The sequence below is a fragment of the Marmota monax genome, unplaced genomic scaffold, assembly GCF_021218885.2.
Source record: "Marmota monax isolate L192 unplaced genomic scaffold, Marmota_monax_Labrador192_F-V1.1 WCK01_AAM20220418_F8-fsc00001, whole genome shotgun sequence".
NCBI lineage: Eukaryota > Metazoa > Chordata > Mammalia > Rodentia > Sciuridae > Marmota > Marmota monax.
The window spans coordinates 50,756,183-50,900,361 of record NW_026693777.1 but is presented as its reverse complement, the minus strand read 5'-3'; the positions used below and the strand labels follow the sequence as shown (position 1 = coordinate 50,900,361).

Genomic DNA, 144,179 nt, shown 5'->3' with positions numbered 1-144,179 from the left:
GTGCAGGCACAAAACATAATTTGATCAGTCTCATTCTCTAATACCACTTCTTTCCTTCCTCTCTTACCTCCCTCACCGACTTGCTCTAATCTACTGATCTTCATTCTATTATCATTATTATTACTTTAATTAGTACATTATAATTATATACATATGTATGTGATTAATTGTGGTATATGGATATAGCATAATTTGATTTTGTACCCCAATATTTTCCAATACTCTCCTTTCCTTCCTTCTCTCAATCCTCTTCCTCTACCCTATTGCAGAGTCTGGCTTTTGGCTTTTGGCTTCTTTCTCTCTTTCTTTTTTATTTATTTATTTTTTCTTGTTGTTGTTGTTGTTGTTCTGCGATTGAACCCAGGGACATTTTACCACTGAACTACATTCCCAGTTATTTTTTATTATTAGGCAAGCTGTCACTAATTTACTTAGAGCCTTGCTAAGTTGCTGAGGCTGGCCTCAAACCTGCTATCTTCTGGTCTCAGCCTGCTGAGTCACTGGGATTATGAGTGTGCAACATTGCACCAGATTTCTAGCTTATTTCATTTAGCATGATATTCTCTAGTTTCATCCATTAACCACTAAATGATATAATTTCATTCTTTTTTTGTGACTGAATAAAGCTCCATTGTGTGTGTGCGTGTGTGTCTGTGTCCCATTTTCTTTATCCATTCTTCTTTTGACCAGCACTAGGCTAATTCTATAACTTGTGATTTGTACTGCTATAAACACTAGTAGGCATGTATCACCACAGTATGCTGATTTTAGTTCTTTTGAATAAATACCAAGGAATTGGATAGGTGAGTCGTATGGTAGTTCAAGTCCTACTTTTTTGAGGGATTTACTTACTGCTTTCTAAAGTGATTGTACTAATTTTCGTCCAATGTATAAATGTGTCTTTTCATACCACATCCCCCAAGGAATTATTATTTTTATTCTTGGTGATGACCATTCTAATGGGGGGTGAGATGAAATCTCTGGTGTAGTTTTGATTTGCATTTCTAAGGATGTTGAACATTCATATATTTGTTGACCATTTGTATATCTTCTTTTGAGAAATGTCATTTTATTTCATTTTCCCAATTATTGATTAGACTATTTTTGTTCTTAAGTTTTTTCAGTTCTTTATGTTTTCTGGATGTAAATCTGTCAGAGGAGCAGCTATCAAAGATTTTCTCCCATTGGATAGGTGCTCTCTTCACATCCTTATTTCCTTTGGTGTGCAGAAGCTTTCTAATTGGATGCCAACTCAATTATAGATTATTGGTTTTGTGAATTAGCATCCACATATTGGAAAATACATTTGACCTGTGGTTCTTTGGGATTGGCTTATTTTGCTTAGCAGGATATTCTCTAGCTTCATCCATTAACTGGCAAATGCCATAATTTCATTCTTTAAGGCTTGAGTAATATTTCATTGTGAGTATATACCACACATTTTCTTTTTCCATCCAACTATTGAAGGGCACCTAGGTTGGTTCCCTGGCTTGGCTATTGTGAATTGAGCTGCTATACACATTAATTGATATGGGTGCATCACTATACTATGACGATCTTAAGTCCTCTGGTTATACACTGAGGAATGGGATAAATGGGTCAATTTAAGGTTCCATTCCAAGTTTTCTAAGGAATCACTATACTGTATTCCATAGGAGTTGTGCCAATTTGCAGTCCCACCAGCAATGTATGAGTGTACCTTTATGCCCACATCCTTACCAACATTTATTGTTGCTTGTATTCTTGATAATTGCCATTCTGAGTGGAATGAGATGAAATTTCAGTGTAGTTTTGATTTGCATTTCTCTAATTGCTAGAGATGTTGAACATTTTTCATGTATTTGTTGATTGATTGTATTTCTTTTTCTGTGAAGTGTCTGCTCATTTCCTTAGTCCATTTATTGATTGGGTTATTTGTTTTATTGGTGTTAAGTTTTTTGAGTTCTTTTTATATCCTGGAAATTAATGCTCTATCTGAAGTGCAGGCGGTAAAGATTTTTTTCCCATTCTGTAGGCTCTGTCTTCATGTTATTGAATATTTCCTTTGCTGAAAAGCAGCTTTTTAAATACTGAATGAAAATGGTTTCAGTGCTCCAATTAAAAGATATAGACTAGCAGAGTGGATTAAAAAACAAGATCCAACTATATGTTGTTTGCAAAAGACTCATTTTAAAGGTAAAAACAGCCACAGACTGAATGAGAAAAGATGGATAACGATATTACATGCAAATGGGGCCCCAGAGTTGCTACTTTTATATCTTACAAAGCATATATCAAACAAAAAAATAATCAGAGAATAATAATAATGTTCACATGAAAACTGAAATTGAACATTTATCTCTTGTCATATACAAAAATTAACTGAAAATGGATTAAAAGACTTTAAAATAAGACTTGAAGCTGAAACTACTAGGGAAAAAAAAAACATTGGGGAAAGCTCCTTAACAGTGGTGTGGACAATGGTAATTTGGATATGACCACAAAAGCACAGATAAGAACAGCAAAAATAAACAAATGGGATCACATCAAATTAAGAAGCTTCTGTAATGCCACAGAAATAATTAGCAACATGAAAAGACAACCTACAGAATGAGAGAAAATATTTGCAAAATATCCATCTGATAAATGATTATATAAGGAACTCAACTTAGTAGCAAGAAAACCTTATTAAAAATGGGCAAGGATATTTCTCAAAAGAAGCATACAGATAGCCAACAAGTTTATGTAGAGGTGTTCAATATTACTTATTATCAGAAATACAAATTAAAACCACAATGAGATGTCACCTCATACTTATGAGAATGACTATATCAAAACGACAAAAAAAATGTTGGCAAGGATGCGGAGAAATGGAAACTTTGGACAGTGCTGTTGGTATTGTTAATTAATAGAGGAACTGTGGGAAGAATCAATATAAAAAATTAGAACTACCATATGATCCAGCAATTCTACTTCTAGATATATCTTCAAAGGAAATGAAATCAGTATGTCAAAGAGATACCTGCACTCCCAAGTTCATTGCAACTGTTGTTCACAACAGCCAAGATATGCAATCAACTTAAGTGTCCATCAACACATGAATGGAAAAAGAAAATGTAACATGTATATTTTTGTGTATGCATATACATATATACATATATACCCATATAATGTAATGAAATATTATTCAGCCTTACAAAAGAAATAATTCCTGTCATTTGCAATAACACAGATGAACCTAGGAGACATTATGCTAAGTGAAATATGTCAGGCCCCAAAAGACAATTACTGCATGTTTTAACTTACATGTAGAATTTTTTAAAAAGTGGAACTCTTAGTATCAGAGAATACAGTGGTGATTGTCAGAGGCTTATAGGGGGAGTAGGAGAAATGGGTTAAAGAATAGTTTTGGTTAGACAGGATGAATAAATTCTGGAGATCTATTGGACAGCATGGTGAATCTAGTTAATGTATATTTGCTGAGAATAGGTCTTAAAATTCCTTACCACAAAAACAAAGCAATATAAAACCTATATGAGGTAATGGATGTGTTAATTAGTTTTACTTTGGTAAAAATTTCACAGCATATATATACACACACACACATCAAAACATTATATTGGTGCACACCTGTAATTCCAGGGGCTCAGGAAGCTGAGACAGGAGAATCATGAGTTCAAAGCCAGGCTCAGCAACAGTGAGGTGCTTAGCAGCTCAGTGAGACCCATCTCTAAATAAAATACAAAATAAGGCTGGAGATGTGACTCAGTCGCCAAGTGCCCCTGAGTTCAATCCCCGGTACTCAAAAATAAATAAATAAATAAATAAATAAATAAATAAATAAATAAATAAATAAAACCTCACATTATATTGTGTACTATAAATAGGTACATTTTTGTCAGTTATACCTTAATAAAGCTGGAAAAAAATAAAATTAAGAGAACTGCCTCATACCTTTCCTCCTCCCTCTCACCAACATACTGAGAAACTACGTCAGACCCAAAGGGACTAAAATGGCACTAAGTTTAAACATAATGTGTGATTCTGAATTTGATTATTTTCTGTAGAGCACATCATTAGTTTAAGTGATGAAACTCGAATAGAGTGAGATTAGATAAAAACAATATATTTATGCCAATTTCCTGATTCTGGTGTTATATTGTTATTTTGTAGGAGAATGTATTTGTATTTTTTTAAATATATGCTAAAGTATTCAAAGATGATGGGCCATAAACAACTTACTTTCAAATGATTCAAGAAACAAATTTCTTATAAAAACTCTGGTAGTTTTTCTGAAGTATTTTTTCTTACTTTTCTTTAAAAATTTAATAATAAAATGCTGTGAAATAAATCTCAAGTTTAGCTCATTGATTTTGAATTCTATTATTTAAATTTATTAAAAATGATTTAATTGTTTCCTCTCCATTGGCAGGATTATTGGCCCAAAGAAATCCACTTAATAGAAGACAAATATGTACATGATATGAACAAAATAAAGGAAGATAGTTCATTTACTTCAATTTATACACATCTATTGAAAAATGTCCCTCAGATATTTGAAGCAGACATGAACATGGAGTTAAGATTAAGGGAATGTTCACTTCTTTTGCAAAACCATGCATCCAAAATATTTGAATGGGACAAAGTTATTTGCAAAACAAGTAAGCCTTATTTTTTTAAATAAGTAAAGTTATGGTATATGTGTCTGGGTGTCTATTAGTCTATCTGCTGCCTCTATATGTGTTCTCATAAAGAATGAAATACAAGAAGAATATCTTAAAATATAAAAGATATCTTAAAATATCTTAAAACAAGAATATATATTTTAAAACCTCTTCATTTTAAAATGATTCAGTACAGATTTTCAGCTAAACACAAACATGTAGTTTCAAAGATAGGGTTACTAGGACAATAGTTATTAACCTTGTAAAGTTAGAGTGTAGGTAGCAAAATATCAGGGAAACATGGAAACAAGACTTTATCAACTGATATAGAAAGTCACAAGCAAATCCTCAAGAGTCAGGATAAAAGAACCTAAATTTCTAAAGCCGAACAGTAAAAAAGGGTAAGAGTTGATCACATGGGCTAGGTTAGGTTTTATAGGAGTATTCAGAATATGGTGAGGAATAAATGAAGGAGTAAAAAGCATTCTGCAAGTAATGATAATGATAATTTTTCCTTTTCAGGATTTGTGTACTTTTCGAAGAATAATTTTAAGTATTAATGGTGGTTCTTATTCTTGATTTAATGAAACTTTGCCATATAGAAGTCTTGAAAACAATGATACTGGTTATCTTCTATTTTAAATAAATAGTTATAATGTTTAGATATTTAGTATTCTTCTTTGACTTTAGGTTTTTCAAATTCTGAGAACATTTAAATATACTATTAAATTCTCTATTTTAAGTTTTCATGTTGTTTTAAATTGTAAAATTTTATCATTTTTTGAATTCATACAAATTATATATATATATACCTTATATGTATATGATATGCAGATTATGTGTGGGATATATATATACACACATATATGAATATACATATATACAATATCTATACACAGTATATATACAGACATACATACGAAGCTTATGTGTGTGTGTGTGTATATATATATGTATATATATTCATAAATTCTTTTCTAAAATAAAATATCTACAAGTAAAAGAAAAATAGGAACATATCTCTTCAAATATTCCTCCTGGTTTAAAAATAATAATTATAAATATATACCTATATATTCATTGTTCTCAGTATGTAAATATCAGAGTTTATATTTAAGTCTAAGTATCTAACTTCAAATCCATAACCTTTCTATTGGCCATACACCATTGTGCATTGTGCTTTATTTAAGGTAATCATGAAATAACCAAATCTAAGTCACTGAGCTGTTTGAAAAACATGGACTTGTTCAGTAGAGATTGATTGAGATAAAAATTTAGATAGAGAAGTAAGAGCCATAGACATGTTAGGTGAAATATGATATTTCAGAAAAACTAAAGAAAACAGAAGATATGTAATAGTTCTAGTTATTCACTGAGAGTATAACTAGTATTATGTTTATGAAAATCATTAGTTGATCTCAGTGAATAGTTTCACATAATTTCTTTAAACTATTGAAATTTTTCATTTCTAAAGGATATATTTACATATGTTTTGAATTCTGTTTTTAAGGTTATGAAAAATTGGAAAGATATAAGGCATTTCTAGAGAAGTACCATACACACAAAAAGATAATGGTATGATATTTATATTTTTATCATTTTTCAAAAATTGTATTTTCACAGAAAATATAAACATTGTAATTTCACAGATAAGCACTAATAATATTTAAAAATTATTCTTTTTAGTCTTTGGTTATCTAACAATGATGTCTGTGTTTTAAGTAACTAGCTGGACTCTTCTTTTCACATTCAATTAATTAGTGTTGGCCTCTTCACATTACAAATTATTTGAAGATTCATTTAATGTATAAATATTCCATCCTTTGGTTATTTAGCAATTTGTAATATACTTACTAGTATTAATCAGCCCTCTTCCTTTAGAAAAAAATAAAAATTTTTATGACCATTATATTTGTCAAATTTAAAAGTCTCCTTGAGATTTTGATTAAAATTATAATATACTTTTGAATTCCTTATACATAGTCCATAGTCCTTTTCAAAACTATGGTTTAAAAGCTGGATGTGGTGACATGTGCATCGAATCCTAGCAACTCTGGAGCCTGAGGCAGGAGGATAGCAAATTCAAGGCCAGCCTCAGCAACTAAATGAGTCCCTAAGCAACTTAGTGAGACCTTGTCTGAAAATAAAACATAAAAAGGGCTGGGGATGTGGCTCTGTGGTTAAATGCCCCTGGGTTCAATCCCTGGTACAAAACAAAACAAAAGTTCTGAGATTACATAATGTTAAAGCAATAAAAAGACTTTGTCTCTCACAACCACACACCTCATTTCATTTTATTTTTAAAATTTCAAATAAGTTTTCATCTTACGCTTCATTATAAATTACTAAAGTAGTAACTTAAGAAAATTTATATTTTGACAATTGAATTTGTGATTGATACGTGACCCATTCCCTTTCTAATATTAAATATATATTTTTTTGTATTTGGTACCCAGGATTGAACTCAGGGGTGCTTAACCACTGAGTCACATACCCAGCCTGTTTTTCTTTTTATTTTGATCAGGGTCTCCGTAAATTGCTTTGGGCCTCACTACATTGCTGAAGCTGGCCTTGAATTTGCAATCCTCCTGCTTCAACTTCCTTAGTCAGCGGGATTATAAACATTTCCACTATGCCCAGTTAAATATTTTATTTTTTTAATGTTTATAAACCTGATAGGCAAAATTTTTGATAATTTATGTATATGCCATAAATTGCATGTCTTTTACTAATAGTTTTTATTAGCTTTGTGTTTCTATTATTGTGAATTGCCTGTTTATGAACTTTGATGTTTTTTTGAGCTTATTTTTATTTCTAAGAGCTGTTTATGCTTTAAAAATATTAGCTCTTTTCAATAATATGTTATTTTTATCCTACCTTCTCTTAACCCAAAAGTGTTTTTTACTATATTAAATTTTATATTTTCAATTATATGTAATTTTTACAAAATTCCTTCAGGGTTATTATATTTTAGAAATCTTCCTTTATCACAGAGTCATAGACAAAATCACATGTGTTCTTTTGTATTATTCTAGTAGTTTTTTAAGACTTTAATTCTTTAATCTATCTGTTATTTATTCTAGCAAGGGCATAAATTGTAATCATGTTATTTTAAGTCCATCAAGAAATTTGTGTGATTTTTCTCCATAACAGTTCTACACATTCTTTGTTTTTATTTCCCCCCTAGGTATTTTCAATTTTCATCAATAATAGCAATGTTTTTTAATCTGTTATTAACTGTGTTGTTCTATTGAAAATTATCATTGCTATATAGATATTATTCAATTAAAGGAGATATTACTCAGTTTACGGGTTTATCATGCTATCTCTGGCATTTATGATAAGGGTATTTGTACTTTGCTATTAAGTATAACTTTTAATATTTAGATACTTACATTTTCACATTAATAACATTTTTATTTCTAGTTTATTAAAGTATATATGTATGTGAGTAGATGTAGATTAAATGTAAATATCACTGGGCTCAAAAACTTGAAGAAATCTCAATGGTTTGAAATTAGAGGGAATGAGTCCACTGTAGTGAAAGCAGAAGTTATTTTCATCCTTTAATCTGTGAATATGGCAGATTATATTGTCAACTTTTCAGAAGTTGAATCACCCTCACATTGTTAGGTTATACTTTTTAAATGCATTATTGATTTTATTTTGTTTTATTTAGATTTTTGCATGTATGTTTGATACATTATTATTTTTCCTGTTATCTGTAGTTAGTTTCAGTACCAAAATGATAATAACCTCAGAAAATAATGTTCTTAGTTTTAGCTCTCTTTCTAATTTAAAATAGTTTTTAGAATATAAAGATATTATTTTTCCCTTTGGATGTTTTATACATAATGCTGAATGAAGATAGCCAACCCCAAAAACTCAACTGCCTAATGTTTTCTCTGATATAAGGAGATTGATTCGTAGTGGGGTTGGGAGGGGGAGCATAGGAAGATTAGAAGAACTCTAGTTATGGCAAATAGGTGGGAGAGGAAGGGAGGGAGCATGGGGGTAGAAATGAGGATGGAATGAGATGGACTTTATTACCCCATACATGTATGAAGACACAAATGGTGTGAACATACTCTGTATACAACCAGAGATATGAAAAATTGTGCTTTATATGTATAATATGAATTATAATACATTCTGCTGTCATATACAACAAATTAGAATAAAAAACTTTTTTTAAAGTAGCTTGCAAAAGTTATTAGCTAATTTATAATTTATGTTGCTCAGTGGAGTTAGGTTGCTGGAAAACTTTGTGGAAATTAACTAATTACCTAAATAGCAACTCTAGTAAATTGTCAAAACTAATATTAAGTGAAAAAAGCAAGTTACCAAGTAATATGTGCATTTATATCTTTTTAAAATTTCAAAACACAAAAGAAGTTTTGGGGCATGTGTGGGGTATGGGTATGTGTGTGTGTGTGTGTGTGTGAGAGAGAGAGAGAGAGAGAGAGAGAGAGAGAGAGAGAGAGAGAGAAAGTATTTTTAAATGAATGGAAGGTATATAAGCCAAAAAGGAAAAAAAAAGGGATTTTAGTGACTATCTCAAAGAAATGGGAACAAAAGAGTAGGACTAGAGATCATGGTCAAAGAGAATCTAAACTTTTATTATGTAAACAAACTATTTTATTTTAAATCTGTAGTCTTAAAGCAAATTCTGAATGTCAATAATAACCTATTATAGGTTGTGGGAACATATATTGGAACACTGGTAGTTATATTATTCATTAAATTTTATGCAAGTTTTAAAAATTCTGACCCTTGAATTTTATTAGATGACTTTCAAAGTCTCTTGAAATTACCCTTAGATCAATTAAAACCAACAAAAGCATTAATAATCATTGTAATTAAATATATATGTTTTATTGGACTTCTTAATTGGAATTTTAACATGTAAAAATTCTTTTACTTAGAGTTTTAAGTTTTTATTTTAAATATTTTCCAGCTTGCAGATGAAATGGGGACACAGAAGAATATAGAGGTATTCAAAATTTCTGTTTTTCTAGATTGTACGTTAGGAGTATTACATGGGGCTAAAAGAATGCTTGTAATAATATAGATGTAACTATAAATATAGATAGAGGTACCAGAAAAGAGAATTGAGAACAGGTATAGAATCTTTCTCTTTTATCTATTTCATATTTATGTATAGTGTAGTTAAAACTTTTGATCATTTTTATACAGGCCAAAGTTAGTTCTGAATTGTGGAGTATTTATTTATTGATTTATTTTTTGTTTTTGAATCTGTCATATGAATATGAAAGGGCTCTTAATTTTTCAGAAGCAAAAATATGAAAATTTTTCTTAGGAGGAATATATTTTATTCTTAATAGATTAACTTGAAACAAAATAATTATATTAGAATGAGTTAAACGTATCTGTCTTATATATTCATATGAAACTACTATACTAAGAAGAGTGAAATAATTACTATTCTATAATATTTCCATTTTTCTAGGGTTGCAACTTCTCAGGATTCAAAGCAAATGAGCTTACTCAATTACCCAGACATTTGGATGCTAAACGAATTTATCTTTTTATTTTAAAAGCCCATGACTTTGATGTATGTAAATATTATTTTTATTGTATAATAAACTTTAAGAATATGATTTAATGAATCACACCTTTACTTAAAGCTATGATAAATTAGGTGTTAAGCAAGATACATTTACCAAAAGAGAATGTATTAGACACCATATTAGTGCCTCAGGAGTCTGAGGATGCTAGTGTACACTGGATTGACATGTGACCATAACAGGTACTTTTTCCTCTGTTTCTGCTCCATCAGCTTAGGATAGTTTAGCCTGCTACTTTGACCTTGAAATAACTTAATAGAGCCCTTTTCCATAGGCCTTTTGTATGTTCCTTTTTAAGCCTAAAAATATTCTGGGGCATTTTTTTGTAGTATCCCTACAGAGTAACCAACCAAATGATGAAAAGATACTGGTATAGAAAGGTAACTAGGTTGTCAACTAGTGATTATCAGGGATGGGTTGAGGTTGGGATGTTTACAGATAAAACTGATCATTTTTTCCACTGCATTTAAATTTTCTACTTTTTATGTCTCAATACATTACATGTATTATTTTTCTTTAAAAAGTACTAAATATAAGTTAAAACTCTACTGGTTACGTCCATACTATACTTAGTGGCCTATTTAAAAGAAGTGCTTCACAAAATACATGATAAATAATTTTCTTGCTACAAAAGTTTGCATGATGTCATTTTTGTTGACTTTTATTTGAGGAACATGAATTGATATTTGTGGATTTTATTAAAATAGATGTTGAATTCTACTGAATGTATTATTTATAACCTTTTGTGAAGAACAAAAATGATCTTTGAATCTACAATTTTAAACCAAAATTGGTAAATAGATTTAACCTTGTGAACCAATTTTGATGAATTGTCTACTTAAAGGGAACACTATATTTAGACATATTGATGAAGACAGCTTATTGAAATAGATATTTTTGATTAATTGTTGACATTTGTCTTCAGTGAAAAATAGGAAAAATTATGGCATTTTTGCTATTCTTGGCCTATCCTAAATCATCTTTTGCATAGTTACTAGCCAAATATAGTTATTGAGCATATGAAATGTAGATGTCACTGAGAACCTGAATTTTTAATATATTTCTTTTAATAAATTTATATACAAATCTGAAAAATAGCATATGACTCAATTATTTAATAATGCTCAATTGTGCAACAAAATTATAAATATGTATTTTATGAAGTCTATAGATTTAATATTTCTGATAATAATAGTATTTAAATTGAGATATGCTATAAGTATAAATATATATTATAATTCAAAGATCTAATACTAAAAATAATGTAAAATTATTTACTAATAATTGTATATAAATTATTAACCATTAATCATTATATTAATCATTATTATAATCAAATTATTAATCATTAATAATTGTATATGTTATATACAATGAGGTATTATTTTAAATATATTCAGTTTAATAAATAAAATGTGGAATTAAAATTAATTTTACCTTTTACTTTGTATATAACTATTAGAAAGTTTAATATGTACATGGCTCATGTAAATATCTATTTGGCTGTGATAGTCCATGAACATTGAAAACATACTCTTTATAAGGCATATTTACACTAACATGTTTCTTTAATATATTTTAATTTGGTTTCTATGTATCTTTTTTCCCCATAGGAAAGAATATTTAAAATCTGGAAGAGTCATTTTCTCTCAGAATCTTCCATTGCTCTTTTGCATGACTCCTTTTGGTGGTGGTTTCTCCATAAATTTAAGGCAAATAAGATTTTTAAAGTTTTTTTAATAAGTTGATTTGTAGCATATAATTAATTTGTAGGTAGAGAGAACACTGGTAAAATGTTTCTCTATCTTTTCATAGAGATTAGTTTTTGAACGTAATTATCATGTATGTAATATTTGTAGACTTTAAAAATCCTGTTTAAAGTCTCCTTTTTCAGAGGAGTAAGACTTTCATATGATTTCAAAGATCCTAAATCTTTTTTAATCAGAAAAAATTAGGAAATCAAACACTGTAGTGAGCAATAAAATTGAGGATTTATTTAAAATTGTAATGTGCTGATAAACACTAAACAGAAAGTCCACTATAAATCACTGATATTGAAGAAGTTCAGTTTGAAAATATAAGTATACAGTTATAGAGAGTCTTTATTTGATTCAGAAGCATTAGAACTTCTGATTAGGATTAAAAGGATAAAGAGGGGATATTTGGGAAATAATAAGAATGGAAATAAGTAGCACATAGACAGTGTTTGACTAGAAGTAAGTATATTCTAATATTCTTAATATTTTAAAAAATTGTCCATGGTACCTTGGTTCCCCCCAAAAGGTGCAAAAGAGTGAAAGTGTATCACTTCCACACAACTCCATTCATTAACAAAAAGCCATATGACCTGCAAAGTCACAATATTTTTTAATCTATCATACAAAGTAGATTCCAAAGCACTTAATATTACCAGGGATAGAGGGAATAAATACATAATGATAAAATGGTAAGTTCATCAGTATGACATAAGAATACTAAATATTTATGCACCTAATAAAGTTCTTCAGAACACATTTAATTAAAAACTTTTAACACTTCAAGGAGAAATAGACAAACTCATAAGTATAGTTCAAGATTTCATCATCTCACTCTCAGTAATTGGTAAAATATACAGAAAATCAGAAATTACGTAGAAGACTTGAGCAACACTGACAAACAACCTGACAATTATAAAACACTCTTCTAATCTTGCTCACTTTGTGTTGCTATAACAGAACACCACAAAATAGGTGATTTGTAATGACCAGAAGTTTATTGGCTAACAGCTGTGGAGGTGGGAAAGTCCAAAATATAGGGGTCTAGGAGCCAGTATTTGGCAAGGTTCTCCATGCTATGTCATCCCATGGCAGAGAGCCATGAGGAGATATTATGGTTTGGATGTGAGGTGTCCCAGAAAAGCTCACATGTGAGAAAATACAAGAAGGTTCACAGGAGAAATGATTGGGTTGTGAGAGTCTTAACCCAATCAGTGAATTAATCCCTGGTAGGGATTAACTGAGTGGTAACAGAAATTCGAGGGTGTGGCTGAAGGAGGTGGGAATTGGGACATGGGTTTGGGATATATATTTATATCTGGCAAGTGGAGACCTCTCTCTGCTTCCTGATCACCATATAAGCTGATTTCCTCAGCCACCACGCTTCTGCCATCATGTCTTGCCTCACCTCAAGCCCTGAGGAATGGAGCCAGCCTTCTATGAACTAAAACCTCTGAAACTGTGAGCCCTTATAAAAACTTTTCCTACTGTACAGTAGTTCTGGTCAGATATTTTAGTCACAGCAGCAAAAAAACTGAGCAAAACAGAAATTGGTACTGAGAAGTGGGGTCCTTGTTGTGACTAACCTGACCCTGTGGTTCAAAAGCTTTTTGAGGTTTTTGGATTTGGTGGGAGAAATTTTGAAATGTGTAGCAGTGTAAGCTGGAAAAGCTTTAGTTTGTTGTAACTGGAGATTAATGGTCGATTCTGGTGGGAGTGCAGAAGACCAGAATGGTGATAGGACCATGGCCAATGAAGTCTGGGCTCAAGAGGGTTTAGAGGAAAAGGAGGAGACTATTGGTAATTGGAATAGAGTCCATTTGGGTTCTGTTCTGGCTGAGAAGTTGTCTGCATTTTGCCTATGTCCTGAGATTCTCTGTGAGGCCAATTTTAAAAGCAAAGGACTTCTTAATCTGGTGGAGGAAATTTCTAGGCAGCATAGCATTCAGGTGGTGGCACAGATATTGCTGGCAACTTTTAGCCAAGTTTATTGTGATATTCAAGAGCAGAAAGAAAGCAGGAGTGGGGAGATTTGAAAAACTTGGATTTGAAAAGTGAAAGTAAAATTAAGGCTAAGGAAATTGCAGTTGTTAAAGACATTACTGCCACTAAAGAAATGTTAAAGACTTTGCACAGAGACAATAAGAAGATGGCTTGAGAGCATCTCAGGAGCTGGCAAGACCACACCCATCTCAGGCTCAAAGAAGTAAGGTGAAAATTCTTTTGAGAAGAGATCAGTGGGGCACCCTTCTTGCACAAAGGGACCTAGGAAGTTTTTTCAACATACTCAGCTACCCAGACACTCCAAGGCTGCTGCAGCCATGGTCCCTGGAGGCTGGGCTATTGCTCAAGATGATGGCAGACCTTGGTGTCAACCATGTGGTGCTGGTTCTGCAGGAATTCAGGATGCTGGAGTTAGGGGGTCATGGAAGTTTCCAACAAAATTCCTGGAAAGGCAGGCAAGGTGCAGCAAGGTTGGAGTCCCTGAGGGCATCACTTGAGAAGACAGAGTATGGAGATGTGAGGAGGAAGCTTAAGTAGCAATGGAGATCCCTGAGATTAAGAAATGCCAGTAACATGGGACATTGTCCTAGGAAAGCTGCAGGAATCAAGCAGGGACAAGCCAACAGAAAGGCCACTTGGGCTGCAACAAACAAGACCACAGGGGCAGAGCTACACCAGCCCTTTGGAGAGGACATCATGCCATGTGCTCCAGATGCTGGACACAGACCTATGGGACCTGCTTGCCCAGCTGGATTTTGGTCTTGCTTTGGTCCTATCCCTTCTTTCTATGCTTCTCTTTTTGAGAATGGAAATGTTTGTTGTATACCATTATATATTAGATACTTGTAGGTTGCTTTTAATTTTACTGGAGCTCACAATGTAAGATTGCCTTGACCCTCAGGGAAAACTTTGGACTTGAACTTTGAGCAATCTCAGAACTGTTGAGACTATGGGGACTCTTGGGAGTGGACTAAATGTATCTTGCATTGACAGATGAATGTGAGCTTTTGGGGGCCAGGGGCAGAATATTATGATTTGGATGTGAGATGTCCCCCAAAAGCTCCCGTGTGAGAAAATACGAGAAGGTTCAGAGGAGAAATTATTGGGTTGTGAGAGTCTTAATCTAATCAGTGAATTAATCCCCTGATGAGGATTGAGTGATAACTAAAGTGGTAAGGTATAGCTGGAAGAGATGGGAATTGGGGCATGGCTTTGGGATATATATTTACATCTGACAAGTGGAGACCTGCTTTCTGATAGCCATTTAAGCTGCTTCCCTCTGCCAGGGTGTCCTGCCTCATCTTGAGGCCCGAGGAATGGAATCAGCTGCCCATGGACTTAGACCTCTGAATAAAACTTTCCTTCTCTATAGTTGTGCAGGCTAAAACAGGAGGAGTTGAACCACTTCCATAATAGCATGCTCCCATGACACAAATGCCTGCTATTAGGTCCCACCTCCAATACCACAAAATCAGGGATCAGGTTTCTAACATATTTACTTGGGGAGACACATTAAAACCATAGTACCTATCAACAACAGAAGAGTACACATTTTTCTTGAGTGCACATTAAATATTTACAAAGATATACAATCTTCTGAAATAGGAAAACATCCTAATAAATTTATAATAATTCAAATCATACAAAATGTTTTCATGCAAAATTGTATTATAAAATGAATAACAGTAAAGTATCTGGAAAAATCTCCAAATATTTGGAAACTAAAGAGCATACTTCTCAATAACCACAGGTCACACCAGGAATCAATATGAAAATCAGAAATTATTTTGAACAGATTAAAATTTGTAGAATATAGCTGAAGCTGTATTTAGGGAGAAACTACATTACAATGTATATCTGTATTTGGAAAAAAAAAAAGGAGAACATTCTCAAAAACTGTGATCTCAGCTTCTTTTTTAATTTTTTTAGTTTTCAATGGACCTTTGTTTTATTCATTTATATGTGGTTCTAAGAATCAATCACACATGCTAGGCAAACAATCTGTCACTGAGCTACAACCCTGGCCCTCAGCTTCTATCTTAACAAGCTAAAAAAGGAAGTATGAGTGAAACTTAAAGTAAGTGTAAGAAAAAAAAATAATGATCAGAGTAGAAGCCAACACAATTTAAAAAAAAAGAAATTAAAGAAAAATCATCAACATTTAAAAAAGAATGAACATAAAACTTCAGACTCTTCCAAAAAATTGAATCTCATCCTAAAAGTTAGGAAGCATTACCAAGGTAGCAAATCCAGACAAGATACTACAAGAAAAACAAACCAAAAATTACAGATCAATATTTCTTATGATGAGTATGGATGCAAAAATCATCAAAATATACTAGCAAACCAAATCCAGTAGCATATTAAAAGGGTTATACACCATGACCAATAGGATTTATTCCTGAAATGCAAGGATAATTTAACATATGTTAAATAACTTGATCTAATGGATACTTTGGTAACCCAAATGTCCAACAGCTGCAAGATACATTTTCTTATCAAGCATACACGAAACATTTACAAAATAATGATTCTACCATTTTGCTGTTTAGTTTCTTAAGATACACACACTAGGTTGAATTATATTAATCAAAAACATACCCTGGAAATTTCTGTCTTGTGCAAATTTCTTTTCTCCTCTTCACAGGTGTTAACTATAGATTATGTAGTTGAAACATGCTTTCTTGAGTAAATTATATTTGTATTGTATATATATAGGTATATATCACTTCATTTAATTCTCAAATAACTGTATATGTCAGAACCATTGACATAAGTAATCAAGAATTGCTATTAGTGTTATTATTACTATGATAACAGCAAAGAAGTTAATAAACAAGTATGCAAATTATATTGGTAGTTAATAGACCTGGATTATAGTCCAATTCTTGAGTATTTAACTGGATAGCTTTACACGTAGAAGCTAACTCACAATCCGAAAATGAAAGGAAGAATAGAAATGCAGTAAATAAGACAATGAGGAATGGAGGGAAGGGACGGGCTATAGACAAAGGAAAGACAGTAGAATGAATCTGGCATCTGACATAATTTTTCTGTGTACATATATGAAAATAATACAGTGAATCTCACCACCATGGACCTCCATAATAATGGGACTCCAACTAGAATAAGATATATTCTGTGCTTGTATAATTATATTATAATGGATTCTGCTGTCATAGATGACTGAAAAGAACCAATAAATTTTTAAAAATAATAATTCCCCTTGACATTTCTGAGATCAGAGCAGTCACTGAAGTAGAAGGATTTAAGCTAGGTGATATGTAATTTCATTTTAGGTCTAAGATTTATTAATAAATATCTATAAATCCCAGGTTATTTTGTTTGATGATTTCATTACAAACTACCTTAAATTTGAAAATTTGGGGGGTTTTGTTACCAAAAATCATTAATGCCAGCTTGCACTTCTACAGCCTATGTCATAAATGAGTTGGAACTGTTTAATTCACCTTAATTGTATAATGACTTTAGATGCTAATTCACCTCTTTGTTGCTTAGCAGTGCAAGAATCACGGTGCTACATTGGCATTTTAATATTGACATTATTTTTATATATAGATGTGTTTCTTCTTAAAATATATTTCTTTTGTTTCCAATTTATCTCTCTTATCATAATTGTATTAGTTCTGTCTCATTCCTTATTGCTTTAATTTCACTCTGTATTACTGATAATGAATGGATTAGAATTGTAGGGAACTGAAGTTAACTAAGCCATTGATTGCCTTCTACATAATAAATACTGTGCAAGAACCTTCATTAACTCCTCATGTTTGTGTTTTCTGTGTACCAGGTATCATGTTTTGTGTACAAAAACGTGATCTTTGTCCCTATTAATTTTACTACACTTCTTTAATGCATTGTATATCTGTCCTACACCTGTCAGATAAGAAAACTGGGGCATAATTATCTCACCAAAGGTAATGCAACTAATAAATAACAGAGCCAGTATTCAAATTCAGGTTTGCATGATGCTAAAACCCATCCTCATTCCCTTATACCAATTGGCTTCCCTTTAAGAATAGAAAAACTACTGATATTATACAAATAAACTCCCAATTGTATTTTCCCCTTATATTTTTGTGCATTATAATTATACAAAATAGTGGGATTAATTGTAATATTGATTTTAATTTCATACATATTTTAATTTTCAGCCTAACAAAAAAAATCAAGATTGCTTATTTGATAGAATTTCAGAAAGTTATGTGACACTTTTCATTAGCATACCTTTAAGACGGAAAGATGCATTTTTTCAGGTAATGGTAGAAATGAACAGTTATGTTAATTATTTTTAGAGTGAATTAAATAGAAAAAATAGTTATTTTGTTTAAACATATACAAGAACACATTTTGGGGGCTGGGGATGTGGCTCAAGTGGTAGCGCGCTCGCCTGGCATGCGTGCGGCCCGGGTTCGATCCTCAGCACCACATACAAAGATGTTGTGTCTGCCGAGAACTAAAAAATAAATATTAAAAAAATTCTCTCTCTCTCTCTCTCTCTCTCTCTCTCTCTCTCTCTCTCTTTCTCTCTCTCTCTCCCCCACTCTTTCTAAAAAAAAAAAAAAGAACACATTTTGTTACTTTGAAAGCAAACTTGTCTGATATACAGTAAGTAATGGCAATATTTTAAAAGTTATGCTCTGTCACTCCCCACAAGAATATAGTATTCTCATGCCTCAAAGTCTTACAGAATATTTAGTATAATGTTTTGTATGATATTAATAATTTGAAAAATATTAACTTATCCTATATACATTCTTGGTTTTGTTCAATTTACCTACAAATTGATTTATTTTTTTCTTTATGATGAATCATTTGATCTATTTAAAATAAATTTCCTATATTATACTTAAGAACCAATCATCTGTTACAATAAAATACAATGCATAAAATTATGACTCAAATGCTTATTTTGATTTTTTGCTGTTATACTAATGAATAATATTGATTAAAATAATATACTTGAGTAAAGTAAAACGAAGAATGTAGAAATGTTATTGGAAATGTTTATATTTAATAGCTAGCATTTCAAAACACAAGCCATATTCAAATACTTTGTTGTTTGGCAATCTGTAAATCAGAAATACATAATTATTTTAGAATTTGTAAATGTTTTCATTGCTAATGCAGATTTAAAATACAAAGTGTCCTTTATAATGAAAATATATATAAACCTATATTCACAAAGTTTTCAAACACTTATGTTCATCCTTGACCTATCTTACTCACAAATGCAAATGTAAAATGTGGTAGTGGACTTGGAATAAAGAAATTCAGCTTCATGTCTGTAATCTGATACAAATTACCTACGTAATCTGCTCAACCTCTCAGGTTCATAAGTAGGTTTTTGGTTACATTAAATGTTAAATAATTGTCATGTGGAACAATATTGTTCTGAAAGATAAAGTAGGATTTCCTTTGCTAATACTGAAATTGTTTTTTCTTATTTTCAGGAAAAAAAGTTAATGATTAAAATTTTGTTGTTAAATTAGCTGAAAATTTAAAAAATGTTTTTTTTTCTAACCATATTCTTTCCCTAATGTGTCCTTTTGTGGATTTTATATTAATGTGCATTTACTAAGTGTACCTAGCCTATCTACACGGCTTGATAAAATAAAGCAACTTCATCAAAGGACTCTTTAATAAAGGATAAGGATGAAGTGGTCCCATTAGATATCCCCCATTCTCTAGTTCTTGGTCCTACTTTTATGATCTAAATGTTCTCCCCCAAGATGTGTGTGTTATTTAATAGAAGATATAATTGTAACATCTCTCAAATCATGACTTGACTTTTTCTGGGTTCCTACTTTAAGTATCTTTTTCCAAAGGAAAATTAGAAGTTGTTTAATCAGGATTCAAAGCCATATTTGAGAACAAAATGTACATACCTTAGTAATTAGACTCCTTGACCTATTCTTTCAATAATTCCTCTCCCTGCTTGCATGTTTGAGAACCAGGCCACCTTCCTGTAGGTTGCATATCCCAGCAGGAATATTTAAATATAGGTGGAGCTTCACTCTTCTTGTCCATTTTCCATTATTTTACACTCATTCAACTAAGTGAGGGTTTCATTGCTCTTGGTTCATGTAATTTATCATACAAAAGCCAGAGAAACTTGTTAATGTTTAAGAATGAAAATATTTTCTTCAGTTCCCACTGTTAAGTACATTAATATGAACCCAAACATATTTAGGGTGATGTTTACTTCCCTTTCTTCCAGTGTCTCACAACAATATTCCTTCATTCCTTATTCACCTTATTCAATATTTTAACTGTTTATATAATCTTATACACCACAGATATAATATGTGATCATTTCTGGTTGTAAAGATATTTATGGTTCATTCAATAAAATTAAATGCAATACATTACAGAGGTTTTTTTTCTTTTTCTCATATATCCTCCCACACCACAAAAAGATCTTGGAGGTCTTAAAAGACACACTATTTTACTATCAAATCTGAGTACTATTGGATTAGGTAACCATATTGTTTCTTATTGCTGCTTTAATAAGTTATTATGAACTTATTAAACGTAGTTGTTTAATACAACAGAAATTCATTTTCTTAGCTATAGAGACCAGAAGCCCACAGTGAATCTTACAGGGTGAAAATCAAGATGTTGGCAAGATTGTTTTCTCTAGAAGCCTCCAGGAGAATCCATTCTTTGCCTCTTCTAGCTTCTGGTGGTGGCCCATAATCTTTGGTTTATGGTTATATCACTCTAGTCTTTGCCTATACTATTATCACATTACTTTCTTCTTTCTTATCTCATCAAATTTTGCTCAGCTTAACTTTTCTAATGACTTTTATGATTACATTTAAGAGCCCACAGGAGAATCCAAGATAAATTTTCAAGATCTTTAATTATACCTATAAAATCCTTTTGTCTTATAAAGTAATATCTACAAATTCTAGAGAGTAGAACATATGTTTTTTTTGCACCATTATTCAGTGTGCCTCAGGGACCTCTAAGGACCCTTCCATTTCTAAAATTTTACAGAATTAAGGGCTTATATGTTGATTGTAAACACTTATCTAAATGAAAATACTAAAATAGTGATATAAATCTCTTTAATATAAAAACTTTAACTTTCTGGGTTTAGTCATAACCTGAGAGAAATTTTATGGTTTGGAGATTTGGAAGCTAATTGAATACTAATAGTTCTATATATTTGATGATATATGATCATGGTTTTAATATTTAAACAATATTGGGGCTGGGATTGTGGCTCAGTGGTAGAGTGCTTGCCTAGCATGTGTGAGGCACTGAGTTCAATTCTCAGCACTGCATATAAATAAACAAAGTCCATTGACAAAAAATTATTTTAGAAAATACTGACTATATTATGTGAATGCATTGAAATAAGCTCCAATTATTTAAACTTATACTTTTTATAATGATAACCTATATACATCATTTTCTAAATGTGGGTAGCAATAATAAGTTTTATGGCTAATAATCAAACTGTCTTAATTATTAATTTCCTTCTTTATTTATTATTTTGTAAAATGTTAACACTTAAATTAACATAATTTTTCAACTTTTTTTGGTTCATGCCCCTCAATTAGAGATACAAAGAAGTAATAAAATGGCTAAATACAAGCCATAAGAAAAAAAAATATATATATATCTCCCAAGCTAGTAATTTCTCTGATAGTTAAGTAAAAGATGTTTGTATGTTATATAAAATTAACATAATATGACTCCATTTTGGTAGGTATATCCTGATTGTCTGGCACAAGCTATATATGCAACATTCCGGGAAGCATTTCCAGAATCTAGTAACCTCTTTAATGATGAATTTAAAGAAGACCTAGGGAATAACATTTTTCTTTGGATGTCAGGTATGAAAATATTATTTAAGTATTGGTTATTATTTTGGTTCCTTTGGGGATTGTAGTGTTTTATTTACTTTTCTCAAAAAAAAAAAACCTGATAGTTCTTTGTCTTAGAAGCATCCCATTTTGAAGCCTAGTTTTAAAAATTATTTTCTTCTGAAAATTTTATCAAATTAACTACTTATTAACTTTAGAAGCCAAATATCTTTATAAATAGTGAAGTCATTATAAAAAAACTGGATTGCCACAGAAATAAAATAATTTAATGTATATATAGAAGACAACTATTTTAAGCTGCTCTGAAGAATAGAAAATTTTTCTACAGATTTGTTATAGACTGAATTATGCTTCCTTCTGTAGTTTTAACCCACATTACACCTTGTAATGTGACTATATTTGGAAATATAAAGATTTGTTAAAGTGAGATCATATATGTGGGTTCTAGTCCAAAATGATGTGTGACCTTATGAGAAGAGGGAGAGAAGAGTGATGTGAGCAAGATGACAGAATAGGAGATACCAGTCATCATTCTCCAACAACGAGAATAACAACAAAACTATTTAGTTATCCAAGAACAAGAATAGTTCCAAGGAGGGATCAGGAATCCAACTAAGAATCTGCAGCAGGGTACTCATTCTCATGTCAGAGAAAGTGGACTTTAAGCCAGAATTAATCAGAAGAAACAAAGAAGGTCACTTCACACTAGTCAAGGGAATCATCCAACAATAAGATGTAATGATTATAACTATTTATGCCCCATACAATGGTGCATCTATGTACATAAAATAAACTATCTTTAATATTATGAATCAAATAGACCACAGATACAATAACACTGGGTGACTTCAACACACCTCTCTTTCCATTAGATAGAGCACCTATACATAAACTGAGTAAAGGCTCTTCAGATAAATAAATATATATATATATCATTAACCAAATGGATCTAACAGACATCAATAGCATATTTCATCCATTCACAATGAATTCTTCTCAGCAGTGCATGGAACATTTTCTAAAATAGATCATATTTTAGGTCACAAAGCAAATCTCAGCAAATTAAAAAATAGAGATGATTCTTTGCATCCCATCATATCATAGTAGAGTGAAATTAGAAATCAATGCCAGTATAAAGGTCTGGAGTGGGGATGCTCAGTGAGTAGAGCACTTGCCCAGAATGCTCAAGGCTATGGTTTCAATCCCCAGCACCACCAAAAAGGAAAGGAAAGGAAAGGAAGGAAGGAAAGAAGGGAGGGAAGGAGCAAAGGGAGGAAGGAAGGAAAGATGGAAGGAAGGAAGGCCAATATATTCAGTCCAGGACTGAAAAGATTCTCAGCCAAGTTCTATAGGATCTTTAAAGAACCAATACCAATCCTTCTCAAATTAGGTAATTAAATAGGAAAGGAGAAATCACTGCCAAATTCATTGTATGAAACCAGTATCACCCTAATACCAAAACCACACTTCCAATACCAAGACACATCAAAGAAAAAACTTCAGGCCAATATCCTTGATGAACCTCAATACAAAAATTATTAATAAAATATTGTTAAACTGCATATAAAAACACATTAAAAAGATAGTGCACCATGATAAAGGGAGTTTACTTTCAGGGATCCAAAGTTGATTCAACATATGAAAATCAATAAATGTAATTCACTGTATAAATAGACTTAAAAACAAGAATTACATGATTATCTCAATGAGCATAGGGAAAGTATTTAACAAAGTGCAACACCAATTCATGTTTAAAACACTATAGAAACTAGGATAGATAGGATAGAAGGAAATTTTCTCAATGTTGTAAAGGCTATATATGACAAACCCAAAGTCAACATCATATTGAATGGAGAAAAATTGAAAGTATTTCCTCTAAGAATAGGAACAAGACAAGGATGCCCACTCTTACCACTCCTATTCAACATAATCCTCGAAACTCTAGCCAGAGCAGTCAGACAAGAGAAGGAAATTAAAGGGATACAAATAGGAAAAGAAGAGCTCAAATTATCTCTCTTTGCTGATGATATGATCCTATATTTATAAGATCAAAAAAAAACTTTACCAAAAGACCTCTACAACTGACAAACAAATGTAGTTAAACTTCAGGATACAAGATCAACATATATAAATCAATCATTTTCTTATACTTCAATAGGGAGCCTGCTGAAAGAGAAACTATGAAAACTATTCCATTCACAATAACTTCAAAAAAAATAAAATACTTGGAAACTCATCTAACAAATGATGTCAAGGGCTTCTACAGTGAAAACCATAGAACACTGAAGAAATTGAAAAATATTTTGGTATATGGAAAGACCTCTTATGTTCTTGGATAGGCAGAATCAATATTATTAAAATGGTCATACTACCCAAAACATTACACAGGCTCAATGCAATTCCCATAAAAATACCAAGGACATTCCTCACAGAACTAGGAAAAGCAATTCTAAAATTCATTTGGAAAAATAAGAGACCCAGAATAGCCAAAGCAATCCTGAGCAAAATGAGTAATGCTGAAGGCAACACAATTCCAGACCTCAAAATATACTACAGAGCTATAGTAACAAAAACGACTTGGTACTGGCACCAAAACAGATACAAAGCAATGGAATAGAATAGAAGACACAGAAATAAACCTAAATAAATACAATTATCTGATAGTAAACAGAGGTTCCAAAAACATTTGCTGGAGCAAAGGAAGTCTTTTCAACAAATGGTGCTGGGAAAACTGGAAATCCATATGTAGAAGAATGAAAACTTGACTTCTATCTCTCACCCTGAATAAAAGTAAACTCAGAGTGAATCAAAGACTTCAAAAACTGTGCAACTTCTAAAAGAAAATGTAGGCCCAATATTACAACATGTTGGCACAGGAACTTACTCCTTAACAATATTTCTAAATTGCAAGAAATAAAACAAAAAATCAATAAGTGGGATGGCATCAAATTAAAAAGCTGCACAATAAAGGAAATGAGAGTGAAGAGATAGCTTAGAGAATGAAAGATCTTCACCACCTGCTCCTCATATAGGGCATTAATATCCAGAATATATAAAGAACTCAAAAATTGAGAAAAATATATATATATGCATATGTATATATAACCCAATTAATAAATGGACAAAAGAACTAAACAGAAACTTCTCAAAAGAAGAAACGCAAATTGCTGACAGATATATGGGAAAATGTTCAACATCTCTAGCAATTACAGAAATGCAAATCAAAGCTACATTGAAATTTTATCTCACTCCAGTCAGAATGGCAGTTTTCAAGAATACAAATCATAGTGAATGTTGGCAAGGATGTAGGGAAAAAGTTTCATTCATGCATTGTTGGTGGGACTGCCAATTAGTGCATACATTCTGAAAGTAGTATGGAGATTCCACAAAAAAATAGGAATGGAGCCACCATATGTCTCAGCTATCCCACTCCTAGGTATGTACCCCAAAGGATTTAAAATCAGCATACTATATGGATACAGCCACATCAATGTCTATAGCACCATAATTTACAATAGCCAAACTACTGAATCAACCTAGGTGCCCTTCAAGAGAACAATGGTTATAGAAAATGTGGTATATGTACACAATGGAGAATTATTCAGCCATAAAACAATGAAATTATGGCATTTGCTGGTAAATGTATGGAATTTGAGACCACTATGCTGAGTAAAATAAGCCAAACTCAAAGCCAAAGGTAAATGGTCAAGTGTTTTCACTGATATGTGGTAGCTAGTCCAAAATGGGGGTGGCAAAAGGGAAAAGGGGGTAAATTCCATAAAACTAGGGAAAAAAAGATGAATGGACTAGTTGAAGGGAGCTAAGAGGGCAGGAGAAGGGACAAGATAAGGAAAGAACAGCAGAATGAATCTGACCTAATTTCCTATGTTCATATGCGAATATATCATAGTGCATCTCAACATAATGTGTATCCACAAGACATTAACTAAAAAGTAAAAATTTTAAAAATTGATTAGCACAAAGAGTAGAAGAAAGGGAACAAGGAAAGAGAGTAGGGAGAGAAAGGGGAAATACTGGGGACCAAATTAGAGCAAATTATATTCCATGCTTGTATAATTGTGTCAAAATGAATCCTAATGTTATTTATAACTAAAAGGAACCAATTTTAGAAGCCTGCAGGGACACAGTGGAGGAAGAAATAGAATAAGCACCAGGAAATATCACTGAGGAGATCAGCATATGTGAAATATCTAGAAATGGCTAAGAACAAAGAAGGGTATAGGTTATCAGAATTCAGCATGTGGTAGGTACCAGTGTATTCCCAGAGGTCTGCTCTGCAAAGTATTATGGCAGTCAAGGTCCTTGTTGCCATGGACCTCCATAGCCCCCACAGCAGGCACAGACTCCCTGAAGATTTCACATTGGCTGTCTGCTTGGTGTTTATTAATACAGATCTTAGTAGCCTGCTCCATAAAGAACACTGGTAACATTTGCCATTGAGATAACCAACATCCATTGCTGTTGTGAACCTCCTGGAGCGGGAGGTGTTGCTGTGCTCTAACTTCAACAAAGACCCATTATAATGCTGCCCAAGACCACCACACCCTCAAATCTATGTATTCCCCAGATGTTGGAACTGCTGCCTCTCCGTGCATACTTGCATTCCAGGCCCAGACTCTATGGCAGCAGTGTGCATGCCCATACCCTGCATATCAAAACTACCACCTTATTGAACTACCATGCATCCTGGACCCCAGAGCCATAGTTACTCTGCACATGCTTAAACTCAAAACTCTTACTTTATAGCCATTTCATAAATGTCTATTTTATGGACATCAGAGTCACTGCTATAGCAGGAGCATCTTCAAAGCAGACTCCAAAGCAACAGTAATCTGCCTGTGCCCATGCCCTTCACCCCAGATCTTAAGGCAGATAGCCATACACATTGGATACCAGAGCTAGTCCACAATGGGAGCATCCCAACCCTAGACCTCAGACATACTATAGTTCTACACACATGCACACTCCAGAATTTATATCCTCAGCACTCCAAAAGTGCCTGCACCATCACTAATGCTATAGAAGGGTCATCAGTACCACTATTTACCCTATACTCTGGTGCCATAGTTCCTCCATCTGTGCCCATACTTCAGGTCCTGGCTCCATGACTGCCTCATTGGCACTGCATATTAAACACTGATGCCATTGCCACAATAAGGATTCCCACAAGGTAGACCTGACCCCAAGTGAGATTTCCTAAAGCATAACTTCTGCCATGGGAGAAAAATATTTAAGAATGTCCCAGCAGCCTTTACCACTGAAAACCTTAACAGCCCTCAGAACTGCTGTGAAGACCAATAGACTTGGCCACTGAAAACCCCTGCAATCTTCACCAATGCTGACCTCAGCTAACATTGCTGCAGAGAAAGTAAGCTGTTGAACCTTCACCTGAACCACTGCCACAATACTTCACCTATCTGGCACTTTCTACTTACTCATAGTTTAAGTTCTTTCATCACTGGAACCAGCTTGTAAAGTCTGAAAGAGATGAATGTTCCATCAAATGCACAGACATCAGTGCAAGGAAACAAGAAATTAAAAAATATATATAATACAAGAGCACATTACACCATCAATGGAAGAAAATATTATCCAATAACCTACTCAAAAGAAATGAAGATATACAAATTTGCCTGACAAAGAATTCACATAATTATCTTAAGGAAGCTAATTGATCTAAAAGAGAATATAGATAGATAACTAAGCAATATCAGAAATATAATACTTGAACAAAATTAATTGTTGAATAGATAGCCATTCCAGAGTCTGAGCTTTTAAGGACCTCAATGTTGAGTCACAGCTAGTTTAGGCCCAAACTGTAGAGGTACACTGCAGAAACATAGACTCTAGTTTTGTGGTGGAATGGAGGAAAAAATCAAAAAGGAAATTTAAAAAAGAAAATTTGAAACAAATAAAAGTGAAAACACAACATGCCAAAGCCTATGTGATACAACAACATAAAAAGTTATTTTCTTCTTTACTAATGTGTGTTAATTGGGCATATTAATGGGGATCAATGTGATATTTCAGTACATTCATACAATGTGCACTGATAAAATTAAGCTTCCCTTTAGACACCTTCTGCTCTCCTTCCAGCATTGTTATTTTGATAGGAGTTGCATTGAATCTATGCAGTTTGAAAATTTTAACAATATAAATTATTTGAATCCATAATTATGGAATATGTCAACCTATTAAGTCTCCTGTTTTCAATTTGCAAATATTTCAATGAAATTGACACAGGTACATTAGAATAATTGGAAATAATAATTTACAGATTATATGGATTGTTATATTATACTAATTAGTGCATTATAATAAGTATATTATTATATTTTATATACTATAAGTTTTAATTGATGCTTAACATCTGAGATGATGGGAAAAAACAGGTTAATCGCTATTACTTAAAAAATGCATGAGAAATGAACTTTAAAAAGGAAAAGGTTTATTTGGGCTCACATGTTTATATATTTCAGTCCATGGTTGACTTGCCCTTTTGTTTTGGGCCTATGCAACATATCATAGCAGGGGGCACATGATGGAGTAAAGATATTCACCTCATGACTGGTATGCCAAAGAAAGATAACAGAAGACATCAAGAGCCCGCAGTCCCCTTAGGACACCTAAGACCTCCCACTAGCCCTGCCTCTTAAATGTTTCCCCATATTCCAGTGGTGCCATGGGCTGGAGATTAAGCCTATAACATATGAGCCTTTAAAGGACATTTAAGATCCAAACTATAGAAGGAGGTCTTTAAAAAAAACACCTTTTCAAATGAAGTATTAATAACAGAATTTTTCTTTCACCACTTTGAATATGTCAAACACTCTCACTAGCCTTGTCCTACAAAGTTTCTAATGAAAACTTGCTGATGGCCTTATGAACATTTTCTTATATATGGGGGAACTTTTTTTTGCTTTCAAAATTTTCTTCATCTTTGACTTTTTCACAGGATAATTGTATTAATTATAGAGAAATCAAGCAAAAGAAAATTAAGAAAGGAAGCAAATTGTCCCTGCTTTCAGATGATATGATTTGATACTTAGAAGACTCTAAATACTCCATCAAAAAGCTATTAGAACTGATAAATTTAGCAAAGTAACAGCATACAAAATAAAAAGCAAAAACTATTAGCTTTTTCTATACACCAATAATGAAATAGCTGAGAAAGAAACTAGGAAAACAATTCAACTCACTATACCTTAAAAAAGAAAAACAAAGCTAGAAATAATCCTAACCAAGGAGGTGAAAGACCACTATAATAAAAATGATAAAACAGGAGAGAAATCAAAGATGATGCAAAAGTTAGAAAAAAAAAATAGAACTCCCAGAACTGGAAGAATTAGCATTGTTAAAATGACCATACTTCCCAAAGATATCCATAGATATAATGCAATCAACATCAAAATACCAATGTTATTTTTCACAGAACAGGGAAAAAAATAAACCCTAAAATTTATTTGGAACCACAAAAGACCACAAATAGTCCAAATAATTCTGAACAAAAGAGCAATTCTGAAAGCACCACAATGCCTTATTCAAAATATACCACAGAGCCATAGTGACAAAAACAGCATGGTTTTAGAAAATAACAGACATGTAGACCAGTGAAATATAATAGAGGACCCAGAAATAAACCCACACATATACATGCATCTGATTCTAAACAAAGGTGCTAAAAGCATATGTTGGAGAAAAGATAGCCTGCTGAACAAAGGGTCCTGGGAAAACTGAATTTCACCTGTAGAAGATCAAAACCAGATCTCCATTTCTTCACCTATACAAATATTGACTACAAATGGATCAAAGACCTGAAACTACTTCAAGATATAGGTACATACATCAAAGACTGCTGCAGTCTGGCTGGGCAAAAATCACGAGCCACTGAAGCAGGAACAAACTTTATTTCTGAACTCTACCAGCACACTCCACACACGCTCCCGGGAAATCTGCCAATCACCACGCGGCTCCTCCAGGAACCAGCAACCCGAAAATATCCCTCCTCTGGCATTTCCCCAACCAATGGGAACTCTCCGGGAATCCCCGGGAGAGCTCAACTGGAACTCAAGGGGAACTCTGCAAGAACTCGCTGGCGTCACCTCTCAACCACTACTTCTGGCAAAAATGCCATGCGTCATCCCGACTCGGCTGTGGCCCTCAACATCAGACCTAAAACTACTTCAAGATATAGGTACACACATCAATTTCTGGATCAAAGACCTGAAACATTGAAACTACTTAAAGACACAGGTACACACATCAATTTCCTGAATAGAACCTCCAATATCTCAGAAAATAAAAGCAAGAATTAAAAATGGAATTATAGTTAAAAAGCTTCTGCATGACAAAGTAATCAATCAACAGACAACCCACAGAGTGGGAGAAAAGCTTTGCTAGTTATTCATCTGCAAAAAATTGTTATCCAGAATATATAAAGAACTCAAAAATTATGCTGTGTACCTATATGCAAATCAAAGCTATCTTGAAATTTCATCTTATTCTAGTTAGAATGCCTGTTATCAGATAACCAAAGGATAACAAATGCTGGTGAAGAGAAAAAGTAACCTTATACATTATTAGAATAGAAATTAGTACATCCACTATGGAAAAACAGTAGAGTTTTTTCAAAATTTTAAAAAACTAACATGGGATCCAACTATATACCATTCCTGGGTGTATACCTGAAAGAAAAGGGATACCTGCATACCTTGTCTTTATTGCAGCCCTACTTACAATAGCCAAATTAGGGAATCAGTCTAGATACTTGTCAGTGGATGACCAAATGTGGTACCACATTTTATTTATTTGGTCATCCACTGACAAGTATCTATAATAGAATATTATACATTAAATATAGAATTAAATAATCTCATTTGCCAGGAAATGAATGATGCTACAAGATCAGCATGTTAAGTAAAATAAGCCTGACACAAAGAGACAAATATTTTCTGTGTTCTTTCATATGTGGAAATTAGTACAAAACAAGGCAAAAACAATATCAGAAAGGAGAAGAGAAGGGGACTGCGGGTGGAGAGGATACAGAGACAGGTAGGATACAATTAAAACATGATATATGCATGCATGCAAATATCACAGTGAATCTTATTAATTTGGATAATTAATATGAGCTAATGTTTATAATAGAAAATAAAGGAAAATATGGAAAGAAGGAAACAATGTAATAACAAAAATAAAGCAATCAAAACATTGCCAAAGGACTTAGAAATTTTCCCAAAGAGAAATGGTCATCATGTATATGAAAAAGTACTCAATATCAATAATTATCAAGAGAAATGCAAATCAAATGCTCATTGAAATAGCACCTCAATGGCAAAAAGACTATTATCAAAAAGTCAAAATATAATAAGAGTCATTGGGGATATAGAGAAAAGGTAACCATTGTGCATTTTGTTATGTCAGACACTATGGAGGTTACTCAAAAAATTGACAATAGAATATGTCAGCAGTCCTATTTCTGAGTATATATCCAAAGGCAATAAAAGCACTGCCTCAAAGAGATCTGCACTCCTGTGCTCACCACAGCATTATATATTCCTAAAGTGCAAGAAGTAAAATCAAGAATTTATGGGATGATATCAAGCTAAAAAGCTTCTTCAGAGCAAAGGAAATAATCAAGAACTTGGACAGAGTGCCTACAGAATGGGAGAAAAATCTTTGCCACCTGCAACTCAGATGGAGCATTAATCTCCAGGATATACAAAGAAAAAAAAACTTAACACCAAAAAACAAAAATCCAATGAATAAATGGGCAAATAAACTGAACAGGCACTTCACAGAATAAGAAATATGAATGTTCAATAAATACATGAAAAGAATGTTGAACATCTCTAGCAATTACAGAAATGCAAATTAAAACTACACTGAGATTCCATCTCACTCCAGTCAGAATGACAATTAAAGAATACAAGCAACAATAAATATTGGTGATGATGTAGGGATATAGGTACATCCATACATTGCTGGCGGGACTGCAAATTGGTTCGACCACTACAAAAAGTAGTATGGAGATTCCTTAGAAAACTTGGAATGCAATGCCATTTGACCCATTTATCCCATTCCTCAGTATATGCCCAAAGGCTTAAAATCATTCTATAGTGATGCAGCCACATCAATGTTTATAGCAGCTCAATTCACAATAGCTAAGCTATGGAACCACCCTAGGTGCCCTTCAACAGATGAATGGACAAAGAAAATGTGGTATATATACACAATGGAAATTATTCAGCCGTAAGTAAGATTGAAATTATGGCATTTGCTGGTAAATAGATGGAACTGTAGAAAATGCTAAGTGAAATAAGCCAATCCCCAAAACCAAAAGCCAAATGTTTTCTCTGACATATGGATGCTGACACACAATAAGGGTGACAGAAGGGAAAATGGGGCAGGGGGTGAAGAAGAAAAGTTCATTTGATAATATAAAGAGGAGAGAAGGGATGGAAGAGGAAGAGAAATAAGAAAGACAGTACAATGAATTGGACATAACTTTCCTATGTTCATATATGAATACATGACCAGTGAAATTCCACATCACATACAACCACAATAATAGGAATCTTAATTAGAATAAGTTATATTCTGTGTATGTATAATGTCAAAATATACTCTACTGTCATGAATATCTAAAAAGATCAAAAAAAAGTAGTCAAACTGGGCAGGGTGACTCATGCCTATAATTCCAGCAGCTTGGGAGGCTGAGGTAGGAAGATCTCAAGTTCAAAGCCAGCTTCAGCAAAAACAAGGCACTAAGCAACTCAGTGAGACCCTGTCTCTAAACAAAAAATACAAAATAGGACAGGGGATGTGGCTCAGTGGTCGAGAGCCCCTGAATTCAATCACCAGTACCTCTCTTTCCTCCCAAAATAGTCAAGATGTAGAAATGACAGTTTATGTCATTGGATAATGGATAAAGAAATTGTCTCACACACACACACACACACACACACACGCACACACACACACACACACACACCAAATTTGCTACTTGATCATAGTGAATGATTCTTTTAATGTGCCATTAAATTCAGTTTGATGAAGATTTTTCCCTTCAATATTCTTCTTAAGAGATTCAGCCTGCAGCTAACTTGCTTTGATGTTTTACTATATTGAGATACACACACACACACAGAACTTGTTATTCAACCTTCAAAGCAAAGGAAGTTCTGCCATCTTCAACAACAACATAGATGGACCTAAAAACATTATTATGCCAAGTAAATTTAGCCTGATACAAAAATACAAATACTACATGATCTCACTAAATTTGGAGTCAAACTCAATGAAATAGAGAATAGAAGAGTGCTTACCAAAGACCAAGGAATAAGGAGAATGGGGAATGCTTAGTTAAAGAGTTAATTTGCATTTATAAGATAAAAAAGTTCTGGAGACCTAATGTACATAATGACTATGGTTGATGATACCATGTCACATCCTTGAAAGTTTCTAAGAGAAGTATATCTTAAGTATTCTCACACCAAAATAGAAAGGTAACTAGGAGATGATAAATGTTAATTAATTTGATTGTAACAATAATTTCACACTGTATACATATATACAAACACATTGTACACCTTGAATATGGATAACTTTTATTTGTTAATTTTACCTCAATAAAGAGGGAAAGGCAGAATATATGTATATATAGAAAGGGTCACATGAGGACACGTTAAGAAGGTAATCATCTGCAAGCTAAGGAGAGGCCTTGAGAGAAACCAAACCTGCTAACCCTTTGATCTTGGATGCCAACTTCTACAAGTGTGAGGAAATAAATTTCTGTTGTTCAAGTCACCCAGCCTGTGGTATTTTATGCCAATCCTAAAAAAACTAGTAGATTTTTTAATTCAAAAGAAAAAATATTGCTGAAAACTGGTGAAATTTTAAATTAAACAACAAAAAAGGGAACAGAGAAGACAAAAATTATAACCCAAACTTCTAACATTGTTTTCTAAAAATAAAGAAACAATCATAAGTGTGATGGGGAATAGCGTTTGGAAATATAAGAACAATTCATGTATATGCTGTATATAAGAAACTCACTTTAAATATAATGATATGTGTAGTTTAAAAGTAAAAGCATGGTACACTGGTTCAAACCCATGTAATTTTAAATCACAGAGAATGAACGTTAAAATAAATGAAAATTTTAAGGAATCAATGAAGAAGACAGGGTAATACTAGATGTAATGCAGAATGTAAGAAAATAATTTAATGCTGGGGTTGTGGCTCAGTGGTAGAGTATGTGTGAGGCACGGGGTTCAATCCTCAGCACCACATTAAAAAAAATAAAATAAAGGTATTGTGTCCATCTCAACTTTAAAAAGAAAAGAATTTAAATGTATAACAAATTTACAATATAACTTTACAAAAAGAATTAGGGGGGAAAGGGAGCTTACTATGTAACTGCAAAATGGTGTTTTGATTAGAAAAACTGAAGACAAAATAAATTATATATGAAAACTGTACTTTAGCTGGTAAAATTAAGGAAATATGAATTAACAATCTTAAACTGCTTCATACATGAACTGGGGCTCAACAAACAAGTAAATGATGGTGGAGGCAGGTTCTTACAATTATAAAGCAAAGTTACAGCTAAGCAAGAGACAAAGGCCAGAATTAAACATGTAAGTACTGAATTAGAGTTGAAAACATCGGTATGATCTTATTTCAGCTTGTTATAAATATGAATAGATAGATTAAAAAATAATTATGCATATTTATAAAAAAATCTCTGAAATAAAAGACTATATCTTGAAAAAATGAACTATCTGGCTCCTTGAGTAATTCTTTCTTCATCTTTAATGTCCATTAACTTAACTAATATATTAAAAGATAATATATTTTTTCAATGTTTTGGTACTGAGGATTGAACCCAGGGGCACTTTACCACTGAATTACATCCCAGCACTTTTTATTTTTTATTTTGAGACAGAGTCTTGCTTGGTTGCTTAGGATCGTACTAAGTTGCTAAGGCTGGCCTTGAACTTGCAATCCTCCTGCCTTAACCACCTAAGTCCCTGGGATTACAGACATGCCTCACCATACCTGGCCTGTCATTAATTTCTGTCTCAGTCTTCTTTCATGTTCATTTGCTGTTCTTTTTTAACTTTTAGAACTGAAAACTTTGTACATTATTTTCATATTTCCCTGTTTAGTAATAGAAGCTGCTAACGCTATGAATTTACCTATGAATATTTCCTGAGATTTCACTATAAAGTTCTAACTACAGGTATCCTTCATAATCTGAAGCTAATTTATTTCTGAAAATGTATCAAAAATTTTTTTCAAAAATTGGGAGCTGACATTCCAGTTTAACTAATCAGAATAGCAGTATGCTTCCAAACCACACAAAAATGCTGACCAACTTCCCCAAATATCATTAAAACACATGTATCTATATAATAACCCACCAAGAAATTCTTCATAATATCAGCCACTTAATAAACTAAGTACCTGTTTAACCAATAATAAACTAAATACATTTGTGTGCAACATTCAACAATATAATATGGAATTGGCAATAGAGAAGTGATGAAATAAAAAATGAGTAATGAAGTAATATGGTAAAACATACTGAAGATATTATCTAAATTAGGACAGGGTTGCTTATCTCTTCAGATGCTTGGCAAAAACACTGGGACACTTGGAGGACTAAATTTACAGGCTAAAAGAAAGGAATATGATAGTGATAATGCACACTTTCATACAACATAAGTATGAGACATGATCCTATATAGAGAACAGCTGACGTACAACTGCAGCATTAACTATATACTCTCACCCAGAGTCCCAAGCAATTTACAGATATTCACAATGAATCAGTCATTTTTATGGCTTTTGAAGAAAGAGAATATGGATTTGCAAGTTGTTACAGAGAATATTCAAATAACAAAGAATATATGGGTAATATTTATTTGCTTACTCTTTAAAAATTGTTTTTCACTTTCTATTGTTACTTATTTAAAATTATTCTGTTGAAGTCTAATATACATCAAATGCAGAACATAAGTCTCAAGTATTTAACATGATTTCATAATATGTACATATACAAGTGCAAATATATATATAAATGAAATCACCATATACATAAAGACAGAACTTTTCCTGCATGTACCTGCAATTTTGATTTGTTTTCACCTGAGTCATAAAATAGTGTTTTTAATAGAAAAGTCTTTTGTATTTATACTTCAGTTATTAATGTCTACTTTTTGTATTATCTTAAACACCATGGTTTGGAGCTTATTTGTATTTTGGTATTTATTGAGTTATTCTTCTTACAGAATAATACATAATAGAATATTATAAAAGGTAGCTAGCGACTTGAAAACAAAGATATGCTCTCCATAGAAAATAGAATTTTTTAATGTATAGTGTAGTTCTATATAGGCTGCTGTATATGTGTGCTTCTATACAATTTTCTTTATATTTCCAGTGTTTCAATATGTGTTTTATCTTTGCTAAATGAAAAATTCCTTTTATCCTCTTAAAAATCATATGAGAGTCATACATGGTGGCACACACCTACAATCCCAGCTATTGGAGAAGTTGAAGCAAAAGGATCACAAATTCTAGAGCAGACTGGCAACTTAACAAGACCCTGTCTCAAAATAAAAGTTTAAAAGGGAGTTTGAGACTAGTTCAGTGCTTGAGCCTTTACCAGGAATTCGTGAGACCCTGGTTCAATCCCTAGTACTTCAATAAATAAGCAAGTCATGTGAGACAAAAGTGAAATTTTGTCTTTTTTGTCTAACATAAATCTTCATTTGATGCAATTTAGATACACTTTTTATTTTTTTTCAATAAAAAATTTTAGGTATTTTAGCCACTTATAATTAACACTGGTTAGATTTTTTTTCTACACTTTAATTATAGCTCTACTGCTGCAGAGACAAATTGATTTAACTTTACCCTTTGGGATGCCAAAGTTGATATTTTTCTTATAATCTTTTTACCCTCTTGCCATAATTTTGATTTCTTTGTATTACCTTTTCCAGTTGTAGTCTTATAAAACTTCCTGAAACAAGAAAAACTTTGTTTACTTTAGTTGAAACAGCTTTTTCTGTTATTTATGAAACATTAGTTTTGTACATTAGTGTTCTTGCTTTACTCTTGGCAGTCTGCTGAGGAATGAGAAGTATAATTTGAAGACTTGTAGGAATGACCCAAGGTAAACATTTCCAACTGGATTTACCAGAGGGTCTCAGAGTCTTTCTTTATGAAATTCCTGGCTACTTGCTTTTGCTTCATTTTAATCTGTTCTGTACCTTCGTCCCTAATTATATAATAGAAACCAATTAAAAGACGAATTGCACAAGAAGTGTTAAAATATATTTGTGGATAAAATGATACATAGATAGAAAATCCTATCTATATATTGATATAACAATTTTGAAATGACAGAAACTAAGAACAGATTAGTAGCTATCAAGTGTTCCAGGTGGGGGATAACAGAAAAAAAGGAAGGGAAGAGATTAAGGATGGCAATTCAAGGGATCCTTGTGATAGACCTATTCTTTTTTTTTTTTTTTTTTTTGAGATAGGGTCCTGTCAAGTTTCTTAGGGCCTCACTAAGTTGCAGACGCTGGCTTTGAATTCTTTGCCCTCCTGCCTCAGGCTCCCAAGCATAAATGATAAAGCAAACTGAAACAAAAGTATTCAGTAAAATAGCAGTATTTAAAGTTTACATGAAAAGATCAGTAGTCTTTATATACACAAACAATAACCAGTTAGCATAATTGTAAAGGAAACCCAACTTATAAGTAAAATACTTGAAATGATTAAATTCTTGGCAATAAACTTAACACTATTTATGCAAAATCTATATGAACAAAACATTAAAACACTACTGAAGGACACTAAAATAGACTTAAGCGTAGGTGATTAAAAAAAAAACTGGTACATCAATGCCATGGAATACATACTACTCAGAAATTTTTAAAAAATGGACTTTTGACCAATGCAACAACTTGAGTGAATCTACAGAGAATTATGCTGAGTGAATAAAGTCAATCTTAAAAGGTTACATATCATTTGATTTTATTGATATAACAATTTTGAAGTGATGGAAACTACGAACAGATTAGAAATTAAGAACAGATTAGTGGCTATCAAGTTTTCGAGGTAGGGGATAACAGGAAAAGGAAGGGAAGAGGTTAAGGATGGTAATTCAAGGGATCCTTGTTATATTTATTTATTTATCTTGAAACAGGGTCCCGCTAAGTTTCTTAGGGCCTCACTAAGTTGTAGATGTTGGCTTTGAATTCTCTGCTCTCCTGCCTCAGGATCCCAAGTCTCTGGGATTACAGGTGTATGCCACCATGCTCAGTTGTATTTTTAGTTTATCAATATCTATATCCTGGTTGTGATATTACACTATAGTTATGCAAAGTGTTACCATTCTAGGAAGCTACAAAGAGTACAGAGCTCTCTCTGTAGTATTTCTTTCAGCTATGTGTTAATCTATAATTATCTCAAATAACTAAATTTTTAAAAATTTCAAAACAACATTTTCTTAAGATAAAAGGCAATGATGCCTGTGGGAGCATAAGTCAATACAATGATTTTGATCAACTGCCAGTATCTACTAAAGCTAAATTTTTGCATATGTTTGACCCAGCAAATCTATGACTCCCAGGTACATGCCCCACAGATATGTACGTATGTCTATACACCAAAGAAAAGTAAAAAATTATCATAGCATACCTATCTATAATAATAATGATAGAAACTATCCAAATTCCCATCAATAATATGAAGTTTAAATGAATTGTGAAATATTATAAACAATAAGAATTAACAAACTATAACTATATGCAACACTGGGTAAATTACACAAACACAGTCTGTGCAAGTCAGACACAATGTAGTAAATCCTGTATGACTTTATTTACATAAAGTTTAAAACTTGATAGAACTAATCTATTGTGTAAGAATAATGGATACCCTTGAGAATTGATAACAACTAGAAAGGAGGGATTTTAGGAACTTGGTTACATAGGCTCCATGCATTAAATTTGTAAAATTTCATTGAGCTGTACATTGTTTATTCATTTTTAATATTCATATGCATCAATAAAAAGATAAGTAGCAACTACATTATAGCCTTTATGATTTATTTACTCATGAATGTATTTATATATTTTTTTTCTTACATTGCTTTCTCTCACAGTGCAAATCCATCAAGCGTTACATGTTTTTTGAGTCTGTTTTCATAAATAATCTTTTTAACTTTTACTGTTTTTATCCCTCATTTGTGACTAATTATTTTGGATTGGCTGGAACACTTGTTGGAAAAAAAAATCTATAAACATGTTTGTCTTATTTTTTTATTGAGGAAATGTTTACATTATTACTCTAAAATACTGAATTTAATGTTCTCCTCTTTAATATATCACACTTCCTTTTTCAGAATGAAGTAATCACTTTCTAAGTCTTTTTACATTATACTGAGTTACATTACTTGCGTTATCAATTGACTTTATTTTTTGGATAATTTTTTTCACAAGCAAACTTTTCATTACCAATGTTATTTGTACATAATAAGGGAAAGAAGAGCATCAAAGATTGTATTAGTTTTCTTTCTTTTTTTTGAAGGATTTTCTTTTTTTAATTTTAATTTTAATTTTTTTAGTCATACATGATAGCAGAATGTATTTTGACATATAATACATACATGGAATGTACATACATCAATCATATTGTCTGTTCTATTAAAGATTGTTAGTTTTCTATTGCTGCTATAGCAAATTACTGTTTAGGGATTTTAAAAAATCCAAATTTATTATCTTACACTTGTGGAGTAAGAATCCAAAATGAGTCTCAGCAAACTAAAATCAAAATATTGATAAGATTGTGTTCCTTTTAGAAGTTTTAGGGAAGGGTCTGCTTCTTTGAGGCTTCTTAAAGCTGTCTGCATTCTTTGCTTCATAGCTCTCATCCATCTCAAAGCTAGCAGTCTGATTAAATCTTTTATTACCTCACATCACTCTGACACTGACTGCTCTGCTTCCCTCTTCTACATGTAAGAGCCCTTCTGACTACACTCTTCCCTTCCACCAAAAAACAAGAACCAAAACAAACAAACAAAAATCACCACCCTAATCTGCAAATACAAAACTATTCTTAAACCCATCAGGATTTCAGGGCAACCAACCCAAAATCTAAGGATACAAACACAGGTTCCTTTAAGTAGATATGAGATGTAAGTCTTGCTTACCTGAGGGAGATGAAAAAAGACATTTGTAAAAATATGCCTTTAATGCATATTCTTAAAAAATAATAAGGTCTGAAGATCGGTGATCTAAACATCAATCTCAGATGAGAGAAACGGATCCTTCAGCTTTTCCATTTTTAGATCTCAGTTTTCTATATTATTTCCAAAAAAATCAGTCAAAGAATTAATCAAAGAAGTATTTAATTGTGGTATTTTCTGGTAAATGGATAGAACTGAAGACTATCATGCTAAGTGAAATAAGCCAATCTCCAAAAACCAAAGGCCAAATGTTCTCTCTGATATATGGATGTTAACACACAATAATGGAGCCGGGGAGTGAAGAAGAGAAGTTCATTGGCTTAGACAAAGGGGAATGAAGGGAAGGGAAGAGGTATGGAAATAGGAAAGACAGTAGAATGAATTGTATATAACTTTCCTATGTTCATTTTGAATACACCATCAGTGAAATTCCACATCTTGTTCAACCACAAAAATGGGATCCAGATTAGAATAAATTATGCTCTGTGTATGTATGTCAAAATACACTCTACTGTTGTATATATCTATAAAGAACAAATAATTTTAAAAATTTTCCAAAATTTTTTCATACTGGAAAACACATGAGTTTCCAGTTTGAAAAAGATTGAGAATGAAAAAAATAGCTGATATCACAGTGTGTAATAGTGAATTCTTACAACCCTGAGCACAAAAAAAGAATAAAGTCAAAAACTTCCAAACAACAGAAAAATTAGGAGACAGATGATATAAACCCTCTCATTAGCACCTCTGAAAACTTAGATGACAATGGAACAATGTCTTAATAATTCTAAGTGAAAATTATTAATAAGTTAGAATCCACCTAACCAAATCTTCAGGATTATCTGAAGACATTTTCAGATGTACATGTCCTTAAATAGTTTCCTTGCATACATCTTTTCTTATGAAGCTTTTGGAGAGACATTCACAATCATAGAGAATGAACAAAGAAAGAGAAAAAATGGGATTCAAGAAATGGAGGTCAATGGAGCACAAAATAATGGTGATTTGAGATCCCAATATGGGAGTTGTGTAACAGTCTTTATGAAAAAAATTTTCAGATTGGAATCAACAGAAGGCTTTAGGAGTGTTATGGTTTGGATGTGATGTGTCCCCCAAAATCTCATGTGTGAGACAATGCAAGAAGGTTTAGAGATAAAATGATTGGGGTATGAGAGCCTTACCCCAATAGGTGAATTAATCTCCTGATAGTAATTAATCCCCTGAGGTAACTGAAGGCACATAGCGTGTGGCTGGAGGAGGTGGGTCACTGGGGGCATGGCTTTGTACCATTTTATATCTGGCAAGTGGAGATATGATCTGATCATCATGTGAGCCACGTCCCTCTGCCACACTCTTCCACCATAATGTTCTGCATCACCTTGAGCCCTGAGGAATAGAGTCAACTGCCTATGGACTGAGACCTCTGAAACCATGAGCTCTAAAATAAAATAAAATTCCTCCTCTAAAATTGTGCTTGTGAGGTCTTTTAGTCACAGAATGAATAACTGACTAAAACAAAGAGAGGTTCCAGTATGATAATTGAGTACTAGGCCTACTGAAAATAAAAGTTCATATGGAACACAATAGAAGTTGATTATAAGTTCATAGAAAATAATTTAAACATAAAATTATTAACTTTAGAGAAAACAAATTTTCTCAATAAAGGTAAATACAGTATACTACATGGCTCAGCTGTGAAGAAGATTTTTATATCATTAATATAATGAATACTGATATTCATATAGTAAAAATGTATGAATACTGATATTCATACAATAAAATTATAACATTTGATATTAAAATTGTAACATATTTGACATTTGATGTAAAGTGTATAAAGTGAGATTGTATATGGTGATTATGGGATAAGAGTGTGAAAGATGGCAAAATCTTCTTTCCCAGTTGGAAGTCAATAGATAATGCCTAAAATTAAAATACCAATATCACTCTTTTTTGGTACAATATGGATATGAACCAAATAAAAGTGTTTGATTTTAGGAAGCAGTATATGGTGTTGGTGATGTGTGAGGAATTATTGGGGTTTAGTAATATTTGATTCTTTAAACTATATGCCTTTATAAATTAAGGAAATAAAAGCTAAAATTTAAAATATATGTAAACTGTCAGTTAATTGCAAAGATAATTTGGGGATTCTACTCTTTTATTTGTACTTCACTTGTTTCTAAACCCTGCATGATGATAATTTCCTATGAAATTGATCTTACTAAAGTATAATTTTAAAAAATAACATAATTCATCTGGGTCTCATGGCCCTTTGTTAATGTTATTCTTTGGAGCAGTCCATGTTTAGAAATTAATTTGAAATTTTTATTTGTAAATAATGCAAGATGTTGTCATAATTCAACCAGTGGTTAATTTGGAAAAGAGTGAGAGAAGGTAATTGATATTAAGAACTTATTGTGGACCAGGCAATGTGCTAAATAATTTCACATCTGCCTTGATAGAAAAATGGGGACTAAATTGAATAGAATTTTATATCTCATGTCAAGCACATAGAAAGCCTTCAAAAATATTTGAATCAATATGTTATCTCCCTTTTTATATCAGTTCCCAGTAGGCTTTAGCCCAGAAAGGAAAGTGTTGTTCAACATTATATTATATTAACCATGTCTTTTATTTTCTGTATATTGGCATTTTTCATATTATGGAACTTTCTGACCTTTGGTTTTTGCCCTTCTGGGGTTAACCAGTTTCTAGAAATAGTGTCATAGTTTAGATGTGAGGTATCCCCCAAAAGCTTACATGAGACAATTCAAGAAGGTTTTGAGGAGAAATGATTGCGTTTTAGCCTTAATGAATTAATCCTGATGGGATTAACTGAATGGTAACTAGAGGTAGGTGTGGTGTGGCTGGAGGAAGTGGTTCATTGGAGAGTGGCTATGAGGTATATATTTTGGGGTTTTTTCGCTATTTATTTTATTTTACATTTTAATCAGATGGGGTATAATTTCTCATTTTTCTGAGTGTACAGGTTGCAGAATCACATTGGTCATGCAGTCATGTATATACATACAGCAATAATAATGTCTATTTTATTCTGGCTGGAGGAAGTGGTTTATTGGGGCGTGGCTATGAGGTATATATTTTGTAACTAGAGAGTAGAGTCTCTCTCTCTCTGCTTCCTGATCATCCTGTGAGCTGATTTCCTCTGCCACACTCTTCTGCCATGAATGGAGCCAGTCTTCTATGGATTGAGACCTCTAAAACCATGAGCCCTCATATAAACTTTTCCTCCTCTACAATTGTTCTGGTTGGGTCCTTTAGTCACAGTGGCAAAAAGCTGACTAAAACAAATAGTAAACAATTTCCTATGAACATATTTCTCAGATACAAACCAATCAATCCAAAGACCACCCTACAACCACCTCTTATTGGCTCTCATATCCCAAGCACTATCTGCCCTAATCATCCTAGGACCAGGTACCAGACAATTAGATAGCACCAGTCCCTATCCCTAGAGCCTGTTGAAATAATTCAAACTAGCTATTATAACTATCATAAGCCTGGTTACCTGACCTTGCCCATTCCTTCCTAAGGAAAATGATTCTTGCCCATAGTTTCCTTCTCTTCCTCTGTTTCCTAACTGTTTCCTAAGGGTCCCAGTGCTTCCCCTGTGGTATACCCCTCTCCTCCTGGGAGTTACATATAATAAACCATCCTTTCAATGGCATCTGTTGACTTTATTATGCATCAAAGTTTCTATTAATACCCAATATTTTAAATACAAGAAATCTATCACAAAGCACTCAAGTGAATCAAACTGAAGGCTTTTGTATATTTTATCTAGTAGCAAAATGCTGCTAATAATGCTAAAAATGTGATAACTGTAGCTGAAAATTCTTAGAAAATTCTAATTTGATATTGAATCTGGTAAATAATCCTAAGTGAAAAACCACTACTGAGAAAATATTGGCTGTATTTACGAGCATGGTATATATAAGTGTATATGTATGGTAATAGTAATAGTGATAATAATAATATTACATCATGTTTGTAGAGTGTGTTTGTAGAGTGTGTTTCTATTTACTGCACACTTTATTACAGTTCAATTAATCCTGAAGTGCCCAAAGATATTTTATTATTTTCAATTTTAAATATAGATGTTTAGAGTAGTTAAATGGCTTACATAATTCTACACAGCTTAAAAGGAACAAAAGCAGAAATTTTTGTTGTGAGGATGAAATATGTAAGTCAAAATTCTTTGACAAATTAAGAGGTATTTTTCAAAATCCTAATTTCTTTGGCTAAATATACACTCCATATTAACAGGACTAAAACCACGAAAAGGCTTTTGGGTTCATTGGAAACTAAAAGACCTCTCCACAACAACCATACATGGTAGCAAGAGAGCAACTGAAAAATCAATAAAGGAAAGAAGTGCAAGTAGTCAAGAACACATTATATCTAGTAAGTAAAATTTTGGTAACTGCAGAATGGAAAAGGTAGACAAAATCAAGCATATTAGATTATGTATCAGTCTAGTTTTTCTAATAAGTTATTTTTATGATGGTCTTTAAATATTTGATGCATAGATTGTTTTTATAATAGTAACGTATCTCAATCTTTTTTCCGTTTGCCTGTTATGATATTTTTATATTGGTTTTTAGGAACTTTGTGTCTTTATGTACAATATATATATTCTCACTTTTAGCTATATTACTAATTGGAAGATAATGTCTTTCTAATAGATTAGTGTATTTCTTGTAAAAAAATACTATGATTAAGTCTTGTTTTTTATTTAGTCTGATGATATCTTAATTTTTAATAGAAATGATACTTAATTTATCTTTAATATAATTATTGATAGAGTTGGTTTTATTTCTATTATGTTCCTATTTGTTTTCAATTTTATCTAATCCATTCTTTGTTTTTCAATTCCCCTTTTCTTGCTTCTTTTGGTTTATTGAATATTTTTAGTATTCCATTTTAATTCCTCTATTGGCTATTTACCTTTACCACTTTGTATTTTTTAAGATGGTTTAATAATTACAAAATGCATCCTTAAATTATCAAAATGCTACCTGAAGTTAACATTATATTGCTTCACTTAAAATGTAGAAACTTGGAGCAGTATGGTCTAGATGTGCACTTCCTTATCTTTTGCGCTATTGTTGTCCTCTCTATATTAGATGTAAACAAATAACAGCCTTCTATTAGTGTTATGAGTTTTGTTTCAAATAATTAATTTTTTTTACTTTTTGAGGCCTATTGATGTTTAATATACTTCATATATTCAAAGAATGGAACTTTATGAGTTTTGACATACATATAAAGAAACTGAAAACCCATCACAACTCTTAAGATAGGAAACATATCTATCAGTTCCTCATGCTTTTAAAAAATTCCTTCCTCCCACCTAGTCTCTAGGCAATCTAATATGTTATTTTTGCCACTATAATTTTATAGTGGCAAATATATATATATATATATATATATATATAATAACAGAATCATAGAATGTTTGCTATATTGGGAGGACATTTTTTTAATTTTTTATTTTTTTTTCGATTCTTTTTTTTATTATTAGTTGTTCAAAACATTACAAAGCTCTTGACATATCGTATTTCATACATTTGATTCAAGCAGATTATGAAATCCCATTTTTACCCCGTATACATATTGCAGATTCACATCGGTTCCACATCCACTTTTTTACATACTGCCATACTAGTGTCTGTTGTATTCTACTGCCCTTCATATCCACTACTATCCCCCCTCCCTTCCCCTCCCCTCACTTCCCATCTTCTCTCTCTACCCCATCTACTGTAATTCATTTCTCTCTCTTGTTTTTTTCCCCTTTCCCCTCACTTCCTCTTATATGTAATTTTGTATAACAATGAGGGTCTCCTTCCTTTACCATGCCATTTCCCTTCTCTCTCTCTTTCCCTCCCCTCTCTCGACCCTGTTTAATGGTGATCTTCTTCTCATGCTCTTCCTCCCTATTCTGTTCTTAGTGGCTCTCCTTATATCAAAGATGACATTTGGCATTTATTTTTTAGGGATTGGCTAGCTTCACTTAGCATAATTTGCTCTAGTGCCATCCATTTCCCTGCAAATTCCATGATTTTGTCATTTTTTTTATTTTTCATTATTTAATCTTTTTTTTTTACTTTTTTTTCTTTTTATTGGTTGTTCAAAACATTACAAAGCTCATGACATATCATCTTCCATACATTTGATTCAAGTGGGTTATGAACTCCCATTTTTTACCCCAAATACAAGTTGCAGAATCACATCGGTTACACATCCACATTTTTACATAATACCATATTAGTGACTGTTGTATTCTGCTGCCTTTCCTATCCCCTACTATCCCCCCTCCCCTTCCCTCTCTACCCCACCTGCTGTTGTTTAATTCTCTCACTTGTTTTTTTTTCCCTTTCCCCTCACAAACTCTTATATGTAATTTTGTGTAACAATGAGGGTCTCCTTCCATTTCCATAGTTTCCCTTCTCTCTCCCTTTCTCTCCCCCCACTCGTCTCTGTTTAATGTTAATCTTTTCCTCATGCTCTTCTTCCCTGTTCTGACCTTAGTTGCTCTCTTTATATCAAAGAAGACATTTGGCATTTGTTTTTTAAGGATTGGCTAGCTTCACATAGCATAATCTGCTCTAATGCCATCCATTTCCCTGCAAAATCCATGATTTTGTCATTTTTTAGTGCTGCGTAATACTCCATTGTGTATAAATGCCACAGTTTTTTAACCCATTCATCTATTGAAGGGCATCTAGGTTGATTCCAAAGTCTAGCTATTGTGAATTGTGCTGCCATGATCATTGATGTGGCAGTATCCCTATAGTATGCTCTTTTAAGGTCCTCAGGGAATAGACCGAGAAGGGTGATAGCTGGGTCAAATGGTGGTTCCATTCCCAGCTTTCCTAGGAATCTCCATACTGCTTTCCATATTGGCCGCACCAGTTTGCAGTTCCACCAGCAATTTACCAGTGTACCCTTTTCCCCACATCCTCACCAGCACTTATTGTTGCTTGACTTCATAATGGCTGCCAATCTTACTGGAGTGAGATGGTATCTTAGGTTCGTTTTGATTTGCATTTCTCTGACTGCTAGAGATGGTGAGCATTTTTTCATGTACTTATTGATAGATTGTATGTCCTCCTCTGAGAAGTGTCTGTTCAGGTCCTTGGCCCATTTGTTGATAGGGTTGTTTGTTATCTTGTTGTTTAATTTTTTGAGTTCTTTGTATATTCTGGATATTAGGGCTCCATCTGAAGTGTGAGGAGTAAAAATTTGTTCCCAGGATGTAGGTTCCCTATTTACCTCTCTTATTGTTTCTCTTGCTGAGAAAAAACTTTTTAGTTTGAGTAAGTCCCATTTGTTGATTCTAGTTATTAACTTTTGTGCTATGGGCGTCCTATTAAGGAATTTGGAGCCCGACCCCACAATGTGTAGATCGGAGCCAACTTTTTCTTCTATCAGGTGCAGAGTCTCTGATTTGATATCTAGCTCCCTGATCCATTTTGAATTAACTTTTGTGCATGGCGAGAGAAAGGGGTTCAGCTTCATTTTGTTGCATATGGATTTCCAGTTTTCCCAGCACCATTTGTTGAAGATGCTATCTTTTCTCCATTGCATGCTTTTAGCGCCTTTATCAAATATAAGAAAGTTGTAATTTTGTGGATTTGTCTCAGAAGGAGCTCTTCCAAATTCATTCTATGAGGCCAACACCACCCTGATCCCGAAACCAGACAAAGACACTTCAAAGAAAGAAAACTACAGACCAATATCTCTAATGAACATAGATGCAAAAATTCTCAATAAAATCCTGGCGAATCGAATACAAAAGCATATCAAAAAAATTGTGCACCATTATCAAGTAGGATTCATCCCTGGGATGCAAGGTTGGTTCAATATATGGAAATCAATAAATATTATTCACCACATCAATAGACTTAAAGATAAGAACCATATGATCGTCTCAATAGATGCAGAAAAAGCATTCAACAAAGTACAGCATCCTTTTATGTTCAAAACACTAGAAAAACTGGGGATAACAGGAACTTACCTCAATATTGTAAAAGCAATATATGCTAAGCCTCAGGCTACCATCATTCTAAATGGAGAAAAACTGAAGGCATTCCCGCTAAAATCTGGAACAAGACAGGGATGCCCTCTCTCACCACTTCTATTTAATTTAGTCCTTGAAATACTAGCCAGAGCAATTAGAAAGACAAAAGAAATTAAAGGCATAAAAATAGGAAAAGAAGAACTTAAAATATCACTATTTGCAGACGATATGATCCTATACTTAGAAGACCCAAAAGGGTCTACAAAGAAACTACTAGAACTAATAAATGAATTCAGCAGAGTGGCAGGATATAAAATCAACACGCATAAATCAAAGGCATTCCTGTATATCAGCAACAAAACTTCTGAAATGGAAATGAGGAAAACCACCCCATTCACAATATCCTCAAAAAAAATAAAATACTTGGGAATCAACCTAACAAAAGAGGTGAAAGATTTATACAATGAAAACTACAGAACCCTAAAGAGAGAGATAGAAGAAGATCTTAGAAGATGGAAAAATGTACCCTGTTCATGGATAGGCACAACTAACATCATCAAAATGGCGATATTACCCAAAGTTCTCTACAGGTTCAACGCAATGCCAATCAAAATCCCAATGGCATTTCTGGTAGAAATAGATAAAGCTATCATGAAATTCATATGGAAAAACAAAAGACCCAGAATAGCAAAAGCAATTCTAAGCAGGAAGTGTGAATCGGGAGGTATAGCGATACCAGATTTCAAACTGTACTACAGAGCAATAGTAACAAAAACAGCATGGTACTGATTTTGTCATTTTTTAATGCAGAGTAATACTCCATTGTGTATAAATGCCACATTTTTTTATCCATTCATCTATTGAAGGGCATCTAGGTTGGTTCCACAGTCTAGCCATTGTGAATTGTGCTGCTATGAACATCGATGTAGCAGTATCCGTATAGTACACTCTTTTAAGGTCTTCAGGGAATAGTCCGAGAAGGGCAATAGCTGGGTCAAATGGTGGTTCCATTCCCAGCTTTCCAAGAAATCTCCATACTGCTTTCCACATTGGCCACACCAGTTTGCAGTCCCACCAGCAATGTACAAGTATACCCTTTTCTCCACATCCTCGCCAGCACTTGTTGTTTGACTTCATAATGGCTGCCAATCTTACTGGAGTGAGATGGTATCTTAGGGTGGTTTTGATTTGCATTTCTCTGACTGCTAGAGATGGTGAGCAGTTTTTCATGTACTTGTTGATTGATTGTATGTCCTCCTCTGAGAAGTGTCTGTTCAGGTCCTTGGCCCATTTGTTGATTGGGTTATTTGTTATCTTATTGTTTAATTTTTTGAGTTCTTTGTATACTCTGGATATTAGGGCTCTATCAGAAGTGTGAGGAGTAAAAATTTGTTCCCAGGGTGTAGGCTCCCTATTTACCTCTCTTATTGTTTCTGTTGCTGAGAAAAAGCTTTTTAGTTTGAGTAAGTCCCATTTGTTGATTCTAGTTATTAACTCTTGTGCTATGGGTGTCCTATTAAGGAATTTGGAGCCTGATTCCACAATATGTAGATCGGGGCCAACTTTTTCTTCTATCAGGTGCAGAGTCTCTGATTTGATATCAAGCTCTTTGATCCATTTTGAGTTAACTTTTGTGCATGGTGAGAGAAAGGGATTCAGTTTCATTTTGCTGCATATGGATTTCCAGTTTTCCCAGCACCATTTGTTGAAGATGCTATCCTTCCTCCATTGCATGCTTTTAGCCCCTTTATCAAATATAAGATAGTTGTAACTTTGTGGATTAGTCTCTGTGTCCTCTATTCTGTACCATTGGTCCACCCGCCTGTTTTGGTACCAGTACCATGCTGTTTTTGTTACTATTGCTCTGTAATATAGTTTGAAATCTGGTATCACTGTGCTGCCCGATTCACACTTCCTGCTTAGAGTTGCTTTTGCTATTCTGGGTCTTTTATTTTTCCATATGAATTTCATGATTGCTTTATCTATTTCTACAAGAAATGCCGTTGGGATTTTGATTGGCATTGCATTAAACCTATAGAGAACTTTTGGTAATATCACCATTTTGATGATATTAGTTCTGCCTATCCATGAACAGGGTATATTTTTCCATCTTCTAAGATCTTCTTCTATTTCTCTCTTTAGGGTTCTGTAGTTTTTATTGTATAAATCTTTCACCTCTTTTGTTAGGTTGATTCCCAAGTATTTTATTTTTTTTTGAGGATATTGTGAATGGGGTGTTTTTCCTCATTTCCGTTTCAGAAGTTTTGTCGCTGATATACAGAAATGCCTTTGATTTATGCGTGTTGATTTTATATCCTGCCACTTTGCTGAATTCATTTATTAATTCTAGTAGTTTCTTTGTAGACCCTTTTGGGTCTTCTAGGTATAGAATCATGTCTCCCGCAAATAGTGATAATTTAAGTTCTTCTTTTCCTATTTTTATGCCTTTAATTTCTTTCGTCTGTCTAATTCCTCTGGCTAGTGTTTCGAGAACTATATTGAATAGAAGTGGTGATAGAGGGCATCCCTGTCTTGTTCCAGATTTTAGAGGGAATGCCTTCAATTTTTCTCCATTCAGAATGATGCTAGCCTGGGCTTAGCATAGATAGCTTTTACAATGTTGAGGTAAGTTCCTGTTATCCCTAGTTTTTCTAATGTTTTGAACATAAAGGGATGCTGTACTTTGTCAAATGCGTTTTCTGCGTCTATTGAGATGATCGTATGGTTCTTATCTTTAAGTCTATTGATGTCGTGAATAACATTTATTGATTTCCGTATATTGAACCATCCATTCATCCCAGGGATGAATCCTACTTGATCATGTTGCACAATTTTTTGATGTGTTTTTCTATCTGATTTGGCAGAATTTTATTGAGGATTTTTGCATTTAGGTTCATTAGACATATTGGTCTGTAGTTTTCTTTCTTTGAGGTGTCTTTGTCTGGTTTTGGAATCAGGGTGATGTTGGCCTCATAGAATGAATTTGGAAGAGCTCCCTCTTTTTCTATTTCCTGAAATAACTTGAAAAGTATTGGCATTAATTCTTCTTTAAAGGTTTTGTAAAACTCCGCTGTATACCCATCCGGTCCTGGGCTTTTCTTGGTTGGTAGTCTTTTGATTGCTTCTTCTATTTCATCCATTGATATTGGTCTGTTCAAATTGTGTGTATCCTCCTGACTCAGTCTGGGCAAATCATATGACTTAAGAAATTTATCGATGTCTTCACTGTCTTCTATTTTATTGGAATATAGGTTTTCAAAATAATTTCTAATTGGCTTCTGTATTTCTGTAGCATCTGTTGTGATATTGCCTTTTTCATCCCATATGTTAGTAATTTGAGTTCTCTCTCTTCTTCTCTTCGTTAGCATGGCTAAGGGTCTGTCAATCTCATTTATTTTTTTGAAGAACCAACTTTTAGTTTTGTTAATTTTTTCAATAGTTTCTTTTGTTTCAATTTCTTTGATTTCCGCTCTGATTTTAATTATTTCTTGCCTTCTGCTACATTTGCTGTTGTTTTGCTCTTCCTATTCTAGGGCTTTGAGATGAAGTGTGAACTCATTTATTTGTTGGTTTTTTTCTTTTTTTGAGGAATGACCTCCAGGTGATGAATTTCCCTCTTAAAACTGCTTTCATTGTGTCCCATAGATTCCGATATGTTGTGTCTGTATTTTCATTTATCTCTAAGAATTTTTTGATTTCTTCCTTTATGTCTTCTGTAACCCATTGATCATTCAGTAACATATTGTTCATTTTCCATGTGATATAGGATTTTTCCTTCCTTCTTTATCATTGATTTCCAGTTTCACTCCATTATGATCAGATAAAATTAATGGTATTATCTCCATCCCTTTATATTTACTGAGGGTTGCCCTATGGCATAATATATGGTCTATTTTTGAGAAGGATCCATGTGCTACTGAGAAAAAAGTATATCCACTTGATGATGGTTGATATATTCTATATATGTCAGTTAAGTCTAGGTCATTGATTGTGATATTGAGTTCTATAGTTTCTTTATTCAACTTTTGTTTGGAGGATCTGTCCAATGGTGAGAGAGGTGTGTTGAAGTCACCCATAATTATTGTGTTGTGGTCTATTTGATTCTTGAACTTGAAGCGAGTTTGTTTTATGAACGTCTCAGCACCCTTATTTGGTGCATAAATATTGATAATTATTATGTCTTGTTGGTGAATGGTTCCTTTTAACAGTATATAATGTCCTTCCTTATCCCTTTTGATTAACTTAGTCTTGAAGTCGATTTTATTCGATATGAGGATGGCCACCCCTGCTTGCTTATGAGGACCGTGTGCGTGGTATATTTTTTCCCAACCTTTCACCTTCAGCCCGTGTATGTCTTTTCCAATCAGATGTGTCTCCTGAAGGCAGCATATTGTTGGATTTGTTTTTTTAATCCATGTTACCAGCCTATGTCGCTTTATTGGAGAGTTTAAGCCATTAACATTTAGACTTACTATTGATATATGGTTTGTACTTCCAGCCATGTTTGATTATTTATCTTTTTTTTTAATTTGGTTTGTTTCTCCATGATTAGCTTTCCCCCCGCCATCTGTCTTTACTGAGGTACTTCCCACTGTTGGTTTTTGGTTATTGTTTTTCATTTCTTCCTCATGTAGTGTTTTGCTCAAGATGCTTTGCAATGATGGTTTTCTGGCTGCAAATTCTTTTAACTTTTGTTTATCATGAAAGATTTTTATTTTGTTGTCGTACCTGAAGCTTAATTTTGCTGGATACAAAATTCTTGGTTAGCATCCATTGTCTTTCAGTTTTTGAAATACTTTGTTTCTGGATCTTCTCGCTTTCAGCGTCTGTGATAAAAAATCCGTTGTTAACCTTATTGATTTACCCCTGAATGTAATCTGCCTCCTTTCTCTTGTAGCTTTTAATATTTTCTCTTTGTTCTGTATATTGGATATCTTCATAGCAATGTGTCTTGGCGTTGGTCTACTGTGATCTTGTATGTTCGGTGTCCTGTATGCATCTACAATTTGTACATCTGTTTCCTTTTTTATTTCTGGAAAGTTTTCTATAATTATTTCATTCAGCAGGTTGCTCATTCCCTTGGATTGAACCTCTATACCTTCCTCTATCCCGATGACTCTTAAGTTTGTTTTCTTTATGTTATCCCATATCTCTTGGATGTTTTTCTCGTGATTTTTTACCATCCTTTCTGAGTTGGCTAGACTCTTTTCAAGGTGATATATTTTATCTTCATTATCTGACGTTCTGGCTTCTACTTGCTCCACTCTGTTAGTGATACTCTCATTTGAGTTTTTAATTTGGTTTATAGTTTCCTTCATTTCTAGAATTATTGTTTGATTTTTTTTATAATCTCTATCTCCTGATAAAGATGCTCATTTGCTTCTTTTATCTGTTTATGTAATTCATTTTAAATGTGTTCTTTCATTTTGAATTTGCTGTCTCATATCCTCTTTAAGATTCCATTCCACCTGTCTAAGGTATTCCTTGAGTTATTTATTAGACCATTTTTCTGATGCCTCTAGGTGCTCCTGAATATTTAGGCTGTCCTGCATTGTTTGTACTCCTTTTCTTCCTTGCTTTTTCATGCTGCTCATGTTACTTCTTGTTGTGTTTGACTGTTGAGTTACTGTTTACTCCTATAAATTTATTTGATGCTTGGGAGGAAAGGTATTAGAAGGAAGGGAAGAAGTCACTAAAGAGAATGAGAGAAAGCAGGTAGAATTCAAGGAAGGGGGAATAAGGAAATTGAAAAGAAATGAAAAGACAAAAGAAAGAAAATAGAAAAGAAAAAAGAAAAAAAATTTAAAAAATAATCAAAAAAATAAAAAATAAATAATAATAAAAAATATTTAAAAAATTTAAAAAAATTAAAAATAAAAAAATGAAAATGAAAAACAAACCCAAATTAAAAAAAAAAAATTTAATAAATGCAGTCTTAGAGTTTGATTAACTTCTCTTCCAGTAGGTGGAGCTGTGCCCACCGGGCCAAGCTTCTCCTCTCAATACGCGGGAACCAATCACTGTGCAGCAGCTCCTCCTCCCAGACTGGGTGGGTCTCCAATCTTGAGTGCCTAGGGCCTTTTCTTGTGTCTAGTCACTTCCCCTCTTTTTCTCAAGCCAGGCCCCGCTCACCAGTGACGCTCACCACAATACTGGCTACATGCCAGGTCTGCTGCTCCCAGGAGCCCTATTTTCTTGAACGACTGGGCACACTCTCCCTGTTTGCCATTCCCTCAGACCCTAAGTTTGTGGAGCTTGGGGCTGAGAACCCTCAGAGTATTTTGCTTGCCCTCCGGTAGCCACGCCCCCGGTAGCTGGTGCAAGAGTCCTCAGTTGTCAGCACTGGTGTGAGCAGTAGCCGGGTGTTCCGCACCGCAGGTCCTGCACCACTCCTGATTTCCTCGGTCTGACTATCGCGCTCACGGGAGAGCTGGGAGGGGCCATTATGGGAGAGCTGGGAAGGACGCTTAAGGTTTCCCCACTGTGTGGAGAGGGAAGGCTAGGGGTTACACACCTGTCGCCGCTGGTTTCAATGAAGTTATCTCCTCTGCCGCATTCTGGTGATGTCAGTTCTCTGTCATGGTGGTATCCCATGCAAATGGCGACAGTTCGTTCCCTTTGCTGGGTGACCAATGCAACGGGTGGGTCCTGCCTGTCTCTCCCAAGCCCCGTCTCAATCCTGTGGCCACTGCCTATGAAGGCTCAGTTGGTATTAACCTCCGCAGGTTTAGAAAGGCCGACCAGTTGTTTCAGCAGGATCGTTTAGTGCTGAGTCACAGCAGTTTGTCTGCGAGACGCAGGCAAACAGGAGCTTGAATTCAGCCGATCCGGGCTCGGTGTGTGTTCTGAGAGGCCCAGACTGTTCGCCCCAGATCCACGTCAGCTCAGCATTGCCTAGTGATCCTGAGCAAACAGCATTTAGACGGTTTAAGACTCCCTATGCCCGCACAGCTGAAGAGGTCAGAGATTTGATCTCTCTGCGCCCACCGCCATGTTGGATCCCAAGCAAAAAAATCGGGATGACATTTTTTAATCTGCATATTGTTCTGAGGTTCATTTGTGATGTTTCATGTCTTAATAGCTTATTTCTTCACAATGCTGATAAGAGTCCAGAGTAAGGAAAGAATAGTTTATTAATTCATCTATTGATAGATCTTTGCATTATTTCTAGTATTTAACTATTACAAAATAAAGCTGCAGTGAACATACATATACAAATCTTTGTAAGGACATGGAATTTTACTTCTCTTTGTCAGAAATCCGGTAGTGGAATGCTTTCATAGTATGCTAGGCAGATGTTATCATATTTTAGGAAATTGTAAAACGCTTATCCAAAGCTTTACATTCCTACCAGCATACAAGTTATACTTACACTACTTCCTCACTAACAGATCTGTAAACAATCTATGATTGAGTCTTGTTTTTAATGATGTAAATTTTTATTTTTATACTATTTATTAGGTTTTATTTTAGTTTCTCTAACAACTAGTGATGATGATCTTTTCAAGGCTGGGGCTGTAGCTCAGTGGTAGAGCACTTACCTAACCTGAGCATGGTCCTAGGCTCAATCACCCCATGCTGAAAAGAAGAAAAAATTCTTTTCATGTCCTTATTTATCATTGCTGTTCTCTTTTATGAAGAAGTGTCTGTTCAGTTTTTTGGCCATTTTTATTTACATTGTTTATCTTATTATTGAGTTATAAGAGTCATTTTTATATTCTAGATAAAAATCTCTCCAAACCTGCAGCTTTCTTCATTTTATAACAGGAATTTTTGAATGTGACGGTTCATTATTTGGCAAAATCAAATTTATCATTTTTTTCTGATATACTTTGAACTCTATTTAAGAATTTTGTTCTGAAACCAGTTTCAGCTCAGATTATCTTCCATATTTTTTTTTGAAAAATATTATAGTATATGGTTTTATAATTTATGCATGCAGCTGTTAACTTTAGATCTACAGTTCATTTTTAGTAATTTTTGTTTATATGAAGTAAGCATCAAAGATAATTTATTTACATATTGTTTTAGCACCATTGGTTGAAAATATTACCCTTTCCCCTTTTAATTGTGTTGGGACATTAGTTAAAACAGCAATTGACCATATATATATATATCTAAATCTATACTCTATTCTGTGCTAATGATGCCAACATCAAACTATCTTGATAACTGTAGCTCTATAATTTATCTTGAAGTCAGGCAGTGTACTCCAACTTTACTTTATTTTTACAAAATCATTCTGGATATTATTATTCATTCAATTTTCATAAAAAATTTTTCATCTTTTTGTCAGTTTCTAAAATATATACTATGGAATTTTGATTGCAAACACATTGAATCTATAGATCAATTTGGGGAGACTTGATATCTTAACAAATTTATTTTCTATCCCATGAACCTAGAATATATCTACATTTATTTAGAATTTCTTTAATTTCTCTCAGCAGTTTTTCTAGTTTTTACTCTAACAACACACCTTTGTCAATAATATTAAACATTATATTTTTAAAATTTTAATTTCAGATTTTCACTGCCAGCATATAGAAATTATCATTTTTATATTAATCTTATATCCTATAATTTTACTAAACTTGATTATTAGTTCTAATAGTCATTTCATGTTTCTTAGCATTTCCTGCAAGATATGGGCAAGTATGCTCTCTGAGTATAAAGATCATTTTACCTCCTCGTTTTTTATCTCTGTTTTCTTTCCTGTCTCTGTTCTTTAGTAGCCATATGACACTAAGCATCTCCTTAAATTTTTAAAAATTGACACATAATACTTATACATATATATGGTATATATGCTTTATGTGTATTTTTCTTGCCAATGTCTAGAACTTCAAAAAAAATGCTGACTTAAAAATGGTATCCCTATGTAATTCTTGATCTTACAGGGAAAATGTTACATCATTTATCTTTAAGTTTGTTTTAGGCTATATAGGTTTCTCTAGATGCCCCTCATAAGATTGTGGTAGTTCTATTCCTAGTTTGCTATATTTTTTAAAAATCATGAATAGATTAGGATTTTGATCAATCCTTTTTTATCATATATTATGATGAACATACATTTTTATTTTGTAGTCTTTTAACATAATGAATTATGTTGATTTTTAACGTTTAGCCTAACCTTGCAATCACATTTGTCATGATATATTAACATGATGTATTTTAATAGTATAGTGTATTATTTATATTCAATTTGCTAAAATTATATTTTCTTTTCCTGTAATATTCTGTTTCATTTAGTAATTTGTGTAATGTCCCCAAACTTCTCATTTCAAAAAGAGTTAGTGTAAAATTGGTGTTATTTCCTCTTTACATATTTTGTAGAATTTACCAGTGAAGCTTCTGGGCCTGGAATTTTCTTTGTGGGAAGGTTTATTACTACAACATCAATTTTCACAATAGATATAAAGTACTCAGATTATTGATTCCTTCTTGAGCAAACATTGTAATTTTGGGTGAATATTTTATTCCTTTAAATATGTTTGATTTTCTTTCTGAGAAGTAGTAACTCAGAAACCTAAAAATATTTGTAATCCATTTGAGACTTTCTTTTAAGCTTTATTAGATGAGCTAGAAGTTATTCATCTATGCCTAATTTGCTTCCCCTACTAAGGATATCCTTAAGTACTTCAAATTCTATGTATAGGTTTCCCACTCTGGCTTCTGGAGCAACAGATTTCTGTGAATCCAAAGTATTGTTTTGCCACTCCGTCATGTGGCTGTCTATCAGCTTCAGACAAATGTTTAAGGATAATCTTCTTCTGGTATCCAGAATATCTTTCTCCTCTATAGAATGTTAACCTGTGACCTTAACTTTCCCTTACCTTTCTGAATGTTAAACTTTATTTTCTTAACTCGGTGAGACCACTGGGTTCTATCTGAATTTCCACCCCTTGTACTATACACTGAAAAGTCATTTTAGATACATTGAATCTACAGATCAATTTGGGGACACTTGATATCAAATTTATTTTCCATCCTGTGAGCTTAGAATATATCTACATTTATTTACAATTTCTTTAATTTCTCACATCAATGTTTTCAAGTTTTTACTCTAACAACACACCTTTGTCAAATAATAATATTAAACAACTATAACAACTGAAGTTTCCCTTACTTGTTTCTCTTTTCTTGAGAGTCGCTGTCCTGTACTGTCTGTTGTCTAACACATGGTAACCACTGTGTCATATTTTGTCCAATTTTTTCAGTTAAGATAAAACAGAAAATTCAGTCCTGTTACTCTGTCATAGCTAGATGTGGAAGTGACGATATGTGTTCTTAAAAAAAAAGAAGAGAAATTTTTTTCAATAATCTACATTTATTCACACATTTATCATTCCTGGCTTTCTATTCCTAACCATAAATCTGAGTTTCCATCTAGTGTCATTTTTCTTAAACCTGAATAGATTGCCTTTTGACAGTTCTTATAGTTCAGGTCTGCTAGAAATGAGTATTCTCAAGTCTATTTATCTAAAAATATCTACATTTTCCCTTGTTTTTGAAGGTTATTTTCACTGGATGTAGAACTCTAGATTTCCTTTTTATTTTATTTTCTTTGTTTAATTTCCAGTAAATTATTGGCCCATTATCTTCTGTATTATTTCTAATGAGAAGTCAAGACATTATTTGTATCATTGTTTCCACTATGCTTGGGGTCAGCAAACTTTACATGTAAAAAGTCAGATTGGTTTCTGTCACAGAATATTATTTTCAACTCTCAAAAAATATGAAAACTATTCTTAGTTTGCAAACTACATGAAAAATAAAGACTGGATTGGACCTGGAAGCTATAATTTGCTGATCCCCTATTCTATGTAATATATCTTTTTATCCCTGTCATTACTATTAAGATTTTTTTTTCTTTATCTTGGTCTTACTTGGAGTTTATTGGTTTTCTTAAATCTGTGATTTGATGGTTTTCATCAGTGGTGAAAAAAATCTCCTCTTATTCTGTTCTGTTTCTCTTCTCCTCTGGGAATCTAATTTAACCTGCATTATATTGCTTAATATTGTCACAACTTACTAGGTCTTTTTTCACTCATTTTTCCTCTGTTTCACAGATTTGATACTATATTTCTTGTTAAGTGATCATTTTCATTTAGAAACAATAAATTCAATATGCTTCAAACTACCTGAATTTCATATTAGTGAGAAATCCTGTATATGTATTGTACATTTTATTTACCCCTAAATATACAGAAAAATACTTTATACATTTGACCCTAAACCATGACAAGATTTTTGTATTTCTGGATGAGATCATCTAAATCTGTGGGAATGGGAAATGAGCAGAGAGGGGAAAGGGATTAGAGGTTTGAGGGGTGCTTCTTTTTATATTGCTCAAAATTAAAATATAATAGTTTATGTTCAACCTGGAAAAGTCTTTCACTTGAGGTATGCACTTGATAATGTGTATTAATTTAGTAGAGACTTATTAATAATTTTATTTGGCAGGTGGCTTTTATTATCATCCTTGTAAATGAGAAAACTTAAACATAAGGAGATTAAACAACTTGCTCAAGGTCACATAACTGATAAATGCTAGAATGTGAATTTCAACCCAGGAAATTTTGGTCTTTGGAGTTTGAATCAATGACTTCACATACTGCCTCTTAGTCATTTATATTATATTAAGATTTAAAATCATCATCATAAGAGATAACTTTTGATTTACTATATAGACTTAATCTCTCATTTGTGAAAAATGTGAATGAGGTTTTAGATCCCTTCCTGGATTAAATTTTAATAGGTGAGAAGGAAGAAGAACATATGTTGGTAGAAGGACCAGAAAAGGGGCAGAAGAGGGGATGTAGGGGAGAAAGGTACTTGTTTCCTAATTATATTTGCAGATTCCTTTAGAAATAGTAAGTAATGGTTTGGTGTCAATGTGGTGCAGAGGCTAAATTATGATCTCAAAGTTCTAAACCTCTAAAAAGAATAGCACTTTCATTGGCAAAGCACATATCTGCTACATAACCACTGTTTTTGATAGGGGAACTAAAAGCAAAACTGTACCAACTTAAAAACATAAGGATTAAAGAGATTTTAAAAATTTTTGCTGTTGTTTTCTGCAAACTTCTGCTAAGGTTGTGACTTCTAGGAAATCTGTTTAAGGAAGAAGTATGTTAAAATCTGTGTATTTCATGATATGAACTTTGATGATTTCTTCAGAGTTCTATCTGCTTTTAATTCTGCTTTCTGAGTTTTTATATTAGTTAGTGTAGGTGAATACCCCTTCTCACACAATGATTTAGGATTCTAGGTTAATTTTGTCTTCTGTATTCACCATCCTATTGAATTCAGTAGTTATTGTAATTTATCTGTGTCAGAAAGTAAAAAGGAGTAGGTTAAAAGTCTTGGTTCAGAAGTGGCCCACATCACTTTCAATCCATGCCATTAGTGCCAACAAGTTATGGTTATACATAGATGTAAGGATGTCTAGAAATAGAAACCCTGGCTGGAAAACTGTTACGTAGGGATTATACTATGGAAAGGTGAGAATAATTTTGGAGGACAGCTGATTGTCTCTGCCACAAGCATTCAGTTAAAAGAATAGTGAATAATCCTTACTTAATACCATGCTTTTGCTATGGCCAGTAATAAAATTTTAACTAACTATAATGCAAAAATTTTGAGAAGTTGTATCCACCACCATGGGGTCTTAATAATTTCCAATATTAAAAGATTTTTTATGGGTGTAGGCTGATATTAATGAATGTGAATCTTTGATGTTATATAAAGAAATGTATAACATTAAACCAGTATTTTCTAAAATACCAATACATGATGTTTTAAAAAAATTCACACATGGATTTCTTTTAAAGTGCTAGACCAACAGGCTTGTAACAGAGTTCACATGGCATGGTATTAAGGTTTCAGAGTCCACACTGCAACTCACAATTAAGAAGCTACATCTTCTTGGGCTGGGGTTGTGGCTCAGTGGTAGAGCACTTGCCTAGCAGTGTAAGGCACTGGGTTTGATTCTCAGTACCACATATAAATAAATTAACAAATAACAAATAATAAAATAAAGGTCCATCAACAATTTTTAAAATATACATTTTTAAAAAGAAGCTACACCTTCTTAAGTTTTGATGTAGAATCAAAGAATCAGTAATAAAGAAAAGGTCTTAAAATATTTCTATTTCTAAATAATTCTGGTGTTCTATGACACAGCCGAGTGAATATAATTAACAATAATGCATTACTGTATCTCAAAATAATTTTGGGGGGGACTTGTTGTTTTGTTTCTCTTTTTCTTTTTTGGGGGGAACCAGGGATTGAATTCAGGGGTACTCAGCTCTATTTTGTATTTTATTTAGAAAAAAAGGTCTCACTGAGTTGTACAGTACCTCACTGTTATTGAGGCTGGCTTTGATCTCATGACCCTCCTGCCTCAGCCTCCCAGACCACTGGGATTACAAGTGTGGGCCACTGCACCTGGTTTGTTTCATTTTTTGGTATCAGGAATTGAACCCAGGTGTGCTTAACCACTGAACCACATCTCCAGTCCTTTTTATGTTGTGTTTATGTTTTTGTTTATTTGTTGCTTAATTTTGAGACAGGGTATAGCTAAATTGCTTAGCCTCATTAAATTTCTGAGACTAGATTTGAACTTAAAATCCTCCTGCCTCAGCCACCTAAACCTGTAGGATTACAGGTGTGCGCTCCTATATCTGGCCCTTACAATAATTTGAAGAGAGAAATTTGAATATAGTCACCATAAAGAAATGATAAAATTTTAAAGTGACTACATGTGCTAATTACTCTGAGTTGATCACTACCCAATGTATACGTACATAAATCAAAATATCATACTACATAAATATGTACAAATGTGTCAATTATATTTTTTTATTTTTAAAATAAAAAATTCCTTCTTCTAACTTATCTATATAAAGCTATATTTCTGTTATATACTTTAATACATAAATATCTATTTCATAAAAATCACAACAGAATCAATTGTGATATAGATATGTGTTTTAGTCAGCTTTTTTGCTACTGTGATCAAAAGACCTGACAAAGACAATTTTAGAGGAGGGAAGTTTGTGTTTTCAGAGGTTTCAGTCCATAGAGAACTCCATTGCTCTGGACCTAAAGTGAAGCAGGACATCATGGCAGAAGGGTGTGGAGGAGGAAAGCATCTCGATGCAATCAGGAAGCAGAGAGAGCTTGGCTCACCAGAAACAAAATATAAACACCAAAGGTATATCAGTGATCTACTTCCTCCAGCCACAGCCTATCTGCCTACAGTTACCTCCCAGTTAATCTATATCAGTGGATTAATTCACTAATTAAGTTAAGGCTGTCATAACCCAATCATTTCAACCCTAAACTTTCTTCTGTTATCTCACACATGAGTTTTTGGGAGACTCTCATATTCAAGCCATAATAATATGAGAATCTAGCTGTATTCTTTCAAGCCTGGTTTTTGTTAGGGTCTGTAAACAAGTCAAGATGGCACCTGGCATTTTGCCAGAGGGAGTGGTTTGTGAAGTAACGCCAGCGAGCCATTAAGTGTGGAGATTCCTTATTGGTTGACTGCTGTATCTAGTTTATGTTAATTAGATAAGCTGTGTGGAATGTATACATACACCTCCTGTCCTACAATAAACGGCTCCCACTCCTGCTGTATCAATGTATGCAAGTTGCTCTCCACCCCCCACCCCCCCGGTTATTTTGCTGCAGCCAGACTGCGGCAGTTTTAAAGAATGTGAAACAATCTTACTATTCCCAAAATTTTTCTTGAAAGTATAATTTTTTCATAGAAGATGTTTTTATATTAACATGAAATGAAGTTATTGCTATGCTTAGGGAATTAAACAATTTTAACATTTTGTGCTTTTTAATTTTTAATATAACAAATATTAGTACAGTGAAAAACCCACATAAACAAAAGTTCCAGTTCTTCTCAAGAATACACAGGACTCTAAGGCAAAAAACTGAAGGTTACTATCCTATTGGCCCATGGCACATCCTGCTTGTATTTTAATAGCATCTGTGTTACATATCTTCAAGCTGGACTTAGTTATCTCCTATAAAGAATCCCTGAAAATAATGATCAGATAACTTATTTATTGGTGCCATAAATGTGATTTTTTTACTTGGAGACTTTCCTATAGTCTCTAATGTTTCTTTGACTTTACTATATTTAGCTTGTACATTGAAGATTTAAGTGTATTTGATCAAGTCATATAGCTCCCTGAGTCTTACGTTTCTAATTGAAAAATTAATTAATTAGAATAGATTATTTCTGTTTTCTGTTATTCCATGACTTCTAGCCATAGGTGCTAAATAATCTTCCAAAGTAGCTGATGACTGTTGAGGTGGGGTTAGAAATAGAGATGGTGATATAGGATTCATGATTGTAGAGCCCCTTTCCCCTTCATCGTGTATGGTAGTGAGTGGAGGAGTTGTGTATATTAAAACTTAATATTTGTGCTGGAGAAAAGCAGGTCAAAAGTGAATCAGGGTAAAACATAAGTACACATATAGATGCATTCTTAAGTATGACTTTCAAGGAATAGAGTAATCTGTGCTCCATGCTATTTCAAAATTTCTTTTCCTAATCCAAAACACATTTAAAACATTTTTTTCTTGACCCTTGAGATGCTTATTGTCATGTGGACTTATGTCCAGAATTTTAATGAAAAGAATTTTCTGTTTTAGTTCTTAATGAAATAAACAGACAGTGAATAGTTAAACTTTGCCTTCCAAACAAACTGGCATAATATCTCCATTTTTAGGACTGTCATGTAAGCAATTATAGAATTTCAGTATCTGGAATGACTAGATTTACAAGCCAGCTCCCCTTAAACAGTGTATTTGTCAGATTATTTATAACCCTAAAGTTTGAATGTTTATTGTGCAATACCATTTAAGCTTTTAAACTCAAATATTATTTTTTAAAAATGTTTTTATTCTTCTCCCCAGTATTTTGGGGTGGGGGTACCAGGGATTGAACTCGGAGGCACTTGACCACTGGAGTCATATCCCCAGGGTCTCACTGAGTTGCTTAGTGCTCAGGCTGGCTTTGAACTCTCTATTCTCCTGCCTCAGCCTACTGAGCTGCTGGGAGTACAGGCATGCACCACCACACCCAGCTTCTCTCCAATTTTAAACCCAAGTTTTCCTCTTTATCTGGACTTCGGGGTTAAAACATGAATGAGCCTCATGATTCTTATAAACTATAGTTTAAACTAAAGCTATAAGAAAAATCCTTATGTTCAATTATTATATAACTTTAACGTAACTAATACACATAGCTCTACTTGGTGCTATGCAGAAATAAAGCATAGTAGTTATTTATATCCAAGTATCATTTGATATTTAGCAAGAAACGTGTTGCAGAAATACTTTAAGTAATAGCCAAATGGGTTAGGACTCCATGTAATAAAGAACTACTTGAATTTTAATTTGTACATGTCTTTTTGCTACCTTTTAATTGCTAGCATTGCTCAGGGACAATAAAAAAAAGAATCCTTAAACTAGGATATAAAGTTGTACTTTGAGATTTAAGCCTGTAAAATTTTATACTGTGTGAAGAAAGACTTGTGAACAGAGGTGTTGTGTAAAACATAAGGCATAAAATAGAGGTAAAACTAAAAAAAAGAAACAATAGAAATTGGCAGTGTTTTATAGGACTATCCAGATTTGATCATTATGATCAAAAAAAGTTTTCATAATAATTTAGATAATATATGCTTATATATATAAAATCATTTTTACCTCTCTTTGAGTTTGTACTCACCAAAAATCTTTTAATTACTAATATGGATTTAAAGATCAAAACCCATGCTACTTTAAGAAACAGAAGCCTCTGGGCTCCACAGATATTTCCCCATACTTGCATAAAGGTTGAAACATTACAAATCTGAATAAATCCAGATGCGCAATTGTGACCCCAGCACCCAAAACCACACAGATCTCTTCACTAAAGATCATTTAGTACAGCAGGGGGTGCCACCAGAGAATCAGTGTGCTTCCCCTCTTGGACTTGGGGCACACCCACCACCCACTCACAGTGCAGCTTCCAAATGTTCTTGCCACCAGAAGCATCCACCCAAGCAGAGCCTAGAAACATGTATGCCATGGCCCACAACCACTTTCATTTCTGGAAGCCTCTGCTACCAGTAGAACTTGCCCCTACAGGTCCTAGCAACATGTTCTCCAAGCTGTACTCTCCTAGTGCAGCTGCTGCCATTTCAGGAGGCCTCCACAATATCAGAGGTTCCTGAACAGGGCCATCATTCCCTTTGCTAAAATGGCCACACAGTAGGTACCTTACCTCCACTGCCTAGCACACCATATATGCCTGAGCTACTAGAGTGTCCCCATCCCTAAATGACCCTTGGAGACAGATGGAATTTCTGAACCTGGATACACACACGCCACCCAAAGCTGATGATGACAAAGCTCTATGGAGACTACACCACAGTGATGGAACAAAAGCCAATGTGACACCCTAAGACATCCTTGGGAGAAAGTATTTTATTACAAAAGCCACCCTTTGCTGGGCATGGTGACTCATACCCAGAGGTTCCAGAGGCTGAGGCAAAAGGATCACGGGTTTGAAACCTTCCTCAGCAACTTAGTGAGCTGTAAGAAACCTAGTGAGAACCTGTCTCAAAATTAAAAAAAAAAAATTAAAAATGGGTGGGAATGTGGCTCAGTGGTTAAGCACCCTTGAATTCAATCCCTGGCACCAAAAAAAGGCCACCCTTTGAAATTGCTAGCAATAACCAATCTTCCAGATGCACAATTATCAACAAAGGGACATAAGAAGTATGAGAAATAAAGATAATATGATGACTCTAAAGAAACACAGTGACTCTCCAGCAACAGACTCAAAGTAAAGAAACTAATGAAATGACTGATGAAGAATTCAAAAGAATAATTAAAGAAATACAATGAGATATAAAAGAATACAGACACACAATTCAGTTCAATTAGGAAAAAACTTATGAATGAGAACTTTAGCAGAGACAGAAATCATACAAAAGAACCCGAGATTTTGGAACTAAGGAACTCAATAACTTAAAGTATACAGTAGAGAGCCCCAACACAGTTGAAATCAAGGAGAAAAAAGTATCTTTGAGTGTGATGACTTGTCTTTTGAAATATCCTAGCCAGACAAAAGGAAAATAAAATAGAAAAAAAGAATGAAGAAAGTCTCTGAAACATGGAACATCATTTAAACAAACAAATATTTTAATTATGGAAGTTCTAGAAGGTAAAGATAAGGAGAAAGACATAGAAAATATATTTATTGAAATAGTAGCTAAAAATTTCCCTATTCTTGGAAAAGCTGTGGACATTCAGGTCCAGAAAGCCCAAAGGACCCCAAATAGATTTGACCAGAAGAGGTCTTCTGCAGCAGTCTTGCTGGGCACAAATCATGAGCCACTCAAACAGGAACAAACTTTATTTCCGAACTCCCCCGGACACCACCCACTAAGCCCTCTCAGGAACCACACCCACCAGAACTGCCTCCACCGGAACTTCATCAACCAATGCGAACTCCCCAGGAATCCCTGCGAGAACTCCAAACTAGCGGGCACCCGAAGCAGACAACAGGGGTCTATATACAACTGAATATACAGGCTTAACATAACCATCATCATCTCAATGGCTCACTGGAGTCACCTCTCAACCACTCCCTTCTGACAAAATGCCATGCGTCATTCCGACTCAGCTGTGGCTCTCAGGATCTCCCCCCTTCTGTTTAATTAAACACCAAGCATGTGGCTTAGGGACTATGCCTGTCTTAGGTTGTCCAATACTACATATGGTCCTTACCCGTCATCGGATGAGCTGACCTCAAGGCGTCAGCCTCCTGTCTTAGGTTGGTACCATTGCAATTGGATCTTACCCGTCATTGACTACTGGTCCAGCATACAGCCATACTTGTGGATAGGCCTTTGCACCAGTGGGGGGATGAGGTTCTTTGCCTCACCTCTGTTGGCCCCCAAATACCAGTGGGGGGTGAGGTTCTTTGCCTCACCTCTATTGGCCCCCAAATTTTAGACCATCACAAGCAGAAGGGAGGAGAATGCAAAATGCCACGACACCAAGCCAAATGATGGCTCTTTTTGGAAAAATTGTACCACCGATGACACCATCAGCAAAGATATTCCAGCACTACCACAATTCAATTCACCAACAGATAGTTCACAATGCATACAAGTGACACATAGTCCAGGCAAGTTCTGCAAGCAGTTCAAAGCAGAGGAATCTATTAATATGTCCATTTCCTCCCAAAGTAAATCGACTCCTTGATTGAGCATCACTTGTTGAGCTACATTATTCATTGATGCATCAGTTTATACAGTTTGTTGTGATAGCTACCACAGAAGCTGTAGTTTGGTTTTATATTTGTCTTTACCAGCACTGGGATGAAGATAGGAATTCTGGCAATGATGGCTAAAAAAAAAATTATGTAACATTCCAGCAGGCACTAAAAGAAAGCAATTTTCTAAACAATTTAGTATCCTGAATAGAATTAGATATAATGAAAAGGAAAGGTGAAAGTAAACAAACAGATCTGTTAACCTCCTTTTTTGTACACATTTTAAAACAATCCTCAACAGCTGTTTACTCAATTTAAATTAAACCATTTAAATCCCATGAATAATAAAAAATATTTGGATCCATTTTTTCATGAGCACTCCTCATATATGATATATGGACATACACACATACAGACATACAATACAAAACACAAGTGTGTACACATAACATACAACACATAGGACAATAGTAAAGGCCTTGTAGCTTTTCACAGGTGAAATCTCCATTGCAATGTTTAAAAACTCCACAGTCAAAAATAGAACTGATCAGAAAAACATTAACCTAGGTCTGTATGAGCTCAAAAAATAAAATAGAACTTCATGATGTGGGAAAAGGCAATAATAAAATAGATATTGAAAAAAGCATCCTGGTTACCACCTGGGTTTGACTCTTCTTTGGATATCCCATCCTTTTTCCTGTAACTTGCATATGGGTCTGAAGGTATTCCTACAAGCAAGCCCCAAGGTTTTTTACATTTGAAATAGGCTTTAATGGTGTTCAGTATTCATTAGCCTCCAGGTGTGGGAGAACCACTGTTGCAGATGTAAGGATATCAGCTGTTATGGATTTGAGCCAAGTCATTTTCTTTTTGGTCTGTAGAAATCGCTTTAGTTAATCTCTCTGGAATCCAAATTGGCTGCTGTTCTCCCTGTGGAAACACACAAACAGACCCCCGACTCCAGACAATCACTGGGTCAGGACCTTTCCATTGTCCTGTTAGAATATCCTTCCAAAGTACCCTGGGCTTATGTACATTTTTTGGACACATATGCCTTTCCGCAGCACTAAGCCCTGATGAATCCAAATTTAAAAAGTTTAGAGTAAAAAGGGTTATTTTTTTTTATCTTTGGGGGATATATACCCCTTCCCAATTCCCTCTTTTTGCTTTAATAAGTACATTTTAATAGTTTGATGAGCTTTTTCAACTATGCCTTGTCCCTGTGGATTGTATGGGATTCCTGTTATATGAGTAATGCCAAATGATGAGCAAAATTGTTTAAAAGAGGTAGAAGTATAACCAGGGCCATTATCTGTTTTTAACTGTTTTGGAATGCCCACAGTGGCAAAATTTTGTAAGCAATGAGCTATAATATCTTTAGTTTTTTTCTCCAGCATGAAGGGAGCCCATCAAAAATACGGAAAAAGTATCAACTGTAACATGCAAATATTTTAATTTTCCAAATTCTGGCAAGTGTGTGATGTCCATCTGCCAAATATGGTTAGGTATCAGTCCTCTAGGATTGACTCCAAGATTAACTTGTGGTAAAAAGGTCACACAATTTTTACATTGTTTTATTATTTGTCTAGCTTATTCCTTAGTTATTTTAAAACGCTTTTGTAAAGTATTAGCATTGACATGGAATCTTTTATGAAAATTTGTAGCTTCTTCTAATGTAGAGAAAATATGTATGTCATGTGTAGTTTTATCTGCTAAATCATTGCCCAAACTAAGGGCTCCAGGCAATCCTGTATGTGCCCTGATATGTCCTATAAAGAATGGATCTTTTCTGTCCCAGATTAGACTTTGTATAGTGGAAAGCAAAGAGAAAACAGTAGAGGAAGAGGAAATCCTACCAGCATCTTCAAGGGATACTATAGCATTAACTATATACTGACTATCAGAAAATAAATTAAATACAGAATCTTTAAACATCACAAAAGCTTGTAAAACTGCATTAAGCTCTACCTTTTGAGCTGATTGTTTGGGTACTAAAAATGTAAAAGTTTGATCAGGGGTAACTACTGCTGCTGTACCATTACTTGACCCATCAATGAATATATTTGGAGCATTCATGATAGGTGTTTTTCTTGTCATTTTTGGAAAAACTATAGGATGCGAAGACCAAAAAGACAACAAAGGGTTAGATGGTAAGTGGTTATCAAATGATAGATTTGATAGATTTACACATGATTATTGCCCAAGTATTTAACTCATTAGCTAACTCATCAATTTGATCCATTGTATATGGAGTAATAATTTATTGGGAGAAATTCCAAACACTCCCTTTGCTGCTTTTATTCTTTTGAGTATTAATTGTCCTACAGCCTCAGGATACCTAGTAAGAATAGTGTTAGGAGAATAAGATAAATGTATACATAATAATGGACCTTCTTGCCAAAATACTCCTGTAGGAATATTTTTTTGTTGGTAGTACAATAAATAATAAAGGCAAACTTATATCAATTCTATCTAAATGCATATTTTCCATATAGGTTTCAATGATTTTTAGTGTCTTTCTTGCTTCAGGCATTAACATGCAGGGTGAATTTGGGTCTGATGGACCTTTTAGGATATCAAATAAAGGTCCCAACTCTCCTGTTGGTATGCCTAGATAAGGCCTTATCCAATTTATGTCTCCTAATAACTTTTGAAAGTCATTAAGTGATTTGAGTTGATCTACTCATATTTGAATTTTTGGTGGACGGACCATGGTTGAGGATAATAGAACTCCTAAATAATTAATTGGAAAATTTAATTGTATTTTATCTATTGCTATCTCTAGATGATAATTTTTTAATAAGTTTGTAAGTGTGGCATAACATTCTAGCAATGTGTTCTTATCTTTGTGTGCTAATAATACATCATCCATATAGTGAAATATTTGTAGTTCAGGATTTTGATTTCTAAGTGGCTGGATTGCTTTGTTAACATAAATTTGACACATAGTTGGGCTGTTAGCCATCCCTTGAGGGAGTACTTTCCATTCATATCTCTGATCAGGACCTTCATGATTCAGTGCAGAGATAGTAAATGCAAAATGTGGACTATCCTCAGGATGAACTGGAACTGAAAAAAAAAATCTTTAATATCTATAGCTAAAACATACCAGGTTTTTGGCAAAGTAGACAATTGGGGAATCCCTGATTGAGCAGGTCCCATAATAACCATTTCATTATTAATGGCTCTTAAATCTTGCAATAATCTCCATTTACCAGATTTCTTTTTGATGACAAAAATTGGAGTATTATGGGGAGATACAGAAGGCTGTATATGTCCCTCCGCTAATTGTTGTTTAACCAGGTCATGGGCTGCTTGTATCTTTTCTTTAGTCAGGGGCCACTGAGGAACCCATACTGGTCTTTCTGATTTCCAAGTAATTTTGATTGTCTCAGTGACCCCTCCTGAAAACTCAATCCATGTCTGTCTGTTCCTTGATCTATTTGTATTGGTGCTGCTATACCTTGTTCTTGTTCTCCTAATCTTTTTCCTTTCCTAAAACCTTGTGTAGCCATAATAGTGGGCACATTTGGATTGATGTTATTTGTTAATGTCAAACCTAATTGATCTAGGACATCTCGTTCCCATAAATTTATAGGAAGATGATCCAATACATATAGCTGTATAGTTCCTTCACATCCTTCAGGATCCTTCCTATCTAATACCATCTCATTTCTATGGGGATTAGTTGCCACTCCTAGGCCTTGAAGCGTTTGAGTGGCTTGTTGTAACAGCCAATGTTTTGGCCATTCTTGACGAGAGATGATGCTAAGGTCTGCACCTATGTTCAGTAGCCCATTAAATTGATGTCCTTGAATATTTAGTTTTAGCATTGGGCGAGAATCTAAATTTAAAGAAAGCATGGCCCAATCTACACCTGTGGAGCCTAATCCCCTGGAACCTCTTTCTATAGTACTACTGGAAAATTTATCATGCAGGCTGGGTATTATTAATAACTGTGCTATTCTATCTCCTGGTGAAATTACTGATATACCCCTTGGAGAACTGGCTATAATTTTTATTTCACCTTCATAATCAGGATCAATTACCCCAGGACTTATCATAAGTCCTTTTAGAGTAGAAGAACTGCGTCCCAATAATAAGCCTACTGTTCCTTTGGGAAGAGGTCCTTTTACCCCTGTGGGAATGATTTGAACTCCCATCTCTGGAGTTACTACTGCTCTGGCGGAGGTGCAGATGTCCAACCCTGTGCTCCCTCTGGTTTGTCTGATGAGGGATTTAATGGATAATGTGTCCTGGGCACTACCCTGATGGTGTTGCTGAGTTCCTCCATTGCCCTGTATATTTGTGGTCGTGGGCCCTGGAGCATTGGGCCCCCCTGTCCGTTTTTTGGCAATGGAGCCCGATGCTTTTCTCCATGATATCATGGGTAAACACCTGGTCCTTGTCTGTTTTTTGATAATGGAGTACCCTCTATGGTGGTTTGAGAACGGCATTCAATGTCCCTCTACGGCATCATGGGCAAATACCTGGTATTCTACCCATTTGGTACCTAGTTTTGTTAAACCCTCCTCCTATGGGGCAACTCCTTTTAAAATGTCCTGTTTGTTCACAATTGTAGCATGTTTTTGGCCTGGCATCTAAAGCCTGTTGTACTGCAGCTGCCAAGACTTGCCCTTGTTCATTAATATGTCTACACAAGTTAATATATGTGTTTAAATCTTCATGTTTCCATGGTCTAATGGCCTCCTTGCACCAACGATTTGCTTGTTCAAAGGCTAGCTGTTTAATTAATGGCATTGCTTGTTCTGTATCCCCAAAAACTCTGGTAGCTGTTTGAAAAAGCCTATTTACAAATTCAGTGTAAGGTTCATTAGCTCCTTGTATTACCTTAGATAATTGACCTTGTAAATCTCCATGTCCTTGTAAAGTCTTCCATGCCCTAACCACATCTGCAGCAATTTGTGAGTATATAGCAGGATCATATGCAATTTGTTGCAGCTGACCCTCATAAGGTCCTTTTACTAACAACATATCTAAATTTCTCTGAAAATAACCAGCTGCTGCATTTCGCCTAGCCATCTCCATGCAAAATTCCTCATTGGCAACCTTCCATAACAGGTATTGTCCTCCATTTAGCACAGCTTTACACATACTAGTCCAATCTGCTGGCGTCATGTTCAAGTTGGTAATGGATTCGACCATGCTTACAGTGAAGGGTGCTTGAGGACCATAGGTTGTTACAGCCTCTTTTAGCTGCTTCACTGTTTTGAAATCTAAAATATGGTGATTTCACTGCCCTCCTGCCGCCTCAAATACAGGCATGCTAATCTTTGAGGTCCTGTCTCAGGATCCCATCTATCAACTATGGGGGTTGAGGGCCACTCAGCATATGTTGTCTCCATAGGTGGAGCTGTTGGATGGACACTTACGCCCTCTGGTGATAGAAAGGTGTTAGTAGCAACCTCCCGTTGTAACTTCTCTCCGGATAGCCCCTCCTTCTCTAAACTTTTTTCCCCTGTCTAACTCAACAGACTTCTTCTTTTACTTGATTTAAGATGTCTTCTCCTAGACTAAGCAAACAAGATTGTACCAATGTCCATAATGGTAATGTGCCAACTGGCAGAGTTCCTGGGCTTTCCTTTTGTATCTTTTTTAAATCTTCACCATGATGGTTCCATTGTTATATATTTAACAACCTCTCTTCAATGAACCATGGGCTATACCTTTGTATCATCTTAACATATGCCCTAACTGTTCTTGATTTTACTGAGATGCCTCCTTCCTCTAGCACTTTACTTAATGCCCTTTCGGTTTGGTTCTTATTAATTTTTAATTCCATATTTCTGTGATGAAGATACCCCTCACTAAGATAATGCAAAACAAAACTGAAACAAAATGAAACAAAAATGGAACAAAAATTCGTTATATCAGCCTTTCTATCCTCCTGAAATGTCAATCCGTCCTTTCTCCCTATCTGTTCCTCAAACGCAAATAGTTTTTCCTCAGATGTGAGCGGTTTTTCTTCCGTCCCACCCATCTCCAGGGACTGGCAACTTAAAACAAAAGCGAAACAAAACGAAAGAAGAATTTTTAAACAGTTACCCATTCTTTCTCCTTCCCTCAGGGGCGAGCAATTTCACTTACCTCCAAGCTTCAGGCGTTCCCCACACGGGCCACCAAATGCCACAGTCTTTCTGGGCACAAATCATGAGCCACTCAAACAGGAACAAACTTTATTTCCGAACTCCCCTGGAAGCCACCCACTCGGCCCTCTCAGGAACCACACCCACTAGAACTGCCTCCACCAGAACTTCACCAACCAACTCGAATTCCCCAGGAATCCCCTCGAGAATTCCAAAGCAGACAGCAGGGGTCTATATACAACTGAATACACAGCTTAACATAACCATCATCATCTCAATGGCTCGCTGGCTCTCAGCAGTCTTCTCTGCAGCATATTACCATCAAACAGTCAAAAAGTCCAAGACAAAGAAAGAATTCTAAAAAGATCAATAGAAAAGCACCAAGTCACATTTAAGGTGGTGACTGGAGTGTCAGCAGTTTTCTCATCAGAAACCTCACAGGCCAGGGGAGAATGAGATAACAGTGTCAAATTTCTGAACAGAAAAAAATAAAACAAAAAACTCCAAAGAACATTGTACCCAGCAAAGCTGTCCTTCAGAAATGAAGAAATACTTTTCTAGAGAGGCAAAACCTGAGGGATTTTATCATTACTATTCTGCTCCTACAAAAAAGCAAGGCCGACAGGAGTCCTGCATCTAAAATTGACAAGATGATAACTACCGTCATAAAAACACATGAAAGAATAAAATTTAATGGTAAGCAGATACACAAATGAAAAAGAGAAAGGAATCAAACTTTATCACTTAAGAAAAACCACCAAACAACAAAAATAAGAAGATAATAAAATGGACTAAAATATATAGAGCAATTAGAAAATAAAATGGAAGGTTTAAATTCTGACTTATCAATGATAACCTTGAATGCATAAACAAATTAAATTTCCTAGTCAAGAATATAGAGTGGCTGAATGGGTTAAAAAAAAACAAGAGCCAAATATATGCTGCCTATAAGAAACTCACTTCATCAATAATACATACATAATTAAAAGTGAGAGGCTGGACAAAAGATATTCCGCACAAGTGAAAACCAAAAGGAAGCTGGAGTAGCTAGATTTATATAAGATAAAATGGACTTGAAACCAACACTATAAAAAGAGATAAACAAGGCAATAATAAAGGGATCAATTCAACAAGAGTAAATAAGAACTAAAATATATATGCACTCAATACTGGGATATCCAATTATATAAACCAAATATTATTAAATCTAAAAAATAAAGAGACAGACTTCCATATAATAATAGCTGAGGACTTCAGCACCCCACTTCCATCAACGAACAGATCATCCAGACAAAAATAATCAACAGAGAAATGTTAAAGTCAACCTAATAGATATTTGCAAACCATTTTATCCAACAGCTGCAGAATTTACATTATTCTCATTAGCACATGGAACATTTTCCAGGATAGATAATATACTAGCCCACAAAACAAGTCTCAATAACTTCAAAAAATTAAAATCATAGCATGTATCTTTTCTGATTGCAATGGAATAATGATAATTCAACAAGAGGAACTTTAGAAGTTATACAAATACATGAAAACTAACAGGCTGTTGAAGTATCAATGGATCAATGAAGAAATCAAAAAATAAACTGAAGTTTCTTAAAACAAATGAAAGTGAATATAAAACCTACCACAGCCTGTGGATTACAGCAAAGCAATATTAAGAGGAAAGTTTATAGTAATAAGCACCTAAAGCAAAGAGAGAGAGAGAGAGAGAGATTTCAAATAAACAAACTAAACATGCAACTCAAGGAACTAGAAAAGCAAGGAAAAACCAAATCCAAAATTAGTAGAAGGAGGGGAAATAAATAGAGACTGAAAAAAAAATACTCAAGAGTTGGGTTTTTGAAAGGGTAAACAAAATCAACAAACCTTTAGCCAGAATAGCTAAGAAGAAAACAAAGAATACCAAATAAATACAATCAGAGATTCAAAGGGAGAGGTTACAACTGATACCACAGAAATATAAAGGACTATTAAGACTATTATGAACAACTATATGCCAACACTTTGGAAAACACAGAAGAAATAAATGAATTTTTGAACACATATAACCTACCAAAATTGTACCGTGAAGACATAGGAAATCTGAACATAAAAGTAACAAGCTACTGGATTAAACCAACCATTAAAAGTATACCAACAAAGAAAAGCCCAGGAGCTGATGGCTTCACTGCTGAATTCTCCAAACTATTTTTTTAAAAAGCTAATGCTAATTATTCTAAATTATTCCAAAAAAAAATGAAAAGCGGGGAACTCTACCAATCACGTTCTATGATGTCAGCATTACACTGTTCATAAAACCATACAAAGACAAAAAAAAAAACTACAGATCAATATCCATGATAAATACAGCAAAAATCCTCAACAAGATATTAGCAAGCCAAATCCAACAGCATACCAAAAACATTATAAATCATGATGAAAGTGGGATTATTCCAGGGATGGAAGGATGGCTCAGCATATGCATATCAATAAATGAATGAATATTCAAATTTTCATTCTCATACTTTAGTTAGCTTTTATTCTCTTATTGATTTTATTTTTAAATTGATATAAAATATTTGCACTTATTTTGAAGTCCATTATTATAATTTGATGTATATATAAAATATGTAATTATCTAATAAGGATAATTAAGCATTTTCATCTCCTCAAATATTATCATTTCTATGTGTTGGAACATTCAAACTCATCACTTATCATTATTTGGAAATGAATAATTAGTTATTATAGACTATAGTTACCCTACTGTGTAATAGGACATTAGAACTATTTTCCTCTCCAACTATATCCCTTCCAACTTGTTCTCTACCCTTTCTATATCTCCCCTTCCTAGTCTCCAGTGACCTCTGTGCTACCCTCTAGTTCTATGTGATCAACATTTTTAGCTTCTATTGAGTGAGATCATGCAGAGTTTGTCATTCTGTGCCTTTCTTATTTTATGTAAGATAATATTTTCTAGCAGTGTTGATTGGAATATATTTTGGAAAAAAAAACTTTCTGAAAATCAATTTTTCAATTCTATTTCTTGTAAATATCCTAAGAAAAAAAATTAGAAGTATAAAGAAGTTTAGACAAAAATATTCATATGTATATTAGTGAAAATTTGGAAACAACCAAAATAACAACAATATCAAATGAGTTATATAAAAAATAGTAAAATAGAAGCCCTCTTATTTAGCCTAGTCAAATCCATTAATTGATTGATTAATAGAAAAAATTTTGAGTATGGAATAATTTTATATATAATATAAATAGATAGAGATATACAGATATAGATGTATGCCTTAAATATTTTATGTTTACTGCAAATATAAAAAAGTGTATTCATTTGTCAAATTTTGATGCAGGACTATGGCCTTTTTCTGAGTATGATTCTAACAATTTTCATACCCATTAAATATGGTCTATAATGTCCATTTTCAATTTATCTAAAATGAACTGAAAATTCTATAATATCTGCCAAGCAATCTGAATTCTATATTTTTATTATTTTTTCCTGTGGCCTTTCCCATGCCTTATTCAACATAAAAGTTTTTAATCCCTTTCTTTGTATGCTACTCCATAGACTTCTAAAAGGACTTGATATTCTATTCTGTAACGTGGAAAATGATTGCGGTTTTGAACAGAAAAATTTTATATGATCTGAAATATATTTTAATAGAATCACTCTAGCTGCTGTCTTTGAAAATGGATTATAGTGGGGAGGAAACTTTTGTGCACTTTGTATTCTGTAATTATTTTAATGCAAAAACAAATGTAGTTCTCCTTCTGGTGTTTGCATTTTATTTTAACTCCAATAATGATAGTAAAACATGAAGAGATCTAGGAAAACCAAGAGAAATTTTTAAATAATAGTTCTTCAAACTGTTTAAGAAAGAAAAGACAAAGATAGAAAACCAGGTATAATTCCTAAGGAAGTTTTTTACACCCCTGCCCCCTATTGTTCTAATTAGACCTCAATTGCAGAGGCACATCAGGACCCGTAAGACATAAAAATAACATTACCTGTGCCCCATCCTAGATATACTAATGTGATTTGCCTGAAAATGGATTTTCTCTTCATTATTTAAAAAAACAACAAAAAACAAGCAAACAAACAAAATACTAGGTACTTCTGATATGTACCTAGTATTGAAATCAATGATTTTCATGTCGTCTTAGGACTCCCTATGCTCAGATGGTCTTAGACAACTTGTGACTGATTTCCTCTGCCATCTAGGATAAAACTCTATCTGGCTGAAAGGAAATTCAACATCTATAATCTTACTCTCCCAAGGAAAGCAGTGAAGGGTGGGATTATTATCAGACTGAGTCTGAAGGCAGGTTATTTCTTTCATGTGGAGGTAAAAGTGATATTATTAGTTTTCCAGCAATCTTAAGATTTCTAAGGAGCTGTAACTTGGGCAGAAGTCCTGACTGTGATTCAAACCTTTTCTTAAAATTTTCCATATAATAAAGGACTATATACAGTATCCCTCAGTATTCCTCAGGAATGGATCAAAACTGTCTCCAAAGAGAATATGCCTCTGTCATCTGTTTTTCTGCTAAATGGCTCACCACTGAAAATCATAACCCAAATTTATGATGGTGGTCTTTTTATTATTATTATTATTAGTTGTTCAAAACATTACAAAGCTCTTGACATATCATATTTCATACATTTGATTCAAGCAGATTATGATGGTGGTCTTAAAAGCATCCAGTTTATAACTTGTTTTAGGCAGTCTGTATGATGGCCTTCAGTGATCCTCTTATGTTTGTACCCTTATGCCCTTGGGCAATACCCTCCCATAGGTGTAAACAAAGAAACATTGTATTTGAAATTTTTTTTTAACTGTAACTTCTATTTGGGGCACTCTCACTCTCTGGTTCCTTGCTCTTCAGAATACTATTATAGGCAGTGCTATTGGAGGCCCATACAGTGAAGAAATTATGTCTAGCCAATCATCAGTAAGGACCTGAGCTGGATCCCTCTTTGAATTGAGTGTTAAGATAGATGACTGCAGTCCTGGTTAAAAACTTGATTGCAATTTTATAAGGGATTACAATCAGAGATATTTAGCTGACCCATACCCAAGTTCCTGGACCACAAAATGGCTAAATGAAGTTTTAATTGTTATACAGCAATAAATAACTAATACAAGGCTGGATTCATCAAGAACAGGGTTGTCATCTTCAAGCTGAATATTATTATTTATCTGACATTTCAATTATTAGGATGTAGGTATTGATACTGTAAAAGAAAAAAATTGTGTAGGCTCTCATATATTTAATGATGATGATTTGGAAAAGAGAACATAATAATCAGAAAATAAAAGGAAGTATAAGAGGTATCTTCTCAGGTAAAAGTAAATACCTGGTTGCCTGGAGGAAACATTTGAAAAAGGAAGAAATTGAAAATTGTTGGGAAGACTAGGATTTTATTATTTCTTTCTTCCTGTCAAGTCTCCTCAATTCAAGATAATAAATTTTCTTGACAAACCAAAATTGGAGGATAGATGGAGCATATGTGGAAACATGTCACTTTCATTGAAGGGAGCAGCCCTTGTATTAAATAAATATAGTAGAATATAATGGAATAAAAATGGTTTAATAAAGAGAAGCCTGACAACAATGCTGAAACAGAAATGAAGTTTTAATTAACTATTTGATATGAAGATACACGTTAAAGACACAAACAAGAGAGATCAATTTATAGATATTTTCCCAAAACTATTTTAGATGATCACAGAAATGGTCAGAGTTGATAATCACCTGGTATCCATAGTTAGTCATAGTGGCCTTCATCCATTCTGATGATCAATGGTATATTCAAATTGAACAGGAACCACCCACACTATTAAATGTTTTTAATATCACTTCTGGACATAGTGAAGTTAGATTAAGTTTTGCATTCCTTGAGTACTGTGTTACTTAATTGTAAAGCTAGACTATATAAGATCTCTTGTATCTGATTTATCCCCAAGTATTGGAGTAGAGGTGTAAATAAAGCCTCATGATAAACCTTGTATGTCCTGAGTCTTTAATTTTGCTTACTGGTGTTAGTAGAAGACATTTTTATTTTAAAATAAATATGAACATATTTTGAAGTAATATGCAAAAATCACAGGCATTTTAAGAGAAAAGATTTTCAGGAAACTTTCTATCTTTGGTGAACTGTCTATATTATTCCCTAGATTATCACCCTATAATTCTTCTATTTATAGGTATTTTAGTAGAAAATCTGAGGGTACAGCTTCAGGGTTTTGTATTTACAGAATTGCTTTTATCACAGCTAGACTGCATAGGCAGCCTTTATGTTCTTTGGCACTCTAAAAAATCAGCATCCTTTCTCTCTTGTCATTAAATCGCCAAATTTTATAACCAACTCAAAGGCTGCCAACTTTTATTATGACTTATCTATGGCAAAATGTTTTAGTTCACTTAGTGCATTGAAAGTAACTTTTATTATTTATTTTATTAACATTTCATATTCTTTTAATTTTTTATTTCTTGTTTCTGGAAACCCATGTGTTTACCTGATTTTCTCTCTTAAAGAGCTTTGTAGAAAGGATTATGTTGCTTATAAGGATACTTTTCACAATGCTTTCCATTTATAAAAGAGATGTACATGAAAGTTGAATAAGAGTCAGAATTAAGAATTGCATCATTTGTTTTCTCCTTTTGGGTGAAATTATCACAGTATAGATGAATATTGTATATGAAGTAAATTACCAAATGGATCATAATTGTTTGCAAATGTAAAGATCATTTCTCAATAGAAATAAAAACTAAACAAAAACAGGAGGCCATGAGCTAATAATCATAATAATCTATGAGTAAGAAGCATATGCTAAGTAACCTAGACTCTTGTGACAGTTCTGCCTCTATCTGGGTATAAAAAAAACCTCATTTTCCTGATCTACAAATAACTAAGAAGGATGAAGTTCTCGTGAAGTTTTTAAGATTCTATAACTCTAAGTATATGTAACTAAAACAGATTTTATTTCCTAAAACTTGCATGATAAATGTGAAAATTAGAACAAATAAAAACAAGAATTAAAAGTAAAAGGTTTTAGAAAGATATTTTAGATAACCTATACTACTAGAAATGGATTTACAACTATAGGTTTTGCCTAACTACATTGTGTATGTGTTTATATACTATTTCCATATAAGTCTCTGCATAATGATGTTTCACTTCAATTTTAAGTGAAGTATTCATTACAACTTTTCTTTGCTATTCAAACATTGACTTAATTCATACCAGAAAATCAATTATGGATAAACACTCTGCTAAGCACTAAGGAAACAAATATGAAAAATGTTAGTTCTCCTCTCCCCTCAATATGCTCACAAGATTTCAGTCACAGAAGCCTGATCTAAGGATCTAGACTGGTAAGGTCTTTAAATTATGTAGTAATAACTATGTAGCATCTTCCCAGAGTTTATCTGAGGAAGGGCAATTCTTCCTAGCTTCCTGAAGCCTGATCATGTAGGTAAAACATAAGAAAATCAAATGGCTACTATTTCCCTTGACAAAACTTTTTCATATAACTCTCTTATTGGTGTGTTACCAAATAATATTTTATATAATGTAAAGGGATTGAATGACAAATATTTTGAAATTAAAAGCACAACATAAAAAGTACTGCCAACATCTGCCAAAGGAAGAATTTTGAAATAGTTACTTGTCTTTCTGATAAGCCTGATATCTGTGGCCTCACCTCAAGCCCTCATGGTATTCAGGGGCTCATATCCCTAACTATATTCTGTATTTGGAGCATTGTGCTCTTGCCATCTAACAGGAAAATAACTTTCATATTTTGGATGGTGGATATTTCTAGAGGTTAGAAAATTAACTTTTAATAGACACAGTTTTTTTAATGATACAGTTCTACTCATGCTCTCAAATATATTCTAACTTTAAAATTCTGTAACTGCTTTCATCTGTAATGATTTTACTTATACGATCCAATTTAATTGGCGAGAGTGTTGTGGCAAAACATTTTTCACATATTTGTATTATTCCTTGTGAGACTTCTATTGTAAGAATTGCTGCAGGCTGTCATTTTTGTCTGCCATCCAGAATTTGCTGGCCCCAGTGTTGTGTACTAGTCTTGGTGTTGGTCACAAGGGGGAGGGGAAATTTGCAGTTCAGCCAGACGCTTTTGTTATTCCTTTAAAATTAAAAGCATATGAAACAGATACAGCTTATTAAGGTTGTCTTTTATAAATAACATAAACTTAAATAACAAAACAATAAAGTTCAAATACAACTTAAAATAGAGTTTAATGCTGTAACCACAGAAAAAAAGCATGATTATTTATGGGGAGAACATTATTAAAAGTCATATTCCCAAATATGAATTGTACAAAAGATAGATTATGTTACTCGAAAAAATTTAAACATTTCTGAATTTTACTTCTAGGGATTATAAAATGTTGTTTTGTGGCAAGTGAGATGAAATACAGTATTATCATCATTATTGCTATTTTATATACAAAATTTTTAAAAACATCCTTGTAGCAATAGCCTTTCAATTTGAGCAGCATTAAGAATTTTGTTCTTGTTAATAAGTACAAGCATGTTCTAAGCCAATAATTTTGTAAAATGATCTATCTTACTCATTTCCATAATAGATTTTTTTCTGATTAGAGCTTAAGTGGATTATAATTTTTCACTGGAAAGCATTTCAAATTACTGCTCATCTTCCTTAGTGTTGGCTTGATTATCTGACAAATCATTCCAGCAGCCTTTAGGGTCTGACATATCTTATATAACATCATCTGCATTATTATTATTATTATAGCAGCCATTTTATAAGCAGAGAGGAATATTTAAATAATCATTATCAGATAATCAAATCTACCATACTCTTAAGGGTAAATTAATTTAAGAAGAACATTACTATTACTAACACCATGATTGTACAACCAGTTTTACAATTTTTTACAACTTTTATTACTAAATCTGATTTTTGTGTATATTTTTCAACTCTTTCTTTAATGCAGTCTCTTAAAATAAACATAAATGCGCAAGTCCAGCTTGATCAGTTTTTCAGTAGTTTTCCAGCCTTTCTTGGTTACTTCAAAAAAAAAAAAAAGGAAAGAAAGAAAGAAAACAGTCCACTTAAAGAAATCTCCCTGCTGGAACTGGTTTCTTATATACCATATATGATTAGGTTATTGCCATAGGAAGAAAGTGGGCTGTTTTTTGTTCTTTCTTTGTCTTTTTCCCTCTTACAGGAACTCCCTTTTGATTCAAGGCAACAAACATTTCTCCTCCACTGTGTGTCCATTTAGCTGATGCATATGTGTTGTAGTGGTTTTCCAAAATTAATTCTTTGAAGTTGCAGTCGTCATTGCATTCTTTCTGTTAGAACAACAAACAACAAATTTACATGAGTTTTTAAGGTGTTTAATTAAACAATAAGTAAATAGATAACATTTGGTAGGACTGAAGTATATATAACTTTTTTAACCTCAGATTGAGCAGGCCTAATATCATTTATTAAATATATCTATATAGTATATTGACCCTCCAAAATCTTAAATCTAAAACAAAATAAAACAAAAAAGATAACAATACATATTTAGTTATGCAACATGGTCTCAATAATGTCACTTTTGGGCAGTCACTTTCTACTGTTCTTTAATATTAGGACCTATTTCTCCTTAATTAATAGCTCTCATTTTCCTCCAACCACTGGAAATTTTGTGTAGTTAGTAGAGCCTCTGTCTCTCTTAGGTGTAGGACCCATTTCATATCCTTTCCTTGTTTGCCACTACATTGTCTTCAATGGTAATAGGAAATAAAAAGTTAATTTGTTTGTTCATCTATGCAATCGTTCATTTAATCAATTAAATTTATATTACATTTTTTGCTTGTGCCAGGCATTATGTTGGGCTATGGAAACACAAAGGAAAGTCAATTATACTTTATTACAGTGGCATGAACTGTTACATATTTTACATTGTAATAAAGTGGGAACAATGTGAATGCTTATAGTTCAAATCCCATGATTGTGAGATTGATGTTGATAAATGAACTGAACACTTCAGGATTTTTCTCCCAAGAATTTTCATGTCAGCAATGTGCAAATGGGTGAACTTTAACAAAAAGAGCTTTAACACTGAGAGATGGAAATTTTCAGTTTCAAGTATCTGAAATGCATGTGGAAATATAGAACTGGAAGTATCCTTAGAGGTCCATTATTCCAACTCATTTTTCAGATGAAGAAACCAAAGTTCAGATAGCTTAAGCAAAGTCCAAGGTCACATAAATATGTTTTTTGTCATGCTTGGGCTTATAGCATTTTAAATTATTAAATTATACCATTAGAGAGAAATTAATTCTATTTTTACTTTTCAGAAAGGCAAGATGTTTTGATTAAAAACAAGTTTGAAAAATTAACTCTAAACTATAAATTATAAATACCTTTGCATAAAGTTTTCCTTCCTTGTTCATTGCAAGATAGTATTCACTTTCCACCCCTTTGATTGCCACAATTCCAACCGCTACTGTCCTGATTTCCATGATATCTGCAAAAAGTCACAGAAAGATATATCAATTATTCACTCAACTTTGCAGATTATCCAAGAACAGCCATTATTTATGTTTTACCTGAAAGTTGTTGAGAGTATTACTCTACTTGTTTCCTCAGCTCACATCCCCCTACCCTTTACACATACACACAAACACTACTCACTTAATATGGGAAGTGTAAACTGATACTTTTTATTTTTTAGATATCTGTGTTTGAAGAAATAGTTACATATTCAGACTTATTCTCTAGAACTACTTTTCTAACTTAGTATAGGAAGGAAAAAAAACTATTGTTTTTTTTTTAACTCCTATCACATGCCAAGGATTATTCTAGGGTCTTTAATATCAACTCATGGAATCATCACAATAGATGACAAAGCAGGTACTCTTGTTAACCCCATTTCACACATCAGGAAACAAAGAGGCAAAACTAGACTTTGAACTCAGACAGTCTGGCTCTTAATCATAATGCAATACTATAAAAGTATATAATAAGCTAACATACATTTTTGTTCTTCTGTTTGGTTAAAATTCATCTTTTAATGATGGCAGAATAATTCTTGAATATAGAGAAAATGGATACAATTCCAAGGGAAGCAATTATAAATGATAATAAACAAAGCCCATTGCTTTTAAAAAAGTGTTTAAAATGTTTTTGATATATGAAAAGACTAATTGTAACAATTATTTATTCTGTGCATATAAACTTTTATAACTTTATTAATTAATTTTTAGATCTTTTTGAGGTTCTTTTCATACAATATGCACTTACATAAGATTATTAACCTAGTTTCTTATATGTCTCCCTTAACATTATTTTTGATGACATAATTAATATAGTAAAATATTATAATGATATAAATTAAAAGTTTAGTGAATCTTTTACATAACCTGTACTTTTTGCATAGGGATTCAGTCCTGAGACTTTCTCTTCACTGTGCGTAACAGAATGGAAAGAATATTCTAAATGAAAATTATTTGTGTAAATTCTCCCCAAAAGCTTTTCTCTGAAATATCCATGTAATTAACAGAAAATATTTTTCAGTACTAACTGTACTTCATCCTCTTACTTATTATTTTTGCTTCAGTTTTTTATCTGAATAATAAAATTGCTGTTTATAACACAGAAGTTAATGTGGCTAACTACTTTTTGTCATCTGTTTCATATATATGCTGCAAACAGAAGCCCTTTTCCCAATATTCTAGTCAAAGCTCATCCAGTTGTGAGTTTCACAGCTGCTCATCTAGAAACTGGGGTCTGTGAAGAAAATGCAAAATAATGGGTATTGATTTATATATTTACATCATCAAATGCACAGAATCTAACATAATTTTAGGATACAAATTAAGAAAACAGCTCTGGTTTCTGAACTCCAGAAGGTAACACCTAATATAAACAGAAAACACATATATTAATATAATTAAAAGAGAAGAAAGCTTTTTAGAACACAGGCTTGAAGAGGCTGTAGAAATTTTAGTAATCACAAGAACATTACAGAATGTGATGCTGATGTAGTCACACAACATTCAACAAAGCTTCACTGAGAGCCAATTCTATGTCAGGCTCAATTCAAAGAAAAGCACTACCTTCTTAGAGACCTTTATCTGAAAACTCTAAATCTTCTTCATTTTCAATAAATTAAAATAAAGGGAAATAATATATCATACTTCAGAATCCCAGGAGGTTAAATTTGTACTAATACAATGAGGAATACTCAGGAAATTCTTTGATTCAACATATGCCTTCAAAATTGAGTACATCTACTTAAGAACACAATACACAGTTTATAAAGATCTACCCATGTAAAATTTTATGAAGTCAATGTTTTCCTTTACTTCAAGTCCCTTTACTCCTGCCATTCCTCTTTTTACTCAATATTATGTTTTATTCAGATAAAAAGGAGAATACTGATACAAAGCCTTAGAATACCTTTCATGGTTGACCATAGTTAGAAAATGCAGTCTGTAATGTTTACTGGCTTTTTTTGTTTTCACAGAACAAATATTCACCAAATGTAACTATTGATGATAAAGTGTTGTCATCTGTTTCATATATATGCTGCAAACATAATTTGTGGACTCCTTCCCTTTTAGCTCAGGTCATGATAATATGCTTGTATTGCTCTACCCTCAAAAGCTTTTGCTCTATACCTTGCCTGTCCATTGCCCACTATTTCTACATTGCACTGACCATAAGTGATCAACTTTGCTAATCTTGCCCCCCTCCATATACTAGAGTTAAAGATACAAAAACAATAAATCTTTATGAAGATTTTCCCTTTAATTGGGATAAAAATAAACTTTTAAAAGGCTAGGTTCCTATACTCTTAATTACCTGATATATTTTTTAAAAAATTCTTTCACATTGGGAAATCAACATATCTAATTATCAAGAGTAAAGCATTAAGGCAGTATTGGCAGAATCAATACACTATCAACCCTGGTTTTCTAGTCTGTTTTGTCCCATGTACTATGTTCCTCTTTTATTCCAGAAAACTCAAAAATGAAAAAATTAACACAATCATTTTTGTTTAGGTAATATCCACAAATATCTGTTTTAGTAATAACTATGCAAAATTATGGAATTATACATACACACCCCCCAATCCAGGAGTCAGTAAATTGCTCAGAAAATACAATATTAAGAATATATAATGGCAGACAGTAAGTTAGCTACCAACATAAATAAATTATCACTTGGTTTGGGGGGATTTTTTTTTTTTTTGGTCCCAGGGATTTAACTCAGGAGCACTTAGCCACTGAGCCACATATCCAGCCCTATTTTATATTTTACTTAGAGACAGTGTCTCACTGAGTTGTTTAGCTCCTTGAAGTTTCTAAGGCTGAGTACATCTATTTAAGAACACAATATACAATTTATAAAGATCTTGTGATCCACCTGTCTCAGCCTCTCTAGCTGCTGGGATTACAGGCATGTACCACTATGCCTGGTTGGTCTTTTAATCTATAATATATCTGTTGTTTCATGTAAGATGGAAATGAGAGTTTGTCTTGTGGATCTCTATTTTTTATTTAAGAGAAGATTGTTTATATAAAGAGCATTCATAGGACATTTATTCCCAATGAGGTGAGGAATATTACATAGTGAATCAAATTGTTAATATAATGACTATAATAACAATAGCAGAGTTCAGAAGAGGGAGAGATCAACTCATACAATAAAAAAAAATTAAAATTGAGACACTATATGAAGCACATTGATCATTTAAGTCTTCTCAACAATATGAATAGTATAAATTCATTATTTAGGATATCATTCTTAAAAATTAGTGAATATGCCCTAAATGTTTCCCTATATACCCCCCTGTGGCTCAATCATTCATGAATTAATTTAAACCCTTTGCCCATGTAATACTTAAACCTTTATCACACTTGCAATAAAATTGAGGAGCATTGGGGTAAGTTGTTATTACTTAAAAATATTCTCCAAAATCTATTTCCAGAATTTTAGGTATTCCCCTAATCTTGTATTTTGGAAATTGATGCTAATTCTTTATCTTGATTACAAATAGCATTATGATTTTAATATTCTTTAATGTTCCTGTTTGAAAAGTTATTTTAATGCCTCATCACACAGAAATCCACCCCCTATTCCAGCATATTAATTATATGTTTTTACTGAACCTTTTAAGCTTTATATAAATGGTCTCAAGGGAGCATTATTAATATGGCTATGGTAACATAACTAAACATTACTTTAAAGCTGTAAAAAGTTGAGTTAATTAGAAGATTAAGCTAATTAGAACTTTTAATTTTGTCCTTGACCAAATTTACCTTCTTTGGGCACATTAAGAGTAGGAGCTGGTATCAACAACACCACCAAAAAAATCAAACAAACAAAACAATATTTCTTTCAAGCCTGGATTGTTGAGTGGAAAATCTTAATCATCATATATTTATATTATATTTAAGGCTAAAGATTTAATTCATTTTATATCATAAAATACATTTACATATATTCATGTATATAAAATGCATCCAGTATCTTTAAGGTATTAAAAAAAAAAACTCTTAAAATACAACAATTAAAAAAAAATAGTTGAAAAGTGGGTGAAGCATCTGAATAGACATCTTTACCAAAGATGGTAAATAAGCATATGAAAAGATGCTCAATGTCATAAGCTAGTAGAAATTATAAATTAAAATGACAATGAAATATCACTATAAGACTGCTATAATAAGCCTGGTGTGGCCGCACAAATGAATAGTCCCAACGACTGTGGAGGCTGAGGCAGGAGAATTGTGAGTTCAAAGCTAGCCTCAGCAACAGCAAGTCTCTAAGCAACTCAGTGAAACCTTGTCTCTAAACAAAATACAAAAAAAGGGCTGGGGGTGTGGCTCAGTGGTCTCTAGCAATTAGAGAAATGCAAATCAAAACTACTCTAAGATTTCATCTTACTCCAGTCAGAATGGCAGCTATTATGAATACAAACAACAATAAGTGTTGGCGAGGATGTGAGGGAAAAAAGTACACTCATACACTGCTGGTGGGACTGCAAATTGGTGCAGCCAATATGGAAAGCAGTAAGGAGATTTCTTGGAAAATTGGGAATGTAACCACCATTTGACCCAGTTATCCCTCTCCTCGGTCTATACCCAAAGGACTTAAAAACAGCATACTACAGGGACACAGCCACATCAATGTTTATAGCAGGACAATTCACAATAGCTAAACTGTGGAACCAACCTAGATGCCCTTCAATAGATGAATGGATAAAAAAAATGTGGCATACATACAAAATGGAATATTACTCAGCAATAAAAGAGAATAAAATCATAGCATTTGCAGGTAAATGGATGAAGTTAGAGAAGATAATGCTAGGTGAAGTTAGCCAATCCCAAAAGACCAAATGCAGAATGTTTTCTCTGATATAAGGAGGCTGATTCATAGTGGGATAGGAAGGGGGAGCATGGGAGGAATAGACAAACTCTAGATAGAGCAGAGGGGTTGGAGGGGAGAGAAAGAGGTATGGGTTAGAAATGATGGTGGAATGTGATGGTCATTATTATGCAATGTACATGTATGAAGACACTAATTTGTGTGAATATACTTTGTATACAACCAGAGATATGAAAAATTGTGAGCTATATGTGTAACAATAATTGTAATGCATTCCACTCTCATATATAAATTTAAAAACTCTAAAAAAACAGAGATAAAGGAAGCTGTAAGCAATATGAAACAGAACAATGAGTTCTATTTTGAAATAATTATGAATCTTCAGGATGGAATACATAATAATAGTTGAAATAAAGAGCATTAATACATTGTACTATGGCACAGGTAGACCGAGCTTGAGAATCAGTAAGTGATGCTCACAATTTGGTTAACCAAGATAAGTGTTTCATTCATTTACTAAGTTTAGAAAGAATACAATGATTCCTATTTCCTATTATATGTGGCCAATTTGTTTATTTTAATAAGCATTTTGAACTCATGGATTTAACTGTATTAATGCTTTCTAATCCATTACAATTATCATCCGTATTAAAGTTCAAATTTTCTCATCTTTAAAAAAAAAGTGGGGGAGTGTGGCTCAGTGGTCGAGTGCCCCTGAGTTCAATTCCCAGTACAAATAAATACATAAATAAATAGATAAATAAATCTGCTATGATAACTAAAATCCAAAAATCTGACAGTACTATATGCTTGCAAGGATGCGAAGTAACTCAAACCATCTTTTATTGCTAGTGGGAATGGAACATGCAGCCACTTTGGAAGACACTTTGGCAGTTTCTTACAAAATAAACATAAATTTATTATACAACCCAGCAATCATCCCATAGGTATTTACATTATTGACTACAAAACTGATGTCCACACAAAAATCTGAACATGAATGTTTATAGCATCTTTATTTACAATTGCAACCAAGGTGTCCAATAGATGAATAGATAAACAAACTGTCTTTGATTATAGGAAACCTCTTTTTTTCCCCATAATAAGGGTTGTTTTACGATTTTCATAAACCCCAGATATTGTTATCTCCTGAGCACCCTACACAGATTAATCATATTAAAATATACCCATTTTTATCAATCCATACATTATAATTACAGTTTTATGTAATTTTTTTGAAAAAAAATGAACTTACTCTTAGCTATAAATTTTCTATAGCTATTATGCATTCTCAAGAATTCTTGCAAAGTAAAACAGTACTATCAAATTGTTTTCAAATGTTAGGAAAAATCTTAATTGTAATAAATAATGAAGATGTTTTATATGTTAAGTATTTTGAATATTTATTTTTATTTTATTTTCAAATTTTAATGCCAACATCTTAAAGTTTAAATGTATTTTTAAGCCTTTAGAATTTTTATAAGCTTTATGTTCTAGGCATGTAAGCCAAAAAATAAAATGTTCCTGCACTTAATTCTGAAATCTTTTCAAAAAGACTACTACTCTGGTTCCTTTTTGTGTGTGCCACCTTTCCCCACCTTTTTTTTTCAATGTATTCTAACTTCTAATTGCTTGATTGGTTTTTTCTTGTCAAGGTCATAAGGTATCTCTTAACTTCCAAATCCAAGAGTTTTCCCCAAATTACAACTTTATTCTATGCGTCCTTTGTCAGGCCTGATATACTTATTCTATTCCGAATCCTCACTGTTTCACTGATTCTACATGACCCTGGTATATTAATCTGCTCAAAATGAGTAATTTTGTGTAACCATATCTTTGTATTTTTGATGATTTATTATAGTTTTTGTGCTTAAGCCTTTTCATATTCCATTGTCCAAAAATATATTTTATTCCAGATTTTTTAGTTTAAATTTCAAAAATTTTCTTAATTTCATCTGGAATTTATTTGAAGTATAGTGTAAGATGAGACCCTAAATTGATATTTTAATCATACAAATAGAAATCTTATTTTTTCAACATTATTTATTACAATGTCCATCCATCTTTTTTTTACTGATAACGATGGCTCTCTTTTATCTTTTACCAACTGTTCTGTCTCATTGATTTATTTATCACAACAATTTATTATAGGTTACCAATTCTTATTACACTTAAGGTAGCTCTGATTTTAAGTATAACCAATTGTTCATGGCTCTATCTCTAAATTTATATAGAATAAATCAATACCATTTCCGCATAGCCCTTCAGAAATGGGAAAACATTGTTTATACTCACCATCATTCATAGTTTGTTTGGCCATTATTCATACGGTATGAATTCCAGACTCTTCACCAGCTATATTATTTGCTAAAAATTAGTATCTCAGCAATCACTGAACTAAGAAAGCCTGAGACACAATGTTCTTCATGATTCTCTTTTATATAGACTAAAGACTTAGTTTATAGTAATATGATCTCATATTTTTCCTTATGAGTATTTTTATACTCATTATTTTAGAGTTTATATATATTAAAATGCATGCCTGTTAAAAATAATTTTGTTTTGGATTAGGGTATTTTTCAAGATTGTATTATAAAGTTTGTTTAAATGTGGTAAACTGTATTTTTATACATAAACATAAGTGTTAACTGCTCCTCTTTAACAAATGAAAGCTTTTTATTTCTTTTAATTTAATGATATACAAAACCCATGATTCATAAACAAATAAATTCAAGCTACTTTATGTGCATATATAGAATCAAAAGTATATCAAATGTACATACACTGAAATGTAAATATCATAGCATCAAAGGTAACAGATCATGCTTTTCTAAAAGGATTATTAGAATCCTTCCATTTTATGCATAAAACAGCTCACTTATTTATATAATTTTTTTAGTTTCTGAATAATGAAATAAGAAAATGGTTTTATTCTGTAATTTGTAAATAATTCTGCACAAATAAAATACTGCAGGTGTAGAGAGTTTTTCACAGATATTTATTGAATGCATATTGCCAAGCCCCATTCTAAGCACTTTACTGATTGAAGAAGTTTACCTAAAAATGAATTGTGAATTGCCAAATAAACCTCAATAAAAATAAAATAAATAAAAAGTCAACTTAGATATTTGTGTTTCTTATAAGCTTATATTTAACTCAATGTCTTTTGTACATTCTATTGTTAGCCTGCTAAGCAGAACTTAACAGGATATGAACATGAATCAACCTATTTATATAATAGTGAAAGTCATCATGACTTGATGAAATGATGAAAGGGTGAGTTAACTAAGTCATGAACAAATTTATCTCTCCAGTTACCAGGCATCCATATTTAATGTTTGTGGAGGCACACACACCATTCTTTTCTAAAGTAGAAAAATATAGAATTGATTTTTTTTAAAAATGCAGGCTGAAAAAAGATTCTATTTTGACTTAATTCAAATTAATCCCCCAAGTATCCTGGAAACCTGTAATTCTTCCATATACAACTGTTTATGAAATGGTAAGCTGAAATTCTTAATTTACCTAAGATTATGTTAACTATTTAGAAGCAGTAACTCATTGATGGTTTATATTGAGGTTGCAAAATACCCAGGACTTAATTTATGCGGACTAATCACATCATTTACAACTTGTCATCATGCAATTCATTTTTCCACCAAAGTTCAGGCTTTTATAATATTCAGTATTCCTGTCTGTCACAATTTTTTAGCTTTTAATTTAGCTACCTCAATCTTGTTTGTAAATTGGCAAGAAAATCATAAAGAAATAATACATGCTATCCAACATACTATTCCTTTCTTTTTCTGTCATTGACAAATTTGAAACATGTCTTTAACTCTCATCACATAGCTCTCTTCTATCTACTATTTATCATTATATCTGTCTTTTTAATACCCATTTAAAGTTACACATTTTGAAATTGGTCCTCTTATTATGAGCTTTCTGTTCTCACATTGTCATATCTTTGGTTTGTAAGTCTTCAAGTTTATGAGAGCACAGTGTCATTCATTGTATTATTCATTTAATCAATCATATGCAAGCATTTTTCTCCCCAAATTTCTGAGCAAAGTATATTAATCATTGTTTCCCAATTTCCATTTACCTCTTCTTCTACAGTGATAGATATTTTAACTAGCTGTGGAAAATAAACACTAAATTTCCTAGTCTCCCTCTCAGCTTATCCCTATCCATCCCAAGTTCTACAGGATGGATAGGAGATAAGTGAATTGTCCTTTGGCATCTTTCAGAAATCTTCCATAACAAGTTCTTTATACCTATTTAGCTTTTTACAGGAGTTCTCCATACCTATTTCTTCCTCCTTTATTCTATCCTCTTGCTAGAATTTGGATTCTGTCTTGGATTGTGAGAATGAAGTGACTGTGGAAAGGTAAATTGAATAAGCCTTAAAACTCCCAAACGTTGTGGGTTTTTTTTAGCAGAGTTTCCACATTTCAGATGTTTATTTGATGGAGAAATACTATTTTGTTTAAGCCAAATCAAATTTTAGCTAATTCACCTCAATTTCATTTTCCTGTAAGACTCATTCTTCCTAAAAGTCACATAAAAATCCAATAGCCCATTTTTTCCCAGTTATCTGAAGCTACCAAACAAAAAGGCAACACTATTGTTAATAACGAGGTATTTATTTTCATGGGTTCTTTTTTTAAAATTTCTAAAGTCATGAGATTAAATTCGAAGAAAAATGAAAACAACACCTGTGTTTTCATGTCTTTCATTTTCCAATTCAGAACTATAGTGTCACTAGAGACCCAAGGTTTCTTCCAGTGCTGTCATTCATTCCTACATGTGTCAGCATTTGATTAGGCTGATAAATCTTCACTGATTCTTCTTTACATCTTGAGGCACATATGTGGAAGGTCCAAGCCCGCCTAGTAAACTATATCAAATCTATGTTCACTTGCTTCCTAACCAGGAAATGACCTAATTTCAGCTAATTTTTCTGAATGCTCTTTTTTGTTACAAAAAAGCATGAGATGCTGTTGCTGTTGTGATTCTTTCAAAAAGATCAGATTCACCATTTTGTTTAGAATATAACTGTTAATTTGTGAATAAAACAATTTATTGAGAACTTAATTATGTTCAGTACTCTATTTGTTCCCTTTCTCCTCAATCAATTTATTCCATTTGCCATAATCTTAATGGTGGTTAGGATTCTCTAATCTCTTTAATTTTTTTCTTCTTGGCTTCCCCCCTGAATAAATTTTTCTGCTCCCACTGAAAATACTTATCTTCTTAAACAAGTTATAATATAGGGAAAATATCTCAAGTCTTTTTACTTTCACATCTAGCCAAGAAAAACAGTCTATATTTACATTGCACATGAACATAGACCATCTCAGACACAAGAATAAACACAACTAATACATTCCAAGTCAATCACAATAGTTTCCTTGATGTCCTCACATCCAGGAGAGCAGTGAGCTGTCCCAGCATTGGGTCTGGAAGTTGAGGGAATGGGCATAGCAAGAGGAATGTGTAAGAGGAATGTTGAATTCCCAGAAGCATTTCTTTCAATTCTTTCTGGCTGATTCTTCACATTACTACTTCTATACTTTGTTAGTCTTCTACAAAGTGGTACATAATACTGGAATGTACCACTTTGATATCAAATATAGCTTCCTTAGTAAGTGTGAGAGAACACAAATATTCAACATAAACTTGACAGCGATGATTCAAATTATTTCTACCATATTTATACATTCCTCTTGCTATGCCCATTCCCTCAACTTCCAGACCCAATAGATGTTCAGGTTAAGTAAGGTATAGGAGTTGAAGAAGCCAGGATCATTTCAAATCCCAGTCATTTTGAGAGTGAACAGATAAGAAAAGTTAGGGGGAGGTACTATTTTCACTAGAGTGGGAATGATGATGTATGGAGTTTTTATGACGATACTAAGCTTGAAGTGATGGTGGTTTTATGTATTCTGTTCATTAAATTTGGCATGAGCAAATCACTTTGTGATCTAAATACACAATGAAATTTTAACTATAAAAGGTAATACAGGATTCACAGAATTTTTATCAATAAATAAGTTTGTATAGCATCAAAAAATTTTCAGAAATTAATCTGATTTCTTAAATACAGTAATAATATGTGTTTTTAATTTTTTTAAAATGTTTGGTATTTTCTCAGCATTCCCATTGTTGAAGAATTATCTGTAGATATTACTTGAAGTGTCTTCATATATGATCCCCTCCCTCTTTCATCGATAACCTGTAGTCACATTCTAGAATTTCATCATTGTATATGCCTTGAGAACCATACTGAAGTCTTCAAAACATGGAACAAAATCAGAATTTCCCCACTTAGTTGTATTCAGAGATTAAATTTTAGTAGCAAGAATTACACTAAGAAATGTATTAAAGTATAATTACCATTTCTGCATAATGCCTTCATCTGTGGATAAGAAGGAATTACCCAACTCCTAATTATATTGTGGAAGTAAAACTTCTTTGGTTTGATGTGGATATACAGTTTCTCAGTTCTATCTTTGTCATTATTTCTCATTTGAATTTATTGTTATTGTCACTCTCTTAAAAGACTGAAAGATAATTGCAATATATTTCGTCCCATGGCTTCTGAATCACATTATATTAATATAAATTATATTACCAGTTACTTTTAAAGGCATATATGTTGTGGCCACTATCTTGGTGATAACAATATTTTATTCACTGATGCCAGTCATTATTGCAAATTAGGTCCTCAACTACTTTTCATGTGCCTCTTCATATAAACAGGGCATTTAAATATGTAATGACACCTAATAAGTTAATCTATAAGTCACTATTTTGTCCTTAACTATAGAAATAAAGCTGTTTTTATTCCTTTTTTAAAAATATTTTTCATTGTAGATGGACACCATACCTTTATTTTATTTATTTATTTTTATGTGGTGTTGGGGATTGAATCCTGTGCCTCACACATACTAGGCAAGCACTCTACCATTGAGTCAAAACCCCAGCCCCCATTTTTCTTATTCTGAAGGAAATAAAAATTGTGCTTTAAAAAGCCAAACAAATGATTTGCTGGTTTGAAATTTAAGAATGAAATAATGCTAATACTAGTATCATTTATTAAAATTGAATATAAAATATTCTGATGATTAAACTAATTTTAATGCTCCATACCCTTCAAATAGAAATAGAATTAAATTTAATCTTAAGAAGTATCCCTGGAAGAAATAGCAGTTTTGTGTATAGAAAATACTTAGGGATATTTGTCTATAACCAAAAAATGATTCATTAAAGCAAATATATTTGAAAGCAAAATAGCACCATCTCACTTTATCCATTGAAAGAAATTGCTTATGAGGAAATAAATGACTCAAATACCATTTTATATTTATTTCAGTCTTACATTTTTAAGAATGTTTATAAGTCATTTTTTGTAAACAACTTACATAAAAGACTTCTGTCAAGAAGTGAGTCTTATCAAAATGTCATATAGGATAATTTATATAGGATATATTAATTTAAGAACATGTAGCTATCAGTGTTTTGTTTCAACCCAAAATATTAGCAAGTTATCTGTAATAACGTGTGCATATTATTGAAACCGACTTTCTCAGAAGTTTCACTGAAACAGGTAGACAAACCCTAAATTATGATCACTTAGATTGGAATAAATTTGTTCTATCAATTAAACAGAAGAACTGCTTAACATATAAGACAAATCTCTTCTGCTAGGCTAAGTCAGGTTAGGACCATTAGATGGATATGTACATATTAATCTAAATACTCAATGAAATTTTAGCTATACAAGGTAACACAGGATTCACAGAATTTTTTATCAATAAATAAGAAGTTTGTATATCACCAAAAAACTTTCAGAAATTAATCTGATTTATTAAATACAGTAATAATATGTGTTTTTAAATTTTTAAAAATGTTTGGTATTTTCTCAGCATTCCCATTGTTAAAGAGGGAGTGATTCAGAGTTCAAAATGGGAAAGGAGTTCACCTTCCTTACATTTTTTTCTTGTTTTTCCCTTGGAGAGGGTAACACAAAGGATTTTATGAAGGCAGTAACCTCTAGCAGGCTGGATACAAAACCTACTTTTATATTCTCTTTCTTTTCCCATGAATCCTAGGATCCACTATTTAAGATAACAAAATTGATACATATGGCTGATAATGTTAATCTGGAATTTGGATCATTTTGCTCTAAAAAAGCATGCCCTGTAACTGTTAAGTAACTGATCTAAGACAGACCCTTGGAATATACTAAAAGAAGTTAGAAAACTAATCAAATCAAAGCCAACAATAAAGAAATATAAGTAGATATATTATTACTGAAACCCAAAGAATTTAATTCCCATCAAATCAGCATGAAACTCAAAACAGTTCCACATGATTGCATAATTACTGATATCAAGTAAAACTGAAATGTTCTGCAACAAGAGAATTGATTCTACATCATCATCACCATTGTGGAATAAATCAATTATAGTTCTTATCAATCCTGTATCTATTTTATAATTATATTTTAAAACATTTGTAATGCTTGTCTGATTAAGTAAAGAGAACCATGTCATTCATTCAGAGATTTATTAAGAATATATATGAAAAATCTTTAGAAAGTATATCAGTATAGGGTACAGTAATGGAACTGCTTTCTTTTGGGGGGACACAGATTTGAACCCAAGAGCACTTTACCACAGAGCTACATCCCAAGCCCTTTTATTTCCTTTATTTTGAGACAGGGTCTCATTAAGTTGCTTAGGGCCTCATTAAGTTGCTGAGTCTGGCTCTTACCTCAGCCTCCCAATTCACTGTGATTACAGGCATGCGCCACCATGCCTGACTTGGAACTGTTTTCTTTTAAAGAATTTAACTTGAAGCAGCTTCTTTCAGCAGTATTAGAATTATGCTAGAATTAGAAGCAAACTATTTGGTTGTGCAATAAATAAAGTGATATTTATTCAGTAATAGAGTGTCTTGGACACATAGCTGAATAGTATTGTAGAGAATTATATTTCTATACCAATTTACTAGCAGAATTATATTTCTATACAGAATTATATTTCTATACCAATTTATTAGCCTTATCACTTATGGACTCTCTGGAACTCAAAGGGTTCAATTTTCTCCTTTGGGTCAAGGAAAGCATGTTCCCTGACTCATATAGGAGAAAATACACTTTATTCACAATACTAGAAATTCCAAATTTTATTTGGAAACAACTATTCATCTAATCATTAGACTATTTACATTTGCTAAATACAATACATTACTATGTGGTAAATGGCTCCAAAACAGCCATAATAGATGTAGATATCATAATCCCAGAATATATAGGAAAATATCATATTTTTATGTGAAATAGAAATAACTGAAGCAATCTCTTCCCACCACATAGACAATCTCTCCCACTTTCTGACTTTTCCTAAAGTCTAAGGTATCTTCAATAAGAAACCAAGTTTTTATTACATAGGATTAGAAAGAAATTTCAAACTACAGATATTCCAGAGAGAGGTTAATACATAGGCTTGAATTCATTTTCTGGTATAGATGATTATATCTTTTCTGAGTGTAGAATTTGATTTGACTTAAAAAGAAGTGAGCATGAGGCACCAAGAGTACAACTAAGAGGAAAAAATAATCATAAAAGGAAGACATTATGAAAATTTACATTAAACATTTTTCCTATTGCTAGCAGTAGGAATCAAGGCATCTTGCTACACTTCCTCTAATTCATAGACACACCAGCTTAGAAAATCATCTCATATCTACCTCCTCATTCATTTTAACTATTGCTGTGCCCTGTGAAATGGTGCTATCTGGTAGATACATAATGTAATCTTCCTTCTTTCCTTCTAAACTGGAAGGAAATTCTGCCACCCACGAAATAATATCATTCTAAACACTTTGGTTTCAGGCCCATAAGCATTAGAAATCAAAGCATGATTTAAAGCCATTTTGACCATTAGCTCTCAGGAGTTTTTAAGTAGATGTTCTTTGCTAGCAGTCTTAATAATGAAATCTGATACAGAGTAGTTACATTTTTCACAGAAATGGAAGTGAAAGAAAAGAGGAAGAAATAAAAACATCTGAGTTTGTTCTGGAAGATATTAAAAGGGGACTCAAGACACCTCAAGTTCGTACAAGGAGTTATTACATTTCCTCTATTTCTGTATTACAAATATTTATCTAGTACTTATCTCCTGTTTCCATTTTTATCAACATTAGTCAAGGCCTTCATTATCTTGTATCTCAACAGTTATTATGGTTTCTTAACAAGAACACATCTTCAACCTCTCTAGCTTGTATTTACTCTGTATGTATTCATAAAGAGTATGTTCTAAAGTTTACTCTTATGCTCCAAAATTTTCAATGTGCACTCTATTAAAAAGCAAAGCAAATCAAAATCTTTTCTACTTAGAATTCAAAGCCCTCCAAACTCTGACTGCAGCCTACTTTTATAATTGTCTTCCATTGTTCCTTTACAACTTTTCCTTTGCTTCAAACAAACTGATTCACCCATTGTCTTCCTTTCCCAAGAAAAATGCCAAACACTTTCCCTGTTTTTCCTACCAGTTCCCATAATGACATACAATTCTCTGCTTTATATTTCCCAAACATTGCCTCAGGGACAGGACTATAGTTTATGGTTCTGCAAATCCCTAGTACTTGGGACAGGGATTTGTATTTGTCAGGCTTTCATTAAATCCTAAAGTATATAGAATGATATATAAACCCCATACTAATTAGTGTCTCGGATTATAAATCAGCAAATGAAAGTTATTAATTATTCTTGGATTAAAGAATTAATGACTATCTTAATAGCATTGAGAGTCAGAAGACTAAAGTTAAAAGATTGGTTCACCAGAAGTATTTGCTGAATGTAATTTTTATTACATATTTGGAGTTTGTCTCATTAATGCACAAAATTTCATTGTTAATTTAAACAATAGTTTATCTCAGTTTGATTTTCATGATGCCAACTGAAAAAGGTTGAGAGAACTCCAAAGATCTCGAGTTTTTCCATCAATTATAGGTTTTTCTTTTTTAGTTTTGGCTAAATCTCCTAGATCTATTTGTATTTTTAGTATGCAACTCTTACATAGGGAATGGCTTCCATATGTTTTCTGTTTTCAATATAATATAGCACATCTACTTATCTGTCTTGCTTCTTGTACAGTAAGATATTAAGAAGTGCACACTAGTTCTAATATTTCATGAATTTACTAACAACTTTCTGTTCTCCTTATCCATATTGTTATGATTCTACAAACATTGAATATAGTCTATCTTAACATTCATCTTAAATATTTCTTACTCTAGATGAGCCCAAATTCTTTTTAGCCTCTGTCTACAGTATATGTCCTACATCATTCATTCTAATTCCAGGATACTTTCATTTAAATATATAGTCTTCATTAGTGCTAAGCAATAATGACAATGGGGAGAGAGGAGGAAAGGAAAAGGGGAAGTACTGAGGACTGGATTAGAACAAATTATATATTGTGCTTTTATAATTATGCCAAAATGAATCCTAATGTTATATATAACTAAAATAGATCAATAAAAAGAAAAATCTGTATTCCTGATGTAGATATACCATGTTGTTTACTCAAAGGTATTATAATGTGTTCTGTTTTGTGTCTCAACATTTTCCCTGACAATGCTCATTGCTTTGCTAGTTTTTTGACTACTAGTGCACATTAAGATAATATCTTTAAGGAAATATCCAAAGTGATTTCTTTTATGAGAAAATCATTATTCAGTGCCTTTTATAATTTAAATTTTATTGCAAATTTTATTACATTATTATTCATCTGCTAGTTTTCTGTCTACCTGTATATAAATGTTCTATCTTCCTACATTTTATCATTATTAGTTTAGTTCAATAATTTAAAGTTGTTGGTGTAATCTGTAAACTTGGAATTTTTACTATATAGTCTCACTTTTAGATCATTACTAAAAATGTCAACTGATTTAGATCATTTCATTGATTTCTGAGGAATCTCACTGTTATACATTTTCACTCAAAATATTAATTCAAATTCTTTATTTGTTCCTTAAAAATTGATACTTCTCAATGATAGACTGAGAGTATGGGGCAATGGGAAAGGTATTGTCAGTCAAAGAACATCCTTCTAGAAAAAAGAGTTAGAATCACAGGAACTTTTTCAAACTATCCATATTCTGTGGAGATTCTGATAACCCACCCTCCCCACTCCTTCATCCTAAGAAAGCCATCCTCTTCCTAACCTATTCCTCATTAGGCTCATCAAAGTAATCAGCTAATGATACTAATTAAATTGTTCTCAACAGGTATTCAGGTGTAAAGAATGTTCACACTTTATCCAAGGCAAAAATTTAAAAATTATCTCACCTCCCCAATAAAAAGGATCAGCTTTGTCTATCGAGTAATTTTGAAAGTCTAAAAAATCGTCCACGTGTTTATTTACTCAGACACCTTTAGTAAATAGATATAATTTTCCCTTTATAGAAACTATCTTCAGCTTCCTCAACCTCTATTTCACAAACATTCTGTTTTGTTACAGTGTAGTAGTGAAACAGGGAAAACCAGACAGAAGAAAATGTAAGAAAGAGGAGAAAAGCATTAAAACTGTGGCATTGGTGGAATAGTTCACTGTGCTTGGAGCATATACAAGATGGACTGCCAGGAGAGAAGAAACAGAAACATAGGCAGGAGGACATTGTGAAAAACCTTATGTGGTTATTTGAGTTTGGATTCTCAACCAAATGGGGAGCCACTGAAAGGTTTAGAGAGATACCTCTAGTAGCAATGTGACAGATGGCTTGGAAAGAGGCAAAACCAGTGAAGAGATAGAGATGTGGGGGTGGTGGAGAGATGGAGGGTGAGAGTACTTGTTTCCTCAAATAGGTTATATTTGCATAAATGGTTCATACAAAACTAAATCCTATTTTGAGTGATTTAAGACACAAGATCTTCAAATACCTCAATTTAGAGAATCTTATAAAGCTATATTATCCATCATGGCACAGTTCCAGCATAACAAAATTATATATATATTTGCCTAAATTAGGACCTGGAGAAGAAAAATTGTATTTTATCTTAACTTAAAGAAAAATAAATTTATCAGGAGAGAAGAAAAGCAGCAGTAATATCATCACTGAGCAAAGGAAGGTTAGCTTCCTTTTTCCTCCTGGTTAAGTCGTGATCTGCCCTACACTTTCCAATTTTGTACAATGGAAAGTGGATCATGTACAATGAATCAAGATATATAAAGTTAAAGTAGAATCATGGGAGACTTGTAAACTATTGACATGTGTTGAAAAACTGAATTGTGGGTCTGAACTAAAGATATTTTTTTAAGCCTGGATCTCTAGCCAGTGTGAGGAAAGAAAAGATTATGGAACACCCCTATATTAAAAATCTTATCTGAGAACATGTAAATTTAGTAAACATATCTTAGGAGTTTATTATTCATCTTGCAAAATACTATTTTTGGAAAAGGTTTTTTAAAAGGAATATTAAATAATGGGATTCTTCTTAGTGCATTCTTATGTGAATAAGGCACAAAGAAAAGTAATAATCTTTCAGAGTTATAACTATTATATAAATCAGGAACATAGTAACCATATGCACATAGTAAGCTTTCAGCTATGTAGTTCAAAATTAAGTCAATACAATAGTTAGCATAAGAAAATTAAACTTGTGTGTAGATCAGTCATGTATTATGTAATTAAGTGTGTAATTTATCTATTTGGAGGGACTGAGTTTTAGGGAACCCTTTTTTAAGGCATCAGGAGTACCATCTGTGTGTACCAAGGGAAGGATATACTTTCCTTTCTCCAGAGTCCAAGGCTTGCCTGTTTGATGATGCGTTATGCATTATGCTTTTCATGAGGTGTCACAGCATTAACAAAAACTTGAAGTTTGAAATCTGTTCTTGGTAGAGACAAATAAGGTAGTTGTGAGGTATAGCGTCAAGGGAGGAAGGTTTTGACTGAAAAATTCATTAATAGGCTGGGGATGCATCTCAATGGAGAATGCTTGTGTAGCAAGCATGAGGTCCTGGGTTCAATTCCCAGTACTGTCCCCAGAATTTAAATCCATAAGCAGTGGATGGACTAGGAAATAGTTGACAGTGTGTTCTCCAGAAGAAAAGAAAAGGTCTAACTTTTATCATTTGTCAATCTCACCAATTTCCAAAGTATAAATATTTCTACCATGGTCAATTTCATGCCCATATCAAGCTACCAACATTGTGTTGGGGAGAGATGAAAATGAAATTGGAAAGATCCACACTATTGGTTCTCAGGAGCCAAGGTAAGCCAGCTCCAGCGCATTACTACCTACAAGTCTCAAACAGGATTCATGCAATGAAGCATAGCCTGGCCTTGGCCCCTGAAACTATATAAGATCATTTTAAAGAGCATAAAATATTAATATATGCTACTATACAAATAATAGTTATAATTATCCCTAAAATTCTACAATTTTTACATAAGAGCAAAATTTGCAAAATAGTAAAAATAGATAAAAAAGAAAATAAAAGTAGTTTAATATACATTAATTAAGATAAAGAAGACAGTAATTCCTTTATCAGATGGGAAAGAAAAAGCACTTAATACAATGCTGAATGCAGGTTCATTTTTTCAAAAGAAAGAAAAGAAAAATCACTTTTCACTCTTCTATCTCTAAGTAAGGATATAAAACAGAACTCTAAGAATATTGAGTACATGTACCAAGAGGTTCAGAAAATGCACTGATTAAATTTACTAATTACAGTTGTTTTTATTCTAAGAGAGTTTTTGCATTTGCTGCAGGCATCAAGTGGTTATGCTCTTTGTCATGAGAGTGCCTAATAGAGAGAAACTTTTGGGAGCCTCATCCTCCATGGTTGGAAATGGCCAAGCATGTATAAACCCCTTCTCCTTTATCTAGGAAAGCTTTCATCTACACACCAACTGCAGTCTGGTAGGAGAAACAGTCATATATGTACACACACAGTCTCTCCTGGACAAAGATTTTGGAGGAAATTGAAACTTTCTGGGAAACTCATAAGATATTCTATAATGTTTGTATTCATTTCACTAAAGTAGGAAGAGATTCTGTTGAGTATTAATTATATGACAATAGGTTGTTTAAAAAAATATATATATATATATAAATTAAGGACAAAGTAATTGTCTTATTGGCCTTTATAGGAGATCAACACTTTTACAGTCAGTGGTATTTTTTACTAAATAGCCTAATAAAAATAAGCCAATTATAATTAAAGAGTAGATTTTGGGCAACATAGAAAAATAGACAAAATACAGGTACAGAGAAAAACATACTTTGAAATATTTGCAAGGCTTATTTTTTCTATAAATTGAATTTATAAAATACATTCTAAAAGACAAAATCTGAGGAACTATCTACAACTCTAATCTTATTGCTTTTATGAATTTATTATCATAAAGTTGCTTTTGAATTTTGTTTTTTAATGTATTACAATTTCATTTGTATGAAAGTCAAAAAATATGAGAACATAAAGTTCATTCAGGTTTCTATAAAGACAAGAGCTTGGCAATGTTAAAAAGCAATACTTAGTCATTCTGTTCTTAAAGAGTTTCTTCTAGTGAGTATTATCTTAAAATGCATGAAGTGTGTTGAATCTTAAATTGGGAAAAAGGGAACAGGAAAATCTTGGATGAAAAATAACCCAAATAAAATTGAAACCTTTAAATGATAATTAATTAGAAACACAATTTTACTATGCTGGAAGTGAATGTTTATGAGTTTAAATGACCTTTAAGGATGATTCAAAGCCAAGTAATAACTTATTTGTGGATTATGACTATTGAAATGTTCTCTTTCTATTATTGTCATTCTTTTTCCCAGAGAATCAATTGTTTATGTTGGTAAATATAAACATCTTGACTTATCCATCTTACCAAGCTAAAATTTTACCTTAGTACCTTTCACTAAGTTTTCAGAGAAATTTTACATATTGTATTTCATTTGATCTCCCCAACAACACTTGCTATAAAATGAGTAGAATTAGAGTTTAAGTGTATTACAACTCAAACTAACTTAATTTTTTAAAGGATACCATATTATAAATAAGCATAATTAAAGTAGAGAAGTAGAACTTCATGAAAGAAAACAGTATCAATCAAGAAAGTACCACCTAACCAAAGATAAATAACACCAGTAAAGGTTTAAAACATTGGCTTCTGACATCAGCACTACAACTAGATTATTTTAATTGGTAGGTTTTTATATTATTATCAGTCTTTTCCAAAATATACCATTTAATTGATGACTACTACAAAACTCCTTTTTTCTCTAATATAGTGCTTCCATAATTCTCTTAATTTAAAAAATAATACAATAAAACTTCAAGGCTTACCATCTATTTTCTAAATACTGAATTAGTATTGGAAACCTACTGTTGTTGGTACCTTGGGAATCAAAGGTTCTGCTCAAAGACCACATTCATTTTATAGATTCATTTTCCAAGACTGCATTGTATGGTTTCTCTCTTGAGAAATTGAAATGGAAAAGTTTCTGATCATTGAGAAATTTGATCCTATACTCACTCTTATAAAATTATTACTATATATTTTAAGAATAGAAGAACTCAAGTAGTTACAATTTACCAAAAAAGTTTACTTCTCTTGATTTTTCTGTTTTAGTTAATGGCAGCACCATTTTCCAAACCATTCAGCTTTGAAATTTAAATGCATTTTAAAAAATTCTTATTTTTCATTTCCCACATCCAATTGCCACTTTCCATAAATTCCATCTACATTGTAGTATACACATTGGTCTCATTTATTTTTCCATTTCAATTACCAACACCATTGTTATCACATTTGGAATATTATAGTATATTTGAACTCACTCTCTTACCATACTCTCACCCTACTCTCATCTGTCTATTAAGCTGCTCCTGCTTTCCTAAAAAAAATTTAAAAGAAAGGAAGAAAGAAAAATTACTTTATGACATTTACCAGTAAATGGATGGATCTAGAGACTAATATGCTAACTGAAATAAGCCAAACCTAAGAAAACAAAGGTCAAATGTTTTCACTGATATGTGGGAGCTAAACCACAATAAATGGAGAGAAGGGAAGAAGAGAAGTTCTTCTTAGACAAAGGGGAACAAAAGGAAGGGAGAGGGATAGGAATAAAAAAGTATAGTTGAATAAGTCTAACACAACTTTATGTCAGATTCCTATGTACACTTATGAAAATACCTAAGCAAACCCCACCATAGTGCCCACCCACAAGAATGGGGTTCTAATTAGAATAAGATATATCCTATATTTAAAATTTTATCAAAATGGATTCTACTGTAATATATAACTAAGAAAAACAAATAAAATAAAATTTATAAAGAAAAAAACTGTTTTAAAATTTTTAATAGTTCTCCACTGTCCATGAAACAAAATCCAAAGTTCTTGCTTTAAATTATGAAGACTTTCTATTTTGTCACCATAGTGAAGTGTCAACTGACTTTGAGACCTGACTATAAATCTAGATTCACTCACTACCTAGCATTGTGATCTTGAGCAAGGTAACTAACTTTGGCTATCCTGAGTTTTCCTCTTTATAATATGGTAGTAAAGGTATCATTTTAAAAATTAAGTTAGTTTGAGTTGTAATACACTTAACATAGTGCCAAACACATAGTAGAAATAGTTACCTATCTTTCTCTAGTCGTTTTTCTTATCAGCAAACTTGACTACTGGTGATTCTCACAACTATACAGATTTTGGTCATTCAACCTGGAAAATGACCTCCCACCCTATGTTCAACTGTCGACATGATGTTATCTTTCAAAGCTAGGTTCAAATGCTTTCATTCTTCCTCTCAATTTTGCCTTTTACAGAAATCCCCAAATCTCCCACTCTTTAAAAAAAGAACACTTAACATTTTGTAGTTATTTGTGAATTACACTATCTCCCTGTTAGAGCATTTACTTCTTGAGGAGGGAGAAGTCAAAAAAACGTTCTCCTTCTGTGTATGTGTGTGTAGATAGATAGATAGATAGACAGATAGTTGAATGCTTTCCCATAGTAAAAATGCTGTATCTATTAAATAAATGGAGGTATAATATTTGAGAAAATTTACTTAAAGTATGTTAACACATAGCATTACATTTTACATTAACCTTTCTTAACCCTGTCAAGAAATTTTATTTTATTTTTTTTGTTAGTCATCACATAATTTTATTTTATTTTATTTTGACTGTATTTTATTTTTATTTTTTTCAGTATGGATGTGATTTTTTTTACATTTGAATCAGATGGGATATAATTTCTCATTTTTCTTAGTATACAGGTTGCAGAATCACATTGGTCCTGCAGTTACATATATACACACAGTAATAATAATGTCTGTTTAATTCTACTACCTTCCTATCTCCCCAACCCCTCCCCTCCCCTCCCTCCACTTCTCTCTACTTAATCTAGGGTAACGCTATTCTTTTTTTTCTCTCACATCTTCATACATGTATTTTGTATAACAATGAAGGTCTCCTTCCACCATCCATGCAATTTTAAATGGCATAAAAAAGCTGTCATGTAAGATATTGTCCAGTTGCTTTCCCTTTCCATTATTTATTTAAACTTCTAAATATAACTCTCTGCTTCTTACTTCTTTCACATAGGGTTCTATTATGATTATCAAACACATTATGAGAATTGGGGTTATAATTCAAGTCTCAAAGGGAACTGGAATAAAAAATGAATTCTGAAGAAATAATCCTGAAATGCATCTTATCTGGAATAAGAACTGGAAAAAAAATCTCAGTAAAACGTGTTTTATAAAAATAGAATTCTTTAATGCATAGACTAGGTTTACTTTAAATTTTTAGAATGCTTCATAAGGGTAGTTATAAAAGGCATAAATGGCATGAATATGTGGTCCCATTAAGTCAGCTTCCATTCTGGAGCAGCTTTCAACATATTTTGAACTGTAGAGTGAAAACCGAAAGGAACATATTTCTGAATACCAATTGGGAAAAAAAGAATAAAGCTATGGTTCAAAAATACCCAACAGTTACAGCATACTTGAAATGAACTGAAAATTTCCTTCTATTAACTGCTTCCAAAGTAGAACCTATTTTCTTTTTCTTTTTTTAGTTATAGGTGAACACAATATCTTTATTTTATTATTATGTGTGCTTAGGATCAAACCCAGTGCCCCACACATGCTAGGCAAGTGCTCTACCACTGAGCCATGGCCCCAGCCCAGTAGAGCCTATTTGCCTGTTTTGTATTGCTTCCTACTTTAAGCAATAAAATACAATGAATATGTATTTAAAACATAAAAAAATACTTAAGTGCTACCATTTTAAAATATCTGCTGAGAAGTAAAAGATATTTGATAAGAAAAATATTTCTTTTATGTTTTATTAGTGTATTATACGTAATAGTGGAATTCATTTTTGACATAATCATAGATGAATATAACATAATTTTTTTCACTTCATTCCCTTGCGCTTCTCCTTTTTACTTCTCTCCCTCCTTCCCCAGTCTCTCCTCCTCTATTCTATGGTCTTCCTTCCATTCATTTATAGTTTTTTTTTAATTGGTGCTTTATAGTTACACAAATGAAATTTATTTTTATATATTCACTCATATACATAACACAATTTGGTCAATTTCATTTTACAGTTCCTCCTGTTCCCATCCCTCCTCCTTCATCCTCAGTCCCTTTATTCTACTCCACTGTCTACCCTTCTATTTTCATGAGATCCCTCCTTTCTTTCACTACTTAGAATAAATCTAACAAAGAAGGTAAAAGACCTCTAAAATTAAAATTATAGAACACTTACGAAAGAAATTGAGGAAGTTCTTAGAAAATGGAAATACCTCCCATGTTCTTGGAAAAGCATAATTAATGTTGCCAAAATGGCCATATTACCAAGAGTAATCTACAATTCAACTAGAAAAAACAGTCCTGAAATTGACATGGAAGGATAAAATATATTTCTTTTTTTTTAAGCTGGCAATAAATTTATTTCACATTTGTAGGACAATTTTTTTGGTTTTTTTCTTTGTTTTTTATATATCTTTTTAATTCTTGATTTTCTTTTTTTATTTGTTTTAATTAGTTACACATGACAGTAAAATGACCTTGACATATCATACATTTGAATCAGATGGGATATAATATCTCATGTTTTCTGAGCATACAGGTTGCAGAATCACATTGGTCATGCATTCACATATCTACACACAGTAATAATAATGTCTGCTTCATTATAACATTTTCTCTAAATTTTTTTTCATAACTGATGATGAACCTAATCACAATTCAGTAAAAAAAAATTGATCTTTTTCAGAGTGCTATATTTGAACATCTATGTATAATAAATAGCACTTACAATTTTTAATTAATTTATTTTTATGCTTTATATATAAAGGTAGACTACATTCAGGTGGTGTATTTATATATGCATATAGCGTAATTTTGTTAAAATCATCCTTAATTTCCTTCCCTTAACCATCCCTTCCCCCTACCCTTCAATCTTCTTCTATTCTACTTCCCTCCCCTACCCTCACTTTTTTTTTTCTTTACTTTGTTTTAGCAACATATGAGATAGAGAACATTTGACCCTTGATTTTTTTGAGTCTGGCTTATTTCTTTTAGCATGACTGGTTCCATTCATTTACTGGCAAATGCCATAACTTCATTTTTCTTTATGGCTCAGTAAAACTCCACTGTGTGTGTATGTGTGTGTGTGTGTGTGTGTGTGAGTTTTTCTTAATACATTCATCTATAGACAGGTACCTGGGCTTATTCAATATCTTGGCTATTGTGAGTTATGCTGCTGTAAACACTGATGTGGCTGTATCACTATAGTATGCTGATTTTAGATCTTTTAGAAAAATACCAAGGAATATGTTAACTGTGTCAAGTGGTGGTTACATTCCTAGTTTTTTGAGGAACCTATACTGTTTTCTGGAGTACTTATTCTAATTTGTGGTCCCACCAACGATATATAAATGTACCTTTCTCCCCACATCCTCACCAGCATTTATTATTATTTGTATTGATAATTGCCATTATGACTTGAGTGAAATGAAATCTCAGTTTAGTTTTGATTTGCATTTCCTTGATTAACACTTACTATTTTTAACATGACCTTATTACACTTATTACATTTTCATTACTTGAAGAGGATACATAAAGTTATTTTGAAAAAAAATGATGGCTTTTGATGCAATTTTTGCACATGGTATTCATCAATAGACATTTAAAATGAAAAACAATGCACAAATACAGGTCGACCTTGCTTTTCACACTAGATAAATTCATAACACATATGAACACTCTACATTAGAGATGCCTTGTCCACTCTGTTACTCCTTATATTTAACACCAAACACAGTACCTGAGCCACAGGTGAAAAGGAATGCCACCTAAACCTGAGATACCTAATCTGTACTATACATACAAATCACCTGAAAAGACCATTAACAACAGAAATTTTGATTCAGTAGATAGGGGTTGAGGCTTAGAGAGGATGCTTTATAACAAGTAAAATAAGTGATTCCAATACAGGTGATACCCAAGCTACATTCTAAGTAATACTGCTCTATAGGGGTAGGGTCCCTGTTGTCCCACCTCGCTTTATATTATCCGTATCACTGGAATTGGCTGATGGAGTGTAGTAAGACTAAAGGGCTGCATAGAGTGCTTTGGAAGAACAGTTTTGGGGAATCTTAATCTTAAAGGCTTTATGTATACTAAACATTCAAATGAATTAAATATAACAAACTCTCTCTTCCTAATAGGAAACTCCACAAAAGAACTGAATTTTTGTGAGGATATGTTGATAGATAAATATTTTCTAAATACAGAGCAATCACTAGGCAAATATTGGCTATTATTATTATTATTATGAAGATATTTACACAGGGTAATATCACTGTTTCTTCCTCTATTTTATCTGTATATGCCATGTTTCTGGAAATGGGGAAAAGAAGAGCAAATACATGGGAAAGACGAGATAGGTGCTCTTAAGGGTGAATCTCTGAGTGATCCGTGATATATGTCAGGGATTCCAAGCCAATTTATTTAGTCCTTACTTCTGAGGATAACATATCAACTCTATAATCCCTAATATGGCAATCACTACATTTTTAAAAAGTATGCACTATAAGAGAGAGAGTGCATACTCTTAGCTGCTTCCTGTTCTTGGCAATCATGAATGAAGAAGCTGTGGACATTTGTATGTGGGTTTTTTGTGGACATAACTTTCAATTCCATTGAATAAACACTGAGAAATACAATTAGTGGGCCATATTAAGCGTACACTGAACTGTCTTCCAGAGTGGCTGTCCAATTTTGTTTTCCCAACAGCAATGTATGAGAGTTCTTCTTATTTCGCATCTTTGCCAGCTCTTGATATTGTCAAGTTTGAAATTTTGTAAACTTTTATAGGTGTGTCTAATTTGTAATTCTTTAATAACATATAATATTAAGCATCTTATCCTATGCTTTATAAATATATACTTGGTTTTTTGGAGGACTATATTTATTTCTTCCATTCAAATTTAAAAAAAAAATTTATTAGGGTAATACTAAAATACAATAAACTATACATATATAAGTCAAAAAAAAGTATGCACTATGGTTGCTCAACAAAGAAAGGGAGAGAGATTAGCCAATGGAAATGAAATACGCAGATGTGTCAAAACCTGTTGTATTTAAGGCACAGATAGTGAAAAGGTATAGAATAAAATCTAGAATGTTAAAATAAAAGGAAGAGGAGATAGCAAGAGATATTGGAACTAGGTATTTGAATTTTATCCTCTAGATTCTGGAAAACCATTAAATGATGAGCATTATAACTAGGAATGTAATAATCAGATTTTTGTTTTAGAAAAATACATAATAACAGTCTGGAGGACCAATTGGAAGCTGATAAAATGGAGAAACATAGATCATTTAAAAGATTATTGCAATGACTCAGGTTGGAGGGTATGATAAGTGCCTTAACTAAGGCAGTGTCAATGGGAAATATTGATAGTGGAAAAGGAGAGAAAAGGGAAAGGAATTAATTAGCCCATACTAATAGCTGCCTATATATTCATTACATAATTTAAATATTCTGGGCTCATTTTACAAGTGAAGAAATTAAAGCTCATGAGCATTACATTTATTGCTGTAAATTATATTTACTAGTGATAAAATCACTTAAAACATACTTGTTAACACATCTTCTATCATACCACACTACCTCCCCAGCAACTTCCTAGGAAATTTGATGATCCAGTTTGAAAAATACTTAAGTGATAAAACAGTAGAACTTCGTGACGAAAATCAGAGCTTAAAGTGATGTATGAATGCAGGACTTTCAGTGTGGTCAACTGAGTGGATAATGGCACAATTCATGTTAAGAATACAAGATAAGAGCAAGTCTGGGAAGAAAGATATGAGTCTATTTGAGGACATGCTGAATTTTAGTTTCCTGGAGATGATCAGAAGTATCTAGTAGCTACATTTCAGAATAATCAATATATGGGTCATAATTAAAGTCATGGTATATATTCAATGACCTAGAAATGTGTGAGAAGAAAAACATTTATTATAATGGATATTATAAATGGGGACCAAACATGCTATAACATTTCATTAACTTCATTATCGTATTTTAGGAATATTATTCAAGATGGCTTATAAAAACCACATTTCCACAATTCTAAGAGGAAACAGAAGAGTCATTATTATATTAGCAGCACAATTATTAATCAGAGTAATGTTTCATGAGTTGGAGCCCTAGGGTAGGAATACTATTTAAATACAATACTGACTTAGGAAGATCTAAAATATTGAAAGAAATTTAATTTTATCATCATTTTGTTCCTACCATAGTAAAGCATATAATAGTTAACATTAATACGTTGTATTATATCCTGTGATGTACTTCACACATATGCATTATCTTAATAATATTGTACCCTATAAATTATATATTATCCCTGTCACTATAGTGAAGAAACTAAGGTTCACAGTGATTAATTTTCCAAGGTTAATAGCATTTGTGTCAAATCTTGGACTTGAATCCAAACTAAGATCTCTTTATTACACTTTCAAAATGGTAATACCAGGAAAGCTTTCCTTAAGGTAATTGCTTAAAAATAATAACAACTGATAAACATATTATTTTACATAAAACATTTTCTTAAAGTGCCAGAAAACATTTCAGTTTCTCTAATAGCTTTACACTTTACCAAACATACATTTTACAAAAAATTATAAAGATAAATATCAACAAGGGTTTGTTTTAATTTTCACAGATTAATTTCATAATGTGAATGAACTAGGTAGCTAATGTTTCAAAATCTGGTTGATATTATTAAGCAATTTTTGAATCTATGTCAAGTAGTAAAGTAGGATATCATATGGAGAGAAGGTTTTCCCAAATACTTATATTTTTCTCTAGTTCTAGAACCCAACTTCTTCAATTTCTGAAAGGATCTTAAATCCTGGGCTCTCATTTCATGAATTTCAGTTGGAAGATCCACATGTAAAAAAAGCCATTGCCTAAGAGAGTACAAAACATGTCCTGTTTTTTTCTTCTAAGCAAAGGATTTGCTTAACCTATATTTATTGCTATGTAAATATTGCTTTAAAAACTTAGCAAATTATTCTAAATAAAATTTAGGTGTACCAAAACTTTAGCAAAGCTTTGAAAGTAATGATTTGGACAAACTTAGATTAGGTCTATGATTTTGTTTTATTTCATCTTCACACCAAAGATCAATGTAAATGAATGTATTGCATAGTCAGCATAGATAAAAGAAGAATCATAACTGAGTTTGGAAATGTGTGTGTGTGTGTGTGTGTGTATAGATAGACTACAATTTTGGTAAAGTTAAGGTTTCAGTATTTAATTTCTTCTTGATATTATAATCCAATACATACATGTATATTCCAGCAAATATGCATATTTGTTTGAACAGGCTTTTGGTGTGGAGTATTTAGAGTCTTCTAAGTTTAGAACCATATCCTCTGCTAACAGCAACAATTTGACTTTTTCCTTTCCTATTAGTATCCTTTCCTCCCTCCCTTCAGCCCCTCCCTCCTTCCCTTGCCTGATTTCTCTAAAATTTTGAGTACTATATTGAATAAAAGTGGTGAGAATGGAAACACTTCTTATTTCTAATTTTAGAGGAAATGCTTTCCATTTTACCCTATTCTATATGATGTTGACTATAGGATTGTCATATATAAGCTTTTGTGTTGAGGTATGATACTTCTATACCTAGTGTCTTCCGGACTTCTATCATGAAGGGATGTTGAATTTTATCACAGGTTCTTTCTGCATCTGTTGAGATGAGTAAATTTTTTCCTTGATTCTATTTATGTAATCTATTACATTTATTGATTTACACATGTTGAATTAAACTTGAATTCCTGGTATGAAACCAACTTGATCTTTGTGTATGATTTTTTTTTAATTTGTAAGACACAAGATCTTGAAGCAATAATATAAAGTCTCTCAACAAAGAAAAGCCTGATGGATTCACTACTGGATTTTACTAGACTTTTGAAGAAGAATTAACACCAACACGTCTTAAATTAGGTAGCCTTCCAAACTCATTCTACAAAGCCAGTATATACTGCTACCCAAAACTGGCAAGGACACACATATGTGTGCACACATGCACACACACACACACACACACACACACACAAATTATAGAAAGAATCCTTGGTGAACATAAATGCAAAATTCTTAATAAAATGCTTTCAAACCAAATTCAAGTATTTTGTTAAGGATTTTTTTCATTTATTTCTGCTTCAGTGTCATGGCTTGTTACTGATCTGTTTATGTTTTTAATATCCTCTTGGTTCAATTTTGGTAGGCTATATGAGCCACAGTGCCCCTGAATATATTGGGAGCAAATACATAGAAATCCTAAGAAAATTGTTTTTAATATACTTTTTCTAGTTCATCAGATTCAAAATTGACTTAAAAATTTGGCTGAATTAAACTGTATTTTAACAATTTGGGTGAGAAATTGAATATTTCCCCCTCCACATATGCAGATAGCACTGACTAAAGCAATACATTTGATGGTGGGAGAATCCCTTCAAAATGACTTTCAATTAGCTGTAGATATGTTAACTGCACCTTCAGTTTGGCTATATGTTCCAAACAGGTTTAGCCCACTTGTGAAAAAGAATAACTAGGATGGTTCACAGAATATAAGGTCTGCAATTGCCTGTTAACAGGTTTTATAGAAATTTAGATGAGTTTATTAACATAGCAAGTTCAATTTTACTAATTTTTATTGAATTGGATTTGAAAATTGAGAAATTAATTGAAAGCCTGTGGTGTGAAAATCAAGAGGCATGAGGAAATTTTTCTTCTCCAAAATATCTCTTTTGTATCAATACTCCTACCTGCTGTAGCCCCTGAAATTGTGCCTTTGGAAACTAATTGCTCTACATTTAGCATCATATTTCCAGGGGACACAACTAAAGGTCACTAGTTCTAAGAAATTTTGCATATTGAGCTAATAGCCATTATAATATCAACTTATAAAATTGATTTCTAGTACCATGGCTAGCTAAGAGTAGAGCTCTGGGGTAAGAAAAAAGGGAGGGGATATGACATTCAAGAAATTTGAAAAGGTCAGAGTAAGGGAAAGAAACTGGTCATTTTAGTTAATGTTTCCTGTTAGCTTAGTCTTGACGTATACAATAAATTCTCTTTCTCTCACTCTAATTCTATTATGATGTTTCTTTACAGTTAATTTCCCTCTAAGAAGGTACATTTCTTCTACAACTTTATGTGTTTAAGTGCAATGGACTTACACAACTTGGACACATGCATAGCTGATCTCCTCTTTATGGGTCCATGCAACTGCATTTGTATGATGGCAGTGTAAGTCTAGTTTGTGATTGAGCATGATGAACTCCTACTTATGTCTATGGATTGTTCGTTCCATGCATTTCCAAAAGTTTATAAACTAACTCAAAAATTATGGCATTAGAAATTCACAGGATGACATTATCACTAAAGTTAAGTAATATCTATGAATAGCTGACTTTTCACATGTAACTTTTAAATAATTGGCTGCAATATTGGGAAGAAGCCAACAAAATAAAATTGAAGAAAGAAAATACAGGTTCAAAATAGCAATTGCACAAGTACAGAAGCAGAAGAGGTCTGCTTGGCACTCATTCATTTGAAAAAGGGTCTGGAACTTTTAATAGACAAGATTAAAATGAGCCAACATCTGCTCCAAACTATATTAATGAAAAACTTGAATATAAGTATAGTGTTACCAACGAAGCAGTAATCTTTCTGTTCCTGGACTTATGCTGCTGTTTGGAGCACTGTGTTCTGGGTACTCTATTTTAGATTATAACCATAGAGGACTGGTGGGTAAGAAGTTAAGAACTCATACTTAAGTGTAATCATTGAGCAGATTTACATTACCTAGCCTAGCAAAGATAAAATTAAATGGAAACATAACTGCCTATACATATTAAAATCACTGCCTGATAGAGGATAATTTGTAGGTTCAGAGTGAAAAAATATTTACCTAGTCATGCTCTTATTTTAGATTATGTATAGACTGATTTCATAATAGTTATATTTTATACAAAAATAAGTAATAGTGCTTCAAGCCCAGTATGAGCCAGTAGATGGAAATTAAGTGGCAAAGAAACCTAGACTTGGTAATAGTCTAAGGTAGTTCTAGAAAAAATAAGTAATTTTCTACTGACTGGAGACTCAAGTCTCTAGTCCTTATCTATTAGTCAGGCCAACATTTTAAATAATAGATAGAAAGATAGATAGAGAGATAGATAGATAGATAGACAGACAGACAAAATCATTTTGGTAATTTTTAAGATATTAGAGCCAAAAAAGTTCCAAGAAATCAGTTGATTTAATATTCTGATGAAGAATTGAGGCTGAGAAAAATTTAATTATTTGTAAAGTTCACAATACAAATCACAGAACTCTGGCTTACTGATTCTCAATTCATGGTAAAATTTATTCATTGCACTAGCTAAGTCATTATTTAAATGATACTAGGGGTATCTAGTTTTTTCCTCAGTGTATAAAACATTAATTATAGAAATTCCTCATTTATTTTTAAAGTCACTTACTCAACCACCTCAATTATAGGGAATACCACCACAAACTAAACATAAAGACCTCTAAAACCTGAAAACAGAAGTCCTAAAAGTTTATTACTAAACTTCTAAACTTCATACAGGAAGTCTCATTCAAATCATTTATTCAGACACTAGGTCTATTCAAAGTTACCTAATCCTTGTGAGCCTTTACTTTCTCATTTGTTAAAGAAAAACAACAATGCTTACATTACTGGATTATTTACAAATTAAATTGGGTATCATATATGAATTGCTTATCTTTGTGTCTCACACAAAGAAGAGTTCCATAAATGTCAGCCATTATTTCTATTTATTGTTTATTAATCATATGCTGAAGATGTGACACAGTGCTTCTGGCTTCTTTAGGACTATGGAAATGGACCTTCCATACAGGATCCATGTCAGAATGAATGTCTCAAACCAGTTCATAACCAGCTATCACCCCTTCCAAACAGTGGACAGTGATCCTTGCTCCCACAAGCCAGAAATGGGAATACCTTCCAGCCTCAGCAGTACTCATCCTAGTACTCCACAAAACAAAGATCTGTTCAAACAAGAAGGGAAAGAAAAGGCCTCCTTACACTAGTTCCTGAAGGAGCTTTTGAATATTTACCAATTATAAGGGAAATTATATTGGCCATGGTTCAATGAGTTAAGTCATAAAACAACATTAAACTTGTGATAAGTTAGCAATGATATTTTGTGAAATTACAGCTGTGTTTTATATTTTCTAAGTTACTCTCCCAAGCATATCTTTTGAATTATTCCCAAAGCTTTTGTTCCACGTGGCTTTTTCAAAATGTGTTGTTCTCTGAATGGTAATAGTAAACGGGCACTTATTTGGAATGCCAGAGCTATGGATAGATTCAGGCCAGGCTCTGCTATGAATGAAATCTATGGCTTTAATCAAGACACATAATATTCCATCCACTGCAACTGAGCTAAACTACACCTCTGACTCCACTTCTGACTCAGACTTTTCAATTGTTTGAATTCTTATCATTTTTATTGCTGAGTATATTACAGTGAATAAAACAGACAAAAATCCCTGACTTATTCTTTCAGTTGGGGAAACAGTTTACATATAAGACAAATAAAGGTAGCAACTATAATAAAGTGATGAATGCTAAGAAGAAAAATAAGAAAGACAATAGAAGTAAATGTGCTGGGTGAGAGGACAGGGAAGATCTCAGTGAAAAAAAGGAACATTTTGGTAATAACTAGGAAGAATTAAGGCATTATTCACAATAACTAAGATATTAAATCAACTGAGGTATCTATCAATGAATGAATGAATGAATAAAGAAAATGTGATTTATATACTGAATGGAATACTATTCAGACATAAGAAAGGATGAAATACTGCCAATTTGCTGCAACATGGATGGAATTAGTAGGGAACATAATGAAAATACTGTATGTTCTCATTCATATGTGGAACCTAAAAAAATTGATTTCATAGAAGTAGAGTAAAATAGTGATCACTATACGTTAGGCAGGGTAAGGAAGAGGAGAACAGAGGGAGGTCTGATAATAGGAAAGAAATAGATAGAAGGGATAAATTCTAGCGTTCTACAGCATAATACAAAGGCTATAGTTTATAATAATTTATTATATATCATATAAAGAACTTGAGAAAATATTTCAAAGTTCACTACACAAAGAAATATTCATCTTGGAAATTCTAATTACTCTGATTTAATCATAACATTCATTGATATTTTTAATTATCACATTGTATCACATAAATATGTACAATTATTACATGTCAATTTATAATTAGAAAAATAAATAACAATACAGTGCAAGATCATTTACAATGGGCTGTTGCATTATTTAATAGGACTTTTTCTACATAAATTGTTATTTATAATAAGAATCAGTTTTTGAAAGCCTTACATCAGAGTAGGAAAACACAGGCTTACATATCTCACTTTTAGCATGATTTAGTTCAATGCTTAAGAGTAACCTTAGTAGGGTCGTAGTCCATTTATTCAGGATGAAATCCTACCACCTTACCTTAGTGGTGTTCTAGTTATACCTGTCAAAATCTCTGGACTTTAGAACTTTCTGAACATCCTTCCTGCCATTTATCTCTCCTGCTTTCTTGATATATCTGTGTATTTTTTCCTTCTCCTTAGCATTAATCATTCCTTACCTACTTCTCCCCCTACTTGCATGTTTCTGTATTTATTTCTTAATATCTTTCAATTGTCTCTCCCCTTTACCCTCTTTTTGCCCTCTTGTCTTCTCTTTTCATAAATTGAAGTTACTAATTTTGCTTTACCACTTTCCTTTCACCGTATTCCCCTGCTAGACAGGACAGAGTACCCATTCCTCTTAACCTACTATATGTGCCTTTTTCATACTTTTTTTTTTTTTTTGCTTTTTAAGTAGAAAACAAACACTTCTGCTCTCTATCAAAATCCTTCACCCAAAGCCATCCCCCATTTTGGACAAACACACCTTTTCCAGGAAATTTTACTTCCCTAATTCTTCTACTCTGTCCCCTCCATCTCCTTTTTTGCACTTGAAAGTATTTTCTTTCACTCTTGTGACCTCTCCTTTGTTTAAATAAAACTTATTAGTAACTTTCAGAATTTACCAAGTTATTTCCTATGGAAACACATTAAAGGTAAAAATCAAAAAATCATATATTTATCTTTGTACCCTTTATTATCTCTACATTAGAGGTGCTCCATAAATACTGAATTGATTTGCATTCTTAATTTAAACCCCAATGAACTAAAGTGAATTGCCTCTTGATTCCATGTGACATTCAATTAAGATTTTCTATAAGTGGTTCCAAATCCAAAAAAAAAAAAGTTCCCACTTTTATCAATGAGTGACACCTTCTCCAGTGAAATTGTTGTCAACCTATGTATGCCCAACAGTCATATACTAATTATTTCTATTTTAAAAATAGTAAATAAGCTCATTTAATTAAACATTGGCATTTAAAAATATACCATAATTTTATTACACATAAAAATGGAAAATAATATATCTATTCTAGTAAGGAGAAAATTCATAAGTTATGTAAAATTATGTGGATTGAGAAACCTAATACTTTAACACTAATTTAGTTTATCTTACTTTTACTCATCTGACTGCATACCAAAAAGTACATTTTAGTGAATTTTATATAACTAGTGAGGGAACTGAAATATTATATGGTTGCAATTTCAATTAAGTATTTGGACTTAAATCATGAATAACCAACTACAATCTATTTTTCTGATTTTTTCCTATATATAAACACTGGATTTTAATACTGTAAACACTATGATGCAATCTTCACCCCTCTCTAAAGATGCCTTCACAGTAATATATCATTTAACAATGGGAATACTGAGAAATGTATAAGTAGAAAATTTCATTATTATATGAATAAACCTAAATGGCATAGGGCAGTCACTCAATGTGACTTCTTAATGCCATCAAGAAATTCAGTAAACACAAGGTATCTGAGGCCACTGCTGGCATAACAGCATACTGAATCACAGTAAACTTTTTTCTATAAGTGTAAAGAGTACACTCTAAAATAACAATAAAAAGTATGATACAGTATTATAAATACATAAAACAGTAATATAGTTGTTTATTATCATTGTCAAGTATTTTGAACTACACTTAATTATATGTGCTATACTTTTATAGGACAGTTTGTACAGTAGACTTATTCACACCAGTACCACCACAAAACATGAGCAATGTGTTGCACTACAACCTTGGTAGCCATGGTATCACTTTGCAGTTGGAATTTTTGAGTTCCATTGTAATCTTTAGAATCACCATGGTATACATGGTCTGCCATTAAACAGAGCATTGCTATGTGATGCATGACTGGATTTATATAAGATATATACACTTTTTAACATTTTGGGGGACCAAAAGGGAAATAATCTGCATAGCAGTAATATATATGAACAGAAGAAAATCAGTTAGGCTTTTGGTGTTATAAACCATACTAACACTGCATTCTGCTAAGCTGAAAAGCAGAAGGCTTCAGTTGTTGTCCAAACTACTACTGCTATTAATTCATGGTGTGATTTTTGAAAAGTTATGTTCTTTGTGACTCAGTTTCTTTACCAATTAAACAAGCATGATGGACTATATTAGTGCTTTTTAGACTTTTAGTACAACTACAGATACTTTTCAGACTCTGGTGAAAGCTCTAAATTCCTTCCCCAATATTTCATGTATAATTTTTTTTTACCAGTTTCACTAAGGGCCATTGGCAAACTTCATGTCAAAATCTCTAGTCTAGATGATCTCAAGGGTTCTTTCGAGCTCTACAACTCCAGAATGAAGTTGTTTGTTTCGCACAACCAACTTAGTGCGCTTCTGTGTGACCAATAAAATAAGGCAGAAATTAAGGTGTCCCATATCTCAGCTTCCATTGTGAAGTCTCTCTCTGTCTCTTGTCTCTCTCTTTGCTCAGTTTGGGGAAGGCCAATTGCCATATCACAAGGAGACTCAGTAAGCCTGTGGAGAGGTCCGCATACCATATGGCCAAGTAGAAGGCTCTGGCCAGCAATCTGCTAGGAACTAAGACCCACCGACAACCACAGGAGTGTTCATAGAAGCAGATCTTTCATCCCTAGTCTATTCTTTGGAAGACTTCAGTCCTGGCTAATAACTTGACTGCAATCTCATGAAATACCTAAGCCAGATTACTCTAAACTACTCCCAGATTCTGATCCTCTGAAATTGTGAGATAATAAATATTCTTTTAAGTTGCTAAATTTTAGGTAATTTGTTATGCAAAAATAGATAACTAAAACACACTTTCTCTATCCTCCCCTTCTCCGTCTCAGAGAACTTTAGAATCACTGGCAACATTTTACAAGTGAAATTAATTCAAACAATGTGATCTAATCCCCTTAATTTTATACTAATAAAACCTGGCCAGGCACGGTGGCACACGCTTTTAATCCCAGCGGCTTGGGAGGCTTAGAGGAGAATTGGGAGTTCAAAGCCAGCCTCAGCAACTGCAAGGCACTAAGCAACTCAGTGAGATCCTGTCTCTAAATAAAATACAAAAAAGGGCTAGGGATGTGCCCCAGCGATTAAGCGTACCTGAGATCAATCCTCACTACCAAAAAAACCCCTGAGAACCAAGATGATTAAGTACTTGCCACAGTTATTCAGTTAATTAATGGAAGAGGTCAACACAAGAAACATAATATCTAGTATTATGTTTCTCATTATTATCATTAATATTAATAATAATATTATTATCTCATGTTCCTATCTGTGCAATCCACTATTAGGGGATAGAAATATATATTAAAGTCTTATACTAAAATAGTACTATTGGTGTAATAAATTAAGACTGAGCCTACTTGTTCTGTCTTTTCTTTTCTCCAGTTAACCACCTAGTCCATTCATAAACTCTGTACCTGAATGAAGGGAGAAAACTAATGGATATTCATTAATATTGTTGATTTTGCTACTTGTGGATAGGTCTGCTAAGAAGCTTTGATATGAAACGAGGCTATACTTTTATCACAAAATAAATTGTGGGATTATTAACATATATTAACTATACAAGTCATTTTTGTGAATAATGTAAATAACTGTTTGATTAGTTACTACTTTCACTATTCCTCAATAGCTCCTTATTACTTATAAGTAAAGTCGATGTTCCCTAAAGTGGAATACAACTTTCCAAGATAGGAGACTTCATTGCAGTCTCATCTCTCCCTACTTCCTACCTTGAACTTCATGCTCCAGAAACACTAATTCCCATACATACCTATCAGTACATCACTCAGCTTCCCCTAATGTACTATTTACCAGGAAGGGATGCCATTTCTTCTGAATTTCTTCACCATTCGTACCCCTGCCTCTAGCTGATTTATTTCTGCCAGCTTTTTTTTTGCTTTAAATGCCATGGCCTTTAAGAATCTTGCCCCGTCTGTCACAGATTCTCTTAACTGCCTTCCACTATGGTCTCCTAACACCATCAACTTATCTTATCCCAGTACTTACTACATTCTTACTAAAAATTGACTCATAGGTGTTGGTATCCCCAAGTGAGCTGAAATTTTTCCAATAGTGGATATTTACCATATTATATCTCCAAAACAGCACAGCATATACTCACTAAATATTTCAATAAATATTATTCTAATCACTGGAAAGAGCCACTGCAAATTTCAGAATACAAACTTTCTAAGGTTATTTTTAAGAAACTGGAATAAATAATATCAAGCAGGTCTCAAATAATACATATATCTAGTATTCAGAAACTTTAAGCAATATCTATCATATGATTTACCTAGAACTATATTTGAAAATTCTCAAAATAGAAATCCAGATAGACTGTCTGTGCCTTAACTCATCATTTTTATTCTATTTCTTTTCCCTCTTTATTTTCATTGGGCATGGTCCTAAAAGGATTAGAAATAAATAGAGAAAGTAATAATAATGGACAAGAGAAATAACCAATTGCCAGTAAACTATTCAACCTATCCTTCAGAAGTGCTGGTTGGAACAAACACACTGCTATTTGTTTTATTGTTTTGTGTTTGTTCCATTTGAAGTTCATGACCTTGAGAAAGAAACTATCTGGATGTACTCCTAAAATTCACTGATTTATTCTCTGAAATTAAATTGCATCTATGTATGCATTCTATAATAATTATACAGATAATTACTAATGGGTAGAAGTACAAATATTTTCATAAATGTCATAAATGTGCCTAAAACACAACCAAAATAACTTCTGCAGCATCTTTAGCAATTTGTAAGCAAAATAAACTGAAGGTTGCTATGCCAACTCAGGGGGAGACAGATGGAGATGTTTTATACAAGGAAAATTGGAATGAAGCATTTATTTAATACAAAAAGATAGTGCCAAGTACTTATTGGATCATAATACAAAAAACTTTTATCTGTTTATACTTATTCAGCTGCAAATTATCCCAATGCATGGTACAGATTATTATGTGATGTTTTAATAGCACCAGTGACAGTGTAGTGATACATGTGATGATAACTAAAAGCATGCTTTGGAATTAAATCTTCTTGGGTTGACATCCAACTCTGACAACTACTACCTATCTAACCTAGAGCAAATTACTTAACTCCATGAACCAATGTTTCCCCATCTGCAAAATGAGCATAAATCTGCTAACTTTACATGCACTCTATGAAGATTAAATTAGATAGTGTATATGAAGTGTTTTGCACAATTACTGGTACACGGAAAATCCACATGTACTAGTAATTTTTGTTGCTATTTTAAAATAATATTCATGACTATGTTTTCATTGAAGAAAGATATTGCTTTAAAATGCCTCACTTTTCCCCTTCAAAGTGTCTTAGTAACACTTCTCAAAAGAATAAATAGAAATGGCCAACAAATATAAAAAAAAATGTTCAGCATCATTAACAATTAGGGAAATAAATTCAAAACTACACGGCATTTCATCTCACACCAGTCAGAGTGGCAGTCATCAAGAATACAAATAATAATAAGTGCTGGACAGGATGTGAAGAAAAGGAATACTTTTACACTGTTGATGAGATTGCAAATGAGTACAACCACTGTGGAAATAAGTACTGAAGTTCCTCAAAAGACTTTCATACTGGTGGAAGCACTATATGACCATACTACACCACTCCTCAATATTTATCCTAAAGAATTAGTCATCATACTATGATGATACTGCATATTCATGTTTATAGCATAATTCACAATAGCCAAACTATGGAACCAGACTAGGTGTCCATCAATGGATGATTGGAAAATAAAATGTGGTATATATGTACAATAGAGTTTTATTCAACCTAAGTAAAAATGAAATTGTGTCATTTACAGGAAAATGCATAGAACTGGAGACCATTGTGTTAAGTGAAATAAACCAAACTCAGAAAATCAGGGTCATATGCTTTCTCTCATATGTGGAAGCTAGAGAGGAAAAAGAAAAAGAAAGGTGTGGATGGGGGAGCTCATGAAAACCAAAGGGCGATCAATAGAGACAAAGGACCAGGGGATGAGAGAGGGGAGGGATGGGGGAAGTGCTGGAAAGTGATATTGGCCAAATTATATTGTATACTGTGTGCATGTACAAATATGTAACAACAAATCCCACCATTATATACAATAATGCACCAATAAAAACTTGGGGGGAAATAAAGAAAAAAAGTGTGTCTTAGTTATAAATATTGAAAGGTTTAAATCAGTATTCTTTATATAAACTTCTTGTTTTTAATGTATGATATTAATCACCCAGTGAATTCATCAAACCTATTATTCAACATCTATGCTGTAAATTAATGATCCATACAAATACTTCTGGAAAACAATCATTGCACTCAAAAGATTTTTATTTGATCAACTGAATCATCACCAAGTTTTAAGCACCAGTCTTTTTTAATTAAAATAAATAACACCTAAACAGGAGGCAAAACAGGACTTTGTCTAATTTTTAAACTAGAGTTGATATACTAGTGAACTTATTAAGCTGGTAAATTTCCTGAAAGCCTGTTTTCCTTCCAAGAAATAAATTATTAGTGTGATTATAAGCTTATAGCAGGAGGTATTTTGAGAAATAATTACTATGGAATAAAATATTCCATACCAGTTTTACTACTGGCAAGTATTTTCAAAGGATTAACCATTATTTAGCTATATACTTATATTCAGGCACTCAATAAAAACGTTCCCAATTGTATGTTATACAATTTTTCATGGACTAAATTGGAAAATTTATGTCAAGAGTAATAAACAAAATTTATTTCTACACAGTTCACTAATTTTAATGCTAATATTAATGTGAGTGCCTGATGAACTATTAAATAGTACTTTAAAACATCATAAATATTAAAGTTTACTTAATAGTCATGATACAGATTATACTCATTTCCTTTGGGATGTATAATTTTTTCAATATCTGATCAATTTCAAGGCAGTTAAGAGAAAATTTGAAGATCAAATTTGGCCAGAATCTTTCCAAGTTCCAATTAAACAACCAACATAATTTTATAGTGCATTATTTGTACAAGAGAGTAAGCTTACTTTCTCAGAAACAGTTCAGTAGTCTTATCTACATGGAAAAGCACCTCATTTCTTTGTCAGCATCATGAATTAGAGGGAGTAAAACTCTGTGCAGCTGTTTGGCTACTGATAGAGTTATGTAGTCAAGATAGGTGGTCTAACACTTTTGGTAGTAAAAATTTGCCTTATCTTAAAGAATGTAACAGATAACCTCCATAATTTTGTCCTTAAATACTGACCATAAGTCTGAAAACCATTATTTCTTTCACTTCTTGGCAACTGTTATGGGGTAAAAAATTCCCTATAATGATAATGCAGTTTTGAAAGTGATTATTTGTGAACAGTTACCAAAGGTTGGTTATCAAAGATTGAAAAGGCACTAAAAAGAAAAATATGCAGTTATTCAAGAAAAAAATAAAGCTATCTATATTATCCCAATTAGCAGAACTTGAATTATGCCTTCAAAAGCAGTTTCTCTTTAAAGAAAAGATATCATATAAAACTTTGAAAGATTAATGACCGATTTTTCAATTCTTTCATTAATTCAACAAAAAGTCATTGATCCTCCTTTTGCCACACTGAAGAAATCGTGCATCTGTTTTTTTAGAGAAGTTGCAGTTTAGTTGGGGTATATATGAGGATATATGAGCTGCTGGCATTAAAACAAATTGAGAGTGGGTTCACCAACTTTCTATTTTTCCCCGGTTCTCTGTCCCCACATATATGCCCTTTTCCCTTTCAGTGCTGATCATAAAGTCCAGGATCAATTTTGTTAGGAGGCAGATTCTATTCCTATGACCAATACCAATTACGAATTTTTTCCACATTTATATGTACACATGTTTGTGTGGTTTTGTTGTTTGCTTATTTATTCATTTGTTTTGGTACCAGGGATTGATCATCCCAAGGGTGTTTAACCACTGAATCACTTCTCCGGCCCTTTTTATTTATTATTTATTTATTTTTTGAGACAGAGTCTTACTAAATTGCTGAGGATGGCCTTGAACTTGAAATCCTCCTTCCTCAGCCTTCCAAAGTACTGGGATTACAGGTGTGGGCCTCCACAATCAGCTCTGCATTTATGTTTTGATATGCATAGGTTAGTTGACAATCAGGTAGGAATAAGAATGGATATTGAGGAGAGCCACAATTCTTCCAGGATTTGTCTTCACCTTGCCCTCCTGCCAATCATCCTTCCAGTGTCAACAACATCTTCTAAAATAAAACAATTTTTCTACTTGTCCCTTGAAATTACCTAGAAATACATTAAATCAAATTGGTACTGGAGGCCTTTTTTTTAATGATAGAGAATAAGAGGGAAGTGAGATATCTTTTTCTTTTACTTCAGTAAGACTTTTAATTCTTATCCACATTAAATTTTCTTGATAATTTAGAAATGTATTTCCTATTTTTAACTAATTTTAAATGTATAATAGACTAAAGGAGAAATATATTGAGTGACTATGAATCTTTCTGCCTTCTTCCACCTCTGCTCTTGGGCTAATTGCTGCATGTTCTACCATGGAGAGATAGAAGAAAGAATAAGCTATGGTGCTTATCTTTCCAGAAGTGACATTCTAGTGGTGGTGCCAAATGCAAACAGAAAGAACCACAGACAAGGCAAATGTATTCTATATGGAAAGTAAAGCAACAAAGGCACAGAAGATGATAAGAACAGTACTGGTTTTGTCTCTATTTAAACTATCAAATGAGTGACCTTCTCAAAGAATGTTGAAATAAAAATTAACAATCGTTCCATCAGGTTATATTAAATATTAAATTTCTAAGTAGATTTTGGGCAGTAAATGAAATTTGTTCTTTACTGTTGAAATAACTACAACTTTCGTTCAAACTGGTTTTTTTTAAAAAGTAAAACAAAAATTATGGTTGATATGATAAGAATTTTTCAACTTTATTGGAATCCTGAGACATTTTTAGGTTTTTGTCAGTTTACAGGTTGCCCAAATAATAGTTATTGGGCATCATTTTAGGAGAATGGTCCTATGAAGCTGTTCTGAACAGACTAAGAAAAGACTTTGAACCAGGCTTAACTCCCACTATAAACCTCTGGTTTTCAACTAGCATCCATGCCCAAAATATCACTTTGATAGTCCAAACTCAAAATTCCTGATTTTGGCATAACTCTTTAGTTAAGCTTAGTTAAGTTAAGCTTAAAATATTGGTTCAGGTCAATTTTTAGCATTTTTATTTGGATCAAACAATGGAGTGGCAGCTTGATTTAGTTATTGACTACACCAAAGATAGACCCTAAGACTATAGCTCTCAAATTGTAATTTAATGAAATTTAAATGTTCTACCCACACCAGGGGTTGGCAGCTGGGGAGTAAGAGAAGTGTTCTGATATCAAATGTGTTTGGAAAACCATGTTTACACTTTTCCTAGAATTTTGCAATTCACATTAGTGTAGTTGTAGTTTAGGGTCACAGAAGTTCTGCTAAAAGACCTGTTCAACGTTATTTAACTTAATATTTACCAGTCAGCGAGGCATGACTGAAGCACAGTTTCCATGCCACTGTGCTTCAAGAAAACACCACTAACATCTCAAGGGACATTAGAGTTATAAGAAATATAGTTTGGAAATACTGCCTTAAGAAAAAATATTCAGGCTCAGTTGATTCTGAATTTGGCTGCATATAATTTTCTCAAAATTATCCACAATTACATTTAAAATTAAAATAGATAAAATGGGAGATATTATAATAGAACATGAAATATATTGTGTTGAAATATTTCTCACTGCTCTTGTATTACATTAATCATAAAAATAAATTCAGTTTCAGAATAGTTCAGGTAAAGAAGCAAAGATTATTACAGTTTTATGCACAAAATTAACAGATTCAAACCTCTTATTTCAGTGCTATGATAATCTACTAACATTTCAATCCCTTTGTACACTATTACTAAAATTTCTAGTTAAGTTTCTTTTATCTTGATTTATTTTATCTGCCTTTATTATCTTATCAATCCAATGCATTTCATTGTCCTCATTCCTTAAGTGAATAAAAAAAAATAGTAAAGCTCTAGCTAATCAGAATCCTTTATACTTCACATTAAGTTTATAGAGGATTCCAATCCATTAATTTTTTTAAAAGAGAGAGAGAGAGAGAGAATTTTTTAATATGTATATATTTTTTTTAGTTTTTGGCAGACACAACATCTTTGTTTGTATGTGGTGCTGAGGATCGAACCCGGGCTGCACGCATGCCAGGCGAGCGCGCTACCGCTTGAGCCACATGCCCAGCCTTCCAGTCCATTCATTTTTATATAAAGTCTTTTTTCCTTTCCCATTTTTCTCTTTTCCTTCCTATTCACAAATATGATTTTTTAAATTATTCTTAGATAGACACTACCTATCAAGTATTCCCCACCACTCCAGTAAAAAAATTTACTAGAGCAACTGGAGAATCCCTAGATCCAACCCTCCCCAATATATATCAAGCTTTCTCCCTTTAGGAATGATGTTGCCTACCTAAAATGAGTCCTGGATAATTTCCCTCTCTTCATTTTCACTGTAACAAACACATTCATAGACATAACTAAGGAACTTAAATGGCATATTCTTTGTTAGTGAATTTGATATGGCTTTTCTACTTAAGTCTTTATTTAACCTCAAAAGCATATATGAAACTTGGTCAAGAAAGAGTTAAATACTTAGTGACTCTTCAACATGGCATTTCAAATCATGTGGGAGGCAGGGGATTTTTCTTTTTCAACCTCTTTTGGGTGTAGGAAGTTTGGATATGGTTTGGAGAAGAGTAGATCATATCGAAGCCTAATTTCATCTAACAAAAGTTCTTTCATCTTCTGTAGTTACTTAAGTATACACATATCCTGCCTTTTCTTCTATGTGCCATATGTGAAATTTAAATAGAGAAAACTGTCATATTCCAATAGTGATGTTATGGGAGTGCTTCCAAAAATTGATAGAAAAGAAAATAAAGAAAACTTTGCTTCGTGTTATGCATCCCAATCATACAAAGAGAGCAAGGTTCTATAATCGTATCCTTTTCACTAATATGGATAGACCCTCTAAACTTGTGGTTCTCTCCCCCATGGGTTTTCTAGGTTAGAAATTGTTTCTTTAAACCTCTGCCATTGAACTAAGTGGGGTGGCTATGAGAGATAGAAGCCTAACTTGGAGGTATCTGGGTTCATAGTCAGAAGTGGCTTACTTATGTACCAAGAAAGCTGGCATTGATGCCGGTATTCCAGGTACCGTGAAAAATGTCAGAAGAGAGTCATATCATGAGACTGTAGCACAGGACCTATTCTTCCTTGCTGCTAAAGCAACCTTCTTATATAGTAGCTACAGAGCTGTCATCACATGCATTTCTAAGCAAGTTTACCAAATGTTGAAGCCACTAAGATTTGTCAGAGAGGTCAAAAGAGCCCAGAAGAACTCCCTCAGTGCACAATTCAGAGATTCCAAGATTAAGTCTATTCCAAAATCCTCTAAAGTGCAAGTTAATTCTGAAGCCCTCTAAGGTTTCTAAAATATTCCCAGAACCCCTGAGAGAGTTCCGGCTGAATTAGAATTATTGGTCCCTATATGAGTGATTTGCAAGCTTAGCTGCACATTAAAATCACTGGAGAACAAAGTCTGATTCATGGGTCCTCCCTGCCTTCATGAGATCCTGATTTAATTGAGCTATGGTTTTCCCAGTAATTAATGTGATCCTCTTAGTTCAGTAGTTTTCAGCCTTGGCTGTATGTCAAAGTTATCTAGGGAGTTTAAGATTCCTGATACTCGGACTGTATCTGTATCAATTTAATGAGAATCTTTGTGGGTGGAATCTCGCATCAAAACTGTTTTAAAGGTCCCCAGCTGATTATATTTAGCCAAGTTTGAGAATTAGAAAAATCTACAAAAGGCAGCTCCTCCCATATATCTAACAACCGGCTTCTTCTCTTCTCTCCAATTCAGTTGGGCCTCTGAATGCACAAAAACTATAGCTAAAGGGTTGTTACACAGCTGAGTCACAGAGATCAGATGCTCTGGTTTGATATAGAAACAACCATGATATAGAAATGGTCAGTTCAGATGAAGGTTTAAGAGATGCTAAGAGACACGCCTATGGCAATAAATGAAGTTATTATTATTTAGGAAATGCCAGGCACTTATCACAGCCAAAAAAAGGAAGGTTATAAAACAAAATATAAGATGTAATAGTACAGTTTCAAAGAACAGCTAATATTTCCAAATCTTCTTCCCAGCAATTTATCCATCTTCCATAATTTAGAGCCTTGACAAGTTATATATGGGAATTCAGGTCATCAGTTCTATAGGATTCAATCTTGTCAATAATTTCTAGGATTGTCTTTCATAGATATGTTCCATAGAGCTCCACAGATACATTTATTATCATTTTAAAAAATATTTTTCAGTTGTAGATGAACACAATACCTTAATTTTATTTATTTATTTTTATGTGGTGCTAAGAATCAAACTCAGTGCCTCACACATACTAGGCAAGTGCTCTACTACTCAGCCAAAATCCCAGCCCATTTATTATCATTTTTTAAAGGCAGAAATTATCTTTATATTGTTTTTTATTTTGATGATGTAAGTTATTATTCTTTAGACAACTTGCTAAATTCTGTTTGAAACACAAGCAAATTTATCTTTTCCATATTTAGAGTGATAGGTATATATTTGACAGCTACTAGCAGCAATTATTGTTGAGTAGGAGCCTATCCAAAGAATTGTTGACAACTAAAGTTGCTGAAGCTTTTGTGGCCAAAGTCAAATCCAATAATACTGTGTTTACTTGCTTTTCGCCAATTGTTAGGCCATATCCCATCACAGTCTAACAATCCAAAAGAGAATATTGCCAAATCATTGGCCAGTTTTCAGAACGGCTAACCCTTTTCTTTCGATGGAGCTAACAATGCTCAATGATATCCATGGAAGACATGATTTCTCTTGGATCAGTGGGGTTTATGACAATTAAGGATTTTTTTCTATTTACTATTGTGAAAGGAACAAAATTTTTTATTAATTAGATATCAAAAGCAAGAAGATTATCTTGAAGGATTGGGTTCTCTGTTCCACATCTGTCTTTCAGGGCAGTTGATGGGCACCCAGCACACTGCTGCCATCTCTCATACAGTACTTCAATTCCCAACTAAAACAGCAGTGTTATTTTTGTCAGGTGTGGAGTGATTGACTCTGTCTGCTGATGGCCCAATAATTATCTAGATTCACCCTCTGTATCTGTCTCATCAGAAGTGGAAGTATTGACTATTCTTTCCAGTTCCTTTATGATGTTATCAATTTTGTCCTCTGTAGAGAACACAAATGTACTTTTTGAAGGGACATTTTATGCTTTTAGTATACTTACTATTTGCTCAAGTTAGGTTCCAATTTTATCACTGAGAAATCTACTCAAAGGCTAAATGTGGAAGCACCAGAAAGAACAAGTAGAGAGAAAAGGGTTTTGCCTCCTGGTTAGGAGCAGTGTGCAATTCCTTAGGACCAGTTCTTTGGTAACAGATGTTCTCCCTCAAGAGTCAGAAATAAGGTCCAACTTTTCTTAGCCTTTCATGAGTTCCCCCATCTACATAATTAATTCTTGCTCATATGTCTATAAATATAAGTCTTATTTCTGGTCAGTTCCTTGGTACATGCTTTCTGCAGTGTGTTCATTGTAAACTAAATTTGAATTATTTGATAAGATGACACTATAACTAAAGTAAGACTGAAGTAAATGAGATTTTCACAATCCAGGGCAGCTTTAGTAATTTTTCAAGTTCCTTAAAGATATGAGACATAGTAATCACACTTCCCTCTTCACCTCCCCACCCTTCCTCCACCTATCCCAGCCTAACTTCTTCTAGAAGCAAGAACATACAACCAGATCTTTCCCCTCTCCTGCTAATGCCAATCCATATTTACCAATATCACATTCCTAAGGACTGATGATATGGCTTAGTGGTAAAACACTTGCCTAGTGCACACAAGTCCCTGGATTCAATTCTCAGAACTCCACCAAAATAGTTTTATGTGGGAGCTATGCTTCTGTTTGTAGAACTAAGCATCCCTCTAAGTGCTATTAACATCTCAAGTCATTTCCCTTTCATTCAAAGAAATCTTTTGAGAATGGATTGGGACTTTCTTATGGTAACAAAGAACAATGTTTTATATAGCTGGCATCTTACTTTTCATATAAAAGGGTTTTTATCTAAGATATTAAAATCTATATCATGGACCCCTAAAGAAGTTCAACACCTGTTAAAATTTTTAAGGCATAAAAACATGAAGAATGATATTTAAAATTTAATTCTGATATTCACTAGTTACACAAGTCTGCTACATCAGAATCTAGTAGACAATCCAATTATCTTTAATTCTCATTTCAACAAAAACAAGAAAGGAAAATCTTTTGTTCATTCATTCATTCATTATTGAAGGTGGTAAACAATCCAAATTTTGGAATTTCAAGTTTCTCATCCTCTTGAGTTATTTTAAACAAATTCTCCTAGGCATTTCCTTTGTATCTATCTTTCCTAATAGAATAGCTTCAATTGCACCTTGTGAACTTGCATGTTCATGTATAGACATTCACTCTTAAAATGAGTAAGGCTGCCTCTTAAATAATAGGAAAGAGCTATCAGAATTATCTTCTGTAAATTATTCTCCACAGATTCTTCATTGAATTATCTCATTCTGTATCTTAGTATTTCCTATAGACAAAATTATCTTAGCCTACTTAATTTTGAAGAAACCTTATTGACTCCTTTTCCAATTAGATAGCAGGGCAATTTGACAATGATTTAGAGTTTGCTTAAAGAATTCTGATGAAGATTTCTCTTTCCAGGAGAATTTATCATCTCAAAAAAGTATACCACATATATAGACTTGTAAAAAGCTTGAAGGTGAATATTATTTACATAATGTAAGTCATGTCTTTTTAATACATTGATATTGTGACATTCTAATTTATAATGACATAGGATGACTTTTTTCCTTTCTTTTTACTGTTGAACTAGTGTTAGAGGAGAAATGACTTACCAAAATAGCATTATGATACTCAAAGTTACCAAATTGTATTTCAAACTATAGAATACTTCTAGTATTTTGGGTATGTGTGTATGTACACATATATATGTACATATATGTGTATTTAAAGAAATTTTAACACAAAATAAAATTTACATGTATAAATACATTCTAATTGAATATATTTTTGATGCCAAATAATCATACATATTATTCATTTTTCGCTAAATTTTATATCCAACTGTTCACTTTTTCATTATTTGGTAAAACATTCAAAAGGAATTAGAGTATAGAAGAATTCTACAGTTTATTACTACCATTTGAAATTAGATCTGGCAACAAATCTTGTCATTGAGATAATATTCACTTTCATTCATTGTGAGTGATAGTTATACAATGGCTACTTACATTTCTTTACATTCATGCAATATGCTCTGTGGTTGAGGACAGACTAGGTTATAAGAACTAGAAGGTATGTTGGAGAACATATCCCATGTTTTACAGATGAAATTAGAAAAACTGAAAAGTCATTCACAGAAGGGCACAGGAACCATGTGTTATAACTTCCATCTGAGCTCTGGCTTTCTACCAGATTCTATTATCCATCATAAATCTCAATATTTTTTAAATAAACTGATGATAAGCCAAATTTTATTGCTCACATAGAAACGAATATCCATAAAACTTCCTCTGAATAGTCATTTCCTTAACTAAACTTCAGTATAATCAGAACAATCTTCTAGAATTAACATGATACCTTGGTTAATAGCAATAATAATAACAAAACCATAATTGTTCACAGCCCATCAAAATGGCCTTAACATTCTGTATCAATTATAGTTAAAGATCCTCTTGTTTTCATATTGTAAGCATAATTCTCCCAAATTCTCATTTATTTATTGATTAGTTTAGAAGTCTAAAAGACATTTAGTAAACAGGAAACAAAAGTTTTAAGTAATTACTATGAGTCTGGCACTGTGCTAGGCACATGATCACACCACTATCCCCATGCATTATTTTTTTCAACTGACTTTAACACACCTAACACGTATAATATTAACATTTTCCAAGTCCTAATAATATTACCAAAGCTAATTTTCAGTGAGGAATTTTAAATCCATAAGGTAAATATTGAAGTATGTTTTACAATATTTTCAATATTTTATTGAAATTGGTTATTAATCATAAAAGTTCAATCCTGAAAAAAAATTCAATCCTGACATTTTAATATGAAAATAACAACTGATTCTTAGGGAAAATGTAAGGCTTTTCAATTATAAATGATGAAAATAACATCTCTTTCAACTTTTATTTACTGACATTTCTGTTTCTCTTAAAACAACATATAGCTTATATGACACAGTAGATTTACATAAAGAAAATGTTAGAAAGAAACTATTTTTATGCCTAGGTGGATAAGTAAGCAATCTAACACTAACTCATTATGACATGAATGCATGAGGATGCCACAGATTCCCTTCAGTTTTGCAATTATACACAATTGAACAAAAATGCATTTTTGAACACAGATTAAGTATTTTGCATCATGGAAATATTCTTTCAAAGGAAACTATTAAAATAAATAAATTCTCTCTTCCTCAAACTGGTGATTCGTACTTTGGTAAGCATTTACATAGAAGTATGGGAAAGCTCTTAAAAAGCTTTGCGAGGGAAAAAAATCACATTTCAATGTGAATAATACTATTTACATCTTGCTTAACTTAAGAGCATTTTAAGGACATGGAGTATGTGTTTTACAGTTGACTTATTTATAAGTTTCAACTATAGTATTAGTAAACTTGCCCTGTTCCAAGATATATTTTTAGGAACATGATTCACACAATCCCAATTTACAGAAATTAGAAAGCAATATTGCATTTAATTATTATTTCACAAGTAAAGGAAACTGAGAAAGCTTATCACCTGAAAATTTATCCTTTAACACATTGTCAAGGGCTATAAACAGTGCTTTAAATAAAGGACATTACTTACTGTAATTGTTCTTCATCTCTTGGGTCCCTTTTACTTTGCCTCGTTTATCAATCCTCAGATACCACTGTGTTCGACAGAAAAGTCTTCTCACTCTTATATCCCCTCCTTCCATGTAATCATAACTTCTGGTATGTCGCTCGGGACTGGAGCAGTTCACATTTGTAGCCATTTGCTCTGGAGTCATGTCATTGCAAGCTAAAGATAGAGTGCCCACTAGACAGATAATGTGAAAACATGATGTGTAGAGCAAGGTTGGCAGGATCCATGTCAGTATCCATTTGTGCATTATAGTGTAGTGCTCCGGGTGTTCATGAATAACATAATGAAAAGTAAAATCCTGAGTTGATTGTTACTCCTAGGTCATTGACCTCTTCCTATCTGTTAATTATATAGACTTATTTAAGAAAGAGTAGTTGCTCTTTCCAAATTGTTACCCTTATCCTTTTAGTTTCTGATAACAATACAGGATCCTCCTTAAATAACTCTGTGTTGATAAATCCTTATAAAAACAGGTTGTAATAAGCCCAGTTGCTGCGGTGCTGTTTGCTACTTGACTTCTGTTTGCAATGAGAGATTAAGAATGGGGAGGGAAGGAGAGAGGAAGATAAAAAAAATCGTGTTATAAATTTCAGAGAGTAAATAGGATTATAGCATGCAGTGTAGTTTATACTTTGAAGATACATTTAAGACAGATTTAACAGAGAGTGTCAACAGCTTTACCACTCTATATGCAGATTTATAAAAGTTATATATGAATAGAAACAAATCAGAACATGACTAGACCATTCATTTCAGTCACTATTTTATAAGAAATACTCTGTAATCAGAGTTATTGATTTAAATCAAGTTCTGCAATTACTATTAACAAAGTATAAAGGCTCTCCCTGCATTTCTTTATTATATGCTTTTACATTTATGATTAATCAATAATTTTCTCCTGAACTGCCCACATTTTTCAAGTTAAATGTCAGGATTGCTCTGGAGAGCTTCAACTTTATGTAAGTTCTACAACATAATAACTATAGATATTTTTTACATGGTTCAAAAATCTGGTAACTTTTACCTTCCCCCTCAATACCGTAACCAGAGAAAGAGATAAAGTTCTAGAAAACATTCAGAATTGTTTTTAAAGACAAATAACAGTAACTTACTTGTTCTGTTTATAACAGCTGGATACACAAGAATTCCATGTCTGTTGTCTGCCTTGTGCAACTTGAGCCTCTCTACTGTAGCTACAAACTATTTCTCAGCTGAGAAATCCTCCAGCAGAATCATAATTGTTTCCATAAATCAACAGGCAAGAGGATTTTCTCTGTGTGTGTGAGCGCGTGTGTGCTTGTGTGTGTGTGGAGCCTTTTATTCAGGGCTTTTCGATAAATACCTTTGCTGACCTCATTGGAAGCAATTAAAACTTAACCAGTGAGCTGTTAGTTGAATGCAACAGCGAGAATAGAAGGAGGCTTGTATAATATTCAATGGTCATGAGAGGGAGCTATGAACATGCTTAAATCTACAAGTGGGTATCTACTTTGTAGAAACAGATCTCTGATTCTGAAGCAGTTAGGAGGGGAAAGGAAAATGTAGACCTTCTTTACAGAACAGCACTTACATAGATTTTGGAAAATATTTCCTTGAACATATATGAAAGGGGTTTTGACAAGTTAGAAAATCTTTTCTACAGCTTTATGATGTATGTATTTCTTCAATTACTCTTTTGTGCTCAAATGTCAGAACAAAACTAATGTGTGTTAACTCCAATCTTAGTCTCTTAAAACATTCTGTTGTTGAGCTAAGGGTTTATCTTTGCACACAGAGATCATTCAATATTGCATATGAGTATAATTTTTATGTTCCTAGCCTGAAAACAAGAAGCCCTAGTTTCTTCTTAGACTTAGGCTACTTAAAATAAGTATGACCTTGGGCAAGTCACTTGACATTCCTGAGTCTCAAATGCTGCTACATTTGTAAAATTAAAGTATTAATCTAAATGATCCAGTGGTGCTTTGTACTCTTAAAATTCTGTATCCTGTGATTTACACCAATGGCTAATATAAGGAAGAGGAATTTCAAAAATTATTATTATTAAAATTAAAAGTAAAGAAAATGGTTTTACCTTGGTATCAGTGTTTGACTTTTGCCTCAATGAGAATATTAGCCTAATAAAAAAAAAACATTTGGGGGATGGAATTATAAAACCTATAGCTAACGTAAATAACAGAAATCTATTATACTTTTCAAAATGAGTTGTTCTCTTTATTTCCTGTTCTGGAGTATATATGGCAGAGTCCAAATGTTTTATTAGATATTTGGTTAGAATAATTGCATCGTAAGTCTAACTCAGTGTTTAGGAATGTATATTAAAATTCTTCCTATGTTATACACACACACACACACACACACACACACACACACACACATACTTCTGTACTTAAAATGCACAACTTTACCACCAGGTGGTGCATGTAGACCAAATAGGGGGGGAAAAAGAAATCAAGTTTATTCAATTGGATTATGGTTTGTGTTTTCCTACATGTCTATACTTTTAGAGAATAGAATCAATAGCACAAAATATTTTAAATAACCCCAGTTACCATTTATTTATGAAATACTGAAAGTGCTAAATTTTTAAGCAGAGCAGGTGGGCTCTTCTATAATTAGGTCTGTTGATAAAAAGAGGGCTCAAAACATTCTGTCATCCCTCTGAGAGCAGAAGAGGGATGAAAGTATGAGGCTATTGTGTTCTGAATTACATCCCACTAATTTTGGAGCCAACAGTAATGAACAGGGTCAGAATTCCTAGGACTTGGAATTTCTTCCAAAGAAATGAAAAGTTATTAACAGTCAGTACCCAATTTAAATATATTCAAGAACTACTAAGTTCATCTGTTCTACACTGATCCTACATACTTTAAACCAAAAAAAAAAATTAATGTATTAGAAGTCAATATTTGCTAACTAAATGCTTAAGATTTAAATAAAAGAAGTGGATAGTTTGCTCCTAAAGAGTGCTTAGTGCCACCTTAAAAATCTGCTGTACAGAATTGACTATAGAACCAGAAACAAAGAATAAAATTGTAAGTGAAACATTAAATATTATTATATTCCAATTTGGAAATAGGATCTAAGTAATAATAAACGGATCAATTTCAACAAGGAAATCATATGAGGAATTTGAGTTCCTTGATTATCAATTTCTTAGTTGGAGAATAATTACCTCAAGATAGGTGCAATACCTGTTTCCCTGGTATCATAGCTATAATGCAGAGCCTCCCTTGAACTCCACTTATGCCCAGATTATACCTACATTCAAGAGGGCTTCTCCAAGAACTAATAACTTTAGTTATCTCCAGGTGGAGTAACCCTCTGGGTTTTATTTCCATTTTAATTTTAGGAAAGAATATATGAAAATACAGAGAATTTATTTCTGTGAATATCATGAAAATAGACAGTTGTCTATTTAATCAACTGCCTTTATATCTTTTATTCCATGAAGAAATAAATGATACCTTTGGTTTCATGTATTTTGAGATTCAGTAATTAATTGTAAAATGGTGCATCTTTCATAATTATTCATAATATAATCAATAGAAAGGAAAATAATTAAACATTTTCATTTCTTGGCATTCTTACATCCTATCTTGTTGCCCATCCTCCTAGTTTCCATCTTTTCTCCAAAATACAGATAGCCATTGTTAGTTTTTTTTTTAACTTTACCTTTATACAGAAGGTAGCATGCCATACATATTGTTCTGCATGTCACTTTTTCATTAAAATAGGGAGTCTTCCCTTCCGTTCCACTTGCAGGTGCCCAGGGCTCTGCACAGTGCCTACACACAGGAGGTCTGCAGGGGGCAGCACCGAGCCCACAGCCAGGCCGACCAGGGCTGCGGTCCAGTTCCACCACCAGCTAGCCTGGAGCGCCTCAGAAATCTGCTCTAGAACTCAATGTTCCTGGTGGTAGAATAAAGACAGAAGTCACTTCCTCGCAGGGTAAAAAAAAAAAAGAAAAAATAGGGAGTCTTCCCATTTCAGTATTCAAGAAGATCCCTTGATTTTTTACAGCTGCCTAGTATTCCCTTAAGTGGGTTTATCCCAGTGTATTTAACCAGCCTCCATTGATGAACATTTAATTTTTAAAGAACTAATCTCTTACCAAAAATGCTATAATGAACAAATATGTCACTTTATAGTGTACAAATACATCTTCAAAATCAATTTTCAACATTGGACCATCTGAGCCAAAAGAGGTGTGTGTGTGTGTGTGTGTGTGTGTGTGTGTGAGAGAGAGAGAGAGAGAGAGAGAGAGAGAAAGACAAACAGACAGACAGAGAGAGACAGAGAGAGAGACAGAATTTTGATATTGCAACTTATAGTCCATGAAGGGTTTGCTAGTTTTTTAATCCCACTAACAATACCTAAAAATAAACACCCATTTGCTCAACAGTATATTGCCAAAATATGGGATTTTGCTAAACCAATAAATGAGAATGGCATTTCATTCTTATGAGACAAAGTGACCATGATGTATGAGTACCATAAAGACAAGATAAATGGTGCTGTAAATGTCTGCAATAAGTGGCACAAGAGGTTTCCCTGGAAAATGTCAGCAGAGCTACAATTCAAAGCATGAGTGGGAATGAACAAGGTGAAGAGGTATTCGTGAATGTAGAAAAACCGTGTGTCACCTAAATGACAGCATACTCTTTTCAACAATTAGAAACCAGCATGCCCCCAGTAGAGAGAAGGAGGACCATGGTACATGAAGAGAATGGAGAGGCAGGTGGGATCTCTGTGGGCCATGTTAAGGAGACTGACTTATAGTCTAGGAGCAAAGGGAAGTTATTATGGTATGTTAAGTTTAAGTGTGGCCTGATGAGAATTTCACTCTGTCTCTGTTCTGGTCAAAACTTAATTGCTACTGGCAGAATAAGCTTATGACATATTAAATTCTATTCATTCATCCTGTTTTTTTCTGTTCTTCATATTATGGAAAAGATAGCCAAATTTTGTAATTGGAAGGGCAAGTTTGTGGGGAAAAGTCATGTTTCCTCACTTGAATAAAATTGAATCCATTTTAAAAATTCATACTAAATGCCCTAAAAATAAGGGAAGCATAAGAATATTTTTGAGAAGCAACACAATAAAATTAGAGTCCCATGAACTGGGGAGCACAGAGAAAAGTCTATAGACTCCCTACTTGGGAAGTCATGTTCCTGTATTTCTAGTAGCATCATACACCAGAGAAAGCAAAACTCCAGATAACAAAGACCGTCTCCTGTGTCTAAAGAGAGAGGCCCATAATCATCCCTTGAAATATTTCTCATGTTTAAATAAAAAATCAGGAAACATCCTAGAACCCAGTCCTGAAGGAACTGTGTAAATAGTCATTAAACACCCCAGAAATAACCAGGGTAATCCAAATGACTCAATGATCAAAGCCCTTGCCTTGGCCTTGCATAAAATCCTTAAGACCCATGAGTAACAGAGGTTGAGTTTTCCATCAACCTGAGGTGGGGGTGGAATTCTCAAAATTGAAGCTAGGTTGATTTATATTTATAAATATAAATTTATGTTCTTCCTTACATATCTGAAGGATACGTCCAAGATTTATTTCTGCTACATTCCTACAGCTGTCCTCAGACTATTAATTTATCTTTATCTTTTCTCTTGTCCTTTCCATTCTATAAATTCAGCCTCAAATCTGGATCATACCATATAACCAATTCTACTTATCTCCTTGATTCATCTATTCAACAAATATTTATCAAATAGCTACTTACTACCAGATGTTGTGTTAGCCATCTGAGATACAATAGTGATCTTTCCAAAAGTGACCTCTGCCTTTACAGAGTCTGCCGTCCAGTGAGAGAACAAACATGAACAAATGGGTCTGGGCATGGTGGGGATAATTTGGGTAGTTGAAGATCTTGTGTTTGAAGAATGGAAAGGAGATCAACAGGAATGAAGTACATGAACAGTGGGAAAAGAGGTAGGCATGGACTTGATCATTAAGAACTTAACATGATAGGAACTTGGGTTTATTCTAAGAAATAGGAAACTGGAGTACAGGTATGTCTTTTCAAACCTGATTTACCTAGTCAAAGACAATAATTTAAACTCAGGAGTAAAATCCCCAAAGGAATTAAGAAAAGCTGAGGTCCCTATAAATCCTTAATTATGTAAACTTTGTGCTTACCCATGGCATAATGCCCTAACATTTAAAAACTAACTGTATATAAGATGTGAAGTCTGACTCATATGCTCAAAATTGTGGTGTGCCTGTGACTCAACTATGTAAATATCTCAGTTTACAAATGTTATTTGATTCTTTGAATCTCTGAGTTTATAAAAACTTTTGTTTTATTTAATTTATACTTATAAAAGCTCTGTGAAATACTAATCTAAATTTAAAGCTCTTCAAATTACATTTTTTAATTTACTGAATTGTGGTCCAAGTTTATAGCTGGAGCAAGTTCTCTCATTAGCAAGCTCCTAGGTTTTGCAAAGGATTATTATTTAATTTCTATTCTTTGTAAGTTTCTATAAAGTGAATGTGAGATATAAATGTAACAATATAGAGAAAAGAACTGAGAAGTATCTCTGTTGGAATGTAGAATTGCTGGCTTTTGGAAAAATTGTGAGCCATGAGCCTAATAGCCTGATTAATAGAAATAGACTATTGATACTTGATTGGACCGACAACCTTCTGGCCCAATCAACCACCCAATCAACTGCCTGAATATCAGAGACCTTGATATGAGCTGGAAGATGCATGTCAGACCAGAACCCCTACTGGGGAAACACAATTTTGCTCAATATTTCCCAATCCCAAGGAAAGTCCAACCCTTTTGCATTATACATATTCTTCCTAATTATATACCCTAATAAAAACTCAGACCTTAAGCCCTAGAAACACATCTCACTCTTGATATAGCCCACATTCTGCCCTGAGAATGTGTAGTCTCGCCTTTTGCGTCCCAATAAAGCTCTTATCCTTTATTTGATAAAACCTGACACCTTTAATTTCTCTTCAGTCATCTCACTTTTCTTGTTGTCTCATATTTTGTAGGACTCCTGAGCATATGTATGTAACTAAAATGGTCTATCCTCCTGTTAATCTGTTTTATGTCAATTTCATTTGCCCAAGCCAAAGAATCTAGAAGGATAGAAGAAAGCCATTTTTCATTCCTCAAAAAAATACATTCACAAAAAGCTAGGTACCTAGTAAAAGGTATATTTGTGTAAAACTGGTGGCTAACACAATAACTTATGCATAAGAAAAAGGCAGTCTATACTTAAGCTTTTCTCCAAGCTAAATAAACATCCATGCTATCTTCAAATATTACTCAGTTTTTTCTTCAATGGTATTTACTATTAACTCAGACATAGTAAGTTCTTATTCCTATAATCAATTCCAAAAATTATCAATTCTACCACTATAACTTCTTTCACACCTGTTTTTTCCTATCAATTATTACCTCCATTTTTTAAATCATGTTATTGTTATTGCTGATGTTAACTCTGTTCCTAACCCATCTCTTTTCATCTCCAATCTCCAATTCATTTTAAATGCTGCTATCAGATTAATTTTTCTAAAACACAGTTACATTACTTCTCTGCTCAAATGTTTTCAATAACACCCCAATGTTTTCTGAATAAAACCCTCTTTGTCTTTTTCTGATGTGCAGACTACCATTCCCAATGTCTTCTGTAACTCTCAGCATGCCCTAAGCACTAGCCTCTCTCACTTGGTTTAGGGTAACAGATTCACACCACCACCACCCACTTCTCTTAGTAGAGAAAGGTACTACAGGGAAGATACAGGAAAGATATCCTCACGAATTCTCTCTCTTTGCCTTCTCTTCCTAGTTCTTCCCCTCTTTCTTTCTTCCTTTTTATATATTCAGTCTGAGTGAGGAACCCACGAATAATGAATGCAGTTATCAGATATTTCCTTTGAAATTTTATATATTGAGTTTTTAATGATGCAATAAATCCTTGGTCCTATTTATTCTGTTACTAATTACTTCGAATCAACAACTTACTATGTA

At 33.0% G+C, this 144,179-nt stretch overlaps 2 protein-coding genes across 2 annotated transcripts in view; one reads left to right on the top strand and one right to left on the bottom strand.

The window, feature by feature from the left end:
* Nucleotides 1–44,573, top strand: part of Fam227b (family with sequence similarity 227 member B) — a 49,583-nt gene extending 5,010 nt beyond the window's left edge. The window contains exons 3-9 of the mRNA XM_046460734.1: nucleotides 4,412–4,640; nucleotides 6,154–6,218; nucleotides 9,601–9,636; nucleotides 10,114–10,218; nucleotides 11,845–11,943; nucleotides 21,731–21,857; nucleotides 44,428–44,573. Of these exons, the coding sequence (XP_046316690.1) occupies nucleotides 4,412–4,640; nucleotides 6,154–6,218; nucleotides 9,601–9,636; nucleotides 10,114–10,218; nucleotides 11,845–11,943; nucleotides 21,731–21,857; nucleotides 44,428–44,573 (807 nt within the window). The remainder of the gene's footprint in view (nucleotides 1–4,411; nucleotides 4,641–6,153; nucleotides 6,219–9,600; nucleotides 9,637–10,113; nucleotides 10,219–11,844; nucleotides 11,944–21,730; nucleotides 21,858–44,427) is intronic.
* Nucleotides 44,574–81,795: 37,222 nt separating this feature from the next.
* Nucleotides 81,796–137,538, bottom strand: Fgf7 (fibroblast growth factor 7). Its single transcript, XM_046461200.2, has 4 exons — nucleotides 137,280–137,538; nucleotides 136,129–136,685; nucleotides 84,027–84,130; nucleotides 81,796–82,961 (listed from the first exon to the last, which is right to left on the bottom strand). Exons 2-4 carry the CDS (start codon nucleotides 136,412–136,414, stop codon nucleotides 82,767–82,769), a joined length of 585 nt encoding a protein of 194 aa, XP_046317156.1. The 5' UTR covers nucleotides 136,415–136,685; nucleotides 137,280–137,538; the 3' UTR covers nucleotides 81,796–82,766.
* Nucleotides 137,539–144,179: the final 6,641 nt, after the last annotated feature.

What these genes read in the sequence shown, in the direction of transcription:
- Fgf7 (XM_046461200.2), bottom strand. Translation starts at nt 136,414, where the DNA reads ATGCACAAATGGATACTGACATGGATCCTGCCAACCTTGCTCTACACA. An exon ending in AGAGATGAAGAACAATTACA is followed by an intron (nt 84,131 to 136,128) that starts GTAAGTAATGTC and finishes GACTTTTTGCAG; the next exon opens with ATATCATGGAAATCAGGACA. An exon ending in AAGGAAAACTTTATGCAAAG is followed by an intron (nt 82,962 to 84,026) that starts GTATTTATAATT and finishes TTGTTCTAACAG; the next exon opens with AAAGAATGCAATGACGACTG.